The 137,716-nt window shown below is 57.3% G+C and overlaps 3 protein-coding genes and 1 long non-coding RNA gene across 15 annotated transcripts; 3 read left to right on the top strand and 1 right to left on the bottom strand.

The window, feature by feature from the left end:
- The first annotated feature begins 4,090 nt into the window (after positions 1-4,090).
- On the top strand, positions 4,091-5,322 carry LOC144380456 (uncharacterized). Its single transcript, XR_013444613.1, has 2 exons — positions 4,091-4,452; positions 4,933-5,322. It is a non-coding gene; the product is annotated as an uncharacterized LOC144380456 (long non-coding RNA).
- Positions 5,323-13,418: 8,096 nt separating this feature from the next.
- BGN (biglycan) lies at positions 13,419-27,209 on the top strand. Of its 2 annotated transcripts, none has more exons than XM_078065506.1 (8): positions 13,419-13,568; positions 22,709-22,960; positions 23,268-23,380; positions 23,890-24,103; positions 24,651-24,761; positions 24,974-25,067; positions 25,152-25,290; positions 25,992-27,209. In XM_078065506.1, the coding sequence occupies exons 2-8, from the start codon at positions 22,720-22,722 to the stop codon at positions 26,187-26,189; spliced, it is 1,110 nt and encodes a 369-aa protein (XP_077921632.1). In that variant the 5' UTR covers positions 13,419-13,568; positions 22,709-22,719; the 3' UTR covers positions 26,190-27,209. The 2 variants fall into 2 exon arrangements, with proteins under 2 accessions (XP_077921632.1, XP_077921633.1); XM_078065507.1 differs by lacking the exon at positions 13,419-13,568 and adding an exon at positions 20,590-20,742.
- A 7,648-nt stretch (positions 27,210-34,857) lies between these two features.
- On the top strand, positions 34,858-97,913 carry ATP2B3 (ATPase plasma membrane Ca2+ transporting 3). Of its 6 annotated transcripts, none has more exons than XM_078064870.1 (22): positions 34,858-35,092; positions 53,156-53,508; positions 58,255-58,452; positions 58,559-58,816; positions 59,113-59,238; positions 59,844-59,969; positions 62,977-63,018; positions 64,471-64,635; positions 64,958-65,172; positions 65,815-66,057; positions 66,454-66,695; positions 69,039-69,273; positions 71,463-71,642; positions 71,767-71,854; positions 72,356-72,462; positions 73,480-73,671; positions 75,126-75,339; positions 76,459-76,670; positions 77,639-77,746; positions 79,074-79,256; positions 84,414-84,500; positions 95,111-97,913. In XM_078064870.1, exons 2-22 carry the CDS (start codon positions 53,301-53,303, stop codon positions 95,429-95,431), a joined length of 3,750 nt encoding a protein of 1,249 aa, XP_077920996.1. In that variant the 5' UTR covers positions 34,858-35,092; positions 53,156-53,300; the 3' UTR covers positions 95,432-97,913. The 6 variants fall into 6 exon arrangements, with proteins under 6 accessions (XP_077920996.1, XP_077921000.1, XP_077920997.1 ...); XM_078064874.1 differs by having other exon boundaries at positions 84,414-84,567; positions 95,111-95,285; XM_078064871.1 differs by lacking the exon at positions 62,977-63,018.
- Positions 97,914-102,310: 4,397 nt separating this feature from the next.
- CCNQ (cyclin Q) lies at positions 102,311-114,055 on the bottom strand. 6 transcript variants are annotated; one of them, XR_004909121.2, is made up of 6 exons: positions 113,856-114,055; positions 111,024-111,207; positions 109,111-109,243; positions 106,815-107,042; positions 103,725-103,843; positions 102,311-102,856 (listed from the first exon to the last, which is right to left on the bottom strand). XR_004909121.2 is itself a non-coding variant. In XM_036066754.2 (6 exons), the coding sequence occupies exons 2-6, from the start codon at positions 112,933-112,935 to the stop codon at positions 102,767-102,769; spliced, it is 654 nt and encodes a 217-aa protein (XP_035922647.1). In that variant the 5' UTR covers positions 112,936-113,162; positions 113,856-114,045; the 3' UTR covers positions 102,311-102,766. The 6 variants fall into 6 exon arrangements, 4 of the variants coding, with proteins under 4 accessions (XP_035922647.1, XP_077920581.1, XP_035922645.1 ...); XR_004909122.2 differs by having other exon boundaries at positions 102,311-102,796; XM_036066754.2 differs by lacking the exon at positions 103,725-103,843 and adding an exon at positions 112,917-113,162 and having other exon boundaries at positions 113,856-114,045.
- Positions 114,056-137,716: the final 23,661 nt, after the last annotated feature.

Below are 137,716 nucleotides of genomic sequence, written 5' to 3'. Positions count from 1 at the left end.
ACTCACCCCTGTAGCAGGAGTGAGAGGGCCACACACCTGGGCTTCCCTTCTAGTGGGTCCTCAGCCACTGTGGCTGCTACATCGCTGGACCTGGAAATGGCCCCCCTCCCTGTGGGTCCTGGTTGGCAATGAGAAGGTGCCCCGACTTGGGACAGTCAGAAGAGCCAGCTCCAGGGGCGCTGGGTGGCTCAGTCAGTGAAGTGTTTGCCTTTGGCTCAGGTCACGATCTCAGGGTCCTGGGATCCAGCCCCGTGGAGCACCATGTTGGGCTCCCTGCTCAGCGGGGAGTCTGCTTCTCCCTCTCCCTCTCCCTCTGCCCCCACCTCTGTTCATGCTCTCTCTCTCTCTCTCTCTCTCTCTGTCTCAAATAAAAAAAAAAAAAAAGGGAGTGCCAGGTCCTCCGGCCCATGTTGGGGAGGCCCTGGCAGAGGGGAAGGAGACAAGGGAGCGTGGAATGCAGCCCCCTGTGTCTGCACAGAGAATGAAATCGCCAGGCCCCCAGCACACACGTTCCGGGGCAGCCCAATCTGCAGTGGTTGGACCTGAGCAAGAACAAGCTGTGCAGCAGTCCTTGCACTCGTGCGACCAGCGGGTCTAGGCTGGCAGGTGTGAGATGGCTCCAGGCATCTGTTGCTTCTCTCCTGGGGGATAAGGCCTGGAGGGGCTGCTGCGCGGAGTACCCAGCCCGGTGGGCCTCAGTGGTTTGAGATGACACAGTCCACAGATCCTCAGGCCCCTCAAGGGAGCGTCGCTTCTGGGAGAAACTGAGTAGGGGTTCTCAAAACCCTCACCGACCTCGTCCAAGCGGGAACTGGGAAGCCATAATGCCACCAGATAGGTGTCCCCTGGGCAGGACCAGCCCAAAGCCATGCCCAGAGAGCCTAGCCTGGCTGGTGGCACCCCAGTCCCCAGCCCCCACTTCCAACCCCCCCCCCCGCCACGCCACCCCCAGAATTGGACGCGGCTGAAGCGGTTGAACCTGGATGGGAACTCGCTATCCACAGTGCCAGCCTTGCCCGCCTCCCTGCACGAGCTCAAGCTCAACGACAACCTCCCGCAGGGCCTGCCGCGCAGCAGCTTCCGGGGTGTGGGCAGGCCCTGGGGTCAGGGGCCGAGGGGGCCTGGGAAGCAGGGGAGGCCAAGGGACAGCACGTGGGTGACAGCAGCTGGGGGATCGGCCCTGGGATAGCCTGGCTGGAGGGCAGAGGAGGGAGCAGCCGTCTGGGAAAGTGGCCCTGGCCTCTAGGGGCAGGGAGTGTGTGGCGCTACACACGCAGCTCCCAGGGGACCTCCAGAGTTCTGCAGTGGGATCATGTGCCTCCCCCCCCCCCCCCCCGCCCACCTGCCCTGCAGGACTCAGCCGGCTGCCGACGCTGGAGGCGGAAGGGAACCACCTGCATGATGGTGACATCTCGCCCCTGGCCTTCCAGCCCCTGCTCAGCCTGCTCTGCCTGAGGCTGGATGGAAACTGTCTGCGGACCATCCCCCCCACCCCCCGGCCCCGCCTGCCAGCCTCCCTGCGGGTGAGCCCCAAGGCCAGGGAGGCCGTGTTGTAGGCAAAAGGCCAGAGCACAGCGGCCCGGGAAGGGAGCTTTAAAGATAACCCCGCAAAGCCTCAGTGCCAGAGGGCCTCTCCCCCGACTCCCGGAGGCCCAGAGCTAGGCTTTGGGGACTGTGTTGGACCTCCTGGGTGTCCCCGAACAAGGCTCAGGCCCTCCCTGCGCCACATGGCCCCCTTGCTTGACGGTGCTCTTTAGCGCTGTGTCTTGTGGGGCTGGCAGGTGTTGCTGGGACCCTCCGCAAGATGGCCTACGGCCCCGAGAGCAGCAGAGATGCGGACACCTGGGTCTCACAGATGGGCCAGGTACAGATGGGAGCCGGGCCAGGCAGGTGGGCCCCTCACCCTCACCCTCAGCCCTGGCCCTAGGAGCTGCACCTGGGCGCCAGTGTCATCGAGGACGAGCGGCTGGCCCCCTGCGCTCGGACTGATCTCCCGTGACGGCTGCCACCTGCCCTGGCACTGCCCGAGCTTTACCCCGATGGGCACATGGAGGCCAGAGAGGGCGGAATCACCCAGAGGAACCCAGAGAGTAAGGAGGAGGGGTGGCTCTGTTGCTTGGGCCTGGTCTCAGGTGGGTCATCGGCCTCCATGCGCAGGGCTCAGGGTGACCTGGGCCCTGAGCCGCCCACCTACTCCTCCAAGATTTCCCTGTCCCTCCCACCCAGCAAAATCCCCAAAGCCACAGAAACCCCTTCCTCTGCCCATGCCTGGATTCGCCCTGTAGGCACCCAGCCAGCTCTCTGGGAGGTGCTGTGGGCCTAGACAGGGACAGCGCGGACGCTGAGACCTGGTCAGCTGCTGAGTTTAGCTAGGGGGTGACAGGGGCAGGAAGGGGCACGGAAGAGAAAAGCGTATGAGTTTCCTGGGGCGTACCAGACAAGTACCACAAACTGGGGAGCTTAAGACCACAGAGATTTCTATTCCCACAGCTCTGGAGGCCGGAAGTCTAACATCCAAGTGTCGACAGGGCCGCGCTCTGTCTGCAGGGGGACAATCCTTCCTTGCCTCTTCCAGCTGCTGTTGGCCCCAGGTATTCCTCAGCTCGTGGCCACATCACTCTGGCCTCTGCCTCTGTTGTCACATCGCTGTGTCTCTGAGTCTGTCCCCTTCTGTCTCTTATAAGGACACTTGTCGTTGAACTTAGGGCCCCCCCAATCGAGGATGAGCTCATCTCGAGATCCTTCACTTACATCGGCAAAGACCCTTTTGCCAAATAAGGTCGCGTTCACAGGTTCTGGGCAGACATATATTTGGGGGCCACTATTCACCCCACTCCAGGAAGGGTCCAGGATGAGTCCCTAGGATCTGGTTTGGATAGCTGGGAGGAGGCACCAACAGAACGGATCCAGGAGGAGACCCGGCTCTCATCGGCCCTGCCTATGGAGTTAGGATGTGGTCCGGGAAGCAGCAGGAGGGCTGGGGAGTACAATCCATGGGGTCTGGCAACCACCATGGCAGGGCAGGGGGGTGGTAGGCAGGGGTCAACAGACACTCCGACCTGACATTCCAGGGACCAGAGCCTCCCGCCCTGCACCCTCATGTTCCAGGAAAAAGTTACCAGGACGTTTGGGTTTAATTATTCTTTTTTCCTCTCCCCCTCTTGCCAAGGGGGCAAAGCAAAGCAGACAGCAGCCTAGGGCGGGGCCACCCAGCCGCTGTTCCTCTCCTCCACTCCCACCGCGGGGCCTGGGCAGGGGGGTGGCGGCCAGTCAAGCCCTGCTGGCGCCGCCCAGCTTTTCTCCGGCCTGTGGAAGGGGAGGCGGCTGCTGGGAAAGCAAGCTCAGGGGGCACTGGAGCCCTAGCCCCCGTGGGCTGAGGGCAGCATGGGCCCCAAGGCCAAAGGGCTGACCCCATGCACAGGGGCTGGGGGTATCACTGAGGAAAGCCACTTGCCCTGCTCCAACCCATGCTAGAAGCATCCCCACCCTCTGTTTCTGCTTTTCCCCTTGCCCGGCCCTGGTCCTGACCCACGGCCCGCCACGGAGTGAGTGACCTGGGCTAGCGGCCACCCAAGCTCCACCGCCCGCCTCCCTGATCCCTCCGGGTCCCCAGCCCTGACCCCTGGGAGACTTAGTGTTCTTTCCCTCCCCATCTTTCTCCTGCTTATCAGCCCGGGTGAGACAGGAAGATGACAAGAGAGCACAGGGACAAAAGGCAAGGGCCGCGAGGCCGAGGAGGGGCAGAGCAGAGCCAGGCTCACCCCAGCACCTGCAGTTGCACTTCCTTTGTCCGGTGTACGTTTGAGGAGCCCCCGAGGTGGGGGAAGGACTGGCCTCCCTAGCCCTGCGGTGAACAAGGAAGGACCCCACCCAGATCCCCTCTTCCCAGCCTCTTTAGACAGAGGAGGACACAGAAGCCAGACAGGGCCTGGCCTGACTCACGGTCAGGCTGCAGCTGGCCTCCTTGCCCTTCGCAACCGCCGGGAGCTCTGGCGGCCACCGTCAGGGAGCCAATCCCCCACTCCCTTCTCGGGTGTGCACCAGGCACCTTGACTTGGGGCTTCAGCTGTGGCTCTGGTTCCTGCCGGGCTCCACTCGCTCACTCCGCGCCCGGCCGGCCGTCCGCCCTGCAGGAAGCTGGAGCCCCTTGACCCACAACCGGCTGGTGCACGCGCCCTCCCTCTTGCCACGGGGCCTTCGGCGCCTGACGCTGCACCACAACCGCATCGAGCGCGTCCCTGGCTACGTGTTTGCACACGTGAAGCCCGGCCTGGAGCTCCCGCACCTGTCCCACAACAGCCCGCATGCCGACGGCGGCCATGGTGTGTCCTGCCCAGGCCTTCCCACCTCCCTGGCTGAGCTGCGGGATCACAACCAGCTGCAGGCCATCCCACGTGGCCTCCTGCGCCTCAGGGGGCTGCAGGTGTCGCATCTGAGCCACAGCAAGATCAGGTGGGGCCCTGCGCCTACGCCCATCATGCTGTCCCAGCACGCCGCACTGCCAGCCAGGGGAGAAAGGGGCAGCTGAGGCCAGGTGGCCCTGCCTGGCAGGTGGGCCCGTGGGAGGAATCCTTCACTGTCCCCATCTATCCATCTTGGTTGCCGCGACAGGAGGCTATGCCCGGGCCGGTGCTTGGCAGGCCCAGGGCAGCCAAGGTGGAGGGCTACAGACAGCAAAAATCTGGGCAGGGGCTGGCAAGGGGGAGGTGAGGGGGCCCTGGCCCAGAGCAGCAAGGGCTGAGCCTCAAGTGGGCACGTGGCAGGTGGTGGCAGTGACCTGCCTGACCCGCCGCCCTGGGTCCGGTGGCCGTGACTCAGTCGTATTGCCCCCCTCACTATAGGGCCCTCTGTTTCTCTCCTCTTGTATGATACCTGCCTCCCCTTTCTGGGGCCTTCTCTCTTCTGCTTGACCCTGCCATCCCCACCCTATAGACACGTGCCCCTGAATTCCATCTGACACTCGAGTGGCTCAAGACTCCAATCTCATCTCCACACACCTGGAGAACAACCTTATTGACCGGCGCCGCATCCCACCCACCACCTTCTCCTGCATCCAGGTCTACTGCAGTGTGGTCCTCCGGCCTCAGCAGGGGGAGGGGGTGGCGGAGGGCTCCTAGGAGCCCCCTGCTCCCTTAGGACTTGGGGCGGGGGGCAGGCCTAGCTCCACTTGATCTTTGCACTACTAGGAGAAAGATCTAGAAGACCCTGCTGCTTCAGATGCTCCCCCTTCCCATTGGCTGCTGAGGCCCCTTCACTTAGTAAATGGCCCAGCAGGGTGCAGCGCTGGTTTGGACTTGAGCATAATAAATGCATTTCATTCAAGCCCAGGAGCCTCCACCAACCTCCCTCTCTCCGTCCTGGATTTAAGCTGCATTTGCATGCTGGCGCTTTGTTGTGCACAGAGTCCCCAGGGCCTGCATCCTCCACACCACTTCATTAGCAGGGAGTTAAGAGGGCCTGGTTCCAGAAGCTTCTCCAAGAGCCTCCCCACCCTTACCTGCCCTGGCCAGGGTACTGAAGTCAGCCTTCACAAGGATGTGGCAACCCAGCAGCTCAGAGAGCATCAGTACGTCTCTTCCAGGAAGCATCCCTGTCCCAGGTGTGGACCCACGGAGATGGGCTCTGCTGGCAGAGCAGGCTGAGGTGGGGGCCCCTGGTGCCTGCCCTTTGTCCTAAAGCCCCTCACACTGACACCTGTACCGAGGCCAGGGACACCTTGCCTCTCTCTCTGCCCCTAATCCAGGTCCCAGTGCCCTTACCCTGGTTCCCCCCATCCCTGGTGCGTACACATCCCCAGTCCAGCCTGTGGGTCACCAGGGCCCCACCGAAGGACCTTAGGGGCAGGGGCAGGCATGCAGTGATGTGGGACCCGAATGTACCTTTGTGAGACCTGGTGCCAGGGAAGGGTGGGGAGTGCTTGGTCCGTGGGAGGCCAGGCCTGGCCCTGGGAACCCAGTGGTGACTGCCCCCTGGCCAGAGTTGCAGCCTGCCTGCCTGGTGGGGGAGGCAGACGCAGACACCAGCAAGCTGCGAGAGCTCAGCCCTGCCAAGCCCTGAGGACAGGACGGGTCAGCTGTGCTGGGGGGGAACACAGGGTCTGAAGAGCCCCCTGAAGTCCCTAGGGCAGTTACCCTGCTTTTGGGAGGGGACCACTGGGAACAGTGTAGGGTCACCAGGTCAGCCTTGACAGCTCATGACGCCATCTCACCCGATGCTGGGGAGGGTGAGGGATGGGGAGGCCACAACCAGCAGAGACCACAGCTGACCCAGCCCCTGCCCCCAGGGGAGTGGGAGGCTCATGGTGGTATGGGGGCCAGAGAGATAGCTAAGTGACAGGCATCAAGGATGTGGCAGGAGCAGGACTGGCCCCAGCTTTCAGTGCTGCCTGGATGTGGGTGGAGTGAAGGAAAAAGTCACCAAGTGCCTACTGCGGAGACCTTGTCCGGCCACCACCTCTGGCTGGGGTCTGGGCCTGGGAAATGCAAGTCTCGTGTGAGTCCCGTTCTATAGCCAGCCCCCCACCCCCAACCCTCACCCCCACTCCGCCCCCGAATTCTCAGCAGAGAAAGGGCCAGACTCAGGCAGGGGGCGGGGAGAGGCCTGGGAAGCTCGGGGAGTGTTTGCTTTGGACTCATCCTTGCATTCCTTCTTCTCCAGGGCCCAGGCCCACAGATAGGGCACTTCCTGTTTGGGCTGGGTCAGAGGTCAGCAGCCCTTGAGGCGCTGGCCCCCGATGGGAGGGAGGGCTTGCTGCTTTCCCAGCTCTCATGACCCCTCCCCCTCAGCTGGCTACCCGGCCTGGCCCCTGCTCTCCTGCTATGGTCAGTCCCCAGTCCCCTCCTTCTCCGCAGTCACAGGGCTCCGGCCCTGGGAGGCACAGGAAGTTCAGGCTAGGTGAACCACCCTCCCCTGCTGGCCTCTCCTCCCTGCTGTTCTTACCCCTCCTGAGCACGTGAGGCCGGAGGGCCTGGGAGGAGAAGGGCCACATCCCAGGGCCCACTGCTTGTCAGGACAACCTGGCCTTGAGGAGGGCAGGGGCAGCCCACAGGTGGTTACTGGGTAAGTTCCACTTCAGACCAGAAGCTACTTGGCCCTTGGGGGTGCTGTCAGGTGGGCTGAACCCAGGCCTGGAAGCCAATCCTTAATGATCTGCCAAGCCCCTAGTGGGTGTCTGCCACCAGGCTCCCCAGAAACCGACCAGGACTAGGAGGCAAGGATTAGCTCACAGGAAGTTTACTGGGAGGCCCTTGGGGCCACCACCTCGGGCAGGGGAGGATAGGAACAGGCGTAGCCCAGGGAGGAGCTGGCCTGTGACCAAGGACAAAGAGTACAATTCTCTCGTGAGGGCAGGGGCTTCAGTCCTAGAGGGGAGAGGGCCCAGGCGGCATGGCCCCCAGTGGGACGCCCCCAGACAGAGCCCCAGCCAGGACAAGCGAGTGCAGTGTATGTGGTACCTGCTGGCAGGACCAAGGCCCCCCGCTTCACCCCCACCCCCACCCCCGCCGCCCTGGAGCCGCCCCTTCTTCACCCACGTCCCTGGCCCCATATGTTCCGCTCACCAGTGCTGCCATGGAGGCGGTTACTGCCCTTCTCTTCAGGAACCCCACAGCGCTGGGCATCGGAGGGGTGACCACAGTCAGGTGGCAGGAAGGGAGGCACTCATCAGCCCTCGGACTGAGACAGGGGTACTGAGGTGCGGGGGAACGCTGAGGGTAAGGACAGTGGGGACCAGGAAGGGGACCCATAAGGCAACAAGTGCAGTGGTGGGGAGTGGGGACAGGGAGCAGAGGTGTACCCCTGGGGCTGGCGCGACGTCTCCTTCCCAGGCCCTCGGTGGACCCTTGTATCTCTGCCCACCCCTCCCAGCCACAGTCCCGGAGTCCTGCCCATCGGCTTCCAAATTCTTCTCCAAGCTTTCTATCCCCAGCACCCCCACGTGAGGGCCAGCCTCCCGCTCCTTCGCCAGGCTCCCTGCCTGCTTTCTGCACATCTGGTGCCAAGCCTTCCTCCTGCCTCGTACCCCACGTGGTGGCAAGCTTGGTTTAAGCCCCCCACATCCGGGAGAAACGGGCTCAGGAAGGAGCAAAGGCTACGTCTAGCATGGTGTGCCCCACGCAGGGCCAGCCCAAGAGACGCTGGCTGCCCGGCCCCCTCCCCCGTGCCTGCCCTCACCCCCTGCCCCCCCAGAGCCTCCTAGCCCTGCAGGCAGCAGGGAGATGCAGCCGCTGCTCCGGGGGGCTGGCGTCCCCCGGGGGGAAGACCATGGCTGTCCCGGGGTGGCTCATGGCCTCCCTGGGTCTCACCGGCTTCACGGGCAGCCCCCAGACGCCTCCGTGTGGCACAGCCCCCTGTCCACCTTCCCTCCTGGAGCCACACGCCAGACCACGCCTCTCTAAAGATAGCTACACACAGGCCCAGCCTCCGTGGGGACCCCTTCGGGCCCTGAAATTACAGCCCTGGCGGCCTGGGGCAGAGAGCCGCTGTGTGATTATGTCCTCAGGGGAAGGTCAAAAAAAGCTCTGGCAGAGAGAGTGCCAGCTTCCACTGGCCACAGCTCGGCTATCAGCGCTGGGAAGCTTCCAGATGCCAGAGGCTCGGCCCGCTCTGCCGCGGCTCAGCTCCCTCTCGGGTCTGTTTAACGTGAGCCTCGTGGGGAACGGTGCCCAGCCCCCTGCACCCGGAGGGTCCCCCTGAGCACAGTTAGGCATGCTGAGGTGCGGGGGAACGCTACCTCAGGGCTCCCGAACGTCAGGCCCCTAGGCTCCGGAGACACTCCGGCTGGGAGGGGCTGCCCCCTGGTGACTTCGGGCCTGGCTCCCCGCTGTCGCCGCCCCACCGCTGAGGGCGTGGAGGTTGGGAGTGGATGAAGCCAGCAGGCTGTGAGTGAGGCCCACGTGCGAGGCCGCGACCTTGGCTTCAGGGGCCACAGTGCCCAGGAGCCTCGAGGACCCTCTCGGAGATCTCGGCTGAGTTCCGGGTGGGGTCGCTTGCTCAAGAAGTGACCTCCATGTGTATGTGCTGCGACCCTGCCGGGTACTTGTCCTGGAGACGGGGGCGTGAGGGGGCTCCCTGGGGTGAGAGCATTTGCTTTGGGCTGGCTTTGCAAGAACCCTGTGTGAGCACTCCAGGGAAGGGCTGGGAGGCAGCCCAGGGGGCCGCTGGAGAGCCACCTCCCCCCAGGAAGTCCTCTCTGCACCCCCATCCTGTGCTAGTCCCTAGGCCGGTGCTTTCCTCTGTAGCGCTCGTCACACTTGCTCACCATCATGCTTCTCCAAGCACATCCTCGCTTCTGATCCAGTAGCACGTGTGCTCAGGGGGGCGGAGAACAGTGAGGCTGACTGACTGACTCAGTGCCCAGGAAAGGGACAGAGGGACAGATGGGAGATCTAAGGAAGGAGCGAGGAGCCAGGAAGAACAGACAGGGGGAGCGACGCGTAGAGGCAGAGAGGAATGAGCAGGGGCCTAGGCAGACACAGCAAGGCAGGGGGGCCAGGAAGGGCCCAGAAGGGGGCTGCCAGAGGGCCCCTGGAGCTCAGGGCCATGCTGTTCTTTCCAGGCCCCAGAGGCTCATGGGACCAACAGCTGGGTGGGCTGGAGCTCAGGGGCAGCTCTCTCAACTGCTGTCACCTCGGTAGGGGTCCCTTTCAAGCCCCTGGGCCTTGACATGCTGGGCCACCTCCCAGGCTTCCAGACTCTACCCTCCAGGGAGCCCCACCAGAGGCAGAGTTTCATGCCCAAAGGGAAGCCGTGACTCGAAGCCTGCCTGCCGTGTGCCCTGCTTCTTTCCCGGGCCTCCCTCTCTCACTTTGAAGGCAGGACACACACAGCTGTTTGGGGACAGGCTGCAGCTGACTCCAGGTCCTTCGCACACAGGCATACAGGATGGAAATGGGTTCAGATTGCCCTGCCCCAGGAGCCCCCCATAGCTGCTTACCAGCCCTGCCTTCCCCTCCTACGCGCGCCCTTGCCTTAGCACCCTTGCCCTTGCCAGCCCTCCTGTCCCCTAACTGCTACCCCTGCCATGCTACCTCCAAGCACCCTCCCTGTACTCTAGGGCTCCAGGCTGGGTCCTGGGGGACGGGCTGGGCCAGCAAGCTGAGGGCCGGCTGCTCTGAGCAGGGATCCAGCAGTGGCGCCTAGAGCGGCAGGATCAGCCAGCGCTCTGTAGCCCTTTGGGGAAAGTGTCCACGCTCGGGCTTTGGGGGCCTGCCCGTCTGGTGGTGTCCCGGAGGTCCAGGGCATGCTGGGAGACGGCCCTTGTCCCCCATGGGCTCATGCTGGCAGAGGCCGGGCTCTGCCTCTCGCAGCCCCCCTGACCCCCATGACTTGGCCAGCCCTGTCTAGCACGTGTTCTTGTGGAGCTAAGACAGCTGTGCATGGGCCTCCTCCAGAGCCTGGGGGCCTCAGGAAATGTCTGCTCTTCCTTCCGGCCTTGCCCTCCATGCCTGCCCTCCCCTGCCTCCTGCTGCCAGAGGGCAGGGGGCCACAAGGACGGGCTGTTCCCAGCTGGGCTTCAGGTTGTCCCTGGGCTGCGGGGAGAGGGAGGAGGAAGGGGAAGGCCCAGGACTGAGGTGCTGCCTGGCTGGTCTGGGAGTGGCCCCCAAATTAGAGGGCCAGGCCGGCCGAGTGACTCAGTTATGCCTTATTGCAGACTGCAAACCACAGACACAAGAGACTTCCAGGCGCAAGAGCCGTATTTACGGAAATACTGCCCCAGATGCATCCCCCAACTGCAGGAAAGAGCTCCAGGGTGCATAATGTGCCCTGTGCAGGGTGTTGCCCATCATCACCCCAAGCTCCCTCCAGGAGCATGCCTGGTCAACACCCAAGGCTGTGCACTGTGCAGGGGACACTGAGGCTACCCCACCTAATTGGGGTGATACTCTCTCCCCGCTGGTCCCCACGCCCTCTGCGCCTTGCTGTGTGCTATCCCTTCCTCTGCCAACATTTCTCTTCCCTCCTTTTTCTCTTGTCTACTCTAAGTCACTTCCTCCAGGAAGCCTTTCCGAGTCTCTGGTGCTGTGTGTGGCCCTGGGGGAGCAAGAAACAAGAGTGCCCCCGTCCCCTCCCTGCAGGGCTCAGAGCTCAGCCCTGGAGCCCCCAGAGTGCCTTTCCCCAGCAGAGCTCCAGCCACCGTATTCAGGGCTCTTTTTGCTCCCACTGGGACTCCTGGAGGCCGAGGACCTGAGTGCTGGCTCCTAGGGTCCCAGCCCCCAGAGCCGTGCAGGGCCAGTGGAGGGTGGCCTGGGGGCACAAGGCCAGGTGGGGCTTTAGATGCAGCTAAAGGCTCCTTGGGGTAATGGGCATGTCTTACTTTTTTTTTCTTTTTTAAAAAGAGCTTTTTTAAGATATAATTCTCCTATTTAAAATGTACAATTCAGGGCCCTTGGGTGGCTCAAGTCGGTAAAGCATCTGCCTTCGGCTCAGGTCATGATGTCAGGGTCCTAGGATCGAGTCCCGCATCGGGCTCTGTGCTCAGCGGGGAGCCTGCTTCTCCCTCTGCCTGCCGCTCCCCCTGCTTGTGATCTCCCTCTCTCTCTCTCTCTCTGACAAATAAAAAATAAAATGTTTAAAAAAATAAAATAAAATGTATAATTCAGTGGTTTTTAGTATGTTCAGTGTGCAACATCACCATAGTCAACTTTAGAACAGTTTCATCACCTGGAAGAGAAAACTGATGCCTTCAGCTGCCACCCTCTATCCCCCCACTTACCCCCTGGCCCTAAGAAACCACTCATGCGCTTTCTGTCCCTATACGTTTGCCTATTCTGGATGTTTCATGTGGAATCATGCACTATGTGACGGGCCCCTTTCACAGAGCACGGTGTTTTATCCATGACGGGGGCACTGTGACTGGGGACGCCGGAGCTCAGGGACGCTACGTGGGCTTCTACTGCCAGAGACGTTTGAGTATGTCTCCAATAAACAGTAAAAAAACACAAACAAACAAGCAGACAAACGACTCCCCTTGTCTGGAAGGGCATGTGTTCTCTCCAGTGTCCAGGTCCCAAGCATCTGCAGCCGCCTCACCCATGAAAACAAGAGCTCCCACCCCAGACCCTGTTTTTCCCACATCTCCTTTCTCCGTGGCCTGGAAGCTTCTTGCAGGCAGGCACCATGGCTTGATCAGGCCACCATGTGTCTCCGGTCCTCGGCCGGGGGCCCTGAAGGGGATCCGGGCCCAGCCACATCCCCAGGCAGAACCTTCTAGACCCCACCTGCACGTGGCCCTGCACAGCTGGCCAGGTGCTCAGGACCCACAGGCCTCACTCCTGTTCTCCCTTCTGGGACCCACCTCTCCCCCACCTCCCTCAGCCTCTGCCTGTGGAGTTCGTCATCTCTCCATGCAGTTTTCTCTTTTGATCTCAGGGGCATTCCGGCCCTTCTTTAGTTTCTGTGGGTACACAGACCAGGGGAAGAAGGGGACCCCGCTGGACAGAGAGGACATGTGCTAAGGCCCTGGGCTCTAGACACAGGTAGAGCTGGGCTCCCAGTGATCACGTGGGGTTGTGGCTGATGGTGGCCTCTTCCTGGGACGTTTGGCAGGCTGGCCCAGTTCGACCCTATGAGTGGCCCGCACAGGGCTCAGCCCCGAGGAAGTGCCCACCCACAGAGTATTCATTGCCTCCTAGGGGACCGCACGGATTGAGCAAAGAAAGATGACTCACTTTTCCACTCTCAGCTTGTCTGAGCCTCAGGGTAGGCAAGCTAGGGAAGACCCCCAGAGTCTGTGACGCCTTCCTGTCAGTCCCCAGCTGAGTCCCATCTTGAGTTCACACAGAGAAGACCAGTCCTCTTTTCCAGGGAAAAAAGACTGGAGTGGGGTGGGGGGCTGGGATGTCCAGAGTACCTGGGCGTCTGCTAAAATCCAGAAATCCGCAACAGCTGCCTCCCTGACTGCGGAGAACCACCTCCTTGTTCAGGCCCAGGCTGCCCGAGGTTCTGGGCGAGCTCAGGACAGAATTCCAGGGGCCACTCGCTGGACTAGCAACCACAGGCCGCCTCCCCCTCGCCTCCCTTCCCTTTCTGCTCTCTGCCTGCAAGTGCCAGCAAGCCAGTTCCCGCCCCTCTCTGGGCCTCAGTGTCCCTATCTGGGCAGTGGAAAATTTGACTATCTAAGGCTGTGCCTGCCCAGAGACACCAAGGGTCCTTGTGTGAGTGAGAGTGTGGACCTTCCCCATGTGCCTGGGGCGGTGGGTGGGGGGGGGGGGACAGCTAGCCCAGCCGTCTAGAAGAAAATTGCTCCCTTTGAAGCTTCCAGGGGGGCCCCCGGAGGCCTGCCCCCTCCCTCCCTTCTTCCCTCCCTCTCTCCTTCCCTCTCCGCCCCACCAGCCCCCTCCCTTTTTTCCTCCCTCCCCGCCCCCTCCTGCCGTCGTCCCCTCCCTGTCGGCCAGCCCGCCCAGCCTTTAGCCTCCCTCCCACCGCCTCTGTCTTCCCTCTCTCCACAAACTGCCCCGGAGTGAGCAGCTGCTCTCGGAGGGCCCGACGAAGACGGACAGACGCACTGACTGCCTGACACCCAAGCCTGCCAACCAGCCAGCCTGTGCCCGGCTGCCTGCCCTCTCCAGGTAGGGCCCCCCACACCAGCGCCCCCCCCCCGGCTGTCCCTGCTGTCCCCTCCTTGTCTCATCCCTGGTTCCACTGTCCCCTCACCGTCCTGGAGATGCCGCCCGTCCCTGCTGCCCCCACACCACCCCTCCACATCCCTACCCTTGTCTCTGCCAGCCCCTTACCTCCAGGCACGATTCCCACTGGCCCACACGCCTTCGTCACCACGCTGCAGCTCCCTTAGTCCTTGTCCCTTTCTGTGTTTTCTGTCCCCCCTTTCCTCTCCCTTCTGACCTCACTCAGCAACACTGCATGTCTACCCTCCCTGCCTCCCTCTCAGGTTCTTCCCCTTGACTTCCCCCCCCAACCCCGAGCATGGCCCAGGCATGGCTGGGTGGCTGGCATCCCAGCTCTGCCAGTAGCCCTCGTCCTTCACTGGGAGTCCCTGAGTCCCTGAGAGCACCCTGCACTCCTGCGGGCTTCCCTCCGCGCTCTCCTCTGGCACCTTGGGGAACAGTCCGCACTGCCCAGCACCAGCCCTTGGTGTGGGCTCGGAGACTTGGTTTCCCCCGCACACCCCAGGCAGCCTGCCCAGATATTTCTCCCTTCTTCACAGGCTAATTCCCTTCCTCTACCTCCTCCTGAGTGAGGGGTGGGTCCACAGGGCCCTGGCCACAGGGTCCCTGGGTGCGGCTGCTTGGGTGGCTCAGTTCTGCCTGTCCCCAGGACCCCCTTGGATTGACTCAGAATGGGGGGGGGGGAATGCCATGTTAGCCTGGGCAGGCCTAGCTTGGGACCCTGCAGGGTTTCTGGGGACCCTGGGGAGGGGTGAGGCCACAGATCCACTTTCAAACTCAGACACCGTTGTCCCAGGATGGATGCCTTTAAGGATCAGTGAGGTTCAAGAGCTCTGTCCCCCAAAAGCAGCCCCCCACCGACTGGTGCATGGGGCGACTCTAGATTGGAGGGAGAGCCCCAGGTCTGAAGCAAAAGCATAGTTGCAAGGTTGCCTCCCAGAGTGCTTTGGGAGGGGAGGAGTGGCCCCTGCTGGTCTCACCCCCACTCCCTCCATTGTACAAAGGGGACCAGTGAGGCCCAGAGACAGGCAGGAACCTGCCTACAATTGCACAGCAAGTCAGATGCAAAGCTGGGGCCAGGACCCAGGGCTCCTGACTGACAAGCCCTGGCTATTGACGCCATACCACCCAGGGAAGCCTCAAAGTCACTTGGGCATTGATAATGACAACCTGTGGCCAACTGCACCGCGTGGGGATTGGAGTGGGAGGTGACAGGGCCACTGGCCTGTCCTGCAAGTTCCCAAGATGGCTGGCATGCTGAGGGGCGTGCCAAGCGACCCAGGAGAGGAGCAAGGCTGAATGGAGCTCTCTGCACGTGTCACCAAGTGCCCTGGAGGGTTGGGGGATGGGAGCACCCCCCTCACTGCTCCGTGGGTGGGTGCCCGAGTTGGTTCTGCTGAGGGGAGCGGGAGGCCCAGGGTGCTCCAGGGCAGGGTGGTGGCTTGGGGCAGGCAGGGTAGACCTCGTTCAGGCCAGGGAGACTGTTCTTGAACAGTGTTCGTTAAGGGCCACTCTGGTTGCAGATGTGGCCAGTCCTACCCTCAGCATGCTCCTGCGTCCGTGCCCTCCCCTGCTCCCTGGCCTGCCGACTCTCCACCCTACAGGGACTCAGTGGCGTTGAGACAGGCTGGAGATGCTCAGGCCTCCCTCAGCGCCAAGAAAGAAGGGTCCTGGGGGAGGTCCCCGCAGGGACAGGGTTGGTGCGGGGTGAGAATGCGTGCGGGCGGCCGCGAACACGCAGGGGAGCGCCTCCTGGAGACATGCAGCTGCCTGGGCCTCGGCTCCCTGAGACACCGGCTGCTCAGGCAGAGGCGCCTTCGTGGGGAAGCCGCCCGTGTCTGGCTCTGGTGGGACAGCTCGGGGTAGCCTTGGAGGGCAGGAGGGTGGGCGTGCATCGAAAGGAAGGCACCGCACTGGACGGCGAGAGCAGACTGGGAGCCTGGCCCACCCGCCCGCCCACTGGCCTACCTCTAAGCCCCAAGAACCCAGGTCACAGTGGGCACAAACCATCCCACGGCTTTTGTGCCCTGCCCTGGAGCAGGGACTCGAGTGCCCGTTTTGTAGATGGGGAGTCTGAAGCCCAGCTTTTTCGCTGATGGGCTGGGGGCGGTTCTGGGCAGGCTCATTTCAGGGGCCCAGAAAGCTGGCATGCCAGTCCTCTGACGAAATTTCTGCCCCATCTTACCAGTGGCCCTGGCCCATTGGAGGAGCATAAACAAGGAAGGACAGGAGGAACGGGAGTGTTTGAGAGACCCCAGAGTGTCCCTTCCGGTGCCGGTGCCAAGTCCCCACAAGAGGGCAGAGCCTTCCAATAGGGCCTCCAGTCTCTCCCAGCTGCCCTGCTTCCTGGGCCACTCACTGCCATCCCTCTTCCGCTCCCTGGGGAAGCCCCGCGGAGACAGCGCAGCACAGGACTGCCCCAGCAGTCACTTGTCCTTAGCAGCCTGGGGACGCAGCCGTCTCGCAGGATCTCTCTGGGGCACACAAGCAGCGGGCACCCGCGCAGGTGCCATCCACCCTGCCCCCTCCCCCACCGCGGACGGTCCCAGGCCCAGCCCCAAGGCCTCTGAAACCTCATCTGCTGAGCCACTCGGTCATTCGTCTTGCACATCTCTAGGGACCTTCCAACACCCCTGATTGTAAAAAAGGTCTTCCCACCCCCACCATGACTCCCTCCCCACCCTCCTCATCGGTCACCCCAGGTTGAGAGAGCTTGGTCTCTGCCCGGAGCTGCCTCCTTCCACACCTGTTGGCCCCACTGGTGCGAGGGGACACACCAGCCCAAGGGCTTGGCTCAAATTGAGGGGCAAGAGGGGTGATGGTGGCTCTCCCAGGCACCCTCTCTGTGAGCCGTGGAGTTGGGGGGTGTTGAGCAAGAGCTCTCCCTGAAGGCAGGGTCCTGGCAGCTCTGCCCCCCCATCAGCTGACCCTAGTGCCGGTCAGTGCCCCTCCCCTCCCTCCTGTCCTCTTCTGCTCAGACGCTGGGGCCCACACCTTGATCACCCACCTTAGAGGGAGCCAGTAGGGGGCCGGCAGAGGGGAGCTGCGCTGGGGGAACGGGGAAGGTGTCTGCTCGGTCTTGCTCCCGGGCCTGAGGCCCATTAAGCCTAAATGGCCGGCCCCGTGGTCAGGCCAGTCTCCCAGTGGCCCCTGGGGTGGGCATGGGGCGGGGCCCTCGTGGCCACCTCCTCTAGGGGGTGGGTGGCTGTGATTCATCCCCCCTCACCTGGAGCCCACAGCCCGAGCGTCCCCCCGGGGCTTCCTTCACTCCCTCTAGGACTCCAGGCTCCTGGGAGCTGCCCCAAAGCCACCCCATTTGGCTTCTCGTGTCCCCCCCAACTGCCCTGCTCTGGATCAGGGCAGTTCATGGGATGGCCATGGAAGACACCTTCTTGCCTAGGACCCACCAGCCTCAGTTCCCATGGCAGCCTACAGAACAACATCACTGTCATTCCCGGGAGCCCGGAACTCAGATGACTCACCAGCCCCTCCCTGTGGTAACACATCTCTCAGTTTTAAGGGGCTGGGGTCTCTACCCAGTCTCCTAGCACTCAGCTCTCCCAGTCCATGGCATCTGGAAGCCAAACTCCATGAACACCAGCCTGGGGCTGAGCTGCAGGACTCTGTGACTCTAAGCTCACCCTGTTTCTCCCCCACCATCTGCCCCTTGAGGGTCGGATGGCCAAGTGGAACACAGCGGACACAGGCCCAAGTGGCTGCAGGATTGGGGATTTGGGGAACAGAAGCAGGACTTGAAGGAGAGGGGCAGAGGGCAGAGAGAGAGGCTGGCTGTGGCAGCCCTGTCCCAGGAGACGGGAGGCAAATGTGACTTTGATCTTGCAGTCTGAGTCCCTGCTCGCCCTTGATTATGGTCCATCAGGGCCTTAGAGGCCACCTGGCTGCAAGGAGGCACGCACTGGGGGAGCCCTGGGAGGGGACCCCTGGGCTGACTGCAGAAGGCTGGCTCCCACCCCCAGCCAGATCTCCCGGCAGAGAACAGGGAACCCGATGCAGGGAAGGAGCTGCAGGAAACTCTGGGCCCAGGAAGGGAAGGGTCTCACTCCCAGGTGCCTGGCCAGTCTTCTGCCCAGAAGGCAGGGCCAAGCCCCCTTGCCGTGGCCTGGCCTAGCCCAGCCAGGGAGCAAGGCATGTGGGGCGCCGGGCTCTGGGAACCAGGCTGAGAACATCTCCCTTCGGGGTCTGGTGCCGCTAGGACCTAAAATGTTCCAGGGAAGCTCCCTGGCCTGGCTGGGATGATGGCTTTTCCATGCCTCTGCAGACCTGAAGCAAGCGCTGGTGGGTGTGCTGGGGCCACGGAGGGGCGGCTGGCCCTCCAGACAGTAGGGCGCTGCTGTTCTCGGCGGTCAGAGAGAGGCCCCGTGTTGCCAGCGGATTCATGATGCCCGCAAGGGGGCAAAGGGCCCACAGAGCAGGGCCCAGCTTTCCACCAGCATCACCTCCCAGCTCAGGTGAGGGAGCTGCCGAGGAGTCTTTTCCAGGGACCCGGGGGCTGATCCAGCCCCCCGCACAGCCTAGGGAGTATAGGGTCTTGTGGCTTTGGGACCTGCGGCACGGTCTGCAATGACAGAGGATGGGGCCAGTTACATGGGCAGGTAGACAGACAGACAGACAGTGGAGGCCAGTTCTACCATTTCCTTACTGTGTGGCCTTGGGCAAGAGTTTTGGGCAAAGTCTGAGCCTCAGTTTACCTATTCATTAAGTGGTAAAAACAGCTCTTGCTTCTTTTGGTCCTTGGGAGGGCTATGTTTATGTTTATGTTTAAGTCCCCTGCCCCGCCCCTGGGAGATGATAGCATCCACCCTCTTCCTCAAACATTCTAGAACGTGGTGAGGAGGAGCTCAGGATTTCTTCAGTGAGCGGGAGGAGGAGGAAGGACACACGGCTCAGGTGTGAAAGGAGCCGGAAACTCAGGACCCCCAGCTGACCTGGGTCATCTGCTGCCTGGCTCCTGGCCAGCAGTTTGACCCTCCTGCTTTCCAGAGGTTTCCCGGCAGAGTGGGGGAGGGGCGGATGGCTCTCCTGAATGCTGTGGGGAGAGAGGTCTGGCCGAGCCAGCATGGGCCACCCTGCCGGGTCCCCGGGACCAGCCCTCTGTAGCCAGAGGGCCGGCTCCCTGCTGGCTCCCTACAGCCTCCAACTCCCGCATTCAGGTCATACCTCTCCCTGAAGGCTGACAGCCCGGGGCCCAGCTCCGTCCAGTCACAGCAGCAGTGCCAGGGCCACGGCGGGAAAGAGCTGCCCTGGCCGGCCACGTTCAGGCGTCTGCTCGCCCTGCAGCCGACGGTGGCCTGGGGTGCAGACTCAGATGGGGTGGGGCTCAGGGCCTGCCCCCTCCCCACTCCGGCCACGAGCCCCTCACACGGTCACCCCCGCACACACACGCACCTGCGTAGGCTTCAGCAGACCCATGGGGGGCACGTGTCCCCGCTCTCTGCTTGGCACACAAATGCAGATTAGACGCCATCGGAGGGTCGGTGGGCTGGGGCCTGGGAGGGCAGCAGGGAGCAGCCGGGAATACAGCTCTGGACAGTGCCCCTGCCTCCGGCCTGTTGTTTGAAGCTGGCTCCTGAGGGATTTGGCGGACGGGGCGGGGGGGGGAAGGGTGCCCTGTGTTGCCCGTCCCCCTCCCAACCCTCCCCATCCACGTAGTCCCAGGGATTCGGCAGGGCTAGGTAGATGGTGGCACGCACGCCAGAGTTCAGGTCGGGTTGCTCCGTGGGGCCAGACACCCTGGGCCGAGGCCTCGGGACAGTGCCCGGCGTCTACGACTTGGCAGCGGCAGGCCACACATCTGCAAGCAAGCTCCCAGGGCATGCCAGACCTTAAGTCCTGCTCCCGCCGCCCTTGGCCTGGCCTGAATGCCTGGCACGGCCCCTCCATGTTCTCAGAGGCTGCCAATGCGTCTTGTTTGGCGCTGACCTGGAGCAATCCCACTCGGAGGACTGCGCTGGCTTTCAGAGGGCTAGACAAGGAAGGCCCTATTGGTCTGGCGGCGCAGGCTCCAGGAAGCCCGGCCTTTTCCCTTGCTCACATCTGTGGGCACCGGGCCGGAGGCCTCACCGCTGTGACCACTTCTTTCCTTTGCTCTGAGCCGGGGGGTGGGGGGGGGCGGTGTCCAGCGAGCTCCAAGCACACTTTGATGGGGCTCAAGGCCCCTCAGGTCCATTGTCCGGCCAGCCGCGCCCCCCAACTCCGCCATGCAGTTCTACCAGCTGAGTCTTGTGCCGGCTCCCAGAGTGGACATGAGGCTCTGCTGGGAAGCCTGCCCAGCCCCCACCCTTCCAGCCGGTCCACTGCCTGGGCCCGGCCAGAGGCGGGTGGCGGGAGAAGCAGCCACACCTTGTCCTCTGCCTCTGTCACAGGGCCCTGGTATAGGGCCTCCAAGCCCTCAGCTTCAGTCCCTTCCCCCCAAGAACGAGCCTGCGCTGGAGCCCAGGGCCGCTGCCTCAGCCTCTCTGTGGCCCCCAGATGCAGCGACATCAAGCATGGCTGGTTTGAGCTGATTCATCTCGTCTAGAGCACCCATCCCCCCGGGACAGGTCCGGGGAGCCCACGTGGAGCCTGGGTGGCCTGTCTTGCCCTGGTTGGCCTTCCCAGGGCCATCCATCCCCTACTCTGGTGGAGGGGCCAGATGGGGGGGCGGAGGTTCCCTGTGGAGACCCCCAGCCCTTCCCAGCCCTGGCAGGCTAGAAGAGGCCTGCTTTTGCCCACCTCTCCCCACAGCCTTCCCTGGGCCTGGCCAGACCACCCCACCCACCCCCACCTATCCAGGTGAACTGTGGATCCCAAAGCCTTCCAAGGCTCCCACTGGGCGTTCCAGCCCTGACTCATCCCCCCTGTGAGGTAGCGGCTTTGGCAGGGGTGTCAGGCAAGAAGGGAACAGTCTCCTCCCTCTCTCCCACTCCATCTTGCTCTCCTGCCTCCATCCTCCCCTTCCTGTTCTCTCCTACCACTCCTCCTCCTCCCAGCCCTGGGCGTCCAGTGGCTCCCAGGCAAGGGCCCCAAGCAGCAGCAGCAGGCACTCGAGGCCTAGGCCTACCCTGCTCTGCCCTGGAGGTTGCAGAATCAGGGGAAGAAGGAGGGACACACTGCCCAGGTAGGCAAGCACAGGGCCTTCTCCCTACTCGGCACCGTGACCTTCTGGGGGCTGGCAGGACCTGGGGTGTGATCGTGGGGTGTTGGGGCTTGAAGGAGCCAGGCACACTGGGTGCTCCCAAGACATGGGGGACCTTTGCTTTGCTGTGTGACCTGGGACAGGCACGCAGCTTCTCTGAGCTTGTCACTGGGGGCCACACTCAGGAGGGCTGTTGGAACCTGCTGGGGGCGTTCTGGGGCTGGCTCTCCAGCTGAGTCCACTGAACCATGTCCTGGGTCCGTGACCTCTGCTGGCCAAGCACACTGCAGGCCCGGTTGCCAGAAAGGCTGCTCCATTCTCTCCCACTCTGTCCTTGGGGATGGTGGGAGCCAGGGCAAGCTACATGACCCACTGAGGGGGTGCCTGAGTATGGAAGGGGGTGGCAAGACTGGGATAGATGGGAACCCCGGGGCATAGAGCAGTTGTGCCCAGCCCCGGAGGTGGTCCCAGGCCCCTGGCCTGCTGGGTGGGAGGATTCTGGGGGGCAGCCGGCTTGCCCAGGAAAGCAGCAGGCAGGGCCAAGCTGCTCACAAGGCGCTGGCCTCGAGTACGCAGGCCCTCCACTCCCCAGGGACTCCTTCCACATTTCCATCCAGCAGTGAGGCTCAGGGGTCACCCAGCCCCACTGAAGCCCCTCACGGCCCCTCCCCCAGCCAAAATGGGCCCCAAGTGAGGAGGGTCTCCCTGGGGTGGGGCCCGGTGTGGGTCTGCAGGAAGCCCCTGGAACCCGGCCAGGCTTACTGCCCACAGATGCCCCCAAGGCAACCCCAGACACCAGAATCTAGGAGGGAAGCAGGGCAGGCCCACTTATGCCTGTATAACAAATGGGGAAATCAGGCCGGCTGCGACTTTCCCGGGCAATCCAGGTAGGTGAGGGTGCTGGGAGAGGCAGAGGCTCGGGCTTTTTCCCGCACAGGACCTTCCAGCAGAGGGGCCTCTCTCTGGATGGGAGAAGGAAGGAGGTGGGTAAATATGGGCACCTGGGGCAGGTTCAGGCAGGGCAGCTTCCCCTCACGCCCACCCCGCTGCCCGGCCCGGGGGAGCCTTCAGACAAGCCCGATCCTGCCTGCCACTTTGGCAGCAGCCTACTCCCCTCTGGTGGCCTCTCCAGGGGGCTGGGCCACGGGCAGAAGGAAGGCAGGGGCCGATGTGCGAGCCCTGGGGCTCTGCAGGCCAAGCCACGGGAAGCGCTGGAGGCCAGGAGGGGCTGCTGAGGCCCTGGGGAGCAATGGGGAGGGTGGGTGCCCCTCCCCTCAGCCATTTCGGCCTGGCTCTCTTTCTCCGCACTGCCTCCGGGGCTAGCCCAGGTCTCAGCCCAGCGTGCCCAGCCTGGTGTCTTGGCCCCTCGACTTTTCTTCGAAAAATGTGGGTGTGCTGCAAGGGGGAGCTCAGGCAGGAAAGGAAGTGACTCATGGTGGTCTAGCTCAACACTGACTGCACCCACATTGCCCTGAGCCACAATAGTGCATTCAAATCCAAATCTTTCAAAGCCGGTATGGGGCAAATAGTTGCGTTTCCGTCTGCCTCCTCCACTCCCTTCGCTCGCCTCACTGACCCCCCCCCCCCCACCAGGCAGGCTGCTGGCTGACTCAGTGGTGTGTGGGGGACAGCGGGGGAGGGGGTTAGTGCGGCAGACTCCCCGACTGGCAAGACCACGCATTGCCCATTAAAGCCAGCATCCTGCCTGGGATCAGAGGGGAGCAGGAGGTGTCTCCCGCCTGCCCACACCTCCTCCCTCTGCCGCCTCCTTCCCGGCCGCTCCTACCTTGGGGTCTGGCTGTCCCCAGTGAGGAGTGGCGAACGGGGTGCCAGCACGTGCAGAACCTCGGCTCCTGCTGTTTGGAGGTTTGCCGGGAAAGGGCCCAGAGGGCAGGTACGAGTGCCGGCTGGGCCCTCCTGACAGCCCCTCCTCACCCTGGCTTCCCAGGCACACCCACCATGCGGCCCCTGTGGCTCCTCGCATCCCTGCTGGCCCTGAGCCAGGCTCTGCCCTTTGAGCAGAAGGCCTTCTGGGACTTTACCTTGGACGACGGGCTGCCCATGCTGAACGATGAGGAGGCTTCGGGTGCTGAGACAACTTCAGGGGTCCCGGACCTGGACTCCCTCCCGCCCACCTTCAGCGCCATGTGTCCCTTTGGCTGCCACTGCCACCTGCGGGTTGTTCAGTGCTCCGACCTGGGTCAGTCCTGGGACCAGGGCGGGACAGGTGCATGAAGGCGCAGGCCCAGCCTGAGCGCCCCACCAAGAAGACACGTGTCCGTCTTGTGGGATGGGCATGAAAGGGTGGGGTCAGGGAGGGGGTGACCCCACACAGGCCTGGGGATCTGGGTTTCAGTGTGGAACGGTTGTGTGGTTGCAAGCGGGTGGGGAGTGAGAAGGGCCTTCACCTGCGGCAGAGTCCCTGCGTGCGTGTCTGTGTGTGCGCGCGCGTGCGTGTCCCGGTGCTCAGAGTCGCTCATGCTGGTGACGGTGGCCCCGGCCCCCAGGTCTGAAGGCTGTGCCCAAGGAGATCTCACCCGACACGACGCTGCTGGACCTGCAGAACAATGACATCTCGGAGCTCCGCAGGGATGACTTCAAAGGCCTCCAGCACCTTTATGTAAGCGAGCCCCGGCCCTGCGGGGCTCCGAGGAGGTGGGCGGTGCCATGTGGGTGCCAGAGGGACCGGGGGCCCGTGGAGTCCTGCGAGAAGTCTGGAGTGCCCCGGGTCACAGGTCACATGTGTGGATGTCAGCAGCCAGAAGCACAGGACAGAATCGCTCCGCCCAATTCCCTTTTCGGCTGAAAACTTTTTGTTGTACTGGTGCATTGCAGCTACCCGAGAAGGAAAGACTTGGTCATAGCCAGGGTGCAAGTAGGGAAATCGAGACGCAGCCAAGTGGTGGGCCGTGTGAGGCAATAATCGCCCAGCCGGGCCTGAGTGCGGGCTTCTGGCTCTGCACTCTGCCCGCGGGCACAGATGGATCTGCTTGAGGCTGTGCCGGAGGCCCCACGGATCGCCAGTCCGGGGTGGGGGGGGTGGGGGTGGAGCAAGGGAGGGAGAAAGTGGTGAGGGCAGGGCGCGGTGGGGAGCTGGTGCCTTCACTTCCCGCGCCCTCCCTGCCCCAGGCTCTCGTCCTGGTGAACAACAAGATCTCCAAGATCCACGAGAAGGCCTTCAGCCCCCTGCGGAAGCTGCAGAAGCTCTATATCTCCAAGAACCACCTGGTGGAGATCCCTCCTAACCTGCCCAGCTCCCTGGTGGAGCTCCGCATCCATGACAACCGCATCCGCAAGGTGCCAAAGGGCGTGTTTAGCGGGCTGCGCAACATGAACTGCATCGGTGAGTGCGGCCGGCCCGTGACAGGCAGGCCCCACCCCGTGGCCAGCAGGGAGGGCTCAGGGAGAGCGGCCTCTTGCAGCCAGAGTGGCTTGGTGCCACGGACAAGCCTGGTGGGCCTCATAGAACGTTCTGGACGCTTGTCTGGGAGCATGCCCCAGGGCTGCCAAGGCAAAATGAAGAGAAACCTGGGGACCATAGAGAGAGGGAAGGGAAAGGGCCAGCCAGCCAGGGACCACCATGGGCCCAGCCAGAGGGGCTGAGCAGGCTGGGGTGGAGCCCCACCTTGATCTCTGGCTCCCCTCCCTTTCCTCCTGCTTCCCCTACCCCCGGAGGTCGATGCCTGAGCCAACACCCTTGGGAGGTAATGGTCTTGAATAGCCAGGAGTTTGCAATCAGCCCAGTAAATTAGCAGAGCTGCTTTCAGGGGGAGCTGGGGGAGCAGGGCCCGTCAGGCTAGCCCAAGCCAGGAAGCCCGCAGGACCTGGGGCTGTGCAGGCAGGCGGCCGCCCAGCTCCGGCGCCAGGACTGAGCAGGGCTTCTCTCCTAGAGATGGGTGGGAACCCCCTGGAAAACAGTGGCTTTGAGCCTGGAGCCTTCGATGGCCTGAAGCTCAACTACCTTCGCATCTCTGAGGCCAAGCTCACCGGCATCCCCAAAGGTAGGCAGGCAGCCCCTTTCCCCCCTGCTCTCCGGCCTCCATGGCACAGATGGGCACGGGTGGGGGGCGGGGGGCTGGAGACATCTGGAGCCACCAGTCAACTCAGGGAGGGCTTTGGTAGTGCTCCCGTCCGCCACCCCACATACAGACCCAGCCCGCACACGTGGCCTCCCCTCCTGCATTCCACTCAGAACACCCTCTTTTCCTGGCAGACCTCCCCGAGACCCTGAATGAACTCCATCTGGACCACAACAAGATCCAGGCCATCGAGCTGGAGGATCTGCTCCGTTACTCCAAGCTCTACAGGTGGTCTGGGGGTCCAAGCAGTGTGCCCTGCCCCACTGCTCTTTTCTCCTCTAGCCTTTGGTACATCTCATCTGCCCTTTGCAGGTTGGGCCTGGGCCACAACCAGATCCGCATGATCGAGAACGGGAGCCTAAGCTTCCTGCCCACCCTGCGGGAGCTGCACTTGGACAATAACAAGCTGTCCAGGGTGCCTTCTGGCCTTCCGGACCTCAAGCTCCTCCAGGTGAGAGCCGTGGGCAGCCCCCATGCCAGCTTCTGTAAGACAGAGTGGAACAGGACCTTGGTGTGTGTGATCTGGCCAGCGTCTTCTGCTCTCTCTGCCTCCACCTCCTGATCTGCAAAGAAGCAATCACAAGGATCAGTGCTGAGGAAGTAGGGAGGGCGAGCGGGGACTCCACCGTGGATGACAAAGAGGGCAGGTCATGGGTGGGGAGGGGGCTCGAGGCGTGAGCAGGAGTTGGCCTGGTAGATATTGCAGCTGAAGTTTTCCTAGGTGGGTGGGACACCAGAAAGGCATGGCAGAGCCTGGGAGGTCAGAGAACAGTCTGGGCATCGGAGGTGCACAGATTTGTGGCAAGATAGGTTCAGCTCAGAGCAGGAAGTAGGCTGATGAGGGGGTGCAGGGTCTTGCCTGGGGTTCTTTCAGGAACCCCTGTCCCTGGCTTGGTTTCCAGTCTCTTCCTCGGTCCCATTCATACTCGCCAGGAGACCTGCCCTTCTCACAGGTTGTCCAGCCAGGGCCAAGTCCAGACCGGTGAGGGCGGGGGGAGAGGGTCAGGCCAGAAGCTGCGGCAGGGAGGCCCATGCCCGGCTAAGCGCGCCCTCTAGCGGCCGGTGTCCTCTCTGCCTCTAGAGGGCGCCCCTGCAGGCTGAGCAGCTCCGCGCCGCCACGGGGCTCCTTACCTCCTCACCCTCTGCCCCCAGGTGGTCTATCTGCACACCAACAACATCACCAAGGTGGGCGTCAACGACTTCTGTCCTGTGGGCTTCGGGGTCAAGCGGGCATACTACAACGGCATCAGCCTCTTCAATAACCCTGTGCCCTACTGGGAGGTGCAGCCGGCCACTTTCCGCTGCGTCACCGACCGCCTGGCCATCCAGTTTGGCAACTACAAAAAGTAGAAGCAGCAAGCAGCCACTGTGGTGGCCTGGGCGGGGCCTCTGGGGAGCACAGCAGACATCGTGAAGGGGAGGGCAGAGCAAAGGAGCGAAGCCAGCGCCCAGCTGCACCCAACCCAGCCCCGCCCTTGATCCTGGACCCCAACTCGCTGCCTCCTGACGCCCTCATCCTGGCTCCCAAGCATGCAGATGGGGCACAAGACCCAGCCACCATCACATGCCTCTTGGCTTCAGAGCTGCCCTGCCCCCGCCCCCCATCATAGCCACTCAGAGGCACCCTCATAAAGCTCTCTTCCCATTCACCCTGAAATCAAATTGCCCAAGACTCCAGTCCAAGAAAGATGGGCCCTGGGTCAAGAGGGTGGGAAGGGGCTAACAAGGATGGAGACAGCCCACCCCACCTGCCTGGCACACATTCCTCCAGCTTCCAACCATCCTTGGCCTGGCCTGCTACCCTGGGCTTCTCGTGCCCCCCACCCTTCTGCAAGTTCATGGCCCATCTATCCGAGCCTCTTTGCTCTACGGGCCTCTAGACCAGTATCTTCCTCTCTGGCTCTCTGGCTCTCTCTCTCCCTCTCTCTCTATCTCCCTCTATCTCTCTCATCCTTGCTCTCCTCTCTCACATCTCTGAGCTGGGTCCAGTGTCTGTCTCGCTGGGCTTCTGCCCAGCCCTTACCCAGGCAAGCCAGGGGACAGTGGGCAGCTGTCCCCAAGCCTGCCCCACGCGGTCCTTGCCCCCAAGTCTGGACTGTCCTGGAGGAGGCCGGCAGGTGGAGGTGATGTGCCCTGCACACATCCACTGTCCCAAAGGGGAGCACTGGCCCTGCAAAGGGCCCGGCATCCCACTGGAGCCGCCAGCCAGCTTTCCTTGTCCCTCTTTCCCCCCATGATGGCTAATTCTCCCTCCCTTCGCCTTCTGGCCCCTGGTATGGTGGGGGTTTCAAGCAATCACACCCAGCTTGAGGAGGGGCTGCTTCTGAGGTCGGTTGTTGTCTTCCAATTAAAGAAACACTGTGCAATATGGCTCTGTGTGCTGCCACTTATGGGGGGGCGGGGCGCTGGGGACTGAGCGGAGAGGGGAGCCACAATGGGCCACTCTGAGCCTCGGGCTTCCTCTTTGCTGCTTTCCCTGCCCGCAGGCCAGAGTCCTCAGTCCCTCCAGATCCGAGACTGGACAAGGAGGCCCCTTCCGCTTTCTTCGAGGCACTTGCTTTGCCCCAGCTGTCCTGGCTGAGGGAGCACTTGCCCCCCCAGAGTGGAGCACTTGCCAAGCACCTGCCATCTTCAGAGCACCAGATTAGACCCTCACTCTGAGAGGGGAGCCTGGAAATCCTAGGGGCCCTGCCTGCCGGTCCTGATGGGATTTGGGGGCTCACAACAACACTAGATCCCGGCTGTTATCAAAACTGTGCACAGCACCCAAGTCAGCACCAGGGGGCGCACACCTGGGCAGGCCAGGCCTCACGGAGACCGGGCAGCAAGTTGTGCGCGCCCACCTGGGCGGGCCTGGCCTGGGCCCCGTGCAGAGCCTCCACCCAGTAGGTCACACTGTGTGCGCGCAGAGCCAAGCCCAGGTTGCAACGCTCTGTCGCCAGCTCCCAAGAAAGGATCCAGGACACGGCCTGAGAAGCCTACTCGCTGGGAATACAGGTCTGGCCCAGAAAGGGCAGCATGGGCATGGGAGGGACAGTCCCCAGAGCAATGTGCCCTCGGACGGCAAGCCCAGCAGACTGAGGAGGTGGTGGGCTAGAGCCTGGCTGCTCGTCCTTCGTTCCCCACGAGGGACCTCTGCCTCAGGTGGTGGGGGCCTGGGCTTTCCAGTGAAAGTAGAGCAGGCAGGGCCCATGAGGAGAGCCAGCCCAGGAGAGAAGGAGCTCAGAGGCGCCCCGGGCTGGCTCCGAGCACAGGGCTGCATGCCCTTCTGCCTGGCCTGGCACCAGGGTGCCCGACGTCCCTGAGTTTCCCCTTTTGGGGATGGGAGGCGCCGCTCAGCATGGTGGCCCTGTGATAGAATGTCACCCGTCGGCATCATAGCACTATTCTGGGCCATGTCTGCTGAGCTGGGCAGGCTCAGGGCAAGGGCACTGGCCAGGGGCCAGGAGACAGGGCCTCAGTCAAGTCCCCTCACTGGCCGGGAAGAGGGACAGCCAGAACTGGGGCCTGGAGGAGACAGCGACATGGAGCCCTCAGGCCATTTCTCTGTGGGCCGGTCTGGGGCACCAAACTGTGTCGTGCAGGTCCAACGTAGCCCCCAGAGATCTTTGTCCTCCCTCCCAGCCTTCGTGCCCTTCCTCTCCTCTCTGCCTCCCTCTCACTCAGGGACGGAGGTGCCAGGACAAACTCGTAAGACAAGTGGGGCACTTGGTGGCTCAGTCGGTTAACCATCCGACTCTTGACCTGAGCTTGGGGCGTGTCTCAGGGTTGTGAGGTAGAGCCCCATGTCAGGCTCTGCAATGAGCTTGGAGTCTGCTTGGGATTCCTCTCTCCCTGTCCCTCTGTCCCTCCCCCTGCTCACGCACATGTGCCCTCTCTCTCTCTCTCAAAAAAACAAAAAAACAAAAAAAAACTAGTAAGACAAGTGTAATAATGCACATAAGACCCTTGTGGCTGGGCCCTAGGGAAGGTGTCCTGTGGGTCTTGTGGGTCACCCTACACAGTAGGGGACAGTGCCCTGTGGGCAGGACCCACACTCTGCCCAGACCAGAGGCCCTGAGGCACCCAGGGGACCATTTGGCCCTGTGGCAGGAGCCCAGGGGGGTGACCAGGGCCATGCCTCACAAGAGCTTGTGAGTCATGGTTGGAAAACACGGTTCTACACCCAGAGCAGTTGGTCGAAGGTGGATTACTTAGTCTCACTCTGCTGTCAAGTGTGTTGCAAACTATTAGATGATGATGATGATGACGACCATACAAAAGTTGGGGCTGGTTGGGCTTCAAAATAAACCCCAGGGCAAATGAAGGTGATCCCTGCCAGTATGCAGTTTCGTGTACACTTCACGCCACGCAGGGTGCCCTCGTCATGGAGCTCGGGGCCTGGCTGAGGTCCCGGGAAGCCCCAGGGCGGCAAAGCTACAGGGGCTGGGCTGGTCCACTCTGAGCGGTGGGTGGGTGGATGGGCTCGGGGGGCCCAGCTAGAACGCCTCAGCTATGCCCCAAAGCAGCAGGAACGATGGGAGGAGGGGCCGGGTTCCAGCCGCTGGACTTGGGGACAGATAGGACGTGCGGTGACAGGAAGGAAGTGGGCAGGATGGGGGTGGGGCACCCCCAGGTCTGAGGCCTCTGGAGGAAGAGGAAGGGGCTGCAAGGAATACCACCCGAGGCTGGGAGCACCCCAGGCGCTCTGGGTGTGTGGATGCAGCTCAGAGGAGGGGCCTAAGCCAGAGAGTGAGCTGAGGCGAGCACAGGTGTGCACGCGCACACACACACACACACACACACACGCGCGCACACACACACACACACACACACGCGCGCGCGCGCGCGCGCCATTTAAGTCACGGGAGCAGCTCCCTCAGGGAGGGCTGTCCTGTGAAGGAAGTGGCTGCCAAGGAGCATTCTCAGCCACACGGGGCTGGGGTGGGGGGACATTTCCAAGTACTTACTGCAGGTCAGGCGCCTTCTGGACGGAGCGGGGCCCAGCTGGAGCCTAAGCCGAATCCACTGCTTGGGTTTAGACAAGTTAGGGCTTGTCGGAGGGGCAGCCAGCCAGGCGTCCAGAGACCACGGCCGGGGATGGGGGCAGGGCACCTCAGAAGGACAACCCCTCCTTGAGGGGCCTGAAGGGTTGGGTGGAGGGGCTGCTTTGAGAACTTGGGCGGCAGTGTTCATTCACTTCTGGTCCCTCCATGGGCTCCAGGCCCTGTCCCCACAGGCTCTGGGCTCTGGTCTTGGGAGGGCAGGGGCTGCAGGAAGAGACAAAGCCAACCCCACTCTGGACCTGTGGGGCAGGGTCCCTGCAGCCCTAGAGAGCCCGGGGCAGCCCTGACGCTGAAGGGCCCCGAGGCCTGCTGCGCGCCCCAGAGGCCGGAGCTCCCCATAGCCAGCCCTGAGCTGTTCCTGAGAGTGAGAGAGGAACCCTGGCTCTCCAGAACCTCTGGGGTAGACTCTATGGAGGCCGAGCGCCTGGGAGGTCCGAGGGGAGGTATGCCGCAGGCAGGGTTGAGGGGGCCCAGGACTTCTTGGGGGCCAGGTCGGGGACTGGTAGGAGTTTCCTGGGGAGGCTGTAACAAAGGACCACAAGCGGGTGACTTCAGAGATTGAGTCTCTCCCAGTTCTGGAGGCCACAAGTCCAAAATCATGGTGTCAGCAGGGCCGTGCTCCTCCAAAAACTCTAGGGGAGGATCCTTCCTGCCTCTCCCCCTTCTGGTGGCTCCGGTCATTCCTTGGCTTGTGGCTACCACTCCAGGCTCTGCCTCTGTCTTCACATGGCTTCCTTCTCTGTGCGTGTGCGTGTGCGTGTGTGTGTGCGTGTGTGTGTGTCAAATCTCTTTCTGCCTCCCTCTTATAAGCACACTTGTCACTGCATTTAGGGCCTACCCAGATAATCCAGGATGATCTCTCCATGTCAAGATCCTTAACTTAATCACATCTGTAAAGTCCCCGTTTCCGAATAAGGTCCCAGTCTGGTTCCAGGGCTTAGGACATGCACATCTCTGTGGGGACGTTTCAGCCTGCCATGGGGCTTCAGGTGAGTACCCATCTGGGAGGCCCCAGCATGATGGTGGCCCCAAGGCCTAGGAGGAGGGGAGAGGGAAAGGGCTATGCTCTCAGCCAGGGAGAAAGTGAACACTCTGAAAAGAGGGGGCCCTGGGGCCCAGCCAGGAGTTCCCCCACTTCAAAGCTGGGCTGAGGAATTGCTGTCCCCAGGGAGAAACCAGGCAGCGGGGGAGGGGCGGCTGCTACCGGGCCCAGGAAGAGGGGTGTGGTGGTGCGGCGCCGGTTGGCTGAAGACCTGGGAAAGCAAGCATGCAGCAGTGGGGGAGGGGGAGCACTGGAGGCAGGTGACAAGGAGGGGGTGGTCAGTAGGAAGAGGGCGTGTGGGTTCCTCTTACACAGTGAGTGTGAAGGCTGCAGGGAGACGGGCCTGAGGGAGGGCCTCTCGTTCTTGGCTTTGTTTCTTGGGCCGAGAGTGCCTTTGAGAAGTTCCCAGGAGGAGACAGCTGACGGGGGGCCATTGACGATGTAGAGTCAGGGGCACCGACCAAGGCCCAAGGCTCCGGAGGGGGCAGGAAAGGGCAAGAGCACAGTGGGGACTAGGTATGGGGCTGGAGGGAAGGAACAGGGAAGCAGGGAGGTCTGGGCCACTCAGCCGAACACCTTGCCCTGCCGCACCCCCAGCCCCAGCCGTGGGCCTCCTGGAGCTGCCCCCTAAGCATTCTCAGTACAGGAGACAGGGCTTGATGTAAGGAAGAACTTTCTAGAGAAGCTCTCCCCACCCACCTCTGCACAGATGGAGAAACCAAGAGGGGCTGGCCAATGAGCAGGGGCCATCGATGACAGTGGGAGAGCTTCCCTGGCGCCCAGGCTCCCTCACTCCCCAGGTCTGAGACCTCCCTCTTGGCCTCAGGCCACAGGCTAGGGACCAACTGTTCTGAACCACAGAAAGGGGGTCATCCCCTCTCCTGACTCATTAGCTATTTGGGGCTTGCCATTTGCCACAGCCTGGGGGTTTTCATGACGCCCTGTGGAGCCGTGGCTCTGTCCCTTCGGCTCTCCCGAGGGCCACACACCTCGTTCCTTGGTCAGCTGACTTTGGCCTGGGCTAGCCCTTGGCAGTATCCCTAGGAAAGAGGCGAAGGGGTGGTGGTAACTGTTCCCTGCCTTTGATTTTCCCCCCTCGACTTGTTTCTTCCCCCTGGGTGTTCCAGGGCAACCGCAGCAAGAGGTGGCCTGTGCAGAGCTGGGAGAAGGGGACTCATGTAACTGTCCAACCGAGGCAGCTGGCACCAAGCTCTGGGAGCTGGACTGGCTTCACGTGAGGGTGCCAATGCGCCCATGTGGACGGCAGCCATGGGCAAAATGAGCATGCCCCCAGGGGCAATCAGTAGGTCCCCTGGTCCCTGAAGGAAGGCAGTAACACAGTCCCAAGGGAGTCTTAGCTCTTCCCTTCAGCCACTCCCAGGCCTGCACGTGCAAGACTCTCCCCTCCCGCTCAGCACCCATTTCTTCCCCACTCCTATCCCCCCCGAGCTGCCAACACATGTCTGCTAAGAGGCTGACCGATAACTGAACGTTAGCTATCTGCCAGAGCGTGTACCTCCTGCCCAAGGGAGGCTCCTGTAAGGGCCACCAGAGCCTCCTGTGGCTCTAGAGCCAGGGACCTCAGGCCTGGGGCCGAAGGACATGCCACTGGGCCAGAGTCCAGGAAGCCTGCCACACTATCGGGGGGGTGGGGGCAAGAAGCGGACCCAGCTTGAATCTGTGGGGTAGAGGAGGCCACAGGCTCTCAGGAGGTGTTCCCACCACTCGGGGTTCCTTTTCCCTAGTGTGGATGCCCCGGGAGGTGAGCTGGCACCCCAGCTCCTGGCCAGGGTGAAGGCCCACCCAGCTTCACGGTCGGCTTCAGGCGGGGTCCGGTGCCCCTCTGAGTGGCGGGCGGCAAGAAGAACAACTCCAAGACGGCTGCCTCTCACTTGCCAGGAGGCCCCATGGGCAACACTGAGCTCCAGAAATCAGGGGGCTCGCTTCAGCTTTTATCTTCCCCATTCGGGGCCCAGTGCATCAGGCAGACTGGGCTCTGGGGCTGCTGTGGGGCCAAGGGAGCCAGCCTTGCTCCCGGCTGCAGCCGCCGGGGCGCCCCCCACCCGCTAGCTCTCTCAGAAAGTGCACAAGTAGCGTGTAAGAGTACGCGGGGGCGAGCGCGGGAGCGGGCTCTGAGTGCGTGAGTGTATATGAGAGTGTGCGGAGCTCACTAGGCGAGAGTGGGCGCGAGTGTGAGCGTATGTAAATAATTGTGCGTGCGTAAGTGTGAGTGTGGTTGGCTAGGTATGTGAGTGAGTGACTGAGTGTGTACAAGTGTGTGAGTGTGACAGCGTGTAACCATGTGTGACTCGTTGGGAGTGAGCGTGTGCATGTTGGCCGGTGAGGGCTCACGAGCATGTGTTGGCATGAGCATGTGTGAGTGACCTGTGAGTGTGTAATGTGTGAGTGAGCGAGTGTGGGCGACGTGAATATGACCTTGTGCGTGAATGTGTGCAAGTGCGATTAAGCATGTATGAGTGTGAGAGTGAGCGTGGGGAAGTGAGCGTGTGTGTGTGACAGAGCGTATATGAGCACGTCAACGTGTGTGAATGAGCGTGTGTGTGCGCGCGCACGTCAGCATGCGTGTGCATGTGTGAGGGCGTGTGACCTCTGCCTGCACTGAGGAGTTCCAGGTCTCAAGGGCTGTTCATGGAACCAGCTGCTTCCTGCAGGTAAGACAAACTCTGGGGAGGTGTGACAGTCCCCTGGCCCAGGGCAGACCCTTTGCATCCTCTAGGTGTCTGTCACAAAAGCACCTCCTCCTAGAAGCCTTCCTTGAGCGCCCGGCACCATCTTTCGTCTCCCCCATCAAGATTCCCTGGGGGCCCTTACCCCAACTTCGTGACCACACATTCACTCTGCCCGCCAGCTCCCTGTTTTGTGGCCCCTGCTGTGTCCCCAGTGCCCAGCATGGGCCTTGCACATGGGACACCCTGGGGCAAGAAAGAATTTGTGGCTATGTCCAAGCGTCTTCTACCTGCCACATTCTTGGGCTCGGAGCCCTGCCTGCTCTGAGGCGGTGAGGCTTACTGCGGGCCTGTCACTTCTCCTCCCTACAGAGTCGGCCCTCTTGCACTTCTGCTTGATGCTCACAGATGGTGACAAAGGCCTCCTCTGAGTTTGGAGGTACCCACAGTCCCTGGAACGGGGAAGCTTGGGACTCTAAAGACAGGTGGCACGGGCCAGCCAGCTCCCACCTGGCTGCGGGGTGTCCGCGGGCACACACTCGGTCTCTGTCCGTGGATGCGCCTACGTGTGCTGGTGGGTATGGGTCTTCTCTGCTTTGGGGTTTGTCTGTGTGTCTGTCTCCACTTGCGTCTGGAATGTATGGGTCCCTGTGCGTCTGTCCCTGGGCGTCCACCTGTGTGCAGTAGCTCTGTGTCCTGTGTAATGGTGTTTATGTGATAACCTTTGGGGGTCACCAACTTTGAGACTCTGTCATAAGCTCCAGTCTCCTTCCCAAAGACGCTTTTAGGTGTCATACTCCCAACAGCAGGCAGTTCCAAGAGTATCGCGACCCCCTGGGAAACCACAGGGGCCCAAGAACCCCAGGCTACCAATCAGCAACCCAGCCCCACACTCCATTTGAGAGGACCCAGCAGCGGTCGGGTGGCCCAGTCACATGCTCATCGCTCTTTCTCCGCGCTCCCAGGTGCCAGGTCCCCCAGGTCTCCAGCCAAGCCCACCTCTCATCCGCTAGCGCCCTCCGGGGGCCCTGGCAGACCAGGAAGGACAAGCACCCCCCGCGCATCCTGGGGGACAGAAGGGCGCGCGCCAGGAGTGTGGCTCCGGAGCCCCGCGGCCCCCGCGCCGCGCGCCGCCCCCCGCGCCCGCTCCCTCCTCCCTTCTCCTCCTCCCCCCTCCCCCCCCCCCCGCGCTCTGCCTCCCTCCCCTCCCTCCCTCCCTCCTCCCTCCCTCCCTCCGCGCTCAGAGCTGCGGCTGGAGCCGAGCGCGCCGCGTCGCCCGCCGCCGCCGGTGCGGAGCGTGGGGAGCACTCGGCCGCAGCTCTCGCCTGCCGCGGAGGGTCGCGCCCGGCGCCTCCGGCCAGGCCGCCCTGTGCCCGGGCCTTTCCGTCCTTGGAGCGGATCGTTGCCCGCCGGGCGCCCGCCTGCAGCGACAGCAGCCGCTGGAGCCGAGGCCGCAGCGTCGGCCGTGCCCAGGACCGGGTGAGTGGTGCCTGGGGCGCGCAGGCAGGGGCGGGCGGGGCGGGCGGCCCAGCAGGTGGCGCGGCCGGCAGGTGGGGGGACGCGGGTCCCCGCCCACGGCACCTGCGCCCCGCGTCCGGCCTGCGTGTCCTTGCGGCGCCGCGCGTCACCCCGGGGGCCCTGGGCCGGCGGGCAGCGCCCCGCACCCCGCACCCCGCGCCCCGCGCCCCGCATCCCGCGCGCACGCGCATCTGCGCCGTGGAGGGGGGAAGGCCGCGGGGGGCTGCGGGCGGGCTCCTGGGCGGGCACAGCTTGGGCGCCGGGGCCTGGGCTAGAGCCAGGTTGCGCCGCACGCACCTTCCCGGAGTCTCTTGACACCCCCTCCCCCCCCCGCGCCCCCACACTGTGTCATCTTCCCCCAACACACTGAGAAGCCCTCCCGCGTGCCCACACAGCTGCCCAGCAGACCCCGCCACTGGCCCGGGCAGCGCCAACAACAAGCCTCCCAGGCCACACTTGGGTAACTCCTTTTCCATCCCTCCACGCGCAGCTGTCCTCCCCCTCCTCACCTGTGTGACCTTGGCCAGATGGCTTCTCCTGTGGGGCCTCAGTGTTCTCTGGGTTTAGGATTCTGGAATTTGGAGGCTGGTGTGGCATCTCCCAAACGAGGGAGCCCTGGGTCTCCGCCTTGGACAGTCAGATTCTCTCCCTAGGACCTGGTCCCTTTCCTTCTGCTGGCCCCCGCAGGCTTAGCAACCGGCCAGCGCAGGAAGGGTGGCAGGCGTGGTGGGAGGCATGGCCCAGGCGGATATGTAGGGAGTCTTGGGGTGAGGGCTGGTGAGGGGTGGGAAGAATGTGTGGAAACGCTCCCTCGAGGGGCAGGGCAGGGCCAGCATCCCTCAGCTAGGAGCTTGACACTCCCCGGGGCCAGGCAGGTAAGTGGGCCCACAAAGAGGTACCTCAAAGAGGAGGTCATTGAGCCTCGGACCTAAAGTGGGTCCCTGCTGGCCACAGGGTCGAGTCCAGCCTTGACCCTGGCCATCCCAATCTCCCCTAGCTCCCAGCCTGGAAGGCATCCCCCTCATTCACCCAGTAGCTCTGTGCCCCCTTCACCGCCATCACCCTTCACTAGTCTGTGAGCATTTTAAGGCAGGGAGCACTTGAGGGCCCAGCACAGGCCTGACTCCGAGTGGGCACACGTTCACGACCTTGACCTCACTGAATCTGCAGAATCAACCGATGAGGGAGGCAAGGCTGGGCTCTTCATTCCCATTTTTCAGTTGGAATAATTGAGGCCTCGAGAGGGGAAGGGACTTGGCCCTACATTGACTGGATGGGTGGAGGGCTGGGGACACTGCCAGGAGCCTGGTGGGGCAGAGCGCCTCCCACATGTCCCAGCACCATTCTGAGCAGGTTCCTGGACCCCCCAGGCTGAATGTCTCGGTCAACACCACGTGCAAGCCCCCTTTCACAGTTGAGGAAACCAAGGCCATGTGGCTGGTGAGCAGGGCGCTGGGAGCCCCTACCAGAACTGGCCCACAGACAAGAGGCTGGCAGAGTGTCCGCGGGTGGAGCTGGGCCCTGGAGAGCGAGCCAACTGGAAGGGGCTGGGCAATTTCGGTCCCAGGGCATTGATTGTCCCTGCTGTTGGCCTGGAGGAGAGGGACGGCCAAGGACACAGCTAGTCTTGATCAAATCAACCTGGTCCCTGCCCAGCGCTGCCAGGTGGTTTGAGCGAAGGGGCAGGCAGCTCTGGCACAGAAGTGTGTGTGTGTTGGGGGGGGGTAAACGCAGGCAGATGGAGCTGGGGTGGCGTGGGAGGGGGCTTTGCGCAGAGCCAGAAGGAAAGCCATCCCTCGGGGAAGGAAGCCCCCGAGGGTAAGAGCGCGCTGGGGAGAGAGCTGAGATGCTGCCGCAGGACCCTGAGGGGCAAAGAAGGCTGGTAGGGGGTGTCTTGGCCTAGTCAGGAGCTCTATTTTGGTGCCAGCTCTGGGCCTGATGGTCTTTGTGACCTTGGCCAAGTCCCTTCCCTGCTCCAGGCCTGGGGAGGGTAGGGGTGGGTCTCCGAGACTCCGCTGACATTTCAGGACTCTGAGCCGGAGGAGCTTTGGAGGTTGAATCATTTGTGAGCGAGTGGGGAGAGGCCAGGCCCTGAGTCAGTGAGCACTCTCCATCCCAGAACATCTTCTCCCAGCCCAGGAAGGCAGCCAAGGGTGCTGGGGTCAGCTTCGGTCCCTCTGCCTCCCCCAGCGTGGCTTACAGAGAGGGGCCCCTTGCCTTCCCGGTGGACGGGACAAGAGTGCCCTGGATCCCTGGGGGCTTTGAGAGCTGAGCTTCAGCTGGTTCTCTTGAAGTCAGCAAAGCCAGGCCCAGCTTCCTCCTCCCACTTACAGATCAAGTTGTAGGCACGTATGTGGGCTATGCCCATTGCACTCCCTCCTTCCAATTTTAAACTGAGGGCTGCTGTCTCCATCAGAGGTTACGAGCACATTAAGTAATGACAGTGACAATAATGGCACTCCTCGTGTGCCAGGCACTGTTCTTCTCCGTGCTTCACGACATTCCCTCACTTCGTTGAAACAACAACCAAATTAAGCCAAGGCCATTACTATCCCCATTTTGCAGGTGAGGAGATTGAGGCCCAGAGAGGTTAGGCAACTTGCCCAAGGTCATGCAGCCAGCAGGTGGCAAAACCAAGATTGGAAGGCAGGCCATTAGTTGTACACATCAGCTAATGATCAAGGGCACTTCTAGCCCTGGGAAGACCCTGCAGCTCAGAAGCTGAGCCGACTGTGCCCCCATCTACCCACTGAGAGAAATGGACAAACCATGGATTGATATTGACCCAACGCAAGTTGGGGAATGATCTACTCCTCAGTAAGTCTGCGTGGCCCCTTCAGGTCACCTCTACAAAGGAGCAGTCTCAGTGTGTGTAAATGGCAGCTGATAGATGGGGACCGGGGCTGTGGCACCAAAAGCAGATGCTCAAATCTGACGGCGTGCTGCCCAGGAACCTCACCAGTGCCATCTCTGAGATGGGCCCAGCATCCAGGTTCTGGCTGTATCTTTGCTGGGAAGGGCAGGCAGAGACCTGGAATGTGCAGATGTCTCCTCTCCAACCCCGTCATTTCCCAGAAGGCCACTTCTTTAGCTGGGGCTCTGGCTCCTCACTGCTCCTCTCTTCCCTGCCCTGCCTAAGCTGGCAGAAGCCAGGCCAAGTGGCACCTGGCTGGAAAGCCCTCCCCTGCCTATGCACCTTCTGTTGGGTGGGAGGTGCTGGAAGGTGGCCTGGGGTACCGCCTGGAGAGCGGGATCTGAGCCCACATGTCACCGGGATAGAGGGAAAGAGGATCTCAGATGCAGGAGTAAAGGCTGAGTGTCCTGGATTGCCAGGGTTGGGAAGGGGATGAGATCGAGGTCCCATGGCTGAGTAGGTAGCAGAACTCAAGAAACCAGAGCTACAGGATGAAGGGGAAAGGTCCAGGTGGGAGGAAAGGGCCGGACGTTTCTCCTGATTCCCACCTCTGGGGACTGGCAGGGGACTTGGAGCACAAGAGGTTTCCAGAGACTTGGGTTGAAATCAGAGTTGGGCGGATGGGGGGCTAGGTCAGTGTTACCGGGGAGCGCCCTAGTTGAAGTGGTCCTGAGCCTGCTTTGGTTTCTGTACGTGGGTCCCTCAGTAAAAGGGAGCCCTTTTATTCCAATGGGAACTTCTTTCCTGCAGCAGCAATCTTTGAGACCCTGTCTGGAGCCTCGCAGTCTAATGAAGTAACCACTAAGCCCCAAGTGGTGATTTAATTAAAATTAAACAAAATTCAAAATTCAGTTTCTCGGTCTCACTAGCCACATTTCAAGTGCTCCGTAGACACACGTGGCTGGTGGCTACTGTATCAGACAGGGCAGATAGAGAACATTTCCATCATTCCAGAAGGTTCTGTCACATAGCACCACTTCAGAGCCAGTGCAGACACCAGGCCTCACCCGGACCCTGAGCTCACTGCCCTGCCTATCCCCCCATGACTCCTTGAAGGGGAGTGGGTCACGTGGATGTGGACGCCTCTGGGCAGCCTGTCTGTCCCCTGGAGAGTCTGGGAGCCTTTGCCACCATTGCCAAGGGCTGGCCCAGGTGCCCCCACAAACATGGCGAGAGAGCGCCTCATTCTGGGAGCAGACCTCCACGAGGCCCTGGCCCCGCTCCATTCTGATCAGGCTCCTGCCATGTGCCTCCAGCTCGCTCACCTGGAACATGCCGGCGGGGCCGGGCAGATCTGCACAGATGGGCGAGGTTCTTGGGTTTAAAAAAATAATAATAACATTTATTTCTTTCCATTTAAAAATAATGCTCTTAACATGCATGCTCTTTATAGAAGACTCATAAAACACAGAGAAGTAGAAGACGTAGGAACCCCCTCCATCCTATCACCAGAATGCAAACCAGTGTTTCCATCCTATTGGACTGGTTCCCACTCCGCTTTCTTAGCATAGGCTGTTTATTTTCACATTACTGTAATTATACCATGGGCACAATTGTGTAATCTATTTTTTACTTCACATAAGCATTTTCTTTATTAATATAATCCCTTCCTAAATGAATTTTTTCAAAATAGATACAGTTTAATTTTTTTAAGATTTTGAAAGCAGTAAGTGCTTATTGCAAAAATCAAGAAAGAACTTGAACTGTGCGAAGAGGGAACTACGAATTTATCCAGCACCCAGGATGTATTAAGGCAGTCCTCAGGGCTGTAATTACAATTTTTAATGGCTGAATAATATTCTCTCAAGAGATTATAATTCGCTTAATTATTTGGCTATTTGTGGAGATCCAGGCAGTCAGATCCGTTTTGCTGTCATACATGAGTCTCTGCTGAGCATCTTGGTGGGTAATGCTCATCCTGTCCTGAGGAGAGAGTGCCCAGACAGAAGCTCATTCTGCCAAATTGTTCTCCAGAAGGGCTCCTCAGTACATCTGAAAGACTGGCTCACTGAAGCCTTGCCAGCATTAGATATTATAATCAAACAACCTGGCATAAATATCTAGGTCCAAAATATTTACTTCAGTATCTATTTCTTTAATTGCTCATGAGAATGAGCATTTCCCCACATGTTTATTTAATTCTCTCTCTCTCTCTCTCTCTCTCTCTCTCTCTCTCTCTCTTTCAGTGATCTGTCTTTTCCTCACCTTTATTTATTGAGACCCTAGTGTTTTTCTTGTGGGTTTGGATAAACTTTACACGTGAACGACATTGACAATTTAGCATACTTGTTGCAAGTGATTTTGAAACTTCTTTGTTCTTTGCCTTTGAATTTTTTCATGTACAAGATAAACACTTTCTATGTCACATGTTCTTGTGATTTCTTCCATTGCTTCTGGGCTTACAAAATCCCTTACAAAATCTGAGAGCTATCCATTTCTGGGTTTGCCCTGCGTGTGAGTGCATGGGGTGTGTGTGTGTGTGTGTGTGTGTGTGTAGTTGCATTTTTAAGATGTTTAACCATTTAATTCAGGGGTGGGCAAGCTTTTTCTACAAAGGGTCAGATAGTAAATATCTTCCCCTTTGCAGGCCACACAGAAATGAATGGGCATGGCTGTGGGCCAATAAAACTTTATTCACAAAAACACTTGGCTGCCAGATTTGGCCCTTGGGCCATAGTTTACTAAACCCTGTTTCAGCCAAAGGAAATCTGTCTTGGGAAAGAATATGAGGTGAGGATCTAAGGCACGTTGTTTTCCTGAGGGCCAACCCATCATCCCCATTTCTTTTATCAGGTGATTTGTCCCCCAGCTACTGTGTGATGCTTCCCTAGTCGAGATGGATTCCGATGTGGAGTAGGGCCTGTTTCTGAGCGGTCTGGCCCATTCTGTGGACCTGTCTGTGGGCTCACACCTTGTATCCTTTAATACCTGACCTACAGGTCACACCTTAGTAATCTTAAAACAAAACAAACCTCTTTTGCTCTCCACAGACACTGTGGGTCTTCCTCACAGAGACACACGGGGAGGGGGAGGCGGGTGTGGCCAGACAGCCCAGCAGCCCCAGAGCCTCCTGATTAAGAAACAGAAACACAAAGCTGACAAGCCAGGAAGGGACAGAGACGTGGGAATCACCGCGGGCCGCCCTCACCCGGGCTGCTGGGACTCGGGACTCAGACGACAGGGCTCTGGTCTTTTTGCTTTTCTTCGGGAGTCACGTCTCTGGCTTGCCCCAAATGCAGGAGTATTCAGAAGAGCCACCGCGGTCCGTTCTCCCCCTAAGTGGCCTGGGAACACCGCCAGTGCTTGAGCCATCCCGACCCTGGGAGTCCCTGCACGATCGCTGGCCCGGGCCTTGATGGTGGCATGGGATGTGACCGGGCAGGGAGGACCCTTCTCCACAGTCGACCAGCCTGGCAGAAAGTGCTCGGCGCCCTGGGTGCACGGCGTGGGCAAATGTATCCTGGGCCACGTTGGTGCCACCACCTGCCACGCCAGGTCCAGGGGACCTTCCCTGACACCCCTCCCCTCAATGGGCTTCAGCTCTGGTCCTCCTGGGAGAACTCAGGGGCCGAATTTCCCATCTTGGTTTGGAGCCACAGGCCTAGGAGGGAGGCGCTCGGTCCGGGGACGGGCAGTCTGGGCTCCTCGGGCTGCTGGGGTCCCTGAGCACTGCCCCGTGAGTGGGGTGGCCCCCACGGTCAGAGGAAGACTCATACCTGATTGGCCCAACACCTGCAGCAGGACAGGAGCGTGGGGCATGGGCACGGGCGCAGGCCAGTGCAGGGTGCCCCCCACCCCACTGGTTCCTCCTTCCCGTGGCTCCCGGGTCCTCGCCGATGGGCTGTGGTGTGGGGTATGCTGAGGGGGGACACTCAGACCCCACCACATTGTTGTCACAGTTGAGGTGTCCCAACACGAGAGGGGCCCTCCTGCCTCGGCACCACCCCTCCGTCCCTCTCGGCGCCTCCTGGGCCTGCAAGATCCTTGTGGTGTCCTCTCGGGGCTTTGCAGGAAATGCCCTCTGGCTTTGTGTGCTGGGGTCCTCTGCCAGAAATAGGCTTGCAGGACCTGGCTGGGCTTGACCTCTCAGGAGATGGCAGCCAGGCCCTTGGCGACCTTCAGGTCCTGCCAGAGTCGCCGGTCGGAGCTCATAAGGGGGCTAGAGCCGAGCCTGGAAGCCTCCCAGATAGCCCTACCTTTCCGTCACTCTCTCCTCTATCAGCGCGTTTGGCCGCAGGTACTCCTCCAAAGTTAGCCGGGAAAGGTGGCGCAAGCAGCTTTCGTGTCTGGGTCACAGAAGGCCAGCTAGACTCAACTCCCATCTTTAGTCTGAACACGTCTTCTCTGCTTCACCCAGTACTCTTGCCACTCCCCTCCCAAAGGAATGGCCAAGGCCAAGGTCTTTCTTAAGTGCTTGGAGTGACCTGCGCCTAAGTTCCCCATATGGTGATGGTCCTGGTCAGCTCTTCCTCCATGTCGTGTTGGCTCTATGGACCTGGCTCTAACCTCCAGCCAAGTTGGGTCCTACAAGGGTGGAGCCTAAGTTTGCCCACACATCTCCCCTCCCCCACCAGCGCCTGGTCTTCCAGACTCTTACGGGCCACAGGGAAGTGGGTCTCCTTCCCTGATGGTCCTCCTGGCCCCTGACCTTGACCCAATGAGTCTTCCCAAGCCTGTCTTCCCAAGGGCTTCAGCCTGATTCCAGAAACCAGATCCTCTCCCCACCAGGACCCACGATGAAGCCCCTATGGAGCCTATCCCCAGGGGGCCATGGGCGTTTCCCGGTAGTCTCCTTGTCTAGTCACCCCGGGACTGCAGTGGCCCGTGGCTGTCAGCTGCCTATAATTTCCTTAATTACCTGTCTAGGCCTTGGGTGCTTCCAGGGGCTTGCAGCTGGCTTTGGGGATTGGAAGCTGGTGGGGGGCAGACGGAGCTGGGGAGACTTGGGGGAGGATTGGGATTGGACACGCCTCATTCTGTCCCTGTGTCCTCTATGAAAGCCTAGAGGACAGGGTTCTGCTACTTCCCAAGACCCCACATGTATTTTCTCTGCCCCTTTGGGGGCTGGAGGCATGCCCCAGGGGCCAGCAGCCATGGTGTTTCAGGGTCCCCTCCCACCTGCCACTCCTGAGACCACAGGTCAGGCCCCGCTCTGCGCCCTGCGGGCCAGGCGCGGGACCTCACTACCCGCCAACTGCTCGTGGGATAAAGCAGGAGGGGCGTGGGCCACAGTGTGCCAGACCACGAGCATGGGGGGAAGGGGCGGCTGGCTCGGGCTCCCTGCTGCAATGCAGTTCTCTCCTGATCAGCCCGCCGTAATTGGATAATTAGTGTCATTATGCTTCCTGCCCATCAGCTCTCCTCTCCTGCTCTCTCGCACTCTCCTTTCCAGCTCTCGCCTTCTCTGGCAGGAAACAAATGACTGCCTTCCGCAGGGTAGAGTTGTGACCCCCATAATGACACTTCAAGGCCCCAGCCAGAAAGGGGCTTCCGGCTTCCCTCTGGGACCCAGGGGTACCTGGTGCGCTGAGAGGCACCCGTGTGGGAGTGTGGACTTCTCTCCAGAAGCATCCTGGGGAGCCAGCTGTCCCCAAAGTGTCTAGCGTTCTCCAGGAAGGATTCGTGGCCCTGGCCAGCTTGAGGATGGCCCCAGAAATGGGGAAGCCTCTGAGCATTGCATAGGGTCAGCCCCTGACCGAGCAGAATGTTCTAGCCTCACTAGTGGAGTCTGGTTCTGACCTATGAATTCTGGGCTTCGGGGCAGGTGGAGGGCAGGTGGGCGTGGCAGAGGGAGGACTCAACAAGGGGCATTCCCTTCCTCATCTTCCCTCTGGGGAAGCAGGCACCCTGGGGACCTTGCTAGGTATGCGGGCATGGTGGCACCCTGTCCTCAGAGCTCACGCCAACCCGGCCAGCAGGAACAGTAATCCTTTTCCCAGATGCAAGAGTGGAGACCCAGAGAGCCGACTGGGACAACCAGCCCTGACTCCGGGGGCTGCACTCCCGAGACCTGAGGTTTATGGGGACAGATTTCCTGTCTAGCCACTTTGTTGAACTCTTTTAATTGGTTTTAATCATGTGTTCATTGCTTTTCTGGGGTTTCCTGGGCAGTCACTTGGCAGAGGAGCAATGTAGAATTCTCTGGAGTTCATGTTTGCCTCTGCCCCTTGCCGGCTGTGTGACCTTGAGTGAGCTCTTCAACCTCTCTGTGCCTCAGCAGCCTCAGCCCTAAAGTGGGGCCGGTAGCACAGAGCAAATCAGTTACAGCGTGACTCGGTCCCGCACGGGGAACCATGTTTCGCGTAGCCCAGGGCCTTGGCATCGCCTGTGACCAGATCGTTATTCTGTCTCTCTCAGTCCTTTCACGGTTCTGTCTGCTGCTTTGGCTAGAACTTCCAGGACAGTGTCCAATACACGGAGGAGAGGGAGCCCAGCTCCGGGTCATCACGTGTCCCAGGGAGCCCATGGAAGTGTGGGCCTTTGTTAGGTCGTGGAGATGTCGGGGAGGCATGGCATCTGGTGGCATTCCTTCCCTTTAAGGTACACAACCCTGAAGTTGGCCCTATCCCCCTCTGTCCCATGTGCTGTCCCAAGTGTAGTCCAAGAGTAAGCTGTGTCCCTGTCCCTTTGCTTGAATCCCATTGGCCAGAGTTGGGAGAATGTAGTCATTTTGCTGGATGACAAGATGCCTGATTAAAAATTAAAATACAACGTTGGGAAAGAGGCACAGAAATCGGGGAATGTCTAGCAAGTCTCTGCCACAACCTCCTGGGGGTTCGTTAGCACTTCCTAAAGCCACCTTATATAAGCAGAATGCAGATGTGGAGGCCAGGCCTTCCCCAAGTGTTCTGGCTCCCTTCTGGTCTCTTCTGAGGACAGGGTGGGGCCGGCGCCTCTGAGGAAATGCACGTGGGAAGTGCGACCACGCTTCTTCCGGGTAGAAGGGCAAGAGCCGTTGGCAGGGGTCACCAGCGAGCCCAGCTTCCGAGCTTCCCTGCGTCTCTGCCACCTAATAGCTGAGGCACGATGTGGGTGGTGCATGGTGGGGGGGGGGAGGGGAGGGCAAGTGGAGAATGGTCTGCTTAAGTTTCCATTTCAGATAGGGGATGCTCCTGAAAGTTAAAATTTCCATGGGCAGAACCACGGGCTCACCGTCAGTCAAAGCAGTGGGGTGCCCGCAATCACTGGACACAGAGCCAAAGGGGCGGTGAGACCTGTTTGGTTTCTCGATTGTGGTCGAATACAGAGAACGTCAAATTTACCGTCTTAACAATTTGTAAGCGTACAGCTCTGTGGCATTAAGAACATTCCTATTTTGTGCAGCCAACCCCTCCGTCCTTCCCCGGAACCTTCCCATCGTCCCAAACTGAAACTCTGCCCCCATTAGACACGGACGCCCCCTCCGTCTCCCCCCAGCGCCCCCCCCGCCCCGGGTCCCACTTCCTGTGTCTCTGGATCTGACTGCTCTGGGCACCTCATAGAGGTCGGACTCCTACAGTGTCTGTCCTTTTGTGTCTGGCTTCCCTCACTCAGCGGAATGTCTTCCAGGTTCACCCGTGTTGTAGCAGGTGCCTGAATGTCCCTCCTTTTGAAGACCGAAGAACATTCCGTTGCGTGGATAGACCACATTTAGCTTTTCCATTCATCCCTCGATGGGCCCTTGGGGCTGCTTCTACCTTTCAGCTATTGGGAACCATGCTGCTACGAACATGGGTGTGCAAATCTCTCTTCAACCCCCTGCTTTCACTTCTTTTAGGTACAGACCCAGATATGGAGTTGTGTGTTTCATTCTTTGAGGAGTTGCCATACTGTTTTCCGTCACAGCTGCACCATTTTACATTGTCCCTTGGGGCTTGTTTTAACTGGAGAATTCAGGGCCCTCCCTGGAGCCACTGAAGGCAGGCTGGGCCCTGGGATCCCCGGGCAGAGGGCTTTGCAGACTCGCACAGCTACCCTCTTCTGACTATGAAGCTCCGACTGGGACTGGGCGTTTTTTAAAGTCCCCTGGTGGAAAGGGGGCCCCTTGTGTCTGGCATCCACTGCTCTAGATTCAAATACTGGGCCATGAGGTAGCCAGGGGTACCTATAGAAGCTCACCCACCTGTAGGCAGGGGCTGAATCAGGTAAACCCCACGTCCCTGCCACCTCCAGGGATCTAGACTTGTGTTTCTCCGGGTTCCAGAATCCTCCTTGGCTGGGCTCTAATTAGCAAGGACTTCCAATGCCTGGAGTCTGTGCATCTGTCTTTCTGCTGGCCTCAGATTGTCCTTCGAGTCTGGACCAGGCACTGGATGGGAAGCATCCTTTGCCCTTGCTGGCAGCCCCCCCCAGGGAGTCCCCGAGGTGGCCCTAGTGGCCTGGTTGCCGCACGACAGGCCCTCCCTGGGGGCAGCCCTGCAAGGGCAGAGGGCCGTGGACCGATGGACCGGCGGTGGACAGGGCGTGTGTGCGTGAGTTTGGGGAGAGGGTGCCGCAGGGCTGGCGGGGGGGGCGGGGAGGGGGGCTGGCCCTTTTCTGCTCTTACTGTTTTTGCCCAAAGCTGTTCCCCGTGAGAGAGTTGCTTGGCGTGTGCACAGATTGTACCAGGAACAAGGGGGAGGAAGGAACGGAGGGGGGACTGTCCCTTTAAATCTGTTTTCTCTGTTTTATTTCCTTCTTTCTTCCCATCCTCCTCCCTCAGCTAGCACAAGTGGTGGGGCTGTGAGGGCCCAGGAGCTGCAGTGACGGTGCCTCTGAAATATTAATGAGGCTGTTCTCTGCCTCGGCTCCCCCCCTCCCAACGCTTGCTCCCTCCCTCCTCAGCTGAATGCAGGGCTCATCCAGGGAGCCCTCTTTTCCCCTACCAGGTGGCGAGCCAAGGTGTGTCAAGCAGAGGGGAGGGGCAGGGGCTGGGCAGTAGGGAGAGGGCCTGGCAAGGGAGGGGGTGGCGTGAGAAGTCAGGGATTAAAGGGGTGCCCGGCCCCATCTGCACCTGCCTGAGATTAAAACCAGGCCCAGGGGAGGGCAGGGCTCTGCCGGTGGCGTTTCCGGAGGGCCCCTGCACCCCCTGCCCACCTGCTCCCAGCTGGCCACATCCCGCATCTGCAGGTGTGAGGGAGGCCTGGGCCAGCCTTGGGGGCCGGGGGAGGGGGAGCTCTTGCTCTTCCTCTCTCAGTTCTGTAGGGCCTGGCCTGGGTTCCAGGTGCCGGGAGGTGGGCAGAGGAGGGGACAGTTTTTTCAAGGGATCCCCACAGTGAGTCACATTGCTGAGCCATGGGTCCTTCTGGAAGGCATCCCTTCTCGGTGGGTCTGTCGGGAGTTGCCGATGGGCAGTGTGCCTCAAGGAGGGCAGTGATGGAGGGCATGTGCCCAGGTGGGCCCTCAGGCCCACATCTCTTGCCTCTGACCCTGCCTCAGACGTGACTTGGCTATGCTGGATTCTGCTCCTTTCTTGCCTTGGGCAAGCACAGGGAGAACGTTCTCGTCACCAGTTTACTGACCCCAGGGCTGAGGGCACTGTGACTTGGAAGTGACGCAGAGAGCTGGGACTTCCTGGCTTCTAGTCGGTGCTGCCAGCCAGGCTCCATCCATCCTGGGGACACATGCCCACTCCGACCCACCAATCGCACACTGGTGGTGGTGGTCAGTGGCTGCAGGGGGACTGCGTTGCCACCGTTGAGGACGGGCCGAATTCTGATGCATTGCCACCTCTGACCTGCGGGATTTTATTCTCCATTCCTTGTCCCTTTTGTCAAAGTGAGGGTGGGCAGCCCACACGGAGTAGGCAGCTGGGTAGAGCATGGGACCAGGCCCCCTGGGGGAGCACAAGGCTTCTCTCTCCTGGCAGCCAAGGCGCTAAGCTGCTCCAGGTGTCATGGCTCTCCTCAGGAACACGAAAAGCAGGGCCAGGAGGTCTGGGATCATCGAGCCTACCTGAGCCTCAGTTTCTGCATCTGTGAAATGGACAGCTGTGTTCTTGCCCCTTGCTTATGAGGTACAGTGAGGGAAGCATCTGGAGTGAGGTCCCCAGAGAAGGGAGCCTGGGAACAGAGGTGCCCCCACCTCATTCAGGAAGCTCCTGGTTTCCTAGTGGGTGGTGGACTGCCCAGGGCCTTGGTGGAGGAGGTCAAGGAGGCAAAGTGGGAGATCCGGGCAGATTAGGTTAGAGGTACGGGGAGATCCCCCGAAACCTGATTAGAAGTGGCCGGGGAGGGCAGGTACAAAGGGGACGAGGCTTTCTCGTCAGATCAATGTGAGTCACTGGGCCTGGGGACAGTTGTGTGACAGGCCTGAACTTGGGTGACCCGTCACAGATCTCTACGCTAGCCGCCCCACGGTGCCGGGATGGAGCAAATATCAGAAGGCGTGAGTCCCTCTCTGTGGAGGTTTGTAATTCAATTAAGCCAATTAAGGTCTGAAAGATGAAAGAGTACCAAAATGGTATGTTCCCTGCACTTTTAGTGCCTACAAACCGTTCTAGGCAGCCAGCCCAGGCCAAAAAGTCTCTGTCAGGCCTGCAGAACTGATAGGCCTGGTCATTTCTGTTCTTGGCCATTCCAGTGATGGCCACTGTCCTTATTCAGAATGAGGGAGGCAATTGCCGAGGCTTACAGAGAACCCAGAAAAACAGTAGTATATGCCATTTGGTCTCTACAGCAGCCAACAGTCACGCAAGACAGACTGATTTAACTGATGGCTCCTGTCTGCCCTGTTGCCTATAGAGTGAATGAAGATGAAGAAGGTTAGCATGAGCAGTCTTTGACTAGAGGGGCCGCCCAGACCTGGGTGAAGCCCCGGGGCACACTGAGAGTGACCTGCTGGGGGTGAAGGCATTCCTGCCCTTCATACCTGTGCCCTTCCTCGTGCTCTCCAGGATGGCGATCCCCCATTAAAAAAAAAAAAAAAAAATGGCTCCCAGCTCTTCCTTGGCCAGCCAGGCCTCTGTTCACTCACTCCTCCAGACCCCCATCCCCACCCAGGGCTGACCGTGTGGTGGACTACTTGCCAGTTCAATAACCACGTATCTCAAAAAGCTTGCGACCCCGAGAGTGGGGAAGACATGCTCACAGGTCACTGCAATGCTGAGCAGAGTGGAATAGGGACAGTCGCCAGATTACAGACTCAGCAGCGATCAATTCTGGCAGAGACTTTGTGGAGAAAGTTCCACTTGAATTGCCACTCAAATTTGTCAGAGGTCATCAGGTGGAGGGAGGACAGAAGGGTGTGCGGGCCAGGGTACGACTGGCGCGCTCGGGGCTGGCGAGGCCGTGCGCTGGGGCAAGGCGCCTGGTGCCGCGGGCACACCGGCGTGCGGTCCCGGCGGAAACAGGATGTGTGGCTTCCCAGAAGCCAGTGCAGTATGGAGGCAGAGAGAGCGGCAGCACCTGAACCAGGGGAAGTGGTGACCCAGAGCAGGGTGGTGACAAGCTGCCCAACTGGAGACATGGGGCCTGTTTGGCGGGGGCTGAGGTGGAGGGAGCAGGCCCAGCTGCGGGCGGGGTGCGGAAGTGCAGAGGAGCGGCAGGGCCAGCTGAGAGGCCGTGGCGAGGGCAGGAGTGCTCTGCGTCCCGCAGAAGGTCAGGCCTTGCCTCCCTGCCCAGTTCCCTTACCATGAGTCACCACAGGCCCAGTGGGCCGCAGTGATGACAGCACACCAATTAGGAGCAGCTCAAGGACCTTGTGTGGCTGTCTGGGCCACTGCTGTTGCTTAATCGAGGGCAGGGCCACACTGGGGGCAGGAGGAGGGAACAGGAGGGGAGGACAGAGCTCACCTTCAGTGGGCCCTGTTTTGTGGGGGTGGGGGGGAGAGGGCTGTGCCTCGGGGGTGAGCAGGTGTATGAAGGTGTCACCTCCACCAGGATGCACTGCTGTCTCCCAGCATCTGCCCCTGAGCCCGTCCAACTCTGGACCATTCACTCTGTCACCCCCTGGAGCCCTCGAATGCCACCTGGGTGGAGTTGGGCACCTTCCAAACGAGCCTTCTCCAAGTGGGTGTAGAGGCCAAAAAGATAAAAGGTTCCAAAGGAACAAAATCATTCATCTGGCTTCCCTTTTAGAAGGAACCCCGGGGAGTCCCTAGGCAGCTCTGGGGGGGCCATACAGGCACATAGCCGGTCCCCGGGGCCCTGGGACCGAAGTGGAAGGTCTGGAATGCAGGCCACTGGCCTCCCTGCCAGAGACATCAGAGCCTGGCGTGAGTGCCGGGCCATTCCCCTCAGCCTGGGAGAAGGGGCCCACTGGCTGGGGCTGACATGGCATGGGGACTCTGCTCAGGGACAATTGCCTCACAGTTTTGCTAAATGCCCCCCACGCCCCCCCATCCCCGCCTGCACTCACACCTCACACGGCCCATTGGTTGGTCTTCTCTCAGCAGCCCTGTCTGCCTGGGGCCTACTCACAGACGGATCTGTGCCTACTGGGGGGCTAAAACCAATGCTTACACAGATGAACCAGACCCTGTCCCTCCCGTCCAGCGGCCAATGGGCTAGAGGGCTGGGGACACGGAGCCCAACGCTGCGACTTTCCCCCAGGTTGCCACATATTGGGAAGGGAGAGGCATGGTAGCGGGGTGAGAGAAAGGAGGGGAGAAGGTGCGCCCAGCCGGGGCACTGTCCTGAGCAACAGTCTGGAGTCGGGGAAAGAACCTGGCGGGAACAAAGGCATGGGGTGCGGGCAACAGGCAAGGCCACCTAGGGAGGTCCGAAGTCGCCATTGCGGCCTCCAGGGCCTCCTGAAATGGCCTCTGTTTCCTGGGCCGGCGAACTGGAGAGTGATTGCTACTGCGCCCACCCAGGTGAGTGGGGTGCTTTCGCAGAGCGCCCCAGAAAGAGCCCACTCTGCCTTACACGCCATGAAAATGAAAGCTTCACTTCCTTCAAGTTCTGGGCACTCTGCGGCCCCACACATCCCTGAGCTCGGGGCTGGCCTGCGTCGCCTCTGCCCTCACCCCCACGGACAGGATGGCCCACCGACTGATTGCAGCCCCTCCCTCACGTCCTGGCTTCTGCCCCTCCAGTCTGTCCTCACCCAGCAGCCTTCTGCTTGGTGATGGCCCATGTCACTTGGGGCCCCATGGGATCTGCAGCCCCTCGCTCCCACCAACCTGTCCCATTACCTGCCTTCTCCCTCATCTCAGAGCACTCTTCCCTCCAGAAGAATGGCTCACTTTTCTCAAATGTGCCCCTTCCAAGAGGCCTTCCCTGACCCCCACCCCCAGTGAAACCACATTCTCCATCAACTCTCTCACCTGCTGGGTATGCGTCTCCCAGCCAGAGAGCACAAGAATCCATTCAGTCCTGTCACCTCTCTGTCCCCAGCATGGACGGCCAGTGCGGACACATAGTAGATGCTCAGTAAGGATTTGTCAGATGGCAAACTGGAAGGACGGGCAGTGGGAAGATGCGTGGGAGTGGAGAGGACAGTGCATTCTCGTCTACCATTTTGTTCCCACATCTTCCGGCAGTGAAGGCTGCTCCATGTGGAAAGAGTCTAGAGGATTAACACTTAGGTGCCCAAACTTATAAAATGTGGACCGCTTTGGATGGGCATTTTCTGGGGTGCCTCTCTGCGTCTCCGACTTCACGGGCGGGAACTGCCCTAGGTACGTGTGCGTCCAGAGGAACTAAGTGTTCTGAGGCCTACGTGTTCTGAGGCCCCTCGGGGCTGTGGGCATAGGGGAATGGCCCTTTTCTCCCAGAGGCCCTGGTCTTGTCCCCTGAGGGCCGTGGCACAGCCCTGCTGCCGAGTCTGCTGGGCTCCGAGGAAGAGGTGGGCGCTCTCCTGAGAGCAAAGGCCACAGGGCTCGGGGCTATTGTGTTCCCATGGACAGTTCTAATCAGAAACCTGGATCAGGGGCGCCTGGGTGGCTCAGTCGGTTATGCGGCTGCCTTCGGCTCAGGTCATGATCCCAGGGTCCTGGGATCGAGTCCCGCATCGGGCTCCCTGCTCTGCGGGGTGCCTGCTTCTCCCTCTCCCTCTGCCTGCTTCTTTGCCTACTTGTGTTCTCTCTCTATCTCTCTGTCAAATAAATAAATAAAATCTTTAAAAAAAAAAAAAGAAAAAAGAAACCTGGATCAGCGGCCAAGTTCTGCTTCCAAGAAGATCCTTCTGAGCCCAAAGCCTCCCCAAAGGCGAAGGACTGGGCCCAATTGAGCCATGCCATCAGGAAGCCTCTTGCTGCCATGAAGGCCCAGGCCATGTGCACCGAGACTAGTTCAGTCGTGGGAGTTTGACCTTTGGGGGTGCTTCCACTCATGCTCTCAGGATGTGTGTATGTGCTGGGCAGCTCCTGAATCCATCATCTGGAGGGAGAGCGGATGGCACCGTGCTCTGGGGCAGGGTGATGCGGAGTCGCCAGCGACCTGTGGCTGCTTTCTGCTTTCTCCTATGTGCCCCCCCGCCACCTCTCCCCTTTTCCTCCCTTTATCCCCTCCTTCCCCCCATTCCCTCTCTCCCTTCCCGCTCCTGCCCTCCTTCTCCCCCCTTACTCCCTCCCTCCAGGCCACCTCCCTTCCTTGCCCCAGCCCCCCAGGTGCCCTCAGGGCAGCAGAGACACCCTGCACACTAAGCCTTGACCTGGCTCCCAGCTGGCCCTGTCCATGGCTTGGCCTGCTCCCCGGACCCCCGTGCAGCCCGAGCCTGAAACCGTGAGCCACAGAGGCTGAGCCAGAAGACCGGTGGGCCAGTCCTAATCAGGCAAGAGCAGGGAGCACGATGGAGTGGACGAGCTTGCACTCAAGGTGGGGCACGGACATGGGGAGAATTGTGGCACAGAGGACCCACCCACCCGTGCCACCGTTCAACCCCGACACATCGCCTCTGCTTCGGTGTGGGTTCCGAGACAGATTGCTGGTGCTGGCGGCAGCCGATCCCTTCCAGGAGACAGTAACGCTTCCCCCTTCCCCACCTCGGCAAGTCCTCCTGCCTTGGGTGCTCATGCTGGGCAGGACTAGGGGATGGCCTGGCAGGTGGGCCTGGCAGGGCATGAGGGCCACTGGCCCAGGCTCGGAGGTGAGTTTTGCAATCAGCAGCTCATGGCTCACACTGAGTGCAGATCTGCAGAGAATGTTCTGGAAGAGTGGACCTTGGTTTTGTCTCAACTTTGCCCCTGGCTTCTTCTCACCTCTCCCCAGGTGTCCGTGCTCAGCCACTTCCCCGCTGCAGCTCCCTCCACTACACCTCACCCAGGCACTGGGACCTGCGGTGGCCGCCTGCCCCGAGCCGAGGCTGCACCTGTGAAGAGGTCGGGCACCCTGTCCTCCCAGCACGACAGGCAGGATGGGCGACATGGCCAACAGTTCCATCGAGTTCCACCCCAAGCCCCAGCAGCAGCGGGAGGCCCCCCACGCGGGCGGCTTTGGGTGCACCCTGGCTGAGCTGCGCGCCCTCATGGAGCTCCGAGGGGCTGAGGCTCTGCAGAAGGTCCAGGAAGCCTACGGGGATGTCAGTGGGCTCTGCAGGAGGCTGAAGACCTCGCCCACAGAGGGTAAGGCCGCATGTGCGCCAGGCACGTAGGGTCATGGGCCATCTGACACCCCCCCCCAGTCTTCAAGGGGCATCCTGAGGATGTTCCGTCCCCCCCAGGGAGGGCCTGGTCAAGGGCTGGGTGGTGCTTCCTAGAGGCGCTCTTGACCCTGACTGTGCTCATGACCACGGTAGCCATCCCGCCCCCCGCCCCCCCACCCCCGGCAGGAGATGCTCTGTGCGCGGTGAGGAGGTCATCCTCTGGGTAACCTTGGGTCCTCGAGGAGCTGTGGCCCGATCCCCTCCATAATCAGCAGCTCCCTGCTCTCGCCTCTTTGGATTAAACAGCAATGGAGTGACAGAGAAGGGGAAGGAAGGGGACAGCGCGGTGTCGGCATGCACATGCGGGCTGGGCTGCCACCTGAAACCCCCGAAGCTCTTCTGAGCAACCGGGTGGGACAGCCTCCCCGCCTCCCAGCACAGAGGAGGAGGAAGGCAGGGCCCCTGTCTGTATGTCCCAGGTTCCGTGTGTGCTCAGCCCTACGTCCAGGAAGAGGAGGCAGGTGTGCAGGGCACAGGCCCTCGGAGGGCTTGGGTTGCAGGGAGCCTCTCTCTGGAAAGCGAGGGGAGCGGAGTGCTGAGTGGAGGTGCCGCTGGCCACAGGCCGTCCCAGAGAAGTACAAGCCCGAGGCAGTAGAGATCTGGGGAGAGCTGCTGCAGGGAGCCTTAGGGAGGCTGAGGAACGTCCTCTAGAAGGTTCCAGAGGTAGAGGCCCGACTGCCATCTTGGGTTCCTGCCTCTGCCCTGTAGCCCTTTCCCCCTGCTCTGGAGGCAAAACTCTGCCCTACCCTGCACCGGCCTTCCCCAGTCCTGCCTGCTGGGTCTGCTGGGAGGCTGGGACCACCAGGAGCCAGGCTTGGCCCCAGATTCCAGGAGTTCGAGTGTTTTCTGGCCCAGCTGGCACCTCCCTGGCAGGACTGCTAGGGCCGTCCCAGCCTGGTGCCAGGCCTGTTCTCAGCCAGCGCTGGTTGATCTCATCAGCTCGCATCTGAGCTGTCACACCTTCGTGTACCCAGGGCTCTGGCCATCACCCTTGTCCCCAGCTCCCTGGCCCCATCCGTCTGTGGGGGGCACATGGGCTGGAGCAGGGGGTGGAGACGGCCCACCCAGGACGTGGTGGGCCCAAGGGCTGAGTGAGAGGGTGCCCACCCAGCCAGGTCAGGAACTCCAAGCCTAAGTGGCCTTCCCACGGTTACCTGGGTCTCTCTTGCTCTGTGCTCTAAAGGGACCCAGCCTGCTGTGTTGTGTTATCGGGGCAGATGGCTTGGCTCAGGGCCAGAGGGATCTCTCTCCTTCCCTCCTCCTTACCCCCCCACCAGGATTTGGGGCTAGGGGGGAGGCTGGGGTGGAGGGCCATTTAGCCACAAGGGCTCTGGCCTCTCCCAGATAAAAGGAAGCAGATGGGCTTCAGCTGGCAGTTCTTTCCTCTGCCTGTCAGGCCTTGTTAAATATTTAAAATGTCAAGGCCCCTGGGAACCTGCCTGATTCGGCCACAGCGGCTCTGGAGCTTGCCCGGTGCCTGTGGAGGGGCGGGCATGGAGAAGGGCAAGTGCCCAGGTGGGTGGCCAGGCCGCAAGAGAGAGAGCCAGCCAGGCCTGATCTGCCTCCTGAAGAATGAGCACTGTGAGGACTACCCCTCCCCTTTCCAAGCCCAGGAGCCCTGGCCCCCAGCACACCTGCTGACTTGGCCCTGGAGTGCTCACCCAGATGGCCCCACTCCTGCCCAGACACAGTGGCCTCAGCTTTGGACCCCTCTCAAAGCTGCACCCCAGGCCCCACATCAATCCCCTGGCAAGGTGTGCTGGCAGACTGGTGCTTTGGGGAGGGTGGGGAGCCTGGGGAGGTGCGTGGTGTACTGGGGGAGGAGATTTTGCCTGTTCCTGGCAAGAAGCACATCAATGGGCCCAGCCTTTGTAGCTATCCAAGAGGCTTCCAGAAGCCAGGGAACCTGGGTCTTGGGCCAAGCTCAGTGGTAAACCCACTGGAGGGACCCAGGTCCCAGCCCTTCCCCTGTCTGGCCTTTACCAGGAGTCATGGAAAGGAGAGCGCGGATTATCCAGGAACCGCACGATGTGGTCCTAATCCAATTCTGATGGCATCTGGCCTCTGCTCTGGGTAGGGCGCTCATCTGTGTCCATGCCAACCAGCCGGCCCCTGCCCCAGCACTTTGGACCTGGGCCACTGTTGGGGGCCTGCTGGTCAAGCACATGCTTGAAACGAGAGGGGCCGCAGCTACCTTCTGGCCCCCACATGAGTACCTGAGCAGCTGTCGAGACCCCAGAGCCTGACAGGAAGGCCACAGCCTCGGGCTGGTGTAGGGCAAGGGAGAGAGAAGCCTTGCTAGAGCATCAAGGGCAACTCAAGGCCAAGGAACAGGCTGACGGTGGGAGGGAGGGAGAGAGGGAGGAGAGAGGGAGGAAGGAATGGAGCCAGCTCACTCCTGGGGAAGGGGCCCCAAGGGTCTGGCTTCCCTTGGGGATAAGCTGGCATGTGGGGGTGAGGCAGGCAGGATGCAGACTTAGGGTGCCGTGGGGACCCTTGCCCTTTCTCAGGCAGGGATCGTGGAAACCCTGGGTGTCTGGGAGAGCCTCCCTAGTACTGACCCCACATGTCATATGTCTTACAGCTTAAAGACACAGGCCTCAGTCAGGAGTGGGGCACAAGCCCTGAGCTAGGACCCCAGCCCCTAGGACCTGAGGTCCTGAGCTTCTCGCAGACACCCAACTGGAAAGTTGCAGCCTCCAGAAACTTGAGCCCCGGCAGGGCCCAGGCACCATGAGGCCCCGGGGAGAAGGGCAGGGACAGCTGCAGCTCGGCTAGGTGGGGGGCACAGCGTGTGATCATCGCCCAGCTGGGGAGATGGGCCAGGGCTGTGCCGGCTGTGGGCTTTGGCTCTTGTCAGGCCCTCCACCTCAGGTGGGCCCCCTCTGCCTCTCCCCCAAAGCCATATTTCCCTGCCTAGTGGACACCCACTGTCCTTCCTCCCAAGTCCGTCTGCGCTCCACTTAGCACTTCCTTGCTCTCAAGTCGCCTGGGGGCCAGGTCCTGTGTGCCTTCCCAAGCCAGCTGGCAGCACCCCATAGGCTGGGGACCCCGACCCCCCATCTGCCCTGCCGGCTTGCTCCCTGCCCCCTCAGGAGGCCAAAGGAGTTGGCCGTGCCTGGGAACTGCAAGCCACCATCTGTCCACTAGGTGTCAGTGTGGGGCTGGACACTTGAGGGACAGGCCTAGAAGGAAGCAGCATCCTGAGGCCTGAGGGCTGAGGGCAGGCCCAGGGGACTGTGTCCCGTCTGCCAGCCTCAGGGGTAGGTGGCCAAGTGGGTATCTGGCCTTGGAAGGAGGTGGCCTGGATGTCAGTCCCACATAGAAGCTTCTGGTAGCTTCAGGCATGGGCCTGAGGGGACTCACGCCCTAGAGGCGGAGGCCCAGCAGGCTCAGTGCAGGCCTGGGTAGGAAGTGGGTTGTCCCAAGGATGAGAAGTAAGGGAAGGGCCCAGCTTCCACATGCCAGAGCTCACCCCTTTGTGGGTGGTGATTCTGAGTCCTTCATCCCAGCCCCGACACAGTAGCTCGTCTGGGATGTGGAGGGGGCCTCCCAGGGCTCTGAAACTACTGGTCAGGCCCCTGTCAACCCCTCAGCCCTCCTTCACCGTGCTTCATCTGCTCCGGCCACAAGGGGTCCCCACTGGGACTGGCTTCCTCATCCTTTACCCTTCTTGTCCTCTGCCTGGTGGCCAGGGGACGCCGCGGCATCAGCAGGAATCACTGACAATCCCGTTAACCTTATAGATGGTTCACCAACTGCCATGTATGCAGCCCCATAGGTGCCCACGTCCCATCCCTGCCCTTCATTGTGACCCCCAGCTCAGACCTCAAGGTTGGCACCGCTGTGGGGTCTAGGGAAAGCATTAGGAAGGAGCCAGGTGTCTCCGGAGGGCTGGCCATGAGAACACAGGGCTGGGGATGGTTCCTATGCACCTCCTAAGTGCCGTGGGGGCCAGGCCCATGCTCAGGTCTTTGGGCTGCTAGAGCCGACCCTGCCCCAGGTCCTGTCAGATGATGAAGGCTCTGTGTCCCGCACACACAGTTTGACCACGCCCCTCTCTTGGTGGCTTAGCGTCTGTGAGGCTGCTGTCATCCTGACCTGGGGTCGGGTGCACAGGGAAGCAGGGGAGTCCTGGGCTGCCCACAAGAGCTCCAACTCATGGGTGCGAGGCCCTCTCCCTCCCTGGCCTCGGTTTCCTCCTCTGGACCCTGGAGGGATGGTATGAGCACGTCGGCCCACTCACAGCCCCTGTGCCCTCCAGCCCAGTCTCGTACCAAGCCCTGCACCCCTGGGAGAGCCTTGGCAGTCTCTTCTCCTGTCTCCAGATGACACTTGGCCATCCCTGGCCCAGCTGGGTCCCCTCTGCCCACCCCCCACGTAGGGTGTTACTGCATCCCTCCCCATCTGCCCTTTGAAGGGACCCAACATAGCCCATGGACGTCCCTGGGCCTATCCGGGGGAGGACCCGGCCCTTCGGCATGCTAGGGGCCCCACTGTGTGGTGGCAGAGTGTCCCAGGCCAGTGCAGGTCGGCCTTCCAGGGGCTTTCAGGCTGGAGGGCGGGGCGGGCGCTGTGGCCGAGCAGGGCAGGAAGGGGCAGGGCCTCGCGCGGCTGCTCTCCCATCCTCTTCCGTGTCCCTGCTCTCCGTCCCTGCACCACACAGGCCTGGCCAACAATGCCAATGACTTAGAGAAGCGCAGGCAGATCTACGGGCAGAACTTTATCCCTCCCAAGCAGCCCAAGACCTTCCTGCAGCTGGTGTGGGAGGCCCTGCAGGACGTGACCCTGATCATCCTGGAGGTGGCTGCCATTGTCTCCCTGGGCCTTTCATTCTATGCGCCGCCGGGGGAGGAGAGCGAAGGTGAGCAGGGGAGGGCCCGACAGGAGGGACGGAACGGGACCTGAGCCGAGGGGCAACGGCGTGACTCTCCTGCCACCCCATCCTTCCCTGCTGTCCTCGGGCACAGCATGCGGGAATGTGTCAGCTGGGGCAGAAGACGAAGGGGAGGCCGAGGCAGGCTGGATCGAGGGAGCCGCCATCCTGTTGTCAGTCACCTGCGTGGTGCTGGTCACGGCCTTCAATGACTGGAGCAAGGAGAGGCAGTTCCGGGGCCTGCAGAGCCGCATCGAGCAGGAACAGAGGTTCTCGGTCATCCGGGATGGCCAGCTGCTGCAGGTCCCCGTGGCCGCACTCGTGGTGGGAGACATTGCCCAGGTCAAGTACGGTGAGTGCACGCAGTGCAGGCCTGCCCCTGCCTCGCCCCAGGAGCATGTGGGCCTTCACCTACGGGGGGGGGGGGGGGTGCAGGGGCTGAAGGGAGGGGCTCAGGCTGGAGACAGAGCCCCAGGAGGGCAGGATGACAGGGCTGGGGTGGGTGAGTCCTCCCCAGAAAGGAGGAGACTGGAAGAAGAGGGCCCCACACCCTAGGTTCGAGACCTCTCCTGGAGCAGGGGGGAGGCAGCAGGGAGGAAGGCTACCTGGACCCACAGCCTGTGGTTCCGGCTGCCTGGCTGGCCTTAGGAGACCTGCTGCCTGCTGATGGCGTGCTCATCCAAGGCAATGACCTCAAGATCGATGAGAGCTCCCTGACCGGCGAGTCAGACCACGTGCGCAAATCAGCTGACAAAGACCCCATGCTGCTCTCAGGTGAGGCCTCTGGGCACTGGCCAGGCGGTGGGGAGGCCAGGATGCAGGCTGACACTGCCCCCGGGCCAGCTCAGCACTGAGGAGCCTTGGAGGCCGCTTGGGCTGGCCATCCCCTCAACCGGGGGCCTCCTGAGCAGCCCTTCTGGTCAGAGAGGCGGAAGATTTTGCCCCCCCAGAGGCCAGAGCAGCCTGTGGGAGGCATGACAGTGGCAGCTCAGCCACTGGGAAAGGAAATAGGTACTCCAAGCCCCAAAGGGCCCCTGATATCCTGCCGAAAGCCCCCAGAGGGGTCAGCATAGTGCTGTGCTCCTCCCCAGCCCAGACACTCAAGAAGAGCCAGTGGGGGTAGTGTTCCCTTTCCAGAAGGTTTTGGCTCAGCCCAGTGTTTATCCCAGTGGCAAATGCAGCATGCAACAGGACAGAGAGGCCGGGGGCCCCAGGTGGGCCCTGGGAGGCCTCAGCCTAGGCTTAGGGTCAACATAGCCTCCAGGGGCCTCCAGACACTGAGTCCCTGCTTCTGGGATTCCTGCGAGAGAACCTGTAGGTGTTCAGCATGCCTCCCACCAGAGGTGCAAATCTCCGTCTTGGTTCCTCTGTGTTGCCAGGTACTCATGTCATGGAAGGTTCTGGAAGAATGGTGGTGACTGCCGTTGGTGTGAACTCCCAGACAGGCATCATCTTTACCTTGCTCGGAGCCGGTGGAGAGGAAGAGGAGAAGAAAGATAAGAAAGGTAAGGAAACAGTGACCTCCAGTTCCCAGCGCCAACGAGGGGCTGACCCTGTCTCTGTGCAGCCCGCTCTTCCTTCTTTCATCCCCTGCTGGCCTAATCCCCTACTCCAGCTCCAGCTCCAGGGAGAGCCAGCCCTCGGGGGTGGGAGGCTATACCCTCTCTTCTGGTTCCTTTCGGGGACCCCTCTTCTGGGGCCAGCAGGTCGGGGGCCCCTCATTTCTGTGTAAGGCCAGCCTCCCTCGGGCAGCCATTCCCCAAAGGCTTTGGGAAGTGTGTGCCAGGGTGGGGGAAGTGCCCTGCCTGGGTAGGAATGGGGTTGGAGGGACAGGGGCAGACCACCTTGGCTTGGGAGAGTGCTTCGGGGACCTTGTGCCCACCCTTGGGTGCGCTCATTCCCCATGGTAAGGTACTGAGGGCCCCACCAACATGGCAGCCAGGGAAATGTGGGTCATACAGCCAGGGGTAGACGGTTCCCAGGCAGAATGGACTGGACTCCCCAGAGGATGTCCAGGGCCAGAGGAAGCTGGGATGGGATGGGGGCCCTCACCCCAAAGGAAAACAGTGTCAAGGGACAGATGTGTTCTGAGAGCCCAGCTCTGTAGCCACCCTGGCCTCCCTGGCACGTGGCCATCCTGCTGCCTCCTCTTGCCGCAGCTCTGAGCCCCAGGCACGGCCAGTGTCTCCTCCAGTCCTCAGGGCAGGTCTTACAAAACTACGGAGCAGTCCTCGGCGCCACCCCCACACCAGGGTCCCAGTCCCAGAGTCAGGACCCCGTTATCTTCTTTGATTCAGGCCTGCACCAGCTCACGACTCACCTTGCACTAACCTGGGTCTCCCCTCAGGCTGCTCCTGCAGTCCAATCAGGTGGGAGCAGAATTTTCTAGATGTGTGCCTCTGAGAGAACTCACTCGGGTCCACTAGAAGTACAGAGAACCCGCACGTGTGGGGAAAGCGTGTGCTGAAAGCCTGCAGCCACCAGCCCCACCTCACTCAGGGCCCCTAGACCCAGAAAACAGGCAACAAGGGGGCAGGTCGGCATAAGGAAGGATGTGCTAGTGTCCCCAGCCCTAGGCTACCCTGCTCCTGGAGGCAGTGAGAGAGAGGAGACAGATGACCAGCTATTGCCTAGAAGCTTCCATTGGCCCTGTCCACCTTTGCCACACCAAGTCTCCTCTCCCTGCCGGGCTCAGCCTAACTGCTGTCCACGGTGAGCACAGTAGGGTCCCTAGGCAGGCATGCGGGTGGGTAGGCCAGCCCTGGGCCTCCGTCGGGGCTGCGCCGGAGTCCCCAGCCCTCTGTCCGGGGAAGCCTAGCTGACCGCCTGGTGTTCCTCCGCCGTGATGGCTGGCTGGCAGGGTGCTCCTTCTCCCCTCCAGCTCTGTCCCTTAAATGTCGGTGGTCTTCAGGACTGGGTTCTGGGCTCCTCCTCTCCAACCTGGACAAAACCCCGCCAGTGCCCCCCCCCCCCGGTCCCTCCCCGGCTCTGGCTCCCCCTCTACTAGGCTGAGCTACTTAGGAGTCAGAGGGGGCACTTCACCAGTGGGCTTCCTGGAGGAGGGGAACCCTGAGGGGGGCCCCGGAGGGGAGCAGAGCTGGCAAGGCTCTGGGGAGGGGCAGCAGCACCCACAATTCCCCACCAAGGTCTCAGCCCAAGGCCCAGTCAGTGCAGTGGCCACACCCAGCGCCTCACCCCTGCCCTCGTCCTCACCCTCGCTGCCACTCAACCCCGTCTGTCAGCCCCGTGCTCCCAGTCCACCTGCTGCCCTCCGACCTGTTTTTTGCCTTTTGGCCTTAACTCCTAGTCATCTCTCTACTTGGGGTGTCTTCCTTCCCCCCCTTCCCCTCCCTCGGCTTCTGTCTTCCTCTTCCTGTAGTGCTCATCCCACACCTCCCTCCCTCCTCCAGAGGCCTCCCTGGGCCCTATCTGCAGCCTCTGTCCCCAGAGTTTTCAGCAGCGACTCCTCACTGTGCCGTCTACGGGTGTCTCCTCTGCCCCCAGAAATCTCCTTCCCCTCTGAACCTCCCCACCCTCACAGAGGGACCAACCTACACCCCACCCCAGCTGGAGGGGACCCCCTCCCCCCTCCCTGGGACCCCCCCAGACTAGATCCCACTGCCTAGGAGCCAGCTGGCACCCTGTCTGCGTTCCTGGACCCCCAGTGACGTGAGCTGACAAGTCAGCACACAAGCCCCCTCCTGCCCCAGGTCGGTCATTTCTGGATCCTGGGCCAGCAGTGGTGTGGCTCCGAAAAGAGCTCCTTGGCCTGATGCCCCACCCATGATGCCCTGGGAAAGATGAGGCCAGAGGAGCTGGGTGCAGAGCCTGACCCCAAGCACAGTGCTGGACTCACCGCCTTGGAAGCCACTCACTGCCACAGGCCCCAACACCCGGCTGCACGTTCATGAATGGCCACCCCCCACAGGTCCACCTGGGGCCCAGCGCATTCCGCGCCCCTGTCCTCCCTCCAGTGCTAGGTGCCCAGCACCCAGGTGGGCACCGGAAGCTGGCAGGTTTCTAGAGTCTCGCTCCTTTGTCCCTCCAAAGCCCTCATAGAGCTAACTGCTGACCTCTAGGCCAGTGGGGGCGAGGGACCACCGAGGTAAACGGCTGGTGCTGCTTCTGGGGACAATGCACATCACAGCTCGGGGGCCCTGCTCAAGGTGGCAGAGCTGGGACCAGACACCCGGCCGCTCTAACTCCCCATGGTGGTAGCCTTTTTGGAAACCTCCCACTGCTGGCCATGCATGACCCACGGTTTGTCCAGGGCTGGCTTTGAGGGTTCGCTGGAGGGCTGGGGCCTCGGTCCGGAAGCCCAGAGTGTGGCGCCCATTTGCCAAGAGGTGGTCACAGGGCATCAGAGGATGCCTGGGGGGTCTGGAGCCCTCCCCTGCTCCCCGCTTTCCACCGTGCTCTCTGGCCTCGCTGTCTGTGTCCCCCTTGTCCTGTGTGCCAGGACCGTGTGGATGTTCTCAAGTCTTCGTGTCTGTCATTCCTCTTCCGTTGTAGGCAAGCAGCAGGATGGGGCGATGGAGAGTAGCCAGACCAAAGGTAACGCGCGCCCTGTGCTCAGGGTGGGGTGGCGGAGGGCGTGGCAAGGGTGGGGGGCCGCCCGCCTCAGTTGTAGGAGAGTGGGGCCGGGGGTGCTCATCTGCAGACCCTGCCAGAAGTCCGCAGAGATCACCGGTGAGCGGGCTTCCTGGTGAGGACACCGAGGCTCAGGCCCGTGGGTGTCCCAGTTCAGCTGGACCTTTGAGGCAGGGTGACTGGGTGGCCACCTGACGCCCGCTCTCCTCTCAGCCCGATGCCTGGTAGGTGCTGTTACTCCGTGATGGGCTGAGGGTTGTCAGTGCTGGGGCTGCAGAGGTAGGTAAAGTGTGGTCCCGGCTGTCAGGAAGGTCACGGTGCAGAGACGCAGACCCAGGGGCAAGACTCAAGTGCAGTGTGGGACCCGGGGACCCAGAGACCAAGACAGGCTCAGACAAGGCAACTGGAGGTCAGAGGATAGCTAAGGGGGGGTCAGGGGGCCGGCCCGATGGCTGTGGTCCCAGGCAATCGCGGGGGCACACGGCTGGAGTGGCCCAGCTGGGCGGGGGATTGAGGACCACCGAGGCCGTGGGTTCTGGCTTGAGGCCCCTGGGGAAAAGAAGCCATCGGTGAGTGGTCTCAGGCAGCCGAGGGGAGAAGGCTCGGGTGACGGAGAAGGATGAGTGGTGAGGTCGGGCGCCCCCTCCACGTGGGGGATGGACAGGATTACACAGGGTGCAGTTGGAGACTCCACAGTCTTCGGAGTGTGTGAGGTGACAAGTGACAGAAGAGGGGTGGGGGGTATGCCACGACCACGTCGGGGCAGCATGAAGGGTGCCGGACCCACTGGGGGAGCCGTGAGGGGGCCACCTGTTCCAGACCGAAAGCCAAGAGGCAGCTAGAGGAGAGTAGCGAAGGCCCCATGAGGAGAGAGAGGTGCAAGCCTGCCCAGGGGCGCGCGCATGGTGAGCTGGGGCCCTGATGGAAGTCAAGGCACCCGCTCGAGAGGCGGCTGGGAGAGCAGACAGCCTAAGCAGGGAGCAGGGGAGAAGAGTGCAGGGGCTCCTAGGCCTCCTGAGGAGAGCAGGGAGGCGTCTAGGACACCAGTGGGCCAGTGGGTCAGCTCAAGGTTCTGGAACGTTCCCTGGGCCCCAGGCCTCTGCTGTCAGGTATCAAGATTTGGAGCCTTATGGGAGTGGCCACCCTGTCTGTGTGCCCAAGTTACTCGTGCTTGTGTCTGTCCTCCTTTCCCCTGAGAGGCCCCGAGAGAACCGTGTCTGCCCTGGCCAGGACGGCACTGCAGCCTCCCACCCATATCAGGAGGGCCTGGGCCTGCTGAGGGGAGAGGAGGGGAGGAGAGAGCCCCGCGGAAGTCAGAGAACCCCGCAGAGCCCTGTTTCCTCTCATAGAGCGTGAAAGCCCCTTGTAGCTGCCACCTGGGCCCTAACCTTGGCTGTGGGGTTCCTCTGTGTGCAGCTAAGAAGCAGGACGGGGCAGTTGCCATGGAAATGCAGCCCCTGAAGAGCGCGGAGGGCGGGGAGATGGAGGAACGGGAGAAGAAGAAAGCCAGCGTGCCCAAGAAGGAGAAGTCGGTCCTGCAGGGCAAGCTCACCAAGCTGGCCGTGCAGATCGGGAAAGCAGGTGGGGCCACCACTGGGCGCAGACGCCGGGCTCCCGGGCGCCGGGCCGGGCTCTGGAAAGCAAGTGGGAGTGGGAAAGGGGTGTTACAGGCCGTGTGGGCCAGGCAGCCAGGGGACCCACCCGGGGCCGGCAGTGGCCATCAGGGTCTGCTGCGGTCCCCAGTCAGGGAGCACAGGTTCCAAATGTCCGCAAGGCTGGGCCAGGGGAGTGGCGCCCCTGCCTCAGCCTCCCTTAAGTCTGCCTCGCTCTTGCTCTCTCCCTCCCGCCCCCCGCTCCCTCCCCATCCCGCCCCCACCGTCTGCGGCTCCTGTGGCCCCGGCAGGACTGGTCATGTCTGCCATCACTGTCATCATCCTGGTCCTCTACTTTGTGATTGAGACCTTCGTCGTCGACGGCCGGGTGTGGCTGGCGGAGTGCACGCCCGTCTATGTGCAGTACTTTGTGAAGTTTTTCATCATCGGCGTCACTGTGCTGGTTGTGGCCGTCCCGGAGGGCCTGCCTCTGGCTGTCACCATCTCCTTAGCTTACTCTGTCAAGGTAATAATAATACACGCGATAGGAAGGAGAATCCCTTGATGCCAGGATACAGACCCGGAAACTGGACTTGGAAGCCGTTAAGCAACTTGGCGTGACAAGGACTGGAGAAAATCTGGGATCAGTCAGGGGAAGTGGCGGGGGGGGGCTGCTGAGCAGGGGAGCAGTGAGATGAGCTGGAAAGCAGGCAGGCGGTGGGATAGACCTGGCGTCTGCAGGATGAGGGCGGTAAGTTGAGGGTGCTGGCGTCACTTGCAGAAGTGGGTGCGGGGGGCAAATGGGTGATCAGGAGAGGGCTGAGGACACTGGGAGACAGTGGGCGGCAGGTGGCTGACACTGGGGCTGATGTGAGAGGGGGCCACGGGAGGCCCCAGGCGAGCTCCGGGGAGAGCGGCTGCCCAGAGTTGACCGCTTGGCCCGTCTGATGAGAGGCCTCCCACCCTGCGGCCCCCCAAGCGGCGCCTCTGGGCGCTGCTGTCAGCCCGTCAGCCCGGGGGTGAGGGCGTGTGCCAGCTGACTGAGGCCCCCTGGCAGGGCCGAGCAGAGTCGCACATGCCATGCTGACGACCTCTTGCTCCCCTACCCCGTGGGCCAAGCTTTCCGAGGACAGCTGGTGACCCAAGCCCCCATCCCTGCCCTTTACAGAAAATGATGAGGGACAACAACCTGGTCCGTCACCTGGATGCCTGTGAGACCATGGGAAACGCCACCGCCATCTGCTCGGACAAGACGGGCACACTCACCACCAACCGTATGACCGTGGTCCAGTCCTACCTCGGGGACACCCACTACAAAGAGGTTCCAGCCCCCAGCACCCTGACCCCCAAGATCCTCGACCTCCTGGTCCACGCCATCTCCATCAACAGTGCCTACACCACCAAAATACTAGTGAGCAGAGAGGGGGCCGCAGGCTGGGCCAAGCTGGGGCGGCATGGAGGAAGGGGGCCAGGCCAGAGATTGCCACCGAGCTGTCACCAGGGCCTCTCTCGGCTCCCTTAAGAACCTTTGGTCAGAGCTGCAGGGGTCTGTGGGATGCTGGTCGGCCTCCACCTCATCTCTGGACTCCTGTCCTGGCTGCTGGGCAGGACCTGCAGCTTCTGGAAACCCTTCCAAGCCCAGTGCATGGTGGCAATCCTGCCCATCTAGTCCCCGTGGAGGCCGTCCCCGGCTCCCAGCCACCACACCCTAGAGACAAGGTGGCCACAGCCAGGCGGGGGGCCCTGGGCGCAGCAAGGAGGGTAGACTCGGGCCCCCTGTGCCATGCTGCTTCTCCTTGCCTCATAGCCTCCAGAGAAGGAAGGCGGTCTCCCCCGCCAAGTGGGCAACAAGACCGAGTGTGCTCTGCTGGGCTTTGTCCTGGACCTGAAGCGGGACTTCCAGCCTGTGCGGGAGCAGATTCCAGAAGATAAGCTTTACAAAGTCTACACCTTCAACTCGGTCCGCAAGTCCATGAGCACGGTCATCCGCATGCCTGACGGCGGCTTCCGCCTCTTCAGCAAGGGCGCCTCGGAGATCCTGCTGAAAAAGTGAGCGGGCCACGAGGGCCAGTCCTACCTCGGGGACACCCACTACAAAGAGGTTCCAGCCCCCAGCACCCTGACCCCCAAGATCCTCGACCTCCTGGTCCACGCCATCTCCATCAACAGTGCCTACACCACCAAAATAAGGGCAGGTGCCCCGGAGGCTGGCGGCCAGCCACACAATGCGGGGTTCCAGGGTCACTATCGCAGTAAAGTAGACGTAACGTCAAATTGGCCACGTTAATCCCTTGAAAACGTACTGTGCGGCGGCACTGAGCATGTTCCCAGAGTTGTGCGCTGTCGCCGCGCTTGCGGAACGTTCTCATCACCCCCCAAAGGAAACCCTGTCCCCATTAAACAGCCACTCCCACCTCCCTTCCCCAGCCCCTGACAGCTACTCATCTCCTTTCTCCGTGGATGTGCCTGTCATGGAATCATACAACGGATGGCTTTTACTGTGCATAACGTTGTCCAGGCTCATCCACGTCGTAGCGCAGATTGGTGCTTCATTCCTTCTTGTGGCAGAATAATATTCCACGAACAGACCACGCTTTCTGTATCTGTTCATCCTTTGACAGTCCCTTGGCTTGTTCCCACCTTTTGGCTCCTGTGAACCATGCTGCCATGAACATGGGTGTGCATGTTTTTGTTTGAATACATGTTCTCAGTACTCTTGGGCATATTCCTAGGAGCGGAAGTGCTGGGTCCTATGGGAGCATAGTCTCACTTTTTCAAGGCACGAGGGCTCCTGCTTCTCCTCATTCTCACCAGCATGCGTTAATCTGTTTATTATTACGATGACGATGATGATGATGGTTATAGCCATCCTAGGAGATGCGAACTGGGACCTCACGGTGGTTGTGTTTGCACTTCCCTGACGACTGGTGATGTTTGCACCTTTCCATGCCCTCACTGGCCATTTGCGTGTCTTCTTTGGAGAAAAGGCTATTCAAGTCCTTTGCTCATCTTTGATTTGAGTTGTTGTTTTGTTGGTTTGGGGGTTTTTTGTTGCTGAGCTGTAAGAGCTCTCGCTGTATGCCAGATACTAGAACCTTAACGCACCTGATTTGTAAATATCTTCTCGCTCCCTGTGGGCTGTCTTTTCACTCTGTTGATTGCTTTTTTTTTTTCTTTTCACCCTCTTGATTCATCCCTGGATGCACAAGTGTCTTCCAATGATGAAGTCCAGTTTATCCCTTTATTTCTTGTGTCGCTTGTGTGGGGTTCCTGTTAGAGGTGATGAAAATGTTTTAAAATTGACTGTGGTGACAGTTGCACATCTCTGTACATTTTAATTGGACAAATTGTGTGGTGTGTGAATTATATCCCAATAAAGCTGTTATAAAAACTGATGGGGGGAGCATGCAGCTCCACCTCCAAGCACCCACCCCCCGAGTCCCCATCCTCCTGCCTTGCCCACCTGGCTCCTCACTTCCTGCAGAGCCACCTTCTAAGACACGAATGTTCTCCCCCAAAACTCTGCCCAGGCACAGACTCCCCGGGTGCAAAGGCCACCTCCTCCCTGAAGCTGTCCTGCCGCATCCTGGCTGACTGGGAGGCCTCAGCCCTCTTTCCGTGCTTCCCTTCTCCTCTGGCTAAAAGCCCGATTTCTGTAGTAGGCCTGTGGCTCTGCTCTTTGCTGGCATGTGAACGTCAAGTCACTCCCCTGCCGGAGCCTCAGTTTCCTCCTACACGGAGACAACACAAACACTCACCTCCTAGGAATGTTGTGAGACTTACATGAGTGAATCCACAAAAAGGCGCTCTCCTCGCCTACACAAGTCTGTGAGTTTCCGGCTCCTGGGGCTGCCAGGACAAAGGACCATAAACCTGATGGCTTAAAAACTGAGAAACCTGTTTTCTCACAGTTCTGGAGTCCAGAAGTCCACAGTGAAGGTGTGGGCAGGTCCATGCTCCGTTCGGAGCTGCCAGAGGAGGCCCCTTCCTTGTCTCTTGCAGCTTCTGGTGATTGCCAGCAGTCGTTTGAGTCCCTTGGCTTGTAGATGGGTCACCCCCATCTCTGCTGGCATCCTCACATTGCCCTGTCCTCGTGTGTGTCTATGTCTCGATGTGTCCTCTTCTCTTTTTAGAAGGACACCAGTCATTGGATTAAGGGCCCACTGTAAACCGGTATGACCCCATCTTAACTTTGCAACAACCCTATTTCCAAATCAAGTCACAATCTGAGGTTCTGGGAAGAACGTGAGGCGGCGGGGGGGTGGGGGTGGGGCGCAGACACTGTTTGGGCCCCGCAGAAGCAGAACGCCTTCCTCCCCGAGAAGCCCCCCCCGCCACACAGGGTGGAGGGCTCACACCCATGCCTGCTGATTCTCTCTGTCCCCGCCCCAGGTGCAGCAACATCATAAACAGCTTCGGTGAGCTGCGTGGCTTTCGCCCTCGGGACCGGGACGACATGGTGAAGAAGATCATTGAGCCCATGGCGTGCGACGGCCTCCGCACCATATGTATTGCCTACCGGGATTTCTCTGCCGCTCAGGAGCCCGACTGGGACAATGAGAACGAGGTCGTGGGCAACCTCACCTGCATAGCTGTCGTGGGCATCGAGGACCCCGTGCGGCCCGAGGTAGCCACCCACGTGTCCGTGAGCAGCCCAGGTTGTTGGATGGGTCAAGGGGCAGCCCTGCTTCCCATCCGGCCTCCACAGCATGGCCCCTTTCTCCTGCCTTCCCTGCTACCGCACTACTTCCTGCCGGAGTCCAGAAAGGTCAGGAAAGGTGGGCAAGGGCAGGGCCTTGGGGTCCTTGGGATCAGACCTCCCCGGCACACTCGATCTCCCTTGCCCTCCCACCCTTGCACCCGCGCGGGGCCTCCAGGCCTGGCTCATGCTCTGCCTCCACCAGGTGAGAGACGGCGTCAGTAGAACCTCGACGGCTGTGACCCCCGCAGGACTGATGGACTGGATGGAGGGGCAAGGGAGAGGGGCTCTGGTTCAGAGACGCGGGTGGATGGCAGTTCCATCACTGGGCTGGGAGTCCGAGGGGACCCAGGTTTGGGGGGCGGGGGGCAGTCCTTGGTCAAGGGTTTGGTTGGGGCTGAGTGAGGTTCGGGACCTCCCCATAGAGATGTCAAGTGGGTAGGTAGCTGTAGGAGTGGAGTGCTCAAAGCGGAAGGTCCTGGCAGGAGAGATTCCAGAAGCATCCTTATATGAGTGATGTCACAGGGTGAGTGTCCAGCTAGGACAGATGTGGGAGGAGCCTTCAAAGAGGCTCGAAGGAAGGGTCCGGGCAGGGAGCCAGCATGTGTAGATGGCTTTACCAAGAGCTTTTCTGCAGAGGTAACAGAGAAACTGGGCAGAAGCTGAACAGGCTGCAGAGCAAAGGAGCAAAGGGGAGGCTTGTTGGTCCATAAAGATGGAAGAGCCCTGGAGTGGAGCGCCAGTGACAGCTACAGGATGCCAGGCCCCACAGGAAGAATGCGAGGCGCAGGGGGCGCAGCTTGCCACAGGCAGGGAGGGACCCTCTGTCTCCTCCCAGGGCCTCTCCAGTGGCACCCACCTCATGTCAGAAGCAGGGCCACCCTGATCCTGCTGATTAGCCTGGAAACATGTATGTGTATGAGCTGCCCTTAGGGTTGCTGACATGAGGAAGGAGACGCTTCTGGGCCCTCCTTCAGGAGACGGGTCTTCATTCACACATTGGATCAGGTACCAAAGACCGTCGATTGAAAAGTCAGTGCTTGCTACATCCAGACGGTGGCCGTGGGCCGTCCGTGACAGTGCACCCCTGTGTTCTGAGGAGCCTGGAAGCCTGCCTGGGAGGACGCAGATGGCAGCAGAGGGGAAGGGAGAGACTCCCAGCCACAGGGACAGGTCTAGCTAAGGTGGACAGTGGGAGAAGCAGCCTAGGAGGGCAAGGGGAGAGGATGCTGCTACGGGTGACGGGGCCACCCCAGCGGACACAGGGTCTGGACCGTTCCCTTCGTTGGACCAGGAAGAAACTGAGGCACAGAGGAGGAGGCCTGTGTCCACCCAGTGAAGCCGAGTCATAAAGCTGGCTGGCGTTCGATGCTGCTCCGAGAATGTCTCACAGACCCAGGAGGGCAGCATCCCTGTACTCCCAGGACCCTGCGCCTGCCCCCGCTTCCACCTCAGCTACTGGCCCACTTGTTCCATTTCCCCCAATGAGTAGGCAGAGTGCCTTCTCATGTGAAACCTACGGCTCTACGTGTCTTGGGTTTTAGATTGTTGTAAACAGGAGCGGGGTGCCGGGGGACACGTGAGAGGTGCCCAGAGCTTGGCCACAAGCCCGCTGATGGCCAGGAGCCTGCCCCAAAGGGACAGGCCTGCCGTCAGCTTTGCCATCTGGCAGGGTAGCTGGGGACACAGGTTCCTTTCTCATTTTTCCAGAGCTCACTGACACAGCCACCTTGCCAGCCAGCCTGGTAAGCAGGGCCGCCCCTGGCTCGGCAGCTGTGGAGCAGTGGAAAATGAGGTTGATGGAGCTGGGTGATTTCTATGGTCCCCTTTCCAGACACGACTGCAGTGGCGCCCCTCGACAGCGTACAAGTGCCTTCTCCCAGCCTTACTCGTGGCGTTGGGGCCTGGGTCTGAGTCCTCGCTGGTGCTGGGGCCCAGCACAATGAAGGAGGCACCCAGGGGCGGGGAGGGGTGCTGAGGGGATGAAGGAGGCACCCTGCCCACTGCAGACCAGGCAGTAAAGCAGACCAGCCACTCTCCCCACAGGGACCACAGATCTGGATGCAGAAAATGCGCCTTGCCTCAGTGGCCGCACCCACCTCTCTCGTCTCTTCCAGGTCCCTGAAGCTATCCGCAAATGCCAGCGTGCTGGCATCACAGTGCGCATGGTGACCGGGGACAACATCAATACAGCCCGGGCCATCGCGGCCAAGTGTGGCATCATCCAGCCTGGGGAGGACTTCTTGTGCCTGGAGGGGAAGGAGTTCAACCGGCGCATCCGCAACGAGAAAGGCGAGGTAGGCCTGGGCTCCGCTGCCCTCCCACCTCAGTCCAGGGTTCTGGCGGTTTCTCCCCCCGCCCCACCTCTGCTCAGCACCCCCCATCCAGGCTCTGTAGCATCTGTGTGCTTCCCCCTCCCAGATAGAACAGGAGCGTCTGGACAAGGTGTGGCCCAAGCTGAGGGTCCTCGCCCGATCGTCTCCCACCGACAAACATACTCTGGTCAAAGGTAATGGAGCTTGCCCACTGCTGCTCGCCGCTGCCCCTGCCCCCGCCCCTGCCCGGGGTGCCGATGCCAAGCTCCAGGGCCTGCCTAGGAAGTGGGGTCCCGGGCTGTAGATGTGCTGCGGGTGGACATGGCCCTGAACATGAACTTCAGGAAAATGGGGGTGATGATGGCCGACATGCCAGGGCCCACTCCTCCGCATCTCTGGGCTAACGACACGAGTGGGAGACGCCTCTCGTTGTAACAGACGGGGAAACTGAGGCCTCCGAGTCACACAGTGCTGAGCCCCTGCCTTCCACCCAATCACCACCACGTATCATCTCGCTGGGTGATGGGCCAGGGCAGGAGGAGGGGAGCGGGGACTTCACTGCAAAGGTGACCGAAGCACAAGGGGATTGGGGGCAGTGGGCGCAGTCGCAATCCCGAAGGGTTTCCTGAGTCAAGCAGTCGCCCACAGCCCCCAGGCAGGAGCCCAGGGCACAGGCGCCCCACTCTGCATTCCAGGGATCATCGACAGCAGCACTGGCGAGCAGCGGCAGGTGGTGGCCGTGACCGGGGACGGCACCAACGACGGGCCAGCCCTCAAGAAGGCAGATGTGGGCTTTGCCATGGTAAGCCACCCAGTGCCGACCTGGCTCGGCACACCACGTAGGATCTTGTGTCTCAAGGACATCGGCTCCGTGCAGAAAGGTGGGAGCTAGTGTTAAGGCCTCTTTCTCTCCCCTCCTGGCCTCTCAGGCCTCCACAGGCCCTGCTGGTCAGGGGACATACGTGTGATTTGTTCAAAGGCATTTGGTGACAGTGGACCTTGTTGTGCACCTGCCTCAGCCAGTCCCGGTCCAGTCTCAGCGAACCACAGCCCCAAGTGTGATGACTGGAGCCCCCCAGTGAGCTTGTCCTCTGTGTTTCTCTCCTGTTGCTTACATGGAGCTAGTTACTTCTGTAAACCCTGACCCTGCTGCCCAGGCGGCCGGCCCTTCTAGAGTGAGCTACGCCGAAACCCAGTGAGCCCCTTTCCCTACCTACCACTGAGGAGCACCTGCCCTCTGCCGCAGTGACGGTAGCCCACCACGGGCAGGCGCCAGGGGCCCAGGCCAGTCCTGCCCAGAAGCTGGGACCCAGAAGGGGTAAGCACTGGAAGCCCCGGGCGGAGCTGCACGGGACCCAGCCTCAGGGCAGCAGGGGCTTTGAGCACCGAGGATGGAGGAGGGCCTCCTCCAGGCACCCGTGTGTGGGCCGGGAAGACCTGTGCTTGCTCTGCCGAAGGCATCCCCCACCCCCACCCCCACCCCGGACTCATGGAGCTCCTGTCTAGCAAGCTGCTCTAGCATGCTGGCACTGGACAGCAGCCTGGTGGTGGCCACGTGGTGGCAGCCAGGCCTTGTACGTGAGGCCACATTGGTGGCCATGGTGGTGGCCCCCTCTTTGTCTATGAGCAAAGACCCTTAGCTTGCCCTGAGACAACCTGCCACCTGGAGTAGGAGGTCGCGCCGGATGAAACAAGGTCTGTTTCTAGCTGGCGGGGAGCCTCGTTTGGAAGGCAACCTGGGCGGTAAGCCCCAGTGGGTTGAGTCTTCAAGGGGGCTGGGGAAAGGGCCCGTGGACACTGTGTGTGTGCCCCCCCCCAGGGCATCGCAGGGACTGACGTGGCCAAGGAGGCCTCAGACATCATCCTGACCGATGACAACTTCAGCAGCATCGTCAAGGCGGTCATGTGGGGCCGCAATGTCTACGATAGCATCTCCAAGTTCCTGCAGTTCCAGCTGACCGTCAACGTGGTGGCCGTGATCGTGGCCTTCACGGGTGCCTGCATTACTCAGGTGGGCACTGGGGACCGCTGTGCCCGAGGAAGACCCCGGGCTCTCCCTCCCGCAAGCCATGGGGCCTGCAGGAGGCAGCCGGTTTCCGGGGCCCCTCCTGCCTCATGCACCCGGAGCCCGGTGTGGAGAGCAAGCCCAGGAGACCCCACTCCCATGAGTGTGTGGGCCGACGAGCGCCCGCCCGAGGGCTCGGCTGTGAGAGCCAGGTCTTTACTTTGTTGCATGTTTTTTTTTTTTTAATTGAAATAAAAATCACATACCAAAACCTTCGCCATTTGAGAGTAGACACACTTCAGTGGCATTTCATACATTCACAGTGTGTGTGGACCACTGGCTCTGTCTCATTTCTGAACATTTTCATCGCCCCTAAGAAGACCCCATCCCCAGTAGCAGCCACTCCCCGTCCCCCTTCCCCAGTCCCTGGCACCCACAGATCTGCTTTCTGTCTTTACAGACTTACCCATTCTGGAACATTCCATACAGATGGAATCAAATAACATGTGGTCTTTTGTGTCTGGCACCTTTCACTCAGCATCGTGTTTTCAAGGTCCATCCGTGTTACAGCATGGATCGGTACTTCGTTCCTTTGGATGGCGGAATAATGCGCCATCGTATGGAGAGAGCCCCTTTCATTTGTCCCTTCCTCCATCGGTGGGCATTTGGGTCATTTCCACCTTTTGGTGACTGAATAACACTGCTGTGAACATGCGTGTACAAGTCTTTGTGGGGGGGAAGTGCTGCTCCTTTCGAGAAGCCTCATCCCCGTTTTCAATAGTCCAATTCTCCCCATTAGTGAGTGTCCAGGATTTGTCTCCCTTTGAACGGTTTTTTTAATGGAGATAAAATTCACATCACAATAGCCATTTGAAAGCGCATAGCTCAGTGACACTCAGTACATTCACAATGTTGTGCCCACTAAAGCTGGCACCCCCCCCCTTGCCTTCCCCCAGCTCCTGACACCCACTCACCTGCTCTCTGTCAGTTCTGGATCTGTCAGTTCTGGAAGTTTCATAGGAATGGAATCATACAGTATGTGGCCCTTTGTGTCTGCCTTTTGTGAGGCTGATTTCTAACCGACTCAGAGGCGATGAGGAGAAGGGAGGTGCAGGGCAGACCCCCTGGGTGTGGGAGGTCAGGAGAGCACCCATCGCAGTCTGGGGCAACACACGGGCTTGTGAACCTCCTGCTGACAATTGGGGCCGCACCTTCTAGATCACTGCCACCAGGTGAGAGAAGGGAGACTGGCAACATTTTAAGAGCAGGAATCTGAAAGTGCCGCGAAAGCTCGCTGGTAACCTTAACAACAGGGATGGGGGATGTCACAGTTTTCTGGGAAGGGCGGATTCGCTGCGTGTCGTGCCAGTGACACCGCCCCCAAGCTGAGTTTCCGACGGGGAGCGGTGGGCCAGGGCGCTTCCTGGCCCCACGTGAGGATGACTGCCTCCTCTCCACAGGACTCTCCTCTCAAAGCCGTGCAGATGTTGTGGGTGAACTTGATCATGGACACATTTGCCTCTCTGGCCCTGGCGACAGAGCCACCCACCGAGGCGCTGCTGCTGCGGAAACCGTACGGCCGGGACAAGCCCCTGATCTCGCGCACCATGATGAAGAACATCCTGGGCCACGCGGTGTACCAGCTCACCATCATCTTCACACTGCTGTTCGTCGGTAGGTCCGCCCTGGGGCGCACTGCACGGCTGCCGGCCTCGCAGGCTCAGACCCTGTCTGGCGGTGGAAGGGACGGATGAGCACTAGGAACCCAGTTCCCCGTGAGGACCCCTCTGCCCTCCCCTCCCTGCTGTCCCCCTCTGTGTGTGCCCCGGCGAGGGGTCACAGGCCCCCCCCCAAGCAGCTGAGAAACTGTCCACTGCTCCCAGACCCAGATCGCACCCATCCATCCATGCACCCCATGACCATTTCTCCAGGGGACAACAACCATGATCAGGAGAGAAGTGAGGGGAGAAGGAGGGAAGACGAGGGGTAGGAGAAAGCGCGGCAGTAGGAGGTAAAGCAGAGGAGAGGAAGGAGAGGCCGGAGGAAAGAAGGGAGAAGGGGGAGAGAAGGAGGAAAGAAAGGGAGGAGGAGGGAGAGCTGAAGGGGGAGGAGGGAAGGGGAAGAGGAGGAGGAGGAGGAAGAAGAAGGAGGATAGAAGAAGGGAGGGGAAGACGGAGAGAGGAGGAGTGGGGAGGAGGACTGAGGGTCAGGAAGCAAGAAGGAGGCCAGGGCAGGAAGAGAAGGCAGTTGCAGGAGGAGCGGGGGGGGGGGGGGGGGGGGGGGAGAGGGACCGGGGCTGGGTTTGTTGGTGTTTGTGGCCCCTCTCCCTTAGGTCAGGGCACTCTCGGCAGGCCACCAATGCCATCCTCCAGGACAGTGTTTGCTGAGAGACAGGAGTCAGTGTGGGGGGACCACAAATGTCAGGATCGGGGGTGGGGAGAGGGTTCCTCAGCGGGCCCTTCTCTGATATCTTGGAAGCAGAAGCTTCTCGTGCCCGGCCTGAGGGCCTCTGCCTGGCTGCCCTGGCTTAGGGACAGGGCCGAGGAGGGCGGCCAACAGCCTCCAATCCCTCCCCAGCCCACCCCCAGCTCACCCTGGCACACACAGTTTGTCTTGGCTTCCTCCTTCCTGCCCTGGGGTTTCTGCACCAGAGCCGTGGGCCAGGCCTTGGCTATGAGCTCCTTTCCCTCGGCCGTCTCACCACAGACACCCCCCCAGCACCCCTCAGGCGACATTGGCCGGGAGCCATGTCCGCTCAGGGTTCCACGCCCTCATGTGTCCCTTGGCCTGCAGGGGAGCTCTTCTTCGACATTGACAGCGGGAGGAACGCACCCCTGCATTCTCCACCCTCAGAGCACTACACCATCATCTTCAACACCTTCGTCATGATGCAGCTCTTCAACGAGATCAATGCCCGCAAGATCCACGGTGAGCGAAACGTCTTCCATGGCATCTTCAGCAACCCCATCTTCTGCACCATCGTCCTGGGCACCTTTGCGATTCAGGTAGGAGCGCTGACCCCACTCTTACAACAGCTGGGGAGGCAGGGGACCATGCCCCGCCCCCGCTAGTGGCCTGCCTGTCCCGCTCAGAGGCGGCTCTGCCCCTCCTGCTTTCCCAGCCCCTGCTGGCATTCCCTGTGACCCGTGTCCTCTGTCCCCATCTTCAAAACATCATGGCGTTGTCCTGGCTTCACCTGCTGGGTTCCAGAGAGCCTTAGTGTGCCTTACTGAGAACGAACCTCCTCATAGTTCCCTCTGAGTCCCATTTCCAGCACTTGATTCCCTGGTGGGAAGCCACCAGAACTCCAGAAGGTTCCTTTGGACAAGTTTTCTATCCCCAGTGCTGACAAACCGGCCTCTGCCTGCCACCATGCTGTGGACAGGCTGGTCAGTGAACTCTTCAGGAGAGGCTGAGCATTCAAAACTAGGGTGTATTGATAGAAAATATGACGTATAGTGACGGCAACAGGCCAAGATAGTTTCTCCTTACAGTTCTCGAAGGAGGGACCTGCCACGCCTCGGGGGGACCAACCAGGGAAGCCTCTGGGTCAGTCAGGAGACAGAGGGGGAGTAGGGAGCCCTTACTGTGGTTTCTGGGGGAGAAACTGAGGGGGGCGGTGAGCTGGCTGAGGATTCACTAGTATGAGTAATTTCAGGGTTCTGGGGGACATAGGACTGTCTCTGGTTGTCTGGGTCCTGGCCCTGGGTGGTTAAGGCAGGGGCAGTGGCCTGGAAAGGAGAGCACGGTAACGGGGGTGGTTGGTCTGTGTGGAGGTTCTTCCCTGGGAAGGGGCAACAAGGCAGCAGGAGGCCAGGCAAGGCGAGTCGGGCATGTCGCTGGGGCGTCCAGCACAGGCACGCCAGGCAGCTGTTAAAGCATTAAGTTGACAGAAGCTGGAAATGTGGACCCTGAGGGCTGGAGGAGGGGCCCCAGTAGCTGTGCCTGCCTCCTTCCCACCGCACCCCTGCAGATCGTCATCGTGCAGTTCGGCGGAAAGCCCTTCAGCTGCTCCCCCCTGTCCACGGAGCAGTGGCTCTGGTGTCTGTTCGTTGGCGTTGGGGAGCTGGTCTGGGGACAGGTGAGTGGCTGCCTGGTCACCGTCCGCGGCCCCACCCCTTAGCTGTCTCCTCTACAGCAGCACCAGAGATGGGCGTGAGGTGGGGGGATCGGGGCGCGTCAGGGCTCAGGCCTGGGCCATGTCACCACTCAGGTGACAGTGTCAGCAGAGAAAAGACAAAGGGCCGTGGCTGGGATGTCACGAAGCCCCAGCAAAATCACCCAGCACTCCCCTTTTCATGATAGGAGCCAAAAATCATCCCCTAAAACGGGGTGGCTTAGAAAATCCCCATATAGCAAAAACTGAACAGCACCCTGCTAAATCCTCCAAGGGGCAAAGAGAAAGCGTCAAGGAAAATGAAGACATACTTTGAGATGATAGAAAGCGGAAGTCGGACACCTCGAGGCCTTAGCAGTTAAAGCCACGTGCAGAGGGAGGCTTGTGGCACCCAAAGATGATGTTAGGAGGAAACAGCCCAAGCCATACGCACACAAGAGGCTTCTGAAAGTTCTAGAACATTGCTGTAGGAGGCCAAGTCCAGGATCCACTTTGCCCTGTGTCTCAGTCACCTGAGACACAACAAAGTACCACAGACTGGGGGGCTTAAACAGCAGGTGTTATTCTCTCACACCTCTGGAAGCTGGAAGTCCAAGATTGAGCCTACGCAGGACCAGGCCCGGGGAGACCAGGTGTGAGCTTCCAGGTCCCTGGCCGGTGGAAGGGTGCGGGGGTGCCGTTTCTCCTGCAGCCTTGTGTGACAACCCGCACCGGGCACGGCCACCAGGGAAGCCTCCCTGAGCGGCGCTGTCCGGGGACTTCAGTGCGGGGTCAGTCCCGTCGGCCTGGAGCTCCCTGGGCTGAGCTCGGAAACTCAGTCTCTGCACCCGCACCGCCCCCCCCCACCCCCACCCCCCACCCCGGGACGTGAAGCTGAGAGGTGTGGCCCAGCTCGGCCCCAGGGAGACTGAGACCCTCTCATCAGGCAGGATGGGCCAGGGGCCTAGAGGCCCCCTCTCAGGAGCTGGGGGCCAAGGCCAGACCTCCCCTCGCTAGAAAACACTCCTTGCTCCCAACGGCCTCCACACCCTGCTCCCCAGGGACTGCTCCCAGTCAGGGGAAAGAGGCTGGCATCTCTCTCTGGAGAGCAGGATTTGGCACCAGGCAAAGGTGGCCCAGGCGTGCAGCCTCGGGGAGCAGAAAAGGACGCCCCATCCCCGGGTCTGCCCGTGTCAGAGGGAGGGGGGAGGTCTGGGTCCCTTGCCGGCCCCAGCAGAGCTCCCGCCCCGAGAGGACCAGCCCTGCTCTGACAGCCACCTGTCTCTGCTGTCCCTCACCTCTGGCCCCCCAGGTCATCGCCACCATCCCCACCAGCCAACTCAAGTGCCTGAAGGAAGCAGGGCACGGGCCCGGGAAGGATGAGATGACTGACGAGGAGCTGGCCGAGGGGGAGGAAGAGATTGACCACGCCGAGCGGGAGCTCCGCAGAGGCCAGATCCTCTGGTTCCGGGGCCTCAATCGGATTCAGACACAGGTAAGCCGCTGGGCCACTTGGCTACTCTGGCTTTCCCGCCTTGAGAGGGTGGCAAGCAAGCAAGAGGCAGAGAGTGGGCGAGGTGAGCCCCCTACCAACAGGGAAACCCTTGGGTCTCGCTGCCACGGTGACACGGGCCATCCCCAGGTGCGCTGCCACGGTGGCCTATGTCTGCCGCCTCCCTCAGAGCCCAGGGCCCCCCCCCCCCCGTGCTGGGCACAGGTGTCAGCTAAAGGTGTGTGTTGTGACCAGTAGTTGTCTCTTGGGGGGCACAGACCACCCACTGTCTGCGTAGCTGCTGGGCCTTGCCTTATGCGCTGTAAACAGCCCAGTTACAGGGAGGTGACGTTCTTGGGACGAGACAGCTGCCCATTACAAACAGCCTTTGGTGAGCTCACCGTTCACGGGTTATACTGGGTATTCTATGGAAGCAGACTCGGGCCACAGAGCTGGGCCTTTCTGTTCATCTCAATGGCCACATATCAGAGCTGGTGGGGACCAAGACCTCCATAAGGTCAGATGGTCACAATGACCACTCGGCCATGGGCACTTTCCAAGGCTTCACGAGACTCGCCTGCCAGAGCAAACCCTGTTCTTTGCCTCCAACCTTCCCCAGTTAGCCTTCTTGCCAGAATGTTCCATATTCACTGTCTCTCCACATCCTTTCCTCACACTCACTTGTGATCCCACCACAGCCTGGCCTCTGCCTTCAACGTCCCAGAGGCAGTTGTCACCAAGGCCTATAAGACCCCTAGCTCCCGGACTCGGGCTGTCCCTTCTTCCCAGCGCCCTTCCATAAGGGCACTCAGCCCTGCTCTCTCTGGTGGCTTGCTGTCCCCTCCATCCCAGTGTCTGCTCCTCAGCCTTGCTTGCCTGGCTCCCCCACTTCCCACTGACACCTTGGTCCACCCTGCTGTGGCCCTCACGTGCTGAAAATCCCACAGACCTGGGGGCACTGGACTGTGTATGGAAGGAAGGAAGAGCAGGTGAGAGCTGAGCCCCAGCCCTCGGCCCCTCTCAACTGCAGCCCCCCCTTCCTTCAGCATCTCCTTCAGCCCCATGGACACTTCTTGGCCAATTCCCCACTGCCCGCTCCTTCCCTTGCAGCCTTCAGATGGCGACCCAGTGCCCCTCTCTCCCCATCTCCTTCTGTGCCCAACCGGAAATCCCCAGAGTGTCACACCTGAACCGAGATGCCCACAGTGGGCTTGGGCCAGACCACAGTCCCTGAGCCCACCTCCTTCCAGCCCCACAGCACCTGACCGATGGCTCTGTCACCTCCACTGAGCAAGCCAGAGCCCCAGACTCTCTCCCTGTCCCCCCACACAGCTGGTACATCAGCATGACCCATCAGCTCAGCTCTGCCCCCAATCCAGCCACCCCTGCCCCCCATCCTCCTGGCCTAGCCACCAGTGTCTCTGCCTGGATCACGTCTCCCTGCTGCCTCCCTAGCCCCCAGTGACACCTGTCACTCTCTGCCACGCCTGTGCTTCCCAAAGCCCCACCTCCGGTCTTTCTCCATGTTCTGTCCAGGATCCCCAGCCCCCATGCCCCTGACCTAGCTCCAGTTGCTTTTCCTCCTGGGGGTCGCACCCGTGGGAAGAACACCACCATGCACTTAGGCCCGCCCTCCTCCAGATGCCTGCTGAGGGCCCCTGGGCCTGGGGCACGACCGGGGAGCACAGCTCTCCCCAGTATCCGCCTCCAGCGTGTCACACAGCACCAAAGGTTCATCCCGAAGAATCTTTTACACAACTCGCCCAAAGCGCCCTCAGCAGCCGGTGCCTACCCTGCCCGGGGTCTGACGCTCCTGCACACGCACCTACTGCCATACAGTCCCTGGAAGTCTCATGGGGCTCAGGCTCAGGGCCCCCCACTTCTTTCCTCCCCAGGCCCCAGCCTCAGCTTCAACCACAAGCTCTCAGCCTCCCGCCTGCTCCTCCAGCCTTTGTTGAGCTGGGCCCTCTAACGACCCTGTCCAGCTTCTCTTCCTGTCCTAGGGTCAAGTCCAGAGTCCTGACCGTGGCCTTCAAGCCCCTGCCTCTTAGCGTCATCCCACTGTGGCCCTATAACCCCTGCTGCTTTTCCAGACATGCATTCGCTCTGCCTCCATGCTGGCCACTTCCCGGGCCCCAGGACACCCCAGCTCCCACTGTGTTCCCTGGGGGCACCTCCTCCTCCCGCAGCACCATGTCATGAAGCCTTCTCAGAGTCCATTCCCTCCCGCCCCTGTAGGCCCCAGGCAGCTGTCCGGGCTCTCCGCCCAGGGCGCTGGAATCAGGGAGGAGCAGAGTACCCCAGGCAACTTTCCAAAGCGGCAGAGTCCTGGGCTGCTCCCAGCGCTTGCGATATTGTAGGGCTGGGTGAGGTGGTCCCCAATAAGTCCATGTTTAAGGAGCTCCCCAGGGATGCAAGGGGCTTCTCCAGTGGAGAAGCAAGAGGCCAGGTCTCTGGCTTATTCCTCTTCACGGCCCGAGCACCTAGGCCAGCATGGCCAGGGAAGAGTGTCTTAGGTCTGAGTGGAACGCTGAGCGCTCAGGGGAGGAGCAGGAATAACTTTGTAGCCAGATGTCCCGGTCTCCCCTCACTGCCTCACACCCAACTGTGAGCCCCTGCGCACCCCATCCTGGCCCCATGGGCTCTTGTCTGTCATGCCCCAGTTCAGCTGCAGAGCCCAGAGCCAGCCCTAGATGGTGGTCACTTTTCTAGCAGCTGAGACGGCAGCCCTGCCCAGTGTGAGGCATCTGGGGGCTGTGCGTCCGAGTCTTCTGTGTGCCTGGGGGCTCTTGGGCCTGCCCAGTGGCCTGGCTAGTAGAACGGGTCTCCTCAGTCAGAGTCTTGGAGTTCCAGGCCCTTCTGATTATCACGCCCCCATAGACCCTGGCCAGTCAGGTCCCTACTTTGTACATGATGAAATGGGGCCCAGAGAAAAGGGGCCTTGCCCCAGGTCACCCACTGAGAGTCTCCGTCCCCTGATCCGCTAGCATATGCCTTGTCCTCTCCATAGAGGCACGCTTCCCTCCACAGGACCGTCACATTGTCACATCAGATTCACGCTCCTCAAGAATGCTGAGCCAGTTGGCTACTTTAGCTAATTTAAGAGCATCTGTTCTTTTTGATTCAAAATACCTGCTTGAAAAGCAGAACTAAAGTCCCCCAGCTTGTATGTAATACCCCAAGCCAAGGGAAACCTGCCCTAGGCAGCTGGCCCTGGATTTCTGGATTCTGCGAACAACAAAGTTGCTCCCCACACTGCTCCCCAGCACAGCTTTTCACGTTGCTAAGTGAAGGCATTTTGTAACCTGCTGCCTGCTCTCACCACCATTCCACACTAACATATCAATACACCAAAGACTTGGGGGGGGGGGGTCATTCCAGAATAAAAAAAAAAAGAGTCCTTAAAACTGTGAACGCGGAGCTTTGCGAAGCAGTCATGATGCGGTCTACTTCCCATTCCGTTATGAACCAATGAGAAGCTTCAGCAGCAACTGGGCTTTTGGGGGGTGGGGGGGCAATGTGGAGGTATTTTGACTGATACCGTCATCCCATTGGGACACCATGAGGAGAGGTCAAATCAGAGGCAGAAAAAGCATCTTTTCCTTCCCTTGTTGCCTTTGCTGCCTGAAGAGTGCCCTCTCGAGACAGATCTTAGAAACCTCTTGGCAATCTAGGGAGGAGAGGCCCCCCGGAGAGAGGGTGGCATGCGGCACGGGTCATCTTCCTTCAGTGCGTTGGGGCAGCCCCCTGTGGCCGCTCAGTGTGCCTTACACGTGGGTCTCAGTCCCTTGCTGAAGAGCGGCTTGTGTTGGTGGAAGGGAGCTCGACGGCAGAGTACATGGCAAAAGTCTTTTCCACCGTGCGTCTAGGAGTTGAAATGATGCACATCTTCATTTTGGTTGGGTGAAGGGGGTCCGGGCACTCAAGCTGCCTGCTTCCAAGAAGCCTGGCCCCATGTCAGACACTGCAGGGCTTGGGGGTGGCACGGGGCCCCTCGCTCTGGGCCGAGAGTAGGTAGCCAGTGGGCATCAGGCTCCAGAATGCTGCTCGTGTCATCCAGTGAACCATATGGCACTTCCCAGAAATCAGATCCACCTTCTAAGGCCGAAAGATTCCGCCCCACCCCACCCCTGGAAGGCATTCCCAAAGAGGCAGCCAAAAGGGTGCCACGCTGGGCTGGCCTCCTAGAACCTAGGCACACAGTCTCCGAGGGGGAAAACATTCAGTGCGGCCACTCGGCCACAGGTCTGATTCACCCCCCAGAGGTCCAGGCCAGTGAAAGATGGGGTCAGGAAGTCAGAGGACAATGGGACTCCTAGCAAGTTCACCACATGGGTCTCACTTCCCATAGACCCACCTCCCTTTTGACACCTGGGAAGCTTCAAGGGTGGGGGACAAAGCAAAAGCCATCTTTGCCCCCAGGACCCTCCGATCTCTCTGCTCTCCCCCCTGCCGTGCCTGTGGCTCCGTAGAAAGGAGCCTGATAAGACAAAGCAGGTGCTTTTGCAAAATCTCCCCTCTCTCTTTTTAAGTCCATTCTTTCACTGAGGCTGCCCACAGGGGCGCCCCCTCCATCACTTGGATGAGCCACAGAAGGAGAGTGATGTCTACACCTCCCCGCAAGGCAGGGCAGGCCGGCGTAGTGAGAAGCAGTGGACGTCTGTTGCTTAGAGCGATGTAAACCAAGGACAGGCTGGGGAAGGGCCCCCGTACCCACGCCCTCGGCGAGCACAGCCGCAGGGAGCCTCGTCCTCATGGGAGCGTGTCCTATCCCTCCAGTCTACTGGGGCAGAAAACGGGGTGGAGAACTACTGACCTAGGATAACAAAGCATTACCAGCCTCAGGTATTAGACGACAAGTGGCTTGCCATGAGCAGATGGTTCACCGCCCCCCCCCCCACCCGCCCTCCTGGTCTTCTGAGTGCTAATCATTCACTCAGCAAACCCTCCCTCTCTTGGTGGTGACCCAGAGGCTGGCCTCAGCCACGACCACGGCCCCGTCAGAAGCACTGTCAGCTCCCGGGGAGCGGGGCGACCTAGATGAGGCTTTGCTGTCACAATATGTCCCCAGCGTGGCCCCTGTCCTCACCCAACCCCACCCCCGTGCGGTAGCCGGGACAGCAGTGCAAGCCAAACTTTATCTCATTTTCTCTCCCACAGATGGAGGTAGTGAGTACTTTCAAGAGAAGCGCTTCATTTCAGGGTGCTGTGCGCCGGCGGTCTTCGGTCCTCAGCCAGCTCCATGACGTAACCAATCTTTCTACCCCTACTCACGTAATTCTCTCTGCTGCCAATCCCACCAGTGCCGCTGGGAGTGAGTCTTGAGTCCCCTTTTCTCTCATAAATGGCATCTCTGGGGGAGAAAAAGCCTCCCCGCCTCTTCCTTCTCTTTTTTCCAGTCTTGCATCCTCTGCTCACCGTGGCCTTTCCGTTCTTCCCTTACTGCCCTGTCCAGTCCTTCCCGCCCAGACGGTGTGTCTCTCCAGAGCCATATTCTCTTACGAAATGTATTGAATCCATGGCACTGCTGGACCTTCTGTTCTTTTCTTTGTTTGGTTTTTTGGTTTTCATTTAGCACTCCTTCTGTCATTGGTTTTCTTTTCTTGAACTTGTCTGCATCTGCCGATGGTTCTTCATGAACTTGGGCTGCTTCTGGTGGTGTCTGGTGTCAGGGAGGGGCTTTGGTCGGTGTTCTGTGGGGCAGCCAAGGGGAGGCATGCAGACTCAGGGCTGCCTTCCAGGGCGGGGGGGGGGGGTGGGGGGGTGGGCAAGTGCCTTTCCGGCATCATTCACAGCAGAATAATCCAGGCCGCCTACTTGGGACGAAGTGGCACCTTCCAGAACTCCCCTGGAGGTGGTCTCCAGAGGCAGGAGACCGGATGTAGGCTTCGGGAAGCCACGGTCACACGTCCCCAGGTGGGCTCGGTGGTGGCCAGTTGCTTCTGCTCAGGGGCTACCTGCCCCATGGGCCTTTGCCCTGAGCCCACGGTATTAGAGGGGTCCGAGGTGTGCCTCGAACTGGAGTCCCCCTCACACCCGGAGCCTGCACTCTGCCACGTTTCCACTTGTTCCCAAAGCTCCTTTGCTCTTTTCTGAACAGGCCTCAGGATTGGAAGGTCTTAGCCTGATCCGGTCCACATTCTCTCTCTTCCTTCCTCTGAGAAGCTGGGAGAAGTACATTCCCTTCTATATGTTCCAATGAAAACTTCCCGCCATGTTGGTCACATTTTAAAGAGAACCCAAGGGCTGTCCTAAAAGAGGTAGAAACTTCCATGATTGCTCACATCTTTTTACAAAAACAAAAGGAAAGCTACTAGAGCCCTGAACCCGCCACCCCATGGTTTCCCTAACGAGCGAGAACGCAGGAAACGGTGTGGGCCCTGCTCCCTCCCAGCACCTCCTGCTTCTTGTAACAAACTCGAGATTTCAAAGACCAAACAGTAAACCTTCAAGTATGAGCCCAGAGCCCTTGCTGGGTTGGTTCGATGCTACCTCTTTCCTTTCCTTCCAGTGAAACCCGGCAACTCTCACCTCCGTGAACACATCACTTCCCCACAGACGGGAGCCGTTAACTATGCCTTTTTCCCTCACCAGACTCGGATTTTCTTTTTTCTTGATTTCTTCTCTTTCCCTTTTTTCTTTTGTCTTGTCTTCTCCCCCACCCTCTTTTTTTAATTTTTCTTCGTCTTTTTTTTTCTTTTTCTTTTTTTAGGAACTGGTGAGAGGTCCCCAGTGGGGAGCATCCCTCCTCTTGCTTACACTGTCGTTTCAGGCCACTCTGCCCTTTAAGGAAGGGATGTGGGCCGCACCAGTCCCTGCTGGACCACCTTGTCCCCTTCGGAAACAGCATGTACATGTGCACACGCGCACACACACACACACACACACACCCCTTCCCCAAACCACAGGCCACACACACCTCCAGCTCCCTTGCACACTCACTGGGCCTCCCCACCTGGGCCACAAATACTGACCGTCAGCCATCACAGATCGGCTGGAAAGCCCCGGCCTCGCCTCAGAAGGGTCTTGCCACCACCACCCAGAGAGGTCTGCAGGACGCTCAGCTACAGTCAGTTGAGGACAGAAATGGTACGCGGCCTCCCAGGAGCGCCTCAGCTAGGGCCCGGCCGAGGCAGCAGCACCTTCCGTCCTGGAAACGAAGGGACAAGAGGGGGCGTGGGTCTGCCCTGCCCCGTCCCTCCCTCTCCCTTGACTTTTTCCACGTGTTTCTTTGCCATCTCTCGCTGCACTTCCTGTCTGTCTGTCCATCTGTCTGTTGACTTGAGCGGGGCGAGGCAGCTGGCAGAGCGCCCACTCCTCACGCCCCTCGGGCCTTCTCCCCTCCAGGGCCAGCCCGGGCCTCCCCTCTGGGAACCTGGTGAGGCCTGCTGTCTCTTGGTTCCTTTTGGATTCCTTGGGCTTTCTCCCTGGCAGTAGCCTCTTTCTCTCCTCTCTTCCTAGCACCTTCCTTCCTTCTGCAGCCATCTGTCACCCCACTTCCCACTTTGGCCAGTTTGAGAGATTCCACCCCTTCCGCTGGTCACGAGCTACTCCAGGGGGATAGAACTAGTGCCTGGCCAAAAAAAAGGGGGGCCACTGTCCCATCCACACCCCCATGGTGCTGGGTGAGGAACAGGTGACAGGAGCCCAGTGAGAGCTGAGCGCCTTCTGTCTGCTGGTGTGGTAGCAAGGACCCACCTCAGAAAGGAACCTCCCGAACTGTGGAGGAAGGTGCTGGTTGGAGGACCGGGCAACACCAGGGGACATGCCTGCTTCTGGAAGCCACCAACCAAAACCACTGTGGGGCAGATTTGTTTGGAACTCTGGACTGGCCCCCCGGTCCAAGCTGTGAGGACCTAGAGAAATCATTAAGCCCAGCACCCTCATTGTACAAAGCAGAAGAAGGCTCTCACCCTCTCTTGGAACTTACCAGAAGGAAGGCAAGGTGCAGATCACAACAGAGCTCTAAGCCTAGCCGAGAGGCCGCATCGTAGAGGGTGCAATGGTTACAGGCCACGAGGTTTTCCTAAGGAAAACCCCAGCTCTTATGAGAAGGTTCCTGTCCTCTTTCCCCACGGTCCAGCCAGTCTGGCCCTAACCCCCATGCTGGAACAAGTCTCTCCAGCACGCCAGGGCCTCTGATCTGACATCCCTTCCGCCGAGAATGCCTGACATTCTCTCCGGGTGGAAGGCCCCGTGCAGGGTGCATACAAGGAGCCTCAGGGCCAGAGGGATGGGTGACGTCGCTCACCAACGTAGGTTCCAGCACGTAGTACCAATGCCAAGAGGTGGCCGGAGGATATCCTCGGGGCAGGAGGGAGAGGAGAGCTCCCTGGAGGGGTGACCAGGGAGGGTTAGAGATGAGAGGTCTTTGGGGCTCAGCACACCCCCACTCACACCCACCTACCCTTTCCAGCCAACCTGACCCCCCAGGCTTCCCGCACCCACATGTCTGCTGCTTCTGGATTTGGGAGCCCCACACAGCACCCACTCCTCTGGCCACACACAATGACCTTGCAGCCCCAGAATGGTTCACTCAGCCTTTACATTCTCAGCTGGGGTGTCGCTCCTGCCCTTCACGGCTGCCATCGCCCGGAGAGCAGCCCCTGTGAGTGGCTCGATTAATCAGCACTCTCCGTCTGATGGAAACGAACGGAGCGCAATCCTATCCCCCCCACCCCGCTCCACCGCTGCTATGCCAGTTAGCCCTGCCCCTGGCCCCAGTCGCACTCTCACCCACGTTTGGCCCCACTCCCCAGGCTGGGCGCGAGGATCCAAAGGTGTGGCCAGAGATGGGGTATTGTGTGCACGCAGGTTTACTCCCAAGCAGCAAGCTGGGTGCCAGATAGATGGCTGCCCCCGGGGGTGAGCGGAGACACACAGACCCGCCCCAGCGCCCCCTCCCCACCCACACTTCCAAAGCCTGCTCCCCACCAGCGTGCCCCGATGGCTCCCCCATCTCATCAGGCAGCAGCGCTGGGCCTCCGTACTCAAACAGAGAGGGCTCCTAACCCAGCCAGGCGGCGGGCAGGGGCGGGCAGCAAATCTGGTCAGATGTGGCCAGAGAGGCTCCCTCAGGGCTGTTTAGTTCTGACTGACCATGCCAGAAACAGATCGCAGCAGTTGCTCTATTTTAATTGCCAACGTGAAAGCCTTCCATCCAACTTGGCAAAGCCGATGCCAGGTAAGCCCCAACGATTTCCTTGGACACACCCTCCTGGAGCCTGGGGAAACAAGCTCATCACACACTTGCAGGGCAGCAGCTCCCATGATTAAGCCAAGCCCGCGGAGGAAGGAGCCTTGCAAAGTGAAAGCGCCTTTCTCAGGAAGTTCGTTGATTTCAAGCCAAGTCTCTCCACTTGGGTTTCTGCGAACAGTGTGCTGGCATTTCTTCTCAGCTATTTGACAGCTTTGTTTCCACATTAGGAATAGTATCAGCCCGGCCCGGCCCGAGCCTTCCTGCAACCATGGGCCCTACCACAGGGAAGGACCGTCCAGCCAATTCCTAAAGCACATGCTAGCTCGCAGCCTAAGGCAGACCCCAGAACCCCTGCTCCGAGCCCTCCCCCAGTAGGCACCTCCAGGCTGACTCCCAGGGCTGGGAGCCAGAGCCCAGGAAGCTCAAGACTTATTCGAGGCCCTGCAGCTGGACATGGCCAGGATGAAAAGCAAGGCCGACCACCTGAAAGGCCCAGGACTCACCCCATGCCTGGGTCAGCTCAGTGCAACAGCTTGTTGACATCAGCAGCGTGAGTCTGGACTCTCCCAGTCCTGGGCACAGATGCATGCACACAGGATGGGAGGTAATCTTCACAGAACTTGCCAACCGTTAGCATTTTTGACTTGCCAACATGCACGGAGCCCTGTCTTTAGTTGGTTTGGGGTTCGAGCCCTCCCTCAGTGAAAGGGGCCAGCTCTGGAGTTGCATTTTCACATTTCCTAATTCCATGGTGAGGAAAGGGAACCTTCCTCTTTGATTGTGGGTAAGTCACCCCACACCTCTTTGTGTCGCCTTCAAGCCCTGATCCACCCTCATGCCTACAGGGACGGTTTGGGACCTGGGAACCCCAAAGTTCCTGGAAAGCAGTTCCCCTGGCTCTCCCCAGCTGCTATGTTCAGAATTTGCTGTAAACCCAAAGCCCGAATGCCAGGAGAGCCGAAAGTCCCCTCCCTCCCGCAGAAGATTCTGGATTAGTGGCTGGCACAGAGACAGGCATGCCCATCAAAGCATGAGGGGGCTTTGAGGGAGCAGCAGTGAGACAGAAGCAGAGGGCGGAAAGCGTGACGACCCCTCCCCATCCACAGCCTGCTTGTCCCGCGGTACAGAGGAGAAAAGGCCAGTTTCTGTGGTTACTGTTGTCATCATTGTTCGGAAGCCTTTGCTTTGCTTTTTCTCTTCTCTTCTCTTTTCATTCCCTTTTTGCGTTTCTTTACTTGGGTGGGTGTTCCCTCTGTCCTTCCCTTGCCTCCCGGTGTTTACATCCCCTCCCCACCCCCATCACATCTGCACTGCGAACTTGAGCGATTGGAGGTCAGAACAAAAGTGGAGCACATCCACTTTCAGCCGTGACCTTCAGCCCCTCTGCTCCGTCAGGGCGGACAGGGTGGGTGAGGCTTCGAAGCTCAGGGCTCCGGTGAAGGCAGGCCAGCGCTTACCTGTGGGAGCAGACGGCGGACAGCAAAGAACAGAGAAGTAAGCTCATGTTAAGTGTAGATGGTCACAAGCCTCAGAGGAGAAGAAAGCAGAGTAAGAGAAATGTTGGGGGTGCTATCTTGGGTAAAGGTTGTCTGAGACGGCCTCTCGAAGGATGGATATGTGAGCCGAGTTCTGAATAAAGAGAAAAAGCTAGCATGGGACAATCTGGCAGAAGAACAGTCTAGACAGGGGAAAGGGCAGGTGTAATGTTGCTGAGGGAGCCTCAAGCTAGCTGACTAGAGGTACTTTCGGCAGCCGCCCACTGAGCCCTTGCTGGGTGCAGGCACTATGCTGGGTGCTGGGAGCTGGGGAGGTCAGCGAATCAGACAGACCCCAGTCTTCAGGGGCCTATGGAAAGGAGACAGAGGAGAGAAAAATGGCAGGGGTGGGGTGAATTGAAGGTGAGCCATGCTGGGAAGAAAATGAAGAAGAGGCGCAGGGTTGCTGAGGGAGACGGGGGGGGGCTGAGACTGTAAACAGAAAAGGTGAGGGGGGGCCATGAGGTTCACTGGGGAAGAGCCTTCCCAGCAGAGGGAACGGCTTGTGCAAAGGCCCTGAGGCAGGAGTGTGCCAGTATTCGGGAAAAGCCAGGAAGCTGAGGCTGGAGACAGTAAAGAAGTTTGAGAAAGAAAATGGCCTGAGGCGGGCCCTGACTTTGCGGGAGACGCGGCTATTGAAGGGTTTAGACCAGTGGAGGCTGTGACATGCTCTGGCTTTTGTTTGAAAGGACTGCTTGGGCTGCCCTGCAGAGACTGGACAGCAGAGGTAAAGGGCAGCCGCTGTGAGACCGGGGAGGAGGCGTAGGGTGGGGGTGAAGTTAAAGTGGCAGACAGAGCCCCGGGTCTGGAGATAGAGGTGTTGGACTCGTCAGCAGACAGATGGTATTTAGGACCACAGCAGATAAGAGCAGCTGGGAAACGTGTGGGTGTAGATGAAGAAGAGAAAAGGTCGAAAGATGAGCCCTGGGGCCCTCGGATGTGAGCGGATGTGAGAGGACAGAGAACCTGGAGACCTGTCTACAGCCAGGAATCAGGGGTGTGGCGTGGGGAGCAGTGAGTGCCCAGCTGGGGAGGTCCCTGGGGAGCAGGGGGTCAGGAAAGAACCGGCCATCGACAGCAGCTAGAGGGGACTGTGGCCCCAAGAGCGAGTCTCTTGTAAGACAAGACAAATGCGTAGGCTAGGCAAGGGAGGGGGGGCAACATCCTTGAGTGGGTGCAGAGGCCAGGGTGGGGCACCCAGGCAGTGCGGGAACCAGCAGGGCTGCCTCTCGGACATCAGGAAATGGGGGGCACAGCCGGCCTCACTTGGGGCGAGACAGGAAGCTATGGGAGAGCCCTCCGGCCCCAGCCTGACCTGATCCTCCTCGGCCTTCCCAGACACCCTGGCTACAACGCTAGGAGGCAGCTTTATTGGAAAGTGCTTTTCATGTCTTTCTTTTACTTTTAAGTTATCCCACGGTAAAATGGACTTTTGGGGGGCAGGGGTTCAGTTCGGTGAGTTCCCACACTGCACAGAGTGGACCCAGGGCAGCTCCTTCACCTGCTAGAATGTTTGGCGTCCCCACCAGCTAGGTTGGGGAGGGCCGGGCCTGATTCAATAATCAGAGAGGAGGGAGGCTGCGAGGGACCCCAGAGATGTCAGCCACAGAGGTGGGAGCCAGGGAGGATCAAGAGACCAGGCAGTCAGGCTGTGAGTCCCAGGGGCCTCCAGGGCCCTGGCAGATACGGCAGCAGCCATGGAGGTAGAGAGGGCTCTGCTGAGAAGAGGTTGGGGAATTAGGGGCTGGGGCACATGCTGATGCAGGGCACTGGGGTCGGGGATCGAGGTGCCTCTGTGGTTTGGCCAGAGCCCTGCACTAGGACCGGAAGACCAGGGCTGACCCTCAGCCTCCTTCAGTTTGATAAACCCTTCAGCCATCCAAGGGGAGGTGAGGGAGCAGCAGTGCATGCTGGGAAGGAGTGCATGCAGGCTGCAGACATAGGTGGGGGTGTGTGTATATATATATATATATATATATACCCTTTATATGGTGTCCCTGGAGTCTGTGGGCTTTCAGTGACACTGACAGCCTTGAGGGTGGCAAGGTCCCTTGGGGAGTGGCAGAGATGGAGAAGGGCACTGTTTCCGCTCAGCCTTGGTCACTCTTTTGCTGGGACACACTGAACTCTGCCGTGGGGATGTTCTGAAGCCCCCGTGCATGAGCTCGGCTCTCTAGAGCAGGCCTCTCTTCTCGAAACGTTTGCCGGTTCTCACCAAACCCGTGTCCCAGGAAGTCGCTGTGCTCTTCAGTGTCGGGTGGCCTGAAAACACCCCATCATGACACCAATACCAAGCAGTTTGTTAACAGCCCAAGGTTTGAATGCGGGGAATTGGGACGTGGAAGAAACTAGGGATGACACAAGCCTAGCTTAGAGCCCAAAATCGCATGTGTGCGTGAGCAGCCCGCCCCCCCCCCCCCCGCCCCATTGGTGATTGAGCGACTATCTGTGCCACGCTCCGTCGATAGGCAGCAAACCAGACCAGTGACAAGACAGTCATTAAAGTAAGTCTGATTATACTTGGGAGGAGCAAGCACCCTGAAGGAAAGTTCCAGAGCTGCAGAAGCTGGAGAAGAAGGGCTGGCTGCCCTTTTTGGGCAAAGACTTTGGAGTTCAGCCAGGCACAGGGAGACCCGAAGGTGGGTTTCAGCAGGGGTCTGACCTGATCATGTGACCCAGGTCCAAGTGAGGGGACCAGCTCAGCCAGAGGAAAGGGTGTAGCCAGGGTCATCAGATCATTGCTGCCAAACTTACCACGAAGGCGCCTAGGGTCAAGGGCTGCAGGGTCCAGCTTACTTTCCTTTCTGTGACTTGTCCCAGTACCTCCCCCCCAGTTCTGGCACCAGAAAAGGCCCAAAGAATGAGGCCACATCTTCAATGACTACAAAAAGTGATTTCTATTTCTTTTCGTTAAAAATATCAAATGATTCTCCCCTCAATTTCTGGGTTACCCCTTTCTCAGGAGCCAGTCTGGGGGAGTCAAGGAACTGAGGGCAAATAGTTGGCCATCTGTAATCCATAAGACGTGACTTCACCAAATTCAGAGAAAATCCTAGCCAGATTTAAGATTTGGAGTTAGGGAATTCCAATTTTACGGAGCTCTTTGGCCGACTGTTTTTGCACTCGAGCGGCTGTGAGGTTCACCTGGCTTAAACTGATTTACGAGCACTGTGCTTGGCCACGCACTGACTGTCCCGGGGTTCCAGACCCTGGAGGGTCGAAAAGGACTCATTGTCAGCAGTGTGATTCATGGTCTAAACTAGGGGACAGCAAACTTCTCCTATAAAGGACCTTAGAGTAATTATTTTTAGCTTTGCAGGCCAGGTCTCTGTCACAACTACCCAACTCTGCCCCGGCACCTTGAAGACAGGCATAGACGAAGCAGAAATGAATGGGCGTGGCTGTGTGGCAATAAAACTTTATTTATAAAACCAAGCTGAGGGCCAGTGTTAGCCCTTGGGCCACAGTTTGCCAACACCCAGTCTAAACCAAGAAAACCAAGTCCTAGAAGCTTTGACCTGGAAATGACTTTAGAACTGATGCTATGTCCACCCACTCACATAGGGAAGAGCTGACTTCCCCATCTCAGCACAAGGCCAGCTGGCTCATAAGGGGGCCCAGCAGAGGCCTTCCCATGGACTCGAGCTTCTAGAACCAAGAGGGAGCCCAGGTGGTAGGGGACCAGGGAGGGAACAAAGTGAGGCAGCAGCTCTGTGGCTCATAAACCTGATGACATTTGAGCACTCGTGTAAGTGAAGGTGGGATCAAAGAGACCAAGGGGCTAGTTCTGGGAGCAAGATCCTGCAGGAGGTATGGGGGTCAGAGGGTGCCTGAGCTCGGCTGGGGCCAAGGGCCACCATAGCCGGGGATCAGGGCACTGTGGGAAGCTCTTCCCTGAGGTCTGCCAATGCCAGTGGAGCAGCCGGGGAACAAGATCTAGAAAAGCCTGAGTAGAGGAAGGATATGGCAGATTCCACTGACCAAAAGAAGTCATCTGGCTTGGAAACTGAAGAGGAGGAGGAGGAGAGTGCAGGGTGCGAAAGGCTGGAGGGGCAAAAAGCCTGTGATGGCAGGAGACACGAAGGCAAAAGGGTCCGCGAAGGGAAATGCCAACCGATCAGAGGCACCGAGCTGCGGGCCAGGGGGCCTGCAGGAGGCGAGAGGAACCATCGCCTTGGAGCAGGGCATCCGAGCAGGACAGGCTTACTGGGTGCAAATCAAAAGCGGGGCCATTTTCAGTGTTGGATGCCTCCAGATGGGAGAGTGGCCAGCTCTCAGGCCCCCGATTACAGCCAGATGAGCCCCAAGGTGGCGGTCAGGGCTAGGAGGTGGGCCTGGGCGTACGAACAGAGAGGAGGAGGACCAGTGCCAGGCCAGGGTTCTGGGGCACCGTGGGCCAGAGGAAGGAGAAGTGCAGGAGACAGGGCCAGGGAGGAGGAGGGCCAGGCAGTGGCGATGTCAGGGAAGCCAGGAGGAGTTTCCAGAAAGAGGGACAGTCAGCTGTGTTGGGTGCCCCTGAGAAATCAAATAAGATGGAGACACAAAAGTCGCCACTGGACTTCGCAGCAGGAAGACTGATGGCCATGTGGGTCTGGGCATGGCAGGTGCTGGTTACAGGCACGAGAGCTGGTGGGACAGAGACAAGGTCTATAGAGAAGCCAGGGAGGGAGACCCACTTGAGAAAGGCCGGCAATGTGCCCATAGGCTGGGGACTTTCTCTTGTCAGAAAGTTATGCAGACTTCGTGGTAAGAGGAAGCGGAGAGTCCCCTCTCTAGCATTCTCCCTTTTTGGAATCATCTTTCTGTTCTATCAAATTGGAATTCAGATTTGGCAGAGGGCCCAGTTGATGAGACACAGACCCAATCCTGAAAACCCTTAGCGCAACCCGGCAGAGCTGTCCCGGTTGCTCCATTCCGATGGACGAACGTTTGTCACGCAGTAACCTGGTGCTGTTGATGTGGGTGGAACTTGCCAGCACCAGCCAGCCATTGACTATCTCCTTCCCTCCTTCTTTCCTTCCTTCCTGGCTTCCTTCCTTCCCTTCTTCCTCCCTTCCTTCCTTTCTCCCTCCCTCCCTCCCTCCTCCCACCTTGGGCCCCTGTCCTTCCATCTCTCGCTCCAGATCCGGGTGGTGAAAGCATTCCGTAGCTCGCTCTATGAAGGCCTGGAGAAACCGGAATCCAAGACCTCCATTCATAACTTCATGGCAACGCCCGAGTTTCTGATCAATGACTACACCCACAACATCCCACTCATCGATGACACGGACGTGGATGAGAACGAGGAGCGCCTGCGGGCCCCCCCACCCCCGTCCCCCAACCAGAACAACAACGCCATAGACAGCGGTATCTACCTGACCACGCACGGCACCAAGTCAGCTACCTCGTCAGTGTTTTCTTCCAGACCCGGGAGCCCGCTCCACAGCGTGGAGACGTCCCTCTAAGGGAAGGGCTCTGGGCACACGCACACCGCACACACGCGCACTCGGCCGGATGGCACAGGCCTGCAAGGAGAGCATGGCCAAGGCGGCTGAAGATGGTGCTCGCACGGCACTAGCAAGGAGCCACTCCATCCAAGGCTTCTTATCTGGGACTGAGGAGGAGGAGGGAGAAACTAGAGCGTGAGAAGAGCCGTGTTTCCCTTTTTTCTATCGAAGCATTTTTTTAATGAACACTACAGTTCCTCCGGACGTTCGCTGTTTGGGCTGTGCGGTGGGGCGGGGGGCTGCTTGCAGCTGATTGGGCGTTTCCCTGCACCTGCCGGAGAGCAGTGGGACCAATAGGTTCATACAGAAGGAAAAAAGATGACCGTGGCTCTGCAGGGCCCGGAAGGATGCCCCGCCCGGACAGCCTGTCGCTGGGAGCCGCCTGCAAATGTACCTGCGCCACCAAGCGCCCCTCCCCCAGGACACATGTGCGGTCTGTATGTGTGTGCGTGTGTGCATAGATATGCGTGTGCGTATAGACATATACGTACATATATGACCAGATGCGTATTTAAAGAATAAGGAGCTATTTATCAGCATGATATTTCCATTCCTCTTATCAGGTGTTTTCATTTTGAAATTTCATTACTTATTGTGGCAGGTTTTTTTTTCAGGGAACGAGACTGCAAGAATATCTTTTTGGTTGCTTGCCGGCCCCCCCACCGCTGCCCCCCACCTTCTGCCCAGCCTCCGTTCTCCATCCCGGTCCTCCTCCCTACACAGTTCCTGGGAATGTTGCTGTGGAGATTCCTGAGAAGGTCGGGGAGAGAGACACGAGGCCGGAGCGGTTAGAATTAGAACTTTTGCACTTTGAGACCCCTGCCTATAGAGGGAAAAAAAAAAAAAACAAAAAACCTTTCAATGGAATTTTTTTATTTAAAAGGAAAATACCAAAGTATTGATAAGAATGATCCCCTCCAGTAGGTGGAAAGGGGAGTTTTGCTTTCAGTTTCCTTCGGTTTCAACTCCAAGTCCTGAATTCTGGCTGGTGGGCTTTCTTTGTCCACGCCCCAACTTCAACAGCATGAAGCGCTGCCGCCCCCTGCCACGCCGACCCCTTGGAAAAACCCAGAATCCGGGAGCAGCCCCAGGAGAGCCAGGTCTGGAGGTGGGGGTGGGGGTGGGGAGACCACCAAGGGTCGGGCAGAAAGTGGCGGAGGAAGAGGAGCTGACGTGACCGCAACCGAGAAGTTGGGCTGAGGGGTCTGTCGAGTGACTGGGGCCAGGTCTCAGTCACCACCCGCCAAAGCACTCTTCGGACCCGGGGCTTCTCGTTCAAGGACAACTATGACCCACAAAGGCATGGATTTGTGTCTGCAGCCACCTACGGTGACATGGGGGAAGCAGGCGCAGGAGCAAAGCCCCTGGGAGCGATGGCACCTCGCCGCCGTCGCTCCGGTCACAGCTGTGGCTCTGTGTCACGAGCCCGGGAGGCTGAGGAGGTCAGCTTCGCCGCGCCGGCTGAGCACCCTGTCTGCAGGAGGGAGAGCTGGGCCTGGGCTCCCCAGACGGTTCCCTCGGGGACCTCTCCTTGCCGTATGGGCACCCGTTGTGCCGAGCCTCAGTTTCCCCTGAATGCACGCTGACCAGGGAGGGAAATGCAGCAAAAGCAGAGTTTCCTTTACCTTCTGAATTCATCTGTCGCGTTCTGCAGAGAGGCAGTTGAAGTCCGACCGCAGCGTGAACATGTGCCTATCACTTGGGCCTGAGGCTGAGCCACTGAGGGACAGCTGGGAGCTGAGGGACACGGGTCAGAATGGAAATGCAGGTGTGGGTGAGCAGCAAGGCCGGCTCACCCATCATGTCCCCTGTGCTACCCCCACTGGCAGGGGACTCGCCCAAGCCCACCTGCCTCTGTGAGCATCTGGGTCGACATCCAAAACATGCTCAGTCCCTACCGCTACCCTGAGGGCCATGTCACCCCTGAGCAGGAGTAGTCAAGTCTCGGGCGAAGGGATTCCAGTTAGACAAGAAAATCCCACTTAAGATGCCAGCTACAGATAACTTAAAGCCATCCCTTTATTCCAAAGGGCACATTGAGAATGTTACCCATTTGTAAATTGTTCCCTAATGTCCTTGTTTAAACAACAAAAAGGGCAACTCAATTTGTTGAGGGTCTGTGTGTTCTTAAACTAGAAATAAAATTGGAAATCTTTCAAATTGAAGAAGGTAAGCTGCATATGCTCTGCTCATGGGCTTCTTTTCATTCTCTGTTAGAGACACCTTGGTAGAACAAACGGTCCGTATAGATTAAACAAAAACCCTCACTGCTGCCGTACGAAGTTGTCTACTGTGTGTGTCCATTGCTGCCCTTCCTCGGGGTGTGGGGTTCAGAAAGGGGCGCCGTGACCTCAGGTTGTCGCTCTGGTTTCTGTACAGTCTTCAGGCCGAGGGACCTGTCTTGTGAGGAAGCCCCCTCTATAAAGCATATTATACGGAATGGCTTGGTCAACTGTGTTCAGTTATTAAATATGTTTTACATTTTTATCTGCCTGTTATAAAGATGAACAAAAATTATCTTAATGAGGAAGACCAGATGCATAATAATTTAAAGTCTGTAGTTGAATTTCCTAATTTAAAGAATAGACCAAAATTTCTGTGTATTAAAAAAAAAAAAAATTGAAAGGCTCCTACAGTCCCAGTCTGGGTAACATGTGTGATTTATTAGTTGGTGAATTCTGAATGAATTGGAATGAAAAGGAGGTGTCTTCAGCCACTTAACCAAGCTGAGAGCCCCAGGAATGGCCGAGCTCCCCCCGGGTGTGCAGCCACCTGTCCAATCCTTATGGAAGGAAGAAAGGGCTAGCAGAGGTTTGCATGCTGGTCCTCGAACTGTCTGGACCTGGAGGGGCCTCGCCTGAAGGCCCAGGCCGGCATCCTCAAAGGAAGGTGAAGGCAGGGGCCACCAACCCAAATGCACGCATGCAGACTCCCTCTTTTTTTTTTTTATTGTGGCAAAATATATACAACATAAAAGTCACTCTCCAATTTTAAGCAAACAGTCCGATGACATTAAGTACTTTCACAGTGCTGTGCAGTCATCCCCACCGTCTGTCTCCAGAACATTTTTATCTCCCCAAACTGAAATCTGTTCGCGTTAGACCCTAATTCCTCATCCCGTGCCCCCCAGCCCCTGGTGCCTGCCGTCCTTTCTGTCTCTCTGAGTCTGATTGCTCTAAGAAACCCGCCGAAGTGCAGTCATACAGTAACTGGCTGATGGCACTCAGCTTCATGTCCTTGAGCTTCATGCGTGGTGTAGCCTATGTCAGAAGTTCCTGCCTTTTTAAAGCTGAGTAACATTCCGTTGTATGGCTAGACCATATTTTCTTTATCCACTCATCCGTCAGGGGACACTTGGGTTGCGTCTACCTTTTGGCTGCTGTGAATCATGCTGCTGTGAACATGGGTGTGCAAATATCTGTTGGAGTCCCTGCTTTCAGTCTTCTTGGGTCTACATCCAGAAGTGGGATAGCCAGGTCATTTGGTAATGCTAGGTTTAATTTTTTGAGGAGCTGCCAAACTGTTTTCCAAAGCGGCTGCACCATTTTTAAATTTGCCCCCAGCAGCGCACAAGGGTTGTAATCACAGACTTCCTCTTTAAGCCAAAGCGGGGGAAAGAAAACCCATTATTTCAGTCATTCACTTGCTCGCCGGGTCATCCCCCTATCCGTTCCTTCGCACACTGGGCGTCTTTGAGCACCTGCATGGGGGGCATCTGTGCTCCGCAGCCCAGAGGGAGCTCTGGGCCAAAACTTGCAAATGACTACCACAGGGACAGAGCCGAGACTACCCACATCTCCGTCCCCTGTGTTTCTATTTCTCCACTCCACACATCACCCTTTCAAACTTGGCAACGCCAGCGGATGCCTTTTCCAGGGAAGCTGCCAAGAAAGGAGGAAAATGGCTTCTAAGTTCCCTTCCAACCACCAGAGTCCATACTTCTAAAAAAGGCAAAAAGACAAATAACAGAAAACAGCAGACAAATAGCCAAGAGCCCTCGCTTCATTGATGTGTGAGTCCACCTTGAACCCTAAGGCTGAGCAAGTCTACATGGGGCCCAACGCCATGTCCAGAGAGCTGGCACCTTATGGAGAGATGGTGCCCTCCCCCCCAGATGGCTAATTTCTGCCTGTGGAGACTCTTTTCCACTCCTGCTATCAGATATGACACAGGTTCCTGTGGAAAAAAATTGGTACTTAGCCACATGAGTTGCGGCCAGGAAGCGTAACAACGCCCACCCCTTCACAAAGCTTGGCCAACATTTCACCACCCAGCAGCACCCCGGGAGCAGAGGTGCTCCCTGGGAGTCTGAGGATGCCCGGTAGGAGTTGATGAAGTACCCCACACTGGTGGGGGGGTGCTAAAATAAGACAGTTACCCCTCCCTCTTGCTCCGGAGGCCGGAAGGCAGGAATCCAGGTGTCGGCAGGGCGGCGCTCCCTCCGAAGGCTCTAGGGGCCGCTCCTTCCTTGGCCCTTCCAGCTGCTGGTGCGGCCGGCGTCCTTGGCCTTCCTTGGCTGGTAGCCGCACCACCCGTCTCTGTCGTCCCGTGGCCTTCTCCCCTGCACATTCCATCACTGCGTCTTAGAAGGATACCAGTCATCTTGGATTCGGACCCAGCCTACTCCTGTAGGATCTCACCTCACGCTGACAATAGCTACAAAGAGCCTGTTTTCAAATAAGGACCCATCCCCACATTCCAAGAGTTAGGACATAAACACATCTTTCGGGGGACAGCATTCACTCATCTACAGCTGGAAAGGAAGAGACCGCCAAGTTCCTCATAGAACCTGGATCGCCCCCCTCCTTCCACCCATTTGACAGGCCGGGCAAGGCTCGGCCGTCTATCACTTTACAGTAATTAAGATGTGCTGGAAGCTTCGGGTTGTAGAAAATCTTGTCTCCATCCCTCATCGCTGCCTAGCACCTTTCCTTCATCTCTGTTCCGATGACGGCACACTGAAGGGGGAGCTTCCGGCCCCAGCTGCATCAGGAAAGCAGAGACGAGCCCTGAGTGGTGAGCGCTGACAGGACAGGCCCAGAGGCCAGTGCGCGAGGGCTGCAAGTCCCACAGGGCAGCACGACGGGCACGGGGCGGGCTAAGGGATTTTAAAATAGCAATCAGAAAAAAATACAAGAAAAATAAAACTAGCAATCAGCAATCCCAGTCTGAGATCATTTGGTCCAACCTGCTCAATTTACAAAGTGGGAAACTGAGTCCCATAGAAAGAAAGGAACCGGCCTGCTATGCAGTCATCATAAAAGGAAACCTAGAGCTACAAAATCTCCACGGAGGCTGCGGCCAGCCCCAGCAGACCAGAGTCTCTGGAGCCATGCTTTCCCAGTTCGGCACAGGGGCTCTCAGCCGGGGGTGGGGATGTTCACCAAATCCCTAGAGAGCTTTATCCAACCACCTTCCCTTCTTTCTGGTAAGTCCTGGAGCAGGGGGTGGGGAGCAAACAGACTGGAACAGGTGCAGATGGAGAGAGCTCTCCAGAGGGTTCTCCCGTACCCTCCACCTAGCCCTCCCATCCAGAGCAGGGGGGTTCTGTTTTCTGAGAGCTGAGCAAATGACCTCCCATCAAGTGCGTGGGGGCCAGCTGCCTCGCCGGAGGCTAAACCTTAAGAGATCCAAGGACACTGAAGCTTCTATAAGAGCCTGTGATCTGGTCAGGGGAGAGAATACAGAGAATCCCAAAGTGAAACATCCGTTGCCCAATTCCATTCAAACCAGCAATAAGCGCTGGCAAAGGCCAGCGCCAGGTCGATGCGGGACAAGCAAGGCTGGGGCCCAGGGGGCGGTGCCGGGGCCCAGCCTGTGGGGAGGAAGAACACGAGGCAGACGAGGTACGTTTTGAATAGCAGAAGACAGAAAGGACCAGCGAAAGAGCCAGAGCTGCTCACAGAGAGAGGCCTGCGGGCTGGCCCCTCACCACCCACTGCGTGCTGAGCCGGGACTCTGAGCACCAACCTTGGCCTCAAAGAGCTCCCAGCTGAGCTGGGGGGACAGATACGGAAAGGACACGGTGGAAAAGTGGACATTTACTCAGATCTCGCATCCTGAAGACAAATACCACAGTTGCTAAGTAAACTCAAGCAAGCCCTGCCGCCTGACTTGTCACCAGTGTGTGATCCACCGGAGACAAGCATTCGGAGGCAGCCTGCCGGACCCCAGGCATTCCAGCCAGCTCCCACACCTGTGGGTGCCGGACGTAATGGCAGCCAGTATCCAGAGCCCATGCTCCCCTGGCAACAACTTCCTAAATGCAGGGGCGCACCTGGGACAGTCCCCTGCTCCCCACACCATCATGTACTGAAGGACAGTCCCACCAGTGTGTGTCGAGCCCAGTGGGGATTCCCAGGGAGAACAACCTAGGCTGCTGTTTCTCTAATGCACCCAAAAGCAAGTCTTCTGGAAGAAGTGCCCTTCGAGTGGGTCAGGAGGGTGTCATGGCCCTGAGATTCTCTAGGCTCTCCATCTAGACTCACTGTCTTGACGCTTAAGAAAAAACCATCATTTACTTTCTAGTTACATTTTGGTCAGATCTGGGTTTGGGGAACCCAAGTGATGCTCCCTAATCCCTCTCTCCAAAATTGATGCTCACTCACTGAATGGGACGGGCGCCAAGCTCTGCGAATGTCCCAGTGGGGGAGTGAGGACATGGTGACTCCTTCCGGGGACGCCACCATGACGTGTGCACACGCTGGGCCACCGTGCCCTCAGAAGGCCATGGAGGCACAAGGGCCAATTCCACCAGGAGAGAGCGTTTCAGGGGAAACCGAGGCTGGATGGCACCCAGAGCAGCCCAGGCCAGAGAGCAAAGACAGGGCGTCTCTGTTGATTTGTATCATCTTTTATTATACAAAATAAAATTCCATCTATGTTGCACATTCATACTTTCTATAAATCTGGCTTTAAAAAAATCCCCAAGGGTGCAGTCTCATCTGTTCTTTGATTTTGCTTCCACTGATGTCACAGCTCAGCTGCAGTCGGTGCCCTCTCAAAGGACAAAAGCAGACACGGATGCCTTGGGGGCCCTTCCCCTGGTGCACCCCGGCCTGCCCGCAGGAGGCACGGCTCCCATCACCGTCTGGACCACAGCTGCCAGGGACAGTCAAAGCATGAGAATCAAAGTGGCAGCAGGTCATCGCCTTCACCAGCCCGTCTCCAGCAGCACAAAACCAGTCCTCCCAGCTGGTCTTCTGGGGACCAGCCGTCACAGCGATGTGGTGATGCCGTCCCCAGGCAGCCGAGCATCCCGGGCTTCTCTTTGGGCAGGCCTGGACCAGGGCCTTAGGGGATCTCTGTGTCCATGGTATAAATCTGAATGAGATCAGACACAATGTTATCAATGATTGGCTTGGTAAGGTCGTCACTAAACACCTAGAAAGGAGAAGGAAAACAGGTTCTGATTAGACTCCCTCTGTGTTAAACAAGGCACCCACCACTAAGCACGGAATCACATTGCACAGGGGGGATGGCACAGGGACTTGGCTATCAGAGATGATGGTGGCTCTCTGCAAAGCCAGTTCACTTCCAGCCTGCCAAGGCTAAGCACAAAGCAGAGAACATTCCAGATGGAAGAGGCCTCAGTGATCATCTGACCCAGACAGGACAGGGAGATGGTGACAGAGTTGGGCCAGGAGTTCATTTCCGGAAGTAAACAGGCTAAACCACTGAACCCCACTCCACCCTGGCCTGGCCCCTGGAGAACACCTGGACCTGTTCTATAACCTGGGCCAGACATCCTCCCGACCGTGCTGGAGAGCTTATAAAATTGTCAAGTGATCCCCAGGGGCCCAAACCAAGAGGGGTGTGTAGCTCAGGTCTAACCCCGCATGTTCCCAAGGAAGTTCTGGCCCTTGCCCAGCCCCTGGGAAAGGACCTCTGGCCCCCAGCATGTCCTGCCTGATGAGAGGGTCTCAGTCTCCCTGGGGCCAAGCTGGGCCACACCTCTCAGCTTCACGTCCCGGGGGGGGGGGGGGGGGGGGGGCGGTGCGGGTGCAGAGACTGAGTTTCCGAGCTCAGCCCCGCGGGAGCTCCAGGCCGACGGGACCGACCCCGCACTGAAGTCCCCGGACAGCGCCGCTCAGGGAGGCTTCCCTGGTGGCCGTGCCCGGTGCGGGTTGTCACACAAGGCTGCGGGAGAAACGGCACTGCCGCACCCCTCCGCCGGCCAGGGACCTGGAAGCTCACACCTGGTCTCCCCTGGACCCGGCCCTACGCTCCTCGCGTCCTTGCTGATTCTGACCTGGGTGCTTCCACTGTAATTGACCATAACAACCGTAACCGGGAGCCGTTGTACGGCTCTTCTGAGTTCTGCGAGCCCTCCTAGTGAAGCATCGAGCCTGAGGGTGCTCTCGAGGAGCCCTGATGATATGGGAAATAAAAAGCAAAACAAGGAGATCTTGGTTAGATACTGTGGCCCCCTGGGCCCAGGGGTTGCTGCCTGGGAAACCAATACCAGTAGGGTCAAGACCTTGGGCCAAGCCAGGGCAAAAACTAGACCTGAGTCCACCCCCTCCATGGCCCCCAAAGAAAGCCAGGCCCCTCCGTAAGCTGCTGCCGCAGGTAGGAAACAGTGGCCTGAAAATCCCAAGCCCTGGCTCATGAAGACTGGCCATCTCGCCCCAGACTGTAGGTAGAAAATCAATGCTTCCGAAATATGGGCTTGGGCTTGCTCACCAAGGTCCACTCCTTGTGTGTTCCTGGGGACCCCAAGCCAAGAAAAGACTGTTAAAAAGTAGTCCCGGGCCAAAAGGTGGAAGCAATCCAAGAGTCCACCCCCGGAGGAATGCATAAACACAATGTGGTCCATCCGTCCCGTGGACCAGTGTTCGGCCTTCATAAGGACAGACACCCTGACGCCCGCTGCAACGCGCTACTGCTTCAGCCACCCGGAGGCCCGACACAGCCTGGCACAAGGCCTGCCTCACCGCCCTCACACTCAGCACAGGAGCACCTCAAGCTCCCCCAAGGCTCCTGACCAGCACGGCAAAGCCCCAGCCCCCAGCAGGCGAGGGACAACAGAGAGGCGGTTGCTACGAGGAGTGGCAGTGGAGAGCAAGGAGGAAAAGTATTTCCCAACTCAGACGTCAGCATCCGGGCCAGGCGGGCAGGCGAGGCGGGGGCGGTGTCATCATCTAGAGCCATTTATCAGAAGGCAACTGGTCCTTGCACGTCACAAGCCCAAAAGGCCCCCAGATTCTAGATGCTCCTGGTGCATGTGGCCCGGAGCCACCCAGAAAAGGTGCAGAGCTGAGTGAACAGGAGTTTGCCACCCCACTCCTCCCAGTCTTAACAATCACTGGGTAGGGGGCACCTGGGTGGCTCAGTTGGTTAGGCGACTGCCTTCGGCTCAGGTCATGATCCTGGAGTCCCGGGATCGAGTCCCGCATCGGGCTCCCTGCTCAGCGGGGAGTCTGCTTCTCCCTCTGACCGTCCTCCCTCTCATGCTCTCTGTCTCTCATTCTCTCTCTCTCAGATAAATAAATAAAATCTTTAAAAAAAAAAAAAAAACAATCACTGGGTAAGCACAGGGCTGGCTGAGGGCTGGCACTGGGAGGCCGAGGCAGTAAGGTGGTGCCCGGGGAAGTTCAGGAGCAGGTGAAAAGAAAGGAGAGCAGAAAGGAAGACACACAGAGAGGAGAGCCAGACAATGGGAAACAAGTGATGACATCGCAGACCCAAGCAGCCAAGAGACAGGGGCTGCCATGCCCACATGCCCGCAGAGAGCAGGGCCGGGAAGTGGCAGCCCCTTCTGCTACCACCCGGTTCCAACAGAGCAGGGACGCTATGGTCACATGACCTGGAAATCCCTGAGAGGACCCAGCAACGGAGCAGTACTTTCTGTCTATGCAGATCCCTTTCAGCCCCATGCTGCCAGAGGAGGTGCGTCTCACTGGAGACCAGGGCCACAGATGTGTCTGCTCGAAGATGCGTGAGCACCTACTATGGGCCAGATCTAGGCACTGGACCTAGGGCAGGGGATAAAGCAGACAGGATCCCTGACCTCCCAGGGCGCCTGGGTGGCTCAGTTGTTAAAGCGTCTGGCTTCGGCTCGGGTCATGATCCCAGGGTCCTGGGATCGAGCCCCGCATCGGGCTCCCTGCTCGGCGGGAAGCCTGCTTCTCCCTCTCCCACTCCCCCTGCTTGTGTTCCTTCTCTCGCTGTGTCTCTCTCTGTCAAATAAATGGATAGAGTCTTAAAAAAAAAAAAAAGATCCCTGACCTCCCAGCACTTGCTATCTGGTTAGCTGGAGGGATTTGACGATAAAGGACAAGAGAACAAAAAGCAAGCAGGAGAAGCCGGGTCTCCGCAGAGGGGCAGCAGGAAAGGAAGGGCACCATGGGAGCCAAGAGCTGCAGGAAGGGAGGGGGAGCCAGGAGCAGACCCAGGAGGGCACCCAGGGGGGCACCCAGGGGGCACCCTCTGTTCACGTAACAGAGGACACATTTTAGAAGACTTCTGGCCACTGGCTGATTTGCTGGGGAGGGAGGGTGCGCAAGAAGGAGAAACCTTCAGGTACCGCAAGCGCTGCTTGCAGAGAACCTCCTCTGGGGCAAGGCCAATGTGTTATAAGAAAGGAACAGCAAACTAGACTCAGGTCTAGTATGGGAAAGGGAAAACCAGAAATGATTTCAAAATTCCATTGTGAGAAACAGTGGGGACTACTCAGGGAAAATCGATAGGACTGTGGAAGTCCTCGAGGGCAGCCCTTCCCCCGGACTCGCGCTCTATAAACCGTGCTGTGGATTCAGCAGGTCGGGGGGAGGCCGGCGAATCTTTCGACCATCAGCCTCATTATCTGCCATCTAGCCATCCACCCACCCGTCCATCTCGTGCCATCCGTCTGCCCACCCCTCTACCCATTTGTCATCTATCGATCTATCTATCATCTATCTGCCTGTCCATTATCAATCCATCTTTTTAGAGGACTCCCTCTATACTTCTTCTGATGTGAATCCAAGTTTATTAACTTCCGATCTATAGCAAGCTCCCGCTCAATTCAATAAAAGTGCTTGGCTGAACAAAGTGACTCTCAACTGGGGGTGATCCCCACCCTGGGACACTTGGTAATGTCTGGAGACATTCTGATTGTCATGACTAGGGCGTCTACAGGGTAGCACAGGATGGTGTTGCCACAGAGAATGATCGAGCCCCAAATGTCCGCAGTGCCAAGGGGGAGAGCCCCTGCCTTAGACAATCATGACAGGGTATGTTCAAGCTTCGAGATTCCTAAGTAGCCCACATCTTCCTTCAAGGATAATTACCACAGAGAAACACGGATGAGTCCTCAGGCAAAGGAAAGGGGAACCGGCATACTGAGCAGTCACCTCACCTGCCACCACGGCTTCTCGGCCTCGGCCTCGGCGGGCACCTCAACCCCATAGGCCTGCAGGGCCAGGTGGAGCACCGCCACGGCTATGTGCTGGGCCCGGAAGCGGAGACACAGCCCCCCGTGGTAGCTGTCCCGCAGCAGGGCCCAGGCAGTGACGGAAATGGGGGTCCGCTGCCAGCAGTAACGGTTCAGCCAGTTCTTGAGGGAAATCAGGTAGTGGAGCAGGTACTGCAAAGACACACCAGTCAGCCAGTTGGCCTTCGGGGCCCCAGCCCCCCGAGACGCCTGACTCCTCATGTGAGGCACTGCGCCCCCGCCCCACCGCCCACCAGCCGCTCTGCCCCTAAGCTGTCTCGACAGGAATAAAACACAAACTGGATCGAGCCATCTCTCTGTTCAAGCCCTCCAACAGCTCCCTAGGTCCCTTAGAAAGAAGCCCCAGCGCCTTCCACGGGCCTCCAAGCCCTGCCCCGCCCTCCCACCGTGTCTGAACATGCCGAGCACGCTTCCCTCCCGGCCTTAGCACTCACTGCTCCCTCTGCCTGAAATCGCCTCCCCCCCCTCCCTGCCCCCCCCCCCCCCCGCCCAGTGTCCGTGTGCCCACCCGCTCTCAAGTCCTGGCCCAGCTCCTGGACCCTGCCCAAGCTTCTATCGATGGCCACCCCTACCACAGTCCCTCTCCATCACCCGGCCCTGCTCTAGCCATCATCAGAAATCATTCTGCGTATCCCCTTGCCCAACTCAACATAAGCTCCAGAAACAGCGTCCTTATATTCCAAACAGAACACTGCGCCCGTGTGCCCAGCCTGAGGCCAGGGGCTGCCCGGAGACAGGACGCCCGCTTTCAGAGGGACTACGACTGGTGACCGTGTTTTCCAGGAGTGCTGCCCTTGGCAGTACACTCTTAATGGCTTTTCAGCTCAGCTGTCTGTCGGCTCCCACTCTGGGAAGACAGCGGCTTTGCTCGAACCGCCCGATCCACAAACACACTGATAAGCCCGCTCCACAGGCTTGAACACACGTGCTTGCGACCCCAGCATGCCACGGAACAGGGGCCTCATTGGCTGCCCTAGACCCCATCCCGACCTGACGTAAGGGGAAGGCCGCTAGGCTCAAGGCAACGCTGGCCCCCGCTCCCCCACCCGACAGCCCCCTTGGCAGGTGCTGTTCTTCGTCAGACACAGAGCCTGGGTGGCTCCTGCCTTCCCCTGCATCGTGCGACCAACCGAACAACCGACCAACCGACCAACCGGAAACACAACTATTTAAAAATCTCTACCAGAGGTTTCCGGGATTAGAAAGGCAATTTGGAAGGGTGGGGTGAGATTATAAGGACCCCCGTGGGGATGGGAGTTGTTTTGTATTTCAACTGTGGTGGTGGATATATGCAGGTGCATACGGGATAAAATTGTGCCAGTAACACCCCAGCGACCCCCAGAATCCCCGGCAGGGGAGGGGCTGCACCAGCGGCGTCACCCCAGCTGTGACACTGATCGGTGTTCTGCGACACGCGCCCCTTCGGGGAGGCTGGGCAAAGTCTCCATGTCAGACAGGATCTCTGCGTTACTCCCTCCAACTGCTTGTACATCTACAATTACCTCATACAAATTTCAATTAGAAAAAAAACGAAATCCTATTCACAACCCATGTCCCAATCCCCTTGTCCCAACCCCCCACCGCCCCACGTCTTTCCCTGCAGGCCACCCTTCCCAGCTGCCCACATGGGGGACTGGGGCCCCCAAAGTATCACATCCAAGTGCTCTAAGGGTTTCACACGTCCCTTTTGCTGCCGTCAGAAACAGTTCTATTGGGACTTACGTGTTCCTCGCAGTTAAAAGTGTGCTACTTAACTTTGTGACTCAGATTTTCTTGTGGGTTTCAAAGCACAGCTGAGCTGCATGTGAGCTCTGAGGCCGAGCGCGACTCTTGGGGACAGGAACTCTGGGGCATCATGAAACCAGCCCTACTTCCCTGTGGCTCACTGAGCACACAATGTAGGTGGGTCACGGGATCGGGAAGGGCTTCACAGTCACACGGATCCCGGCTTGCGGCCTTGGCCAGGCAGGCCCAAAGGCAGAAGCTGAAATTAGAACTGCCTGAGAAAACCCAGGGAGTTGGGACAAGAGAGGCCACACAAGCCAGTCAGGGTGTGCAGTCGGGAGGCCCAGGGCCCAGCTGTGGCTCGCTCTTCCTCACATACACCCCGTGTTTGTGAGGGTTCGGTGGGTGCACTTTCAGGATGAAAAACAAAAAGGTTCATGCCTCTAGAAACAGTTGCCAATTCCCCAGCAGGTACCTTGTGTGGGTGCTGGAAGGAGACTTGGAAACGCAGGACTCTCAGCATGAGGAGTTCACACTGCACGATACTGTCCCGGAGCGCCCAGAAACGGGAGTCCAGCTCCAACGGTTCACTGCCCGGGTGAAAGTACCTGCACGAGAGACAGCAACGCTTATGGCAGCCAGGGAAGCGTCTCTGGGGAGCCCCTCGAGTCCCCTGGTGTCCAGACACAAACTCCAGTGTTCTTCTGCTAGATAGGGCCAGTTCTACTGATGTGTTTATAAGTCATCTTCATCTACATGCCTACGATACAGGATAATGTTTAAACAGTAACTAACAGAGGGGCGCCTGGGTGGCTCAGTTGGTTAAGCGACTGCCTTCAGCTCAGGTCATGATCCTGGAGTCCCGGGATCGAGTCCCACATCGGGCTCCCTGCTCAGCTGGGGGTCTGCTTCTCCCTCTGACCCTCCCCCCTCTCATGCTCTCTGTCTCTCATTCTCTCTCTCGCAAATAAATAAAATCTTAAAAAAAAATAAAAATAAAAAAATAAACAGTAACTAACAGAGAGAAGAAGCCGGCTTCTAGTTTCAGCCCTGATGGGCTGTCCCATATCACTCAGCAAGATGTCAAGGGTAAAGATGAGTCTCTGCAATTGCTCCAGAAGGACTGGAAGCTCTAGCACACACTGAACTGATCAGTCAGCCTGGGATCAGGGACAGGCTTTACCACCTGGGACGGCAATGCCCAGGGCTCTTACTCTGGGTCCAAGGAAGGAATTGAAACATGTCATGGGGATGCTATATGCAGAAGAATAAACATATTTCAGCTTTATGTTCCCAGATTGTCTTTCCTTTGTTCCAGATCCTTCTGTCCTTATTTACGCCATATATATCCACAACACTCCCACCTACGCATGATCACCAAGATGTAAGAGAACAGGATTCACACTCAAGTGATCAAAATTCTCTGCCAATGACTCAGCCTTCCTAGTTCCTCACTCCTTTTGCAACTTCCCCACAGAACCCCAGCCGGGTGCTCATGTCTAATTAGCGGTCCACACAATTTCCCCTCTACCGGTCCTCCCTGCTGGGGACCTGGCAATTACAGGTGGACTCTAGCGGCCCTCCCTCGGTTCCCTCTCCAGTTTTTCTCTTAGCCTTTCACGGTACACTGCGAACCTGTCATGCTTAGGGGGTAGGGAGTGCTTTTTCCGTTACCTGTTTATTAAAAGAGAAGCAACACAAAACAGTTTTCTTAATGATTAGTTTAGTTTCTAGAAAGGTTACGCCATACTGCTAGTCAGTAACTTTCCACAAACTGCTTTCTCCTGGGCACCCTGGGTCTCAGTGCAGCCTGGCTGGCTGGACCCCCATATCCTTCCCAGTAGGAACACAGCTGCTCGGGCCCGAGGGGGCCGCCCACAGAGCACCATGCCCACACCAGGGCAAGAGGTGCTTCTTAGCAATTCTGACTCAGTTTCCCACACCATCTAGATAAAATAATTGCCCAACTGGGTCCACACCCTCCCCTGCATGGGAAGGTCCTACAGGTCCCACAGAACACAACTGGTTCGATCCATCCTGCCCAAAACTCCAGACAAATCTTCTTTGACATATCTCTCCAAGCTCCCTGTGCTCTAGCTATGCTCCCCACCCCATGACCCCAGCTCCTCTACACTCCTCCGGGCCTTTGAGACTTCCCTTAATCTGGCCCCAGCTTCTCTTCCACTCACCCCATGGGTTTCTGACACCAGGCTCATTCCTACCTTTGCTGCTAGTGCTTCTTGCCCTGGTTCAAGACCACCCTGGTGCTTCCTTCTGAGCTTGACCACTGTCACCTGGAGGTCAGGGCCCAGTGGGACCCGCCTCTGCCCTCCCATTCGGGTGGACACCAGTGAGTCCTCCCAAAGGCCTGGGCCTGGACGCCGTTACCTGTTGGACACGTTGATGATGTCACGAGTGCGCAGGTGCTGTTCCTCCACTTTGCCGGCCAAATAAAGGGAAGACATGGCGACCAAGTAGGGGTCATAGGCATCCAAGTTGATCTCATAGAAGAACTTATGGTAAATGGTACAAGCTGTGGCAATGGGAATGGACTGCATCCCTAGCTTGACACCTGCCAAGAGAAAGCGGGCAGAAGAGTAGCTCAGTCCAGTGCTCACCCTCTGCTAAAGCGTGGGTGGAGCTGCTGGGTTGGGCCCTAAGGGTATACACCCCTGCTCAGACAAGACCAAGAGCCTGGAGCCTAGCTGGCTGTGGCTGCTGGGTCTTTCACTGGGTCCTCTACCTGAGAGGTTTTGAGCCAGGCTTCTCAGATTCCATGGGGCTAACAGGCCCCTGGGGGCTGTGCTCAAATGCAGTATTGCCTTCAGTAGCACTGCAGATACCATACTCCTACCAAGCCCCCCTGGTCACACCCAAGCTACGGATCTGCAGACCCCACCAGGAGAAGCAAGGCTTCAGACTAGTCCTCAGGGAGCACCTGGCATGTCAGCCTCTGCACAACATCCTGGAAAGGACCACACACTGTTGTGTCTCTGTTTCTACCTTACAAGCATTTAACTAAAGGTCGCCCCCACCCCCACAGGTCACCTAACAAAAATCCTGCCAAGATGACAGCAGGGGAAAAAGGCCTCTGAGCATCAAAAAGACACCACAGAGTCCCAATGTTACAACTAAAGATTATACTCGGCCCTGGTTTCCTTGTCTGAAGGTTGAAAAAGGCAAGAAAAGCAAGCAGGAAAAAAAAAAAAAAAAAAAGCAACACCTACGGCCACCGACAGGCACCAGGGAAGAAGACTGACACACAGAAAAGGGAACAAAACTCAAAAAGCAGAGCACGTGGTGGTTTGATTTAGGGCGTAAAGCCCACGCCCCACCCCACCTCTGGACGGCTCCTAAGGAAATCGCTGCATTGGGTAACAGAACCAATATAAATTCACAATGACCAGGGTTAACATGAGAAGGTTAAATGACATCCAACAGACTGAAAGAAGGTGGGGAACAACCGTCAATCATTAAGATTACATTCAGTATCCTCTCCCTAAGGTGTTTTAGTTCCCTGGGGCTACTGTAAGGAATTACCACAAACTCAGTGGCTTCAAACAACACGTACTGTCTCTCTTACAATCCTTACGGTCAGAAGTCCCAAATGAGTCTGAGGGGGCTAAATTCAAGGTGTGGGCAGGGTGGGTTCCTTCTGGAGCCTCCAGGGAAGAATGTTTCCTCGCCCTTTCCAGCTTCTAGAGGTGCCTTCAGTCTTTGGCTCGTGGCCCCTTCCTCCCTCGTCAAAGTCAGGGGAAGCATCTTCTAACTCTGCTCCCCTCGTTCCATGGCCTTCCAGTCTGCCAGTCACTCCTGCCTCTCCCTTTAAGGATGTGATAGGTGTGATTATCCTGGGCCCAGTGAATAATCTAGGGTAGTTCCCCCATATCAAGATGCTTAATCCTGGGGCGTCTGGGTGGCTCAGTCATTAAGCGTCTGCCTTTGGCTCAGGTCATGATCCCGGGGTCCTGGGATTGAGCCCCGCATGGGGCTCCCTGCTCAGCGGGGAGCCTGCTTCTCCCTCTCCCACTCCCCCTGCTTGTGTTCCCTCTCTCGCTGTGTCTCTCTCTGTCAAATAAATAAATAAAATCTTTAAAAAAAAAAAAAAAGATGCTTAATCCCATCTGCAAAACCTCCTTTGCTACATGAGGTAACAGTCACAGGGTCGCAGGTTCAGGGGATTAGGATGGGGACATCTTTGGAGGACCAGTGTTTAGCCTCACAGGGGGGAGCAAGGGCATATGCAATACATTTTATAAAGAAGTCCTCGGAGAGTGGTACCTGGAAGAGCTTTTAGCATTTCAAGGTCTAAACTTCAGTTACATGGGCAGTTCCCACATGGGACTCCTCATTCCCAGAGATGTCAAATACGGTGGTATAGCTGCACATGACCCTCCAAGCCCTGTTTTATGCAGCAAATCCTCAAAGGGCAGCACGCTGCCCTGGTTTACATGGGCCCTCCAAGCGGATGCATGGCAGCATATGGGAGGCCACTGCCATCCTTCTTCATACCTTGTGCAACTCTTCCTGGAAATTAAATGTACAAATCACTGGGCTTAATGGTCCTGCATCATTTCCCCAGACCGCTGCCTTTGACTTGAAAGCGGACTCACCCAGACCCCGCTCCCACCAAGTGCGTACAAAGTAACAAAGATCAAAAGTAACCGTCTGCCCGAGTGAGATACTCTTGCCAAGAGAAACAATGTTTCTACAGGAATCCGATTCGCTTCATTGTCTCGCCTCGGGAGCAGGGGCACCCAGCACCTCTGTGGACACCCTGGCAGGGTTTTCAAAACGCGAGCTGCACCCCGCCTGGGTCCTCGGGGTGACGGGACCTCGCCAACAGGGCTCGTCGCGAGCCTCACGGACGGCGGGCTCCGAAAAGGGCTCCGCGAGGCCACGGGCGCCGGGAGACAGGTCTGCGGGAAGGCGCGGTGGGCCACCAAGCCGCGGGCGCGCGGATCCGACCACCTTCTCGCTCGGGCCGGTCCCTTTCCACGTCCTCTCTTGGGGCCTGCGCGCCCGTCCGCGAGGTGGCAGTGAGCGTGTCCTCCTCGCAGCTCAGAGCCTAGCGCACTGGGCTCGGCGGCAAGCAGAGGCCTGTACCCCCGAGCCGGGCCTCTTCCCCCCGGCCGGCCGCGCCAGCGACCCGTCCTGCGCGTCCCCTACTCCGGGAAGTGGGTTCCCGTCAGGCCGGCCCTCGTCCCCAGCCGCGGTTACCTGCCTCCATGATGAACCTCGTCACTCGGAAGTGCACCCTCGCCTCGGGTGCTGGCCGCCCCTCGGCACCCCGCGCCGCGTCCCCTGCTCCACAAATGTCCGGGCCAGCAGCCTCCATGAGGCCCCGCCCCGCGGCCCCAGACCCCCCGCCGGAAGGAGAAGGGGCCCCAGCGCGCGGCGACCGGCTCCGGGGGTCCTCGCGGCGGGCGCGGCCACCCGCCCCGCCCCGCCCCGCCCCGCCGGCCCCCCGCCCCGCCCCTGTCCGCGCCGCCCCGCCTCCCAGCTCCCCGCCCCGGGACAGGGCGGGGGAGAAGAGAGGATGACCGCGCGGCTGCGCGCAGGCGCCGGCGCAGGCGCAGAGGCCGACTCGGCCGGGCGGTGGCGGGCCTGCACCCGCCCTGCCCCTGAGCGCTGCTTGCCCCGCCCTTGAGAACTGGCGCCGGGTCCCCGGGAGGCTTATGCCCCGCCCCCGAGAGCCGCCAGCCTGGTGCCCCGTGGCTGGAGCTAGCTGGGCTGCTTCGCGAGGGCGCCGCGAGGTCACGGGCACCCCCAGGCATCTTAGCTGCAAGTCCCTGCGGTCCACTAAGGTGTTGCTCCAGGCTGGTGGCCCGGCGCCGTTTAGGACTGGGAGAGCTGGTGGTGACTGCCAACCCCCGGGCGAGGGGCGCTCACCTGTGCTCTCGCTGGGACGTTGGCGACTCCCACCAAGAGAAATCACGTGACTCAGTGTCAGTGTTCGTAAAAGCTGAATCCAGCTTTGCCAAAGTCTGCAGACAGGTAGACGAGCCCCGAAGGAAATGTGCGAAGAATGAGTGCATTACGGGGTTTGGGCTCTGGGATTTTGCTCTGCGTCCCGTGGTGATCTGGCTTCTGCTCACCTTCCCAGGCTGACACACATTAGGAGCTTAACGGATGAATGTTGTTGAGTATCCAGCTCACAATGCCAATTCACGCTTTGTGCGTGTGCCTTCCATAAGCAGGATATCGTGTGTCAGGCATTAGGGATATAGAGCACCAGAGGGACTCCCAAACTAACCACCCCGTCATCTGGGTCACTCTGGTAGCATCGGATAGTTGCTATGATTTGAGAGACTTGGGAACTTTGAGAGGAAACGGCCGCTGCTCCCAAGCTCTTCCTCCAGGGTGTCTGGACCCCGGTGATGATCCTGATGGCTCCACCTCCTGACCCACCGGGGACAGCCTTGTCTCCTTCCTCAGCTCCCCCATCCCTCTCCCAGCCCAGTTCCCCCCAAGTCTTTTCTCCACACCAGCCGTGGTCGTTTCCTGTGCCTGCTGTAACAAATGGCCACAAAGTGAGGGACTTGAAACAACAGGAACTCATCCTCCCACAGCTCTGGAGACCAAAAGTGTGAGATCAAGGTGTCGACAGGGCCGTTATCCCCCCTGCAGGCTCTAGGATACAATCCTTCTTTGCCTCTTCCAGCTGCTGGTGGCCCCAGGTGTTCCTCGGCTCATGGCCATGTCACTGCAGTCTCTGCCTCCGTTGTCACGTGGCCTTCTCCTCTGTGTCTCTGTGTCTCTCCTGTTACTTGTCTCTGCATTTAGGGCCCACTGAGGAAATCCAGGATGATCTCAACTTGAGATCCTTCACTTCATCACATCTGCAAAGACCCTTTTGTCAATCCCAGCTTCCAGGGATTACAACATAGGGGGCTACCATCTGGCCCACAACACCAGCCACCAGCCAGAGTGAGCTTCCTAAAATGTAAGCCTGAACGGGCTCTGCCCTGCCTACCGTCTTCCAGGACCCCTTCAACTCAGGAGAAAGCTGAGGCCTTAGCCTGACATGCCAGTTCTCATGGAGTCACGCTGTCAACTGACCAGCCTCGGGTCTCACCACTTGGCCACTCATAGCAACACCCTTGAGCAACTCCCTGGAAGTTACAGTCTCCCAACTAAGGGTCTTCATACAAGCTCCGCCCAGTGAAGGGATTCCTGCCACATACCCCTCTCCCCAGCTACCTCTGTCTGGGGCAAGGCACAGGCTCTCTGGGCTGAGTACCTGTGTGTGTGTGTGTGTGTGTGTGTGTGTGTGTGTGTGTGTGTATGCACGCACGTGTGTGCTTGTGCACGTGTGCCCATGTGCCTGTGTGTGGAGGGACTCAGGGCCCCAAGGCCCCTGTGCTGCTAACACCTGTCATGCCTTGAGCACTCTGTCACTGCTGTCTGTCCCCCACCCGAGGCTGAAACCCAGATCACCCAGAGCACCAGCCTAAAGGGGCACACCACACACACCCCCCTCTCCACACTCACATGCAAATGTACACATACATCAGGTGTTCCACACACACACACACACACATGCACACACCCAAATCGTATCACTTTTCCCTCTGGCCCCTGGCCCAGTGGCCTGCCTGACGCCTCCCCATCCCGTGTTTGCCGGTTAAACAGCATGGCTTGAATTCCTCCTTCCCCCCTGGGCCTTTTGTGGCGTGAAGAGTCTGGGCTCAGCAAGTAATAGGTGCCCGTGAATGTGAGTCAAGGGAATGACTCAATGAACACATTAATTTTTAAAACCCTGGGTCACAGGGCACCCTCCTGGCAAGCAGCCTGGACACTGTGGTTGACAAATGAATAATTCACTAGCCACCGGTTGGAACCAGCAAACCTCTAGGCAGGGCTTCCTCTCCCACCATCAAGCCACACCCACTGCAGAGCCCTCCCTTCCCGGTCATCTGTCACCCCTCCCAAAGGTGGCGTCCCCCCTCTCACCACTCCCACCATCCCCTGACCTTGCCCGGGGATTATCTTCAGACCCCGTACAGAGAAGATGGTCAACAAAGGAGGGGCGGACAATCGTATCAGAAGAAGATTCTATGATATTTGCCAACACTTCCTTATCTAACCTTTACTGTGCGCCTCTACCCTGAGTAAACCACAGCCTCCTCCTCACAATGGCGCTATCACCTAATGAGTGAGTGAGTGAGCCAGGGCTCAGGCTGAAGCTCAAAGGATGAGGCAGAGAAGGGGGAGGGGCATTCGGGGTACAGAGGGAAGGCTGTGCCCAGGCAGGCCACTGGAAAGCCTGGCTGGTCTTCAAAGACAGGGGATGATTTCCAAAGTGCTCAGCCTGCCCACCTCCTCCCCAGTGGCCTTGGCCCTAAGGGTGGTCAGTTGAAGAGCAGCCTCATCCAAGTCCAGTCCTGTCACTTGTCCTTGGAATCTTCTTGCAACCTGAGAACCTCACTCCACTGTCACCCCCTCTTCCCCACATTTCCCCCTCTCCACAAACACCTTCTGGACTTCCAATCTCTTACCATCAGCAAATCCAACCGCCTTCCTCCAGGTCCACCTCCCCATCTCCACTGCCCTCTGCTCTCCCACCCTTCTCAACTACGCAACTCTGAAGCCATGTGTGTCCCTGGACTCCACAGCCTCCTGCCTGCTCTGCCCTTGGCCCCCCCGCATCCAGCCCCTGCTGGGTGAGACAGTCCCCCTCCCACACCATCCTCATCTTAGTCCACTCAGGCTACTAGAGCAAAATACCAGAGACTAGGTGGCTGATAAACAACAGACATCTCTTTCTCAAATTTCAGGAGGCTGGAAATCCAAGATCAGGGTGCCAGCATGGTTGGGCTCTGGTAAGAGCCCTCTTCTGATTTGCAGAAAGCCAAGTTCTCACTGTGCCCTCACGGTGGAAGCGGCACACTAGCTCTCTGGGGTCTCTTTTATAAGGGCACTGATTCCATTCCTGAGGCTCTGCCCTCAAGACCTAATCAGGTGGCCCCACCCCCTAATACTATCACCTTGGGCATTCGGATTTCACCATGTGAGTTTGGGAGGAGGGACACATTCAGACCATAGCACCCACCAAGGTCATGTGCCACTTCTGAGCTGTCTCCTCCCAGCAGCACCAGTTGCTCCTTACTTTAAAGTCTGACTGCTGACAGCTTTGAAGCCTCATCCTCCCTGTCCCCTTGTGCCCCACATCTGGGCAAGCTGATGAGAAAGCCTGAGTGCTCCCTTCCTTGGCACCAGAGGGAAGTTCAAACCACCCGCAGGAGCCCTCACCCCTGCCCTAGCTCCAACCATGACAAAGAACCCTGCCAGTCTCCTCTCCATGCCCTCTCAAGTCATTTTCTGACCAACTGGGGGACCTGCCTGGCAACTCCCAGAAAGCCTCAGTATGTGAGTAAGGCATCATTTCATAATCTCTTGGTGGGTGTGGTGCCATCAGTCTCCAAGTCCAAACCAAATTTTGGGTGGGAGATCAATCCTGTTTCTGAAGAGTGACTATGAGACACTCCTTCCTGCCCCAAACACCTTCCTCTTGAAGATTTCTCACCCCCACTCTCCTGGCTCCCTGCCTCCTCCCCTCATTGACCGAGTGCCTGCATGAGCCAGGCTCGGGCCTGGTGCTGGGATGAAGCAGACAGGGTCTCCCTTCAGTAGCCTTCCTCTCCTCCCCCGCCCCACATGCTCCAGACAAAGCCACCTTTGTAAAACCAAAGTCTGATTGGGGCCCTTCCTTCTCTGAGCCTGCAAGAGCCATACTAGCTACCTGGACACAGCTCTATTTACCTGGCGGGTCAGGGTTCAGTTTTATTAAAGAAGGTGGAAGTTTCCTTACAAGTAGAGACACTGTGGGAATTATAGCTTTTGGTTAATCTACTACCTGAGATTATTTCCTTTTTCAAAGTTTTGAGTAAAAACAACTCAGTAAAGAGAAAGATTGAGCAAGCTCTGAACACCCACGGGATCTTGTGTGTGACCAAGTTGGACCTCAGAAGTGTTGAAAGTCGGCACAAGGGTTCAAAAACCTACCCCAGCGCTAGATATGCACAGAGAACTGCTACAAATCCAGAGACAGAATGTAGATTAGGGGGTGCCAGGGGCTGGGGAGCTGGGGGGGTGATGGAAGTGGCGGCTAAGAGGGACAAGGCTTCTTCAGGGAAGTGATAAAAATGTTCTGGAATTGGATTGTGGTGATGGTTGAACAACTCTGTGAATATATTAAAAACCATTGCACTGTACAGTTTCAATGGGTGGATTTTATGGTAGGTGAATTATATCTCAATAAAGCTGTTATTTTAAAAATGATCATGGACAATTGTGCCATCGAGGACAAAACCCTCCCATGGGGAGAAGGGATTTCATTAAAAAGAGCCAGAAGACTGGCCAGCAAAGAGAATCAGAGGGCAAAGCAGTGCTGGTGAAGGGACCACAAGCTATTTATGTAGCCAGGGAGTTCTTCAAAGAGCTAAGGCTCTGCGTGGACAAGTGAACTCACAGACCCACGGAGAAGAAGCTGAGAAGCCAGAGGGACATCAACAGTACAACAGCTGCAGTGAGGGTGGTGATGCTGTGCTAGAGAAAGGCCCAGGGACCCTGGGAAGCAAAAAGACAGGGAGTTCGAGGAAGTGCAGGGAGGACCCAGAGGTGTAGCGCATGCCCTCAAAGTCCTGAAATGGGGCTAACGGTGTCAGTTCTGAAACACAAGACTCTGAGATGTGGGGCCCCTTGGCAGGGAAAGCTTGAGTGGATTGTTGGAGATGGGGGAACACCCAGTCTAGGGGTGCTGGTGGAAAACTCCCCTCAGTAATTCTGCACACTGGAAGCCCACCAACCACACTGGAAGTTGATGGGAACATCTGGACCCAAGTCCATCTCATGGGTGACCTCCTTAACCCATAGGCCACTTGAAGACAGAGGCAGGGACTAGAGTGATGTGGCCACAAGCCAAGGGATGCCTGGAGCCACCAGAGGCTGGGAGACAAGAAAGGATCTTCTCCTAGAGCCTCCACAGGGAGCACAGCCCTGCAGACACCTTTATTTCAGATGTCTGGCCTTCAGAAGTATGAGAGAAGAACTACCTGTTGTTTAAGCAACCCAGTTTGTGGCCATTTGTTATAGCAGCTGCAGGAACCTCATACAAGGGGGTAAGGAAGGGGGTGGTTGAGACTTCTCTTTGATACCTGCTGATAAACTCGAGACTGTAGAGAATAGAGAGGATGGATGTTGCTGCCCATGCATAGGCCACTCATAACCCTGTTGGAGGGAAGAAGGCCTGAGGAGGCATAATTCATCCCAGGGCACTGAGAAATAAAACAGGTGAAAAGATGCAGATGAAGAAATCAGATGCAAGAAGGTCAAGTGGCTTCTCAAGGTCACCCAGCACAAGGATGCCGGTCCAAATGTGGGGCTTTTAGCTCCTGGCACAGTGCTTTCCTTGTTATCCCAAATGTCCCCCACTGAGGTTGGAAAGTGAAGTCCTCACCAGTTTTGTCATCCTCACCAGCCCCCTCTCCTGTGTACTGTGTCATCATACCCCATTCCTCTCAGTGTTTCCACCAGACCCTCTCGGGGTTTCTGCCCACAAAGCCTTTCCTGTGGCTGGGATCACTGAGGCTTGGGGCCAGAACCATTGCCTTCCTCACTCTCCCCCTGGCTTCCCCACTCCCATATCTTTGGCCATGAGACCAGCACAACCCAGACTTTCAACCATGTGCCCTCTATCATTTGACCAACTCTGTCTCCAGGTTCAAAGTCCAGAGGGAGAATCTGATTGGATGAGCCTAGTTGATGAACACTCGCTCTGAAACAGGAAACCACCTTTGGTCCACTGGGGGCAGTCCAATGTATGTACTGTTTCCTATGGAAGAGACTGTGTGAAGGGAGTCAGTCCAGGAGCCCAGGGACATCCATTTGGCAGGGCCTCTCCAAGAGTACCTGAGTCCATTGCTTTGTGCACCACTCCCTTACACCTAGAAAGGGACTCAGCAAAGGACGAGTGGAGTCAGTCAGAGATCTTGTCTCTGCTATTTGTTTACTGGGCAAGGAAGTCAAACCCTCAACTCTCTTGGCAGGCAGTCGACAGAGAAAGTCTAAATCGCTACATGAAGAAATAGCTGTGGAAATCAGTTGTCTACTGATATGGAGGCAACTATTAGAAGAGTTACAATGTTAGGGTGAAGGCAACCAAATGAAATGATAACAAACAAAGTTCATCTGGACTGGAAAGGGAGAGATAAAATTCTCTATTCACAGACGACATAATCTTGTATAGAGAAAATCCAAAAGAATCCACAAAAAATAAATAAATAAACCTATCAGAACTAATAAACCAACAAAATAGCAGAATTCTAGACCAACATACAAAAACTGTATTTCTGTACACTATGAATGAACAATCCAGAATGAAATTAACAGTTCTATTTATAATGGCATCAAAAAGAATAAAATACCTAGCAATAAGTGTAACAAAAGAAGGGTAAGACTTGTACAACAATATACTACTGAACGACATTAAAGATCTGTATAAATAAAAACACATCTCATGTTTATGGATCAAAAGACCTATTGTTACAATGACAATACTTTCCAAATGGATCTACAAATTCAACACCATCCCTATCAAAATTCCAGCTGGCTTTTTTTTTTTTTTTTTGCAGAAATTGACAAGCCAATCCTAAAATTCATATGGGAATGCAAGGGACCCAGAATAGCTAAAACAATCTTCAAAAAGAACAAAGTGGGAGGACTCACACTTCCTGATTTTAAAACTTACCATAAAACTACAGGAATCAAGACTGTGTAATACTGGCACAAAGATAGACATTTAGATCAATGGAATAGAACTGAGAGCCCAGAAATAAACCCATGCTGCTATGGTCAACTGATTTTCAACAAGAGTGACAAGATATCCAATGGAGAAAGAATAGTCTCTTCAACAAATGGTGCTGGGACAACTAAATAGCTACATGCAAAAGAATGAAGTTGGACCCCCACACACTCCTCACACCATATACAAAAATTAATTCAAAAAGGATCATAAACCTAAATGTAAGAGTTGAAACTGTAAAACTCTTAAAAAAAAAACCTAGGCGTAAATCTTTGTGACCTCGAATGAGGCAATGGTTTCTCAGCTATGATACCAATAATACAAGCAACATAGTAAAAAATAGATAAATTGGGCTTCATCAAAATTAGACAGCTCTGTGATGCAAAGAGCACCACTGATAAAGTGAAGAGACAATCCATAAAATGGAAGAACTTATCCACAAATCATATAGCTGATAAGTGACTTGTACCTAGAATATATAAAGAACCATTACAACTCAATAATAAAAACACAAATAACCGGACTAAAAGGGGCAACAGATCTGAATAGGCATTTCTCTGAAAATTGTATACAATGTACTGTGAGTTTATGAAAAAATGCTCAGCATCACTAGACATTAGGGAAATGCAAATCAAAACCACGAGATTCTACTGCCTACCCACTAAGGTAGCTATAACTAAAAAGACATAATAACAAATGTTGTCAAGGATGTGGAGAAATTGGAACCCTCATACATTGCTGGTGGGAATGTAAATGGTGCAGCCACTATGGATAAGTTTGGCAGTTCCTCAAAAAGTTAAATATAGAGTTATCATATGGTACAGCAATTTCACTCCTAAGTATATACCCAAGAGAAATGAAAGCATATGGCCACACAAAATCTTATCCATGAACGCTTATAGCAGATTTATTCATGATAGCTAAAAAGTAAAAACAACCCAAATGTCCATCAACAGATGAATGGTTACACAAAGTGTGGCCTCTCCATACAATGGAGTATTATTTGGTCATAAAAAGGAGTGAAGTATTAATAGATACTACAACACAGATGAACTTTGAAAACATACTAAGTCAAAGAAGCCAAACACAAAAAGGTCACATACTGTATGATTCCATTCATATAAAAGGTCAGACTAAGCAAATCCATAGAGGCAGAAAGGAGATTCATGATTGCCAGGTGCTAGGGAGGGGAGTAACTAATTAGTGGGTATGGGCTTTCTTTTTGGGGTGATGAAAATGTCTTGGAATGGGCGCCTGGGTGGCTCAGTCGGTTAAGCGACTGCCTTCGGCTCAGGTCATGATCCCAGGGTCCTGGGATCGAGTCCCACATCGCGCTCCCTGCTCAGTGGGAAGCCTGCTTCTCCCTCTCCCACTCCCCCTGCTTGTGTTCCTTCCCTCTCTCGCTGTGTCTCTCTCTGTCAAATAAATAAATAAATAAAATCTTAAAAAAAAAAAATGTCTTGGAATAAGACAGTGGTGATTGTTGTACAACAATATGGTGATAGTGATGAATATTCTAAAAACCATTGAATTGTACACTTTAAATGGGTGAATTGGTATGTAAATTATACCTCGATAAAGCTGTATTTTAAAAAACGAAAGCCAGAAGGAAACACTTAAATTGTTACTGCCCCGGGGGCAACTCTAGCTAGCCAGGGAAGGAGGCTGTCCTGAGTGACGGCCATGCTGTGTGTCTCTGAGACCCTGCATGAAGATGTCAGACGACAGCCTCAGGGCCAGGTTTGGTGCTGCGCCATAGTTGTGTAAGATGTCACCATTGGGGGAAGTTGGGAGAAGGGTACACACAGTCCCCTGCGCTGCCTTTGGAACTTCCTGTGACTTTATAATAATTTCGAAACAAAAACAAAACACAGCAAAGATGTCAGATGGGCCGGGCTCTCATCTGGAGGCTCCCGAAGATTCTACATTCAGGTTGTTGGCAGAATCCAGTTCCTTGAGGCTGTAGGACTGAGGTCACCATTTCCTAGACACATGGCTTCTTCGTCTTCCAGCCAGCAATGGTGGGTGGCATTCTTCTCAGTATCTTTGAATCTTTCTGTCTCCCATCTAGTCTCAGCTGGGAAAGTTCAGCGTGTCAAGGCTCCTGTGAGGACATTGGACCCAGCCTATAACCTAAGCTAATGTTCTTATATGCAGGTCAACTGGTTAGTAGCCTTAATTACAGCTACAAAGTCCCCTTGGCCATGCAACGTAACATATTCATGGGCATAACATCAGAGGGCAAAAGTCACAAGGGACAAAATTATGCCTACCACCAATGGATTATTTAAAAGCCCTTTAGTTGTATGGTGACAGATGGTAGCTATCCGTGCTGAGCATAGCATAACGTATAGAGATGTTGAATCACTATATTGTACGCATGAAACTAATGTCACATTGTGTGCCAACTGTACTGAAATGAAAAATAAATAAATAAAGATTTTAAAAATAAGTAAATGAATGAATGCAATTTGGGATGCAAGCCCCCCAGAATGGGTGAGGAGTTGGATGTTGGGAAAGAGGAAGGGGGGCATCAAGGAGTTGTTCCCAGTTTGGGGCAACCCAAGGGGAAAGGCCTGGGCAGACATGACAGGAAGTCACCCGAGAAGAGGGTGGGGCAAGAGGAGAATGGCTGGGTAGGGTCCAGCTGTGATCCCCTCCTGGGATGCTTTCCTCACCCTCTCCCGCCCCAAGCTTAGCCTGAGATTTACTCCTTGGACCCAGCTTCGGAGGACCAGTCTCCCATCTGTCTCCTTCATCTCCAAAGACCTCTCTCCTAAGCCAAGGCTGGAAGGAATCCGGCTGAGTCCAGGTGGCAGCCTGCCCCTCTGAGCCCCTGTGCTGGCTGAAGCCTACCACTAGGGGGCAGAGTAGTCTACACCAAAAGCCACACAAACTGGAGCGTGTGTATTCGTGTGTGTAGCTGTGTGCGGGTGTGTGCCCGCGCGCACCTGTGCACGCACGTTGGGGGCGCGCTCCTCGCTGGGTTGAAGGGACTCAGCTCACTCCCCCACCATGTCAGAGCTTCCTCCCCGCAGCCAGGTGGCTCAAAGTGTCCCCTCTGCTGAAAACCGGAAAGCAGGCTCTTAGAATAAAGAGAGGTCAGTGAGGGGGAGCCCAGCAGGTTCCGTCCCACCCCAGTGACCTCCAAAGCACCAATCTCCCCGTGTTCTGCCTGAAGAAGGGACCTCACTGCGGGTAGAAATTGAGTCTTGTGGCAGCACCAACGGCCTAGAAGGTTGGGGCCGGGAGTTGAGTCTCCTTCAGAGAAAGAAGGGGAGCATGTCACTTATCCAGCCCCCTCAAACTCAGGCCCAGTAGACTCAGTGCCAGCTCTGCAGAATTGAAATTCACAGCAAAATGCAGAACTAGTGAATAACTGGGCTCAGGTCCCAGAAATAGGCTGCCCTTTCTGCGGGGTGACGGGAAGATCCTCCCAGCTTCCCGTTGCCATGGTTTCCACTCTGCTACCAGGCAGCCGGCTCGGCGGAAGCCATTTCCTGCGATGGGATGCTGGTGCCGCGTGGGGAACAAACCTGGTCCCAGAGATCCCCCAGTCGGAGAGTAAATGTCAGGGCATTACATACTCCTTGAGCACACAGATCAAGAGGGCCTGAAGAGAGACTACACAGAAAAAAATCAAAAAATGTTAAAGTTAACACATGCTTGGGCGGAATGTTCAGCTGGTTTGGGCGCAGGGCATCGGATCTTGGGACAGGGGAGCCTATCTGCTCTTCTGGCCAGAGAAACATAGCAAGAGGGGAGAGTCCCTAGGCCATGCTACCCACAGAGGAGCATCTTGGGGGTCCCCAGCCTGCACAGCACAACAGACTCTGGGGTCCAGCTCTGTTATGCCCTGACATTTGGAGCCTTAGGCAATTGCTAGTAGGTCTGAGCCAGGGCCCGCATGGGCTGCAGCGCCAGGTCTGTTTTCCAAGGGCCTGAGGATGCCCCGTAGGCCTGCCCACTCCGGGCAGCCTGCCACCTTCCCAGGAAAGTGGGCAAAGATCTGAGCCCCTCTGGTCCCCAAACCTACAGGCCGCCCCTATGCTGACTCAGGGACCCTCTCACCTCTGCCCCAGTTTGTCCTGAAACCACAGCCCCGTGATTTTCTGTCTACACTGAGTATCTCCCCACCCTGCCCCCTTAGCCTCCGTTATGGGAAATGTCTCCTGGGGCTGCAAGTCAACCTGGCTTGGCTTTTGGAAAGTAGAGAGTCCTTTGGGGTGCTGCCCTACTGCCCCCAGACCCCCACCCTGGCCGCCTTCTCGGAGAGGCCCCCTGCCCTTGTATGCTGCAATGCTCCCTCCTGTTCTGCCCCAGGGCAGCCCCCGCAGCGGCCCACTGCTGGCCCCATCTTGGGGGGACAGGGCACACAGACCCCCTGCAACAGGGGCTGCACCCTCTGGCACTTCCTGGGGCTCCACCAACCACTCCAGACCTTTCTTGCCAGTGGAGCTCAGGATAGGGTTTGTTTATGCTAGTCAGGTGTGTTCTGCCCCCCCGCCCCGACCCCTACTCCCTCACCCCTGACCATTAACTTTTCTGGTTCTTTTGGGTGATTAAAATTCAGCCCAGGGGCGCCTGGCTGGCTCAGTCGTTAAGTGTCTGCCTTCGGCTCAGGTCATGGTCCCAGGGTCCTGGGATCGAGCCCCGCATCTGGCTCCCTACTCAGCGGGAAGCCTGTTTCTCCCTCTCCCACTCCCCCTGCTTGTGTTCCCTCTCTCGCTGTGTCTCTCTCTGTCAAATAAATAAAATCTTAAAAAAAAAAAAATTTAAAATTCAGCCCAGATTCACATCCTATTCGAAACTCCCCCTCCCCATCCCCAGGACTGGAATGGACTGGAATAGAGACAGGGTGCTCTGACTTCCCCTCCCCTCCCAACCCCCCTCCTGGGCTGAGGCAGGCAGGCCTTGTCTCCAGCCCAAGGTCGAAGGGGGGAGGGTGCTCCAGCTTTGCCTGTGGCTTCTGCCAAGGGGGGGGTCATCTCTTTCCCAGGGTGGGCTCAGCCCCCTCTTCGCTGAGGATTCTTTAAGGCTAACAAGCCTTGTCCTCTTTGGGCCCCAGTCATGTCCACAGCCCCCACCCCAGGTGAGTGCCCCCTACAAGGACAGCTGCCCCGGCAGCCCTCCCAATCTCAGCCCTCTGGCCCCAAGTTTCCTGCCCGCAGGGTGGAGTGGAGCTGGGGTACGGGTGCCCCATCCTTTCCTTCCCAGAACACACCCTAAGTCCCTCCTGGCCCAGCTGGGCAGCTGCTCCAGCAAGCCTCCTGCCTCCAGAAACCCCAGTGGGCAGATGCATGTAGCCACTCATGAGTCCAGTGTGCACCCCCATTCCCAGGGCCACAAGCCCAGCTCTCCCTTGAATGTTTGCTCCCCATACCTCACTTCCTGCTTGGAAGGCAGCCCAGAAGTGGGTCTTCTGAGACACAGCAAGGGGTCCTTCTCCCCAAGTGACACTCTTTGAGCCACCTCCTCATTTGGCTGGGGATCACCCTTCCCCCCATTAAGCCATTAAGAGCTTCTGTGTAAAGGACAGCACAGGAAGTCTTGCCCTCCAAAAATGGTGGAGGTTCATGGGGAGTGAGGGCTCAAGGAAGGCTTCCAGGAGAGAGTAGTAAAGGAACAGAAGGATCTAGAGACCTGGGTGGAGTTCTCCATGCTGAGGGAAGGGCAAGAACAAATCCAGAGGCACCTGGCTGGCTCAGTTGGTTGAGCGACTGCCTTCGGCTCAGGTCATGATCCTGGAGTTCCTGGATCGAGTCCCGCATCGGGCTCCCTGCTCAGCAGGGAGTCTGCTTCTCCCTCTGACCCTCCTCCCTCTCATGCTCTCTGTCTCTCATTCTCTCTCAAATAAATAAATAAAATCTTTAAAAAAAAAAAGAACAAATCCAGAGGCTGGAGAGACCCGCCCCCCAGCCTCCCCCACCTTCAGGTGCATCAAAGCGGCTCTGCATCCATATCCGGGGCCTTATTTTTTCCCAACTTTTTGGCATTTTAAGGATTTAAAAAAAAAAAAACAAAGGAGGAAAACAAAGCATTCCTCTCAGGTCAGCTAGCTTTAATCTGTGTTTCTATAGTAGTTAAAAGTGGATCTCCAGGCCTCCACAGCAAACAGTAAATGGATTAACTCACCGACTCCTCCTCCCACTGTTCTTGCCCCATTTACGGAGGAGGAGGCTGGTATGACCTGTCGGGGTCAAGGGCCAGTGACAGCAGAGTTATTGGGTCCAGAGGCCATGAGAAGCCAGGAGGACACCTAGCACATTTGTCCACCTCAAGGCCTTTTTTGCCTTTTGGTATAAAGATCTTTCCCTAAGGTTGTTTTGTTCTAGGCATAAGTAGATTTTATGAACATATTTTGTACATTTTGTGTTTCACAATCCCACTTTCTTTGTGAATTTGACATAGTGCAACATAACGTGCAGCTGAGGGCAGTAACTAACTGTCCCACTTGCCCCTTCAGTGGACAAAACTGGTGGTGTGGTGGCGTGGTCTGGTGGCGTGGTGTGGCAGAGTGGTGGCAGGGCTGAGGTGAATGCCCCCCCCCCCCGTATGTGGCCGGTGCTCGGGGGCACAGCCAGAGGGAGGCAAAGCGAAGCCCAGGGGCCAGTGGGCAGCTCTAGGAAACCCTGCGATGTGGAGACACGTTTGCGGCTGGACATAGCTACCTCGGCAAGAAGAGAAAGAGCGCCCAGGACAGCGAGGAACCCCTAACCCAGCTGCGGCGCAATCCTTGGAAACACACCACGGAGACAGAAGGGCCTGCGGTGAATCAGTTTCCAATGCTTCATTTTTTTAAATTGGGCAAATTGATCATTAAAGAACTGATTAAGCTGGAGTCACTGTTAGAATAAAAGGTGAAAATAAACTCCTTCATTTGAATTCCAAATCCCGGCTTGGAGGTGACCTGGTAATTAGACCAACTAGTCATTAGGCAAACTGGCTGTGGGTGGACTGGATGGTGAACGGATCCGGTGTGCGGAGGTAACCTTGAGTCTTCTCTCCTCCAAGAGTGGGGGTGCTGGGCCTTGCTGCCGAGCGGGGGTGGGGGGGCGGCATGAATATTCCTTGCACTTGACCCCGGAGGCCCAGGCAGGGAGGCCGCTCTGGGGCTGGAACAGGATCCAGAGAGCAAGCGCTAGTTACAGAATCAGGATGGGGGCAGGAGGTCCCCCCACCCCCGGAGGGGAGGCTGGGGCGATCAGCAGGTGGGGAGCATTTGAGGTGCGGAAGTACTTTAGCACTTTAAGCACCGGTACCACCCTACCCGTGCTGTCAGCTGCTGTGACCCGGACCTCTCGGGTCAGAGCAGCAGGCCCCGCTCCCCAGTGAGGCACTAGAGCCTGAGGGCTTTTTCTGAGGTCCCAGCCACAACAGGGTCACAGTGCCTCTCCGTAGGTAATGCAGCGGAACTCTCCGGGCTGAAAATTGTTTCTGTTACATATTGAGAAAACACAGAAGAATACTTACAGAATATGTGTGAGTGTGAAGAACAATACCATGAGCCTCTGTGTACTCACCACCCAGCTTGGAAAAAAAGAAAGGTGACATGACCTGCGAAGGACCTTGAGTGTCCCTCCTCATCCCCCCCCCACTTACTTCCCCCACTCTCATTTCAGAGGTGACCTCTTCCCTGAATTGTGCCTTTACCAGTCCCGTGTTTTTCCTTATAGTTTCACCACCTTTGTATGCATCCCCAAACAACACATGGTTTCATTTTGCCTGATTCGAACTTGACACAAATGGAATCACATTAATTGTATTGTTCTGCAACCTGCTTTTCCATTGAACACGAGATTCCCAAGACTCGTCCACGCTGCTCCATGAGAGCTGGAATCCATTGGTCCTCCGAGCATTCTGTTCCCTTGTAGGACTAACCTCCTACCCTCCCTCAGTTTAGTCCCGTTGTGGGCTTGATGAGCTAGCAGTTGTGAGCCTGATGGACAGTTGGGTTGTTTCCACCTTTTGTGATGTTACAATCAGGCGTCCTGATGCCCAGCACAAGTTTCTCCAGTCATCACATCCAGGGGGAAACCCCTGCCCCGCTTTGCTGAGGAATGACAAGTGATCGCCCCAGGGCCCAGGCCCACCTGCAGGATCTAAGTTTTCTTGCGGTCCCCCAGGCTTGCCAACACCTGATGTTGTCAGACTTTATTTGCCACATGGATGACCAATTGTCCCAGCATTATATACTGAAAAAATATCTCCTTCCTCCACTGAGCTGCAGCACCAGCTTTGTCGTAAATGGAGTTTCTACACATGGCGTGTCTGCTTCCACATTCTCTATTCTGTCCCACTGGTCTATTTGCCCATCGTTTTGCCAATACTGCACCATCTTAAATGCAGTACCTTTAGAATAATTCTTAGAATCTGCTAAGGCAGCTCCCTCCGCCTCCTTCTTTAGGAGCGTTTTAACTCTTCTTGGCCATTTGCTCTTCCATATAAATTTGAGAACCACCTTGTCAAGCTCCATTTAAAAATGGCATTTAAATTACAATTGCATTCAATCTATAAATCAAATGGAAGAGAATTGGCATGTTCAAAACATTGATTTTTTTTTTTTTCTTAGAATTCTGGGTAACCAAGATAATGGCAAAACCCTCAACGTAGCTTCCAAACAAAAATCAATAAAAAAAAAAAAAACCAAGAACAAATAAAACCACACAAAACCCATGGCCTCAGCATCACTAGAAGACAGAGAGCATCTGAACTTCAAATTACCTATAATAAATAAAATCACAAGTTTGCGGGGAATTATCCAAAAATGAAATACAAATGGAAACAAGTGGACGAAGCCATCCATCAAACAATACCACAACCACCCTGAAGGGAAGAAAAGAACTCACCCAAGTAACTTTTGAACGGTGTCCTTGGATGATATGCCCTCAAGATAAAAAAGAAAAAGAAATGAATATTGAACTCTAGAGAACAGTTTCCTTTTTTGCAAAGGTGCAGGATGACAATTCTGAAACTGCTTTCTGAGTATTCTAGGGTTGAACAAACACATAATATAGTGTGGATGATGGGAGCCAGCTTTCTCAGTGACAAAGAAAGAAGTTACAAATCAGCAAGTAGGAAGAAGGCTAGAATGAACCTGGAGTTAGAGGTGTCAGTATGTACCCACAGAGATGGATGATAGATAGATAGATGATAGATGATAGATAGATAGATAGATAGATAGATAGATAGATAGATAGATAAACAGAAATGTATGGAAATGTGCATACCTATATGTATTTTACTGCTACATTTATTAATAAATGTGTATATGTGTACATATATGTATGGGGTGTGTGTGTGTGTGTGTGTGGTTTTCCAAAAGGTTTCTAAGTGCAATTACTCATTCAAATTGAACTAGGGATCCTAGGATAAATGGCTGGTTCTAAGAATGGGGGACAGGGAAAGTCTGGAGGAGCTTAGAACATCTTGTTCTTCCAGAAGGTAAGGAATCTATGAGTCTCCGTTGATATAAATAAGTAAGTTAATGGGGAGATAAGAAGCTCTTCCTCACAGTAGAAAGCCAAATGATAAATGTAGAAGGAATGATGGAACTGGAAAATCACCATTTGGCAACCATGATAGTAATGATTGATTCAAGCAAAAATGATCAATGGATGAAAAAAGTAGTGGGTGAAAGTTTGATGAGGAACAGGATATTTAAATAATCTCAAAATGTCTCCCCACAAAAGGAAAATAGTAGCAACCTGGTAGCAGAGAAACCTGGCAGACACCACTTTAACCAAGTGACCAAAGATACTATCACCAGTAATGGAACAAACCACACACACATCACTTCTCTGGCATTCCTACCTGTGCAAAACCTGAATCTAATGGTAAGAAAACATCAGGCAAAACCAAACAGATGGACACTCCACAAAATAACTGCCCTGTGCCCTTGAAAAATGTCAATGTCATAAAACACAAAGACCAAAGAGCTGCTCCAGGTTACAGGAAACCAAAGAGGTATGACAACTGAATGTAATGCATGATCAGAGATGCGCCTTTTCTGGGAAGAACATTATTGGTACAATTGGCAAACTCTGGATAAGGTCTGTAGACTATAGTATTGTATCAATGTTAATTTCCTGATTTCAGTAACTGTACTGTGGTTCAATAAGAGAATGTTCCTTATTTTTAGGAAATACACACTGAAGTTTTTAGAGATCAAGGAGCATAATGTCTCAATTGATTTAAAAGATTCAGAAAATAAGTGTGTGGGTGTGGGGGGGCGCATGGGGCTGTGTGAGGGTGTACATATATAGAGACGAGAATAGAACAAACGTCGTAAAATGTCAACATTTGGGGAATCTGTATGAAGGATATGGAAGAAATCCATCTACTATGCTTTTTTTAGCAGCTAAATTGAGATATAATTCACATGTCATACAATTTATCTATTGGGACTATCCCTAGGAGTGAAATTGCTGGGTCATATGGACACTCTATGTTTAACATTTTGAGAAACTGACAAGCTTTTCCAAAGCAGCTGTACCACTTTACCTGTCCATCTGCAACGTATGAGGACCTCAATTTCTCTCTATCTTGACCAATATGTTTTGTACATCTTTTTGATTCCAGCCATTCTAGTGGGTGTGGAGTAATATCTCATGATGATTTTGGTTTGCATTTCCCTAATGACTAATGATGTTGAGCATTTTTTCATGTGCTCATTAGCTCATTAGATCTTCTATGGAGAAATACCTATTCAAATTCTTTGCCCATTTTTAGAATTGAGTCATATATCTTTTTATTGTGGAGTTGTAAGTCTTCTTTATATATTCTAGATACAAGTCCCATATCTGATATATGATTTCCAAATGTTTTCCCTCATTCTGTGGATTGTCTTTTCACTTTTTTGGTAGTATCATTTGCAGTGATTTATCTAGTTTATCTTTTGTCACTTGTGCTTTTGGCATCATATCTAAGAAACCATTGCCTGATCCAAGGTCATGAAGATTTACATCTATTTTTCTTCTAAGAGTTGCATAGTCTTAGTTCTTACATTCAGGCCTCCGATCTATTTTGAGTTACTTTTTGTGTGTGGTGTAAGATAGGGGTCCAACTTCATTCCTTTGCATGTAGATATCCAGTTGTCCCAGCACCATTTGTTGAAAAGACTGTTTTTTCTCCCACTGAATGGTTTCGGCACCCCCGTTGAAAAATTAATTAACCATAAATGTCAAGGTTTATTTCTGGACTTTCAATGCTATTACACTAATTTATAAGTTTATTACACTTAGTTATATTACACTAAGTATAAATTTATAATCAAGACCACACAGTCTTGATTCCTGTAGCTTTGTACTAAGTTTTGAAATAGGGAAGTGTGAGTCTTCCAACTTTGTTCTCCTTTCTCAAGATTGTTTTGGCTATTCTGGATCCCTTGCACTTCCATGTGAATTTTAGGATTGGCTTATCGGTTCCTGCAAAAATACGAGCTGGAATTTTGATTGGCACTGCACTGAATCTGTAGATCAGTTTGGAGAGTATTGCCATCCTAATGTTAATAATCTGATTCATGAACATGGGATGTCTTTCTACTTATTTAGATCTTCCTTAATGTCCTTCAACAATATACTGTTGTACAAGCCTTGCCATTCTGTACATTGGCCTTATTTCCGCAAATTTGTTGAACTCATTTATTAGTTCTAATCATTTTTTAGTGAATTCCTTAGGATTTTCTATATGAGATCATGTCATCTGTTTAATATAGTTTTGCTTCTTCCTTTCCAATCTGGATAGTTTTTATTTCTTTTTCTTGCATAATTTCCCTGGCTACATACAATGTCCAGTACATTGTTAACTGGAAGTGACAAGAGTAGACATCTTTGTCTTGTTCCTGTTCTTAGGGGGCAAATTTTCAGTCTTTCACTATTAAATATAATGTTATCGATGGGTTTTTCATTCATGCCCTTTATCAGGTTGGAGATGTTCCCTTCTATTTATTTCTACTATTCTTGTAGCCTTTTTATAAATTTAAAATTATATTTAAGAAAGTTAAAAGGAAGGAGGCCTGGATGGTTCAGTCAGTTAAGCGTCCTACTCTTGATCATGAGTTCAAGCCCCACATTGGGCTCCAGCATGGAGCCTACTTAAAAATTTTTTTAAATTTTAAAAATAAGGTTAAAGGAAAGAAATAATGTGTTCCAGGGGCGCCTGGGTGGCTCAGTCAGTTGAGCATCTGCCTTTGGGTCGGGTCATGATCCCAGGGTCCTGGGATCGAGTCCCGCGTCAAGCTTCTTACTCAGCAGGGAGCCTGCTTCTCCCTCTGCCTGCCACTCTCCCTGCTTGTGCTCGCTCTCTCGCTCTCTCTGATAAATAAGTAAATAAAATCTTTTTTTAAAATTATGTGTTCCAATCCATGAACATAGCATATATTTTTATTGTTTTTTTATTTTTCTTTCACTGTCTTTCAAACTATTATAAATTTCTACATAATGGTTTTGCATGTCTTTATTAGATTTATTCCTAGATAGTCATATATTTTATGCTATTATAAATGTTATCTTTTTCATTTATAAATTATGTCTAAGGTAATTTTATATATTGATTTTATATCCAAAAAAGTGTGCTAAATTTTCTTATTAATTTGAATAATTTATCTTTAGATTTGGGGGGATTTTTTTACATAAAATATTATATCATCTGCAAATTATTTCTCAATATTTTCTTTTTATTTGCCTTGCCTTACTGCACTGGCCAGGTACTCAAGTACAGTGCTAAATAGAACTGGTGTTAACCAGTAACCTTATCTTGTACCTGATCTCAAATATAAAGCTTCCAATATTTCACAATTAAGTAATTTGGTTTTTAGTTATTTTACCCTGATGTCCCTAGTTATGCATTTCTCTTCACTTATTCTGCAGTTTGTGAACCCTCCTTAATCTGCAATTTGAGGTTCTCCTCATTTTTGGAAAATTCTCAGCCTTCATTTTTTTTTTTTTTAAGATTTTACTTATTTATTTGAGAGAGAGAGAGTATGGGGGGGAAGGGGGAGCAGCAGAGGGAGGGGGAGAAGCAGATTTTCCGCTAAGTGGGGAACCCGACACAGGGCTCAATTCCAGGACCCTGCGTCATGACCTGAGCCAAAGGCAGACGCTTAACTCACTGAGCCACCCAGGCGCCCCAACATCATGTCTTTTAATATTGCTTAGGCCCCATTTTTTTCTTTCCTTGTCTTCTGGGACTTGATTTACACATCCTCTCTGTCTCCTTCTCTTTTTAAAAAAATTTTCCATCCCTTTGTCTCTCCCTACTTCATTCTGGATAGTTTCTTCTGATTTACCTTCCAGTCCAACACTCTCTTCAGCTGCACATATGCTGCTATTATGCTCATCCATTCATTTCTTAATTTTGGTTACAGTCATTTTTAGTTCTAGAATTTTCAAATGACTCTTTTTTATAGTTTTAGTCTTCTGCCTTAATTATCAATATTGCCATTTATATCTTTGAACATGTGTACTTAGTTATTTTAAAGTTTATACTTGATAATTGCAATGTTAGGAGCCACTGTGGGTCTTTTTCTATTGTCTATTATTTCCGTTGGTTTTCATTCCTATTGCCTTCTCTCCTCATATGCCTACCTGTTTTTATTGTTTGCTGAACATTGTAATTGAAAAAATATGTTTGTAGCAATAAACTGAGGGTGAGGGTGATGTTATCTTCCTCCAGAGACAATTCCACTTGGCTTTGTGAGTTTCTGAACAAAATGTGGCTTCTCTGAGCAATCCAGGGTCATCCTAACCCAGTTTCAGGGATTGAGAGGATAAAAAAGCTAGCTAAAGGGGAGCCTGGGTGGCTCAGTCGTTAAGCGTCTGCCTTCGGCTCAGGTCATGGTCCCAGAGTCTTGGGATCGAGCCCCACATCAGGCTCCCTGCTCAGCGGGAAGCCTGCTTCTCCCTCTCCCACTCCCCCTGCTTGTGTTCCCTCTCTCACTGTGTCTCTCTCTGTCAAATTAATAAATAAAATCTTTAAAATAATTAATTAATTAAAAACTAGCTAAAATCCTAGGAGACTCTATTTCTGGATCACCTTACTCCTAGGGAGCAGCTCTTCAGGGTCTCAACTAAAACAAGGAAGATTCACCAGGGTGTTTCTCTGGCAGGTCTTAGGTTCTAATGCCTATCCTTCTAGCCCCATGTAGCTGTCAATAGCCCTCTGCCATCTCCAACCCACCCATTCTAGATTCTGCAGACACACTCAGAAGATAATCAGCTCCAAATACTGGCTTCACCCTCCTCAGTTCCTGTTTTTCTCTGCATCCTGGCCTGGAAATTCTGCATCCTCTTTTTTCTCTGGATGCCTTCAGGTAAGTGACTTTTCTATTTTTCCAGCTTTTCTAATTGCCCTCATCAGGAAGTAGGCATGAATTAACTAATTTATCATTACCAGAAATGGAAGTCCTTCATTGAATTTTTAAACCCTATTTTATTTTTCATTTTTATAAATATTATTTGTTTTTTCATATATATTTGGTTGTTTTTATAGAATTCTGCCCTTTATTATATTTTCAATCTCTTCTTTTATTTCTCTGAACATATTAAACATGCTTATTTTATCCTCTGTGTCTGATAATCCCACTATTTGAAGTCTTTTGTGGTTTTATTCAGTTGTCACTCCCTCATGGGGCTCTGTTCCCTTTTACACTTGTTTTTTTTAAGAGTTTATTTATTTTAGAGAGAGAGTGAGCAAGCAAGAGAGAGAGAGAGCATGAGTGAGGGAGAGGGAGAAGCAGACACACCACTGAGCAGGGAGCCCGACGTGGGACTCAATCCCGGGACTCCGGGATCATGACCTGAGCTGAAGGCAGATGCTTCACCGATTGAGCCACCCAGGTGTCCCCCATTTTTCCCTTGTGTGTTTAGATTTTCTGACTTGGAACTTCATAGTGGGAACGCCTTGAAACCTAGATTGAAGGGGGATTCCTTCAGAGAGCATTTGCATGGGCTTCTGGTGATTTTCTGGAGGCACTCCAACCCAGAACCATTTTAAACTAAATTCTCAGTCTGAGGACCTTACAGACTACCCAGGTACTGCAAATCCACGTGGTGCTTGCTTGTGAGCACAAATGTGCCGAGCAGATATTCTCCCCTCCCTCTCACGCCAGGTTTGGAAATAAGCCACTCTCCTTGCAGTCTAGTGGACAAAGAGGTGGTGGTCAATGTCTCTAGTACACCACTCCAACGATGACTTAACCTTTTATGTCCCACCTTCATGCAGTGGGGGGAGGTGGATGAAGGTTTCCTATTTTGCAAGACTTGGGCTTTGTGGCCTGTCCCCACAGTCCATGAGGCCATGAAAACTGAAGCTTAAGGTCACGAGGGTCCACAAATACCCTCAGGGTGAAAGTTGGCCTCAGTGTTCTATTTACCTCTTTGGGTTCCTGTCTTGACTTAATTTTTGGACTCTGGGATTCCTAACTTTTTCACCAACTCACTAGTGCATTTTAAAAGATGATTTTAACATCTTTTCTTCAGGAATTTTGGTTATTTTTTATCAGAATGGTCACTCAGAGCATCTAGTTTATAATACTGAAGGAAACAAATCAACTTGTATATTTTGAAATGTCACAAAACTTACATGCACACTAACATAAAAACACTTTCCTTCTCGGTTTTCTGATTGTAACGTTCTGGATATGTTCATCTAAGATGAATCTTTCTCTCAATCTTGGTTTGTTGTTGTTGTTGTTGTTGTTGTTGAGGGGTGGTCTGGTAGTTTTCTTTCATAGATATTTTTGCAACAATAATTACACACTTACCTATTAGATGTGTCATTAAATGGCTGTCCCCCGACTAGGTAATATCAGAGACCTTATCTGTTTTGTTTTTTCCTCTGTCCGTTAGAATTAGGTTTAAGGATACACATGAGAAAAAACTAATAATAATCGTGGCTTAACCAAAGAAGACATTTATTTGTCTTGTGCATTAACAAAGTCCAGAGGTAAAACGTTCAGGGCTGGTATGGATATTCCACAAAATCATTAGGGTTCAAAGGTCCTTCCAGATCATCCCAACTCACTAATCTCTAGGGTGTGGCCTTTACTGCCTTGATCCAAGATGGCAGCTAGAGCTCCAGCCGTCACATCAGAACGAAGATGAGGCAGGGAATAGAGGAAAGAGTGAATAAGAGGAACAAGGAGAATATCAGCATCTCTGAAAGGAGTTTCCCAGAAGGTGCTATACAAGACTTCCAGTCAAATCTCACTGGCCAGAACTGGTCATGTGGCTTCAACTAGCTGTAAAGGAGGCTCGGGAGTACAGCCTTAATTCAG

Source organism: Halichoerus grypus, chromosome X, assembly GCF_964656455.1.
Source record: "Halichoerus grypus chromosome X, mHalGry1.hap1.1, whole genome shotgun sequence".
NCBI classification, from domain to species: domain Eukaryota; kingdom Metazoa; phylum Chordata; class Mammalia; order Carnivora; family Phocidae; genus Halichoerus; species Halichoerus grypus.
This window is presented reverse-complemented; position numbering and strand designations above follow the sequence as displayed.

What these genes read in the sequence shown, in the direction of transcription:
- BGN (XM_078065506.1), top strand. Translation starts at nt 22,720, where the DNA reads ATGCGGCCCCTGTGGCTCCTCGCATCCCTGCTGGCCCTGAGCCAGGCT. An exon ending in AAGGCCTCCAGCACCTTTAT is followed by an intron (nt 23,381 to 23,889) that starts GTAAGCGAGCCC and finishes TCCCTGCCCCAG; the next exon opens with GCTCTCGTCCTGGTGAACAA. An exon ending in CGTTACTCCAAGCTCTACAG is followed by an intron (nt 25,068 to 25,151) that starts GTGGTCTGGGGG and finishes TGCCCTTTGCAG; the next exon opens with GTTGGGCCTGGGCCACAACC.
- ATP2B3 (XM_078064870.1), top strand. Translation starts at nt 53,301, where the DNA reads ATGGGCGACATGGCCAACAGTTCCATCGAGTTCCACCCCAAGCCCCAG. An exon ending in CAAACATACTCTGGTCAAAG is followed by an intron (nt 71,855 to 72,355) that starts GTAATGGAGCTT and finishes TCTGCATTCCAG; the next exon opens with GGATCATCGACAGCAGCACT. An exon ending in CAGATGTGGGCTTTGCCATG is followed by an intron (nt 72,463 to 73,479) that starts GTAAGCCACCCA and finishes GCCCCCCCCCAG; the next exon opens with GGCATCGCAGGGACTGACGT.
- CCNQ (XM_036066752.2), bottom strand. Translation starts at nt 113,973, where the DNA reads ATGGAGGCTGCTGGCCCGGACATTTGTGGAGCAGGGGACGCGGCGCGG. An exon ending in ATCATCAACGTGTCCAACAG is followed by an intron (nt 109,244 to 111,023) that starts GTAACGGCGTCC and finishes TCTCTCGTGCAG; the next exon opens with GTACTTTCACCCGGGCAGTG. An exon ending in CCGAGAAGCCGTGGTGGCAG is followed by an intron (nt 102,857 to 106,814) that starts GTGAGGTGACTG and finishes TCTCCTTTCTAG; the next exon opens with GTGTTTAGTGACGACCTTAC.